Source organism: Chanos chanos, chromosome 1 (assembly GCF_902362185.1).
Source record: "Chanos chanos chromosome 1, fChaCha1.1, whole genome shotgun sequence".
NCBI classification, from domain to species: Eukaryota; Metazoa; Chordata; class Actinopteri; order Gonorynchiformes; family Chanidae; genus Chanos; species Chanos chanos.
This window is the reverse complement of record NC_044495.1, coordinates 9,943,394-10,064,788: the sequence shown is the minus strand read 5'-3', so window position 1 is coordinate 10,064,788 and position 121,395 is coordinate 9,943,394. Positions and strand designations below refer to the sequence as shown.

The following is a 121,395-nucleotide window of genomic DNA, read 5'->3' as shown; positions in this document are numbered from 1 at the left end:
TGAATACATAATGAAGCGCCATTTGTGCGACACAATAATTGTGTTTTGAAATGGTTTGTTGCATATGGAGTGACTAGGTAGGAGATTGCTTTGTGAAAATGAGGGAACACAACAGCAGAGACCAGTCTCCAAAATTAGAATTTCCTCTGGTGTGGAATCCCGCTGTCTTATAATCAAGTTCTGGGAATCTGTTTAAACACCTCAAAACATACATTGAATTCATTGTGAAGGAGAAGTGGTTTATGGTTTGGCTGTCTGAATGAAGACACTATGTGGGTAGTTCTATTTCAGTTCCCACTGTAAACTGAATGTCTGTATATATAGACCTTGCTTTCAAAGTAAGAAGACAGTGGAAAGACACAACAACTTCATTCCTCTTTTTTTTTAGTTTCTGAAATAAAATATTCTAAATTTTAATTGAAACATTTTTAAAAGTTAAAATGTGTTAATGTATAGTTTAAGACTCACCACATATGCAAAATATGTCACCAGTTTTGAATGAATAACTGAGTACCTGTCAGGTTGCCTGCAACGCATTTCAATTTTATAATGTGACAGCTCTTTTTTCTTTTTTTTTTAAAGTTTGAAGGTCCAGTGTGAAGGTGAAATTACATTTCTGGTCCTTTCACGGTGAAATTGAGACTGAAGAAAGCGCACATTTTTAATGCTGTAGGAGTATAATAACGGTGATAAGGGGCCTCTTTAGTAGCAGCTAGTGCTATTTACTCAGGTTAATTGAGTCAAACCTCCTGTAATACTGTAATATGGATTTCAACAGGTCGTGTTCTGTTTGCAAATATAATTAGTGCTCTCTGAGAATGCACTCAGCCACTGCAGAAATAACAAAGAGCAAAGGGAAAGGGAGTGGGGGCCACACCGCTGGGTTCCACGTCATTCACTGACTGCATGCTATCAGGTTTAACTGCCGACTGCATTGCCTTTTTAGCTGTTATTCAAATTAGAGAGAGAGAGAGAGAGGGAGAAAAAAAAAGAGCAGACAGGCAGAGTCCCCTGTGCAACATATCACTGTATTACACAGAGGGGATTTGCAATGCTACCTCATTAATGGAACTTCAAAGAGTAATCAGCTAATTAATATGACTTCAAAGCATAATCATGAGTAAATTCTTAATTTACTGATGATACGACTGACATTTTCCCATATGTAAGACAGCTGCATTTTACCATCATTCCAACTCAACTCAATCTAAACACTAGGTCAAGGTGCTTCCATAAACTCAACATAAATGTTTTTAATGACCACTGCCCCTTTCATAAATTCACTGATGTTTCATCGAAACAGTTTTAAGTCTAAAGAATAAACAAAATAGCGGACGCTTATTACCAATGCCAACACGTTTTGAGTTCTAGTAAATTATCTCACTATATTACAAGCACATAAATGTCTTTAAAAGGTTCAGCTGGATCATAACTCCGTAACCCTGTGGAGAGAGAAAAGTCGAGAAGCGAATCCTTAATTGAAAGACTTGATCTATGTTTGTGAGCAATGGCTGTAGCATCGTAAGGCGAATGAGTTTTGTCCAGTGTCTGTAAATCATTCGAAATTCCTTAGCCATCCTCTCCGTTATATTTGCGCTCTTGTGTGGCTAAACTCAGCTTAAGGGTGAAAGAATGAGAAAAGTATCTATAAATCATGTTTAATAGGCTCCCCATAGGAAAATCAATATGTTCATTCTGCCTCAGAACTCGCCTTCACAGTTTGCATTCATCAGTGACAACAGCAATCTGAGTTGTATGTGCTCATGGGGTATTTTTTTTTTTTCTTTTTTTTTTTTTTCTTTTTCTACAAACTGTGGTTGATTCAACTGCTGGTGGCAGCAAAGAAAAACAAGCAGAGAAGCATTTTATAGTCTTTAATTTACTTAAATATTATTGAAGATGCTAGCTCATATTTGATGGTATATGTACTCTTAAAAAAACACTTAAACGGTTGGGAATGGTCGGATAAGAATGTAAGAACGGACATTGGGCTCTGGCGGCATTTCGAGACCGAGATTCCTCTTTAGCTCTGGTTGACCTATATCCTTAGGCAATAAAAAAAGAGAGAGAGAGAGAGAGAGAAAAAAAAAAGAACTATAGTGGTGGGAATATGGAAATCTAAAACTAGAGGGTCATTATGTGCATCCCCTGGCCAGATAAATGAATCAATAAATATCATCTGCTTTGTGCCAAGGAGAGAATATGATCTGAAGAGGAGGAGGAGTAGGGGGGGGGGTCTTCTCCATTTTCTGATCTCATTTCACCTCACTGCATCTGTGCAGCCCTCCATTTAGTGGCAGCATACATAAATATTTCCCCGGGACGCGAGAGGACTGTGAGCTCCACGTCAACGCCGCCTTTGCCGCCGTTAACACAGCAGAAAAGAACCAGCAGGTTGGCCCTGTCGGAGCTGTTCTCTGACACCTCTCACCCCCCCGCTTGACTGGTGTCACCTGGACAGAAGAGACGTAAACAAGCCCCCAGCCTGACGAAGTGTCGAACGAGAGAGAGAGAGAACACGTTCCCTCTCTTCTTCTCGGGCGCGGGAGTCTGTAGCGACACTTTGTATCTGCGAGCAGGTAGAGCGGGGGAGCAAGGTCCCTCATTTGTATCTGCCAGGCTTGATTAATGATATTTCATCCTCTCCATGTTCTCCTTTTCTTTTTTTTCTTTTCTGTTCCTTCCTTCAGAGCTCCCGCTCTTCTTCTCATTTCCATACAGTTGCAGGCAGCCATTAAATGTACAGACAGCCTGGTCGTGGACAGCTTCATTTAGGGACACAAACACACACGCGTACACACGCACACACACACACACACACACACACACAGAGTTTATGTAATCACACACTCTTACTGCACATGTGTGTTTACACTTGAACGGAGTCATAGATATGAGCTGTTCTACACTTGAACCTGTCAGGCAGACGTATATAGCCGAGTGGAGGCGGCGGAAGTGCTGATTCATACTGGCCCCCAACCCCTGCCTCCCTACACACACCCCCTTCCAATCTTCACCCCCGAGTGGCCGAGGTGGGGGTTATAGGAACCTGCGAGGTCCAATTTAAACTGTTAACTAACATATAAACACGCTCAGGCGGTTTTAACGAGCGCAAACACCTCTCCTCCTCCTTACTCTGATGGCGCTCAGCAATACAAAGTTATGTTGCTGTCTGTGTCACAAGAAAAATACCGGTAAATAAATAACCCCTGGGGTCTGAGTTGAATCTAAACTGTCAGTTTTGCAATGATTGTTTTTTCCCTTTCGACTCCAAGGCAGTAACTTAATTCAAAACAGAAAAGAATAAGAGAGAGAGAGGGAGAGAGAGAGAGAGAGAGAGAGAGAGAGAGAGAGCTTCTGCTAGCTTCAGACGCGATTAAAGAAATGCTAGGAGCACAATGGAACGTGGTCCATTCTCCCACAAACTTGGCACAAACAGGAGACACGCGGCGTGTTATTTTTCAGCTTTTCATTATATTGGCAGAACTCAGATTGAAGCCACATTGTACCACAGTGCCATTTTTTTTTTTTTCTTTTTCTGAACGTGTATCACTTTGGCATGCCTGCACTGTGCTTCCTGTGACAAACACAATGCAGCTGTTGGGTTCATTTAATCAGGCACCGAAAAAAGAAGGTGAATATTTAACTAGCCTGTGTCTGTACATATATTTGAAGAGCAGACTGTTCCTGAAAATGAGCTCATACATGGATTAAACATGTATTTGATTTCAAAAAAAAAAAAAAAAGAAGTATTGGATGATGATTTTTTTTTTTTTTCTGTTCCTCCAAGTTCATTTCCTCGCTCTGTGCTCCTTGAGCTCTCTGCTGGATTTGCGGGAAGAAGGCTTGTGTGCAGCGCGCCGCTTGTACAGATGAGAACTCGAGACTGATTACAAAAACAAATTAATCTTTATTCAGACGGGAGTACAGTAAATCTCTCAAAACACAAACAAGTATTTACAGTTTCATAATCGTGTGTAACAGGAGGCATCTCAGAGAAATCCCCCCAGAAGTGTGCGTTTTGGGCTTTTGAATATACAGCTGTGGAAGGGTCCTTTTGTGCAACACTGATTAAAAAAAAAAAAAAAACAGAATCTGATTTGGCTTGTTAATATTCAATTTCATAAGGAACCTGTCTGTTGCTCAGGTGGAAGTGGATTTAGCGAGTGGATTAAAAGACATCCAATATTGCATTCAGTTTAATAAGTTGGAGGTGACAAACAGCAGGAGCGAAAAAAGAAAAAAAAAAGAAGTCTCGGGTTAACACCCGGAGAGCATTTCAAATATAAGAACCAAAATATATCAGGGCAGACAAGAATGAGATCTTCTCTCGGTCTCTGAGTCACAGCCTGTGAGATTTGCTTTGCCCTTAATGCAGTTTGTAAGACAACTGTACAATAGAAACATACGTCTCTCCGTTACAACAGGTAGCCTCGGACCAGCTGGATCAATAGAACACCAAAACTCATCATCAAACTCAGACATCAAGTATTTGAGGTTAATCGCATTTTCTCTGCTCAGTTTTGGATAGCGCTCTCTTAAGGGCTTAGGACTCACCAAAAGAAAGAGAGAGAGAGAGAGCTATGAAAAGGTTCACCTGTCCAGAAGTTAAGTGAAAAAAACAAAAACAGAGTGAGCGGTTTGGTTAATACCCAGGTCGTGTATCTTTGTCTCTGCAGACGGTACAATTCCCAATGTCCTCCTCTCTCGCTCGCTCCCACTAACGCCTCAGCTGTTGGCTTGACCATAGCTGATCACATTCTCAAAGTCCTTAAAACTGAGGTGGCCATCAGAGTCCTGATCCACGTGCCTGTGCAGGAGGAGAAAATCGACGGAATTACTCATAACGCAGAAAAAAAAAAGAAGAAAAAACAAAACAAACAAACAAACAAACAAAAAATAGATCCTCCTAATGGAAGGTGCTTTGCTATTCAGAGTAAACAGCCTAGAGTGAAATTCTATCGGATCCTGCAGGTGCGGGTTTGACATTATTTGTTTACGGATCAAGATAAGTCAAAATCGGATGTGGATGGAGTGCAGAGCAACCTGAAATATTGGAAGAAAAAGCCAAAATGAAGGACAGAATGGGAACAGACTATGGAAACTGCAAAAGGGAGCGCGCTCGGAATAAGGCAATATCGAATAGCTGTCAGTAAACAGTATGAAATTATAAAGAAAACTGGGCACAGAGCAATAAACACAGTCCTGAATAATGAATGTCCATCACATTTCCTTCCCTCAAATTTTATATATGACATATCTTCTTTAATGGAGAGACCGCACGCTGCTTTATTGTGGATATTTTCCATAATATCGATCCACTCAAATTTTACTGATGCAAGCTGTTGGCAGACTTTGATGTGTCAATAAAACATATGGCAATGAGACTAATATGAGGCTGAGCATTTGGATAACATTAACTTTACAGAGACTGACAGAGAAAGCCGCCAAGCCATGACGCTGTAACATCCACAACACACACAGTCATAGCTGGTTATGTTACAATTGCTGTGAAATACATAAACTGTTATGTGAGAGACTGCAATTAGTGTGATTCTTTGCGTCACTTCTGAAATTTGCAGGTGTTCACACATATGATTTTGAACCTTTGATGAACAATGTAGTTGCTGTGCAGTCTTTATGTACCATCCATCCATCAAAGAATAAAGAGTTATTGGCCTTGGTACATGTCACACTATATATCTACACAGAATACAGCCACAAAACAGACACAGAGTCAAACTGTTGAGAGGTGAGCAATACAGTTTCAGTCTCCTTCAGTCTCTCTCTCTCCCTCTCCCTCTCTCTCTCTCTCTCTCTCTCTCTCTCTTTCTGAGCTGCCGAGATGGGCGTACAGTGACTGGTTGAATGACAGTGAACATGGTAGAGTTACGCTGCTCTTCTCTCACAGTGGTGAATGCCAGTCATCCAGACTGCAGCACTGAGCACTGTCTGATTGACCCCAGCGAGGCTGGTGCTTGACTTATTTCACGTCCCGCTGGAGGTGGTACGGCAGGACAGGTGCTGGGCGTGGGAGGGAGGAGAGCCTCGCGTTTTCAGCTGACTGAGTCTTTTATCAGCCCTGAGGGGGAAAGCGCAGCAGCGCCTGCAGTAGCAGCCCACAGCCTCGGCTTAAGCAGAAGGGATCAGCTCAATTATATCCAGAGTTTATGCACTGTTTGATATATTTGATGGACAGCCTCTCAAGAAATGATTTCGGGGACATCAAGGACGGCCCGAGACCAAAAGCCACGAGTAAACGGGTCCGGATGCTACGAACGCGGTCGGGTCACGGTGGGTGTGGTCACCGGGAGTTTGGTCGCTATCTACCAAGACGCTCGGATATGAGCATTAAATATCATGTTGCACACAGCCAATTTTAAGCCCATTTATGACCATTTATGACTTCAGTCAAAATTTATTGCATCCGCGATTTCCGAGAAAGAGAGAGAGAGAGAGAGAGAGAGAGAGGAAGGGAGCAAGAGAGAGAGGGAGAGAGAGAGAGAGAGGGAGAGAGAGAGAAAGAGGAGAGCAAGCAATTGAGAGAGAGCAAAAGAAAGAGAGAGAGAGAGAGAGAAGGAAGGGAGCAAGAGAGAGAGGGAGAGAGAGAGAGAGAGAGAAAGAGGAGAGCAAGCAATTGAGAGAGAGCAAAAGAAAGAGAGAGAGAGAGAGAGAGAGAGAGAAGGAGAGAGAAAAAGAAATAGAGGAAAGTGCTTCTCTGTTCTCTCGCAGCAAAAGCCACTTGATCACATCACAGGATGAGTCATTCATGACAAAACGAGCGGATAAAGGCAATGCGTGAGCAAATTGAATCGTGTCAGTGGAGGAGAGAAGGACATTACAGCGCAATGGAGCAGCCTTTTTCACTCTCGCCACCTCTCACTTACAGATGAAACAGAAAGAGCCATTTCATTCAAGTGGAATCTCTCATTTCCCACACACTGGCTCTCCTCCCCTCAGCTCCTTATAGTCATTCAATTTAACATGCAAATCTGTGTGAGGCACCAGCCGGCCGAAAATGGACGTACGGAGAAGTTGTTAAGTGAGTGTTGTAATGACGGACAGAGACAATGTGCATGAGAAATGGGACGCAGAGAGCCGATCTTCCTTTTGCGGATGAGTACAAAATCAAATGAGCCAATATGAGGTGGAAAATTCATGGTGGGGGGGGGGGCCTTGGGTTTTTTTTTTTTTTTCGTTGCCTAGTTCTCCCTCGGTGTGATTTCTCTATTACTGCGAGCAGCAGACTGATGGAGTGCAAACACAGCAGATGTGAGGGAAATTTGGTAGCAACAGGGAGGAGAATTAAAACAACATTAAGCATTCAGCAACTGGAAAATCACACATCCCCGTTCCATGCCACTGACTCCCATTCAAATGAAAGTGTGGCACCGATCTAATTAGAGTCTAATGCCGTCCTCCCCGCGGAGGAGGACCATCGAGATCATCCTCCACGCCATCTCTCCAGAGCTCCGTCACCTCTCCACTGCTCTCCTATCAGTCAAGGAGGAGAAACAAAGAGAGAGAAGGAGAGAGAGAGAGAGAGAGAGAGAGACAGACTGTGATAAACAGACAATAATAAAGACAGGCAATCAGAGACAGAGAAAGAGAAGAAGCGATGAAGGGAAAGACAGAGAAAGTGATGGGGGATTGGGGGGGGGTGTCACTGTGGCCCTCGTCACATAACCCAGCAGCAGAATAGAGAGAATTAGATTCCTTAATGCCCGTGTTACAGGCGTCAATTAAACAACTAAAGGAAGCACTTCAAATAAGACAGTACATATTACCTCTGAATTGGGCCGACCCACTCTGTGAGCATAACGGCAAGCGTGCCATTAGAGCTTGATTAGGGCCAGCATAATCGTGCATGTGAAGAGGAATGCACTCGCTGACAATCGAATTAAGCAGCGACACTGACCGTTTTACATGGGACTGTGTTTGACTGACTGATGTAATAGTAACATTGAAGTGAAATGATCAAATCAGACAGGCATTCTGCCAGATCACAGAGCGTGGCTCAAAGAGCCAGTGTCGCGTGTCTCTATGGGCTTAACAATACTAAGTATTGAACAGATATGAATGGGTTCCTGGGCTTGTTCTTGATCTGACAACCTCTCAAGCTTGACGAGCTTAGCGCTGTCAATCATTGTGTAAAGCAGGTCATTGGTTCTGCTGTGACAAGGACCAGGATGGGCAGCCCCAGCCTCTTGTAAACTGGGTATACTAGTAAATGGCTCAGTGTTACTGATATTCTGTGTGATGCCGGTGGCTGGCTAAAGGTGGCGCTGTGAACAGTGGTGAAACGACATCCCTGCCCACATACGCAGGACGGTGCGCTCCACAGGCGGGAAATACCACAGAGAGTTTATTAGCCTTCAGCGAGAGATGAGGAATTTCTTGGAAGGCCGGCCTATGATGAAGGCTCACCGAAGCATGCAGATCGTCTAATTACCGCATTGTCATAGCTAGAATACCGTCGTAATCAGAATAATGGCGCACAGTTCTGGGATGTTGTTTCTCATTACTGCGCGGTGTGGCAGCTGTATTTGTGAAACAGTCAGCCCACCAGCCTTGCAGACAACCAGCCAGCTCAGCTCTCTGGACCCCTCTTAGAAAAAAAAAAAAAAAAATCAAAATGTCACACTTTTCTCTCTGTGCTCTTCAAGTGCGAGGAACATAAAACTTAAACTTAAATTTCATCTAAACGCACTTAAAATGAACGATATGTGTGTCATTTTAGTTATACAGGATTTTTGCTAAGAGAGGAAAAAATCAATGTGGAATTGCAAGAAACGGACAACTCCAAATTGATAGAAATATTGCCTGACCGATGGGTTTTTGCCTCACTTCTCAGCAGCAGCGTTCCCTGCGGAAGAACGCTGCGACCATTCCAGGAGCCGGTGATGACATCATCGGAACGCACCCGAGGCCCAGGTGCATTAATCTGAATGTTGCTTGGTTTGGCTATTCTTTCTTTCTTTCTTTTTTTTTTGTAAACAGAGAGCAGACAGAAAGGGGAGAGGAAAACATGGAAGTATGCAAGCGCTACTCTGTCACTGTCAGGGTACACTATAGCTCACTATAGCTCCCGTACTGACCATGCAAAAAAAAAAAAAAAATGAGAGAAAAGATCCAGTCCAAACCTCCTGTGTGCCCTATCCCACTGCACATGCCAATCCACCAACCTGACGGGATCTTAGACCGCAAAAAACACACGCTAACCCCAGGGTTTTGGCACACAGCAATTCAGCACACGTGAAGTTGGTAAACAAAGTTCTCAAAGTTTATACTTTATTATTCCAGCGGATTCTATGGCAATAATGCACTGATGCGGCGATTGTGTCGAAAAAAAAAAAAGAAAGAAAAAAAAGAAGAAGAAAAAAAAAAAAGAAAGAATTTGAGATTGTTTGAGAGTTGTGCCAAACTAGGGGGACAACTGTGGGTGTTTTGTATTTGGCGTGAGACGACAGAAGCAATCAGAGGGAGACGCAAGCAGCCTAACAAACGAAAACATTCAACTCTCGCCGCAGCAGAGACAAAAGAGCAATCCCTCTCACTGAGCTGTGTTCTGATTGGCTTAATTGGGAATCCTTAAGGACTGCTTCTCTCTTTTAGCTCTTCTTCTCTCTCCGTCTTTCCCTCTCTCGCTGTCTCATCCTTTGACCGTGAGGGCGGGGGTGTGGGGGGGGAGGAGGCGGAGGGTGGGATAGGCGACTGATCTCGGAGCCCGATGTTTTCTCCCTGATCGATGGAGAGATGTTACAGCAACGGAGCCTTTTTTTTTTTTTTTTTTATATACATTAACTAAATCACTCCCGTTGAAAGCGCTGCGAGTGGCTGTCATGGCAACAGCCGAAAGCATCAATGGGAGTTGTGAAATGTGCAGCAGAATTCTCTCCCAGACCGCGGCCCCGAGACATGATATTGATGCCTTTGTCACAGGCGACTGGGCCCGAGCTCTGGCGGTACCTGCAGAGCCTGCAAACAAGTCTCGGGTTATGTCGACCCAGTGTACGACACGCATCCATACATTCTAATCCCAACACATACATGCCTAATCCCAAAGCAGCTTAAGAGCGGAATGCATCCTAGTGCACCGCTGTTGCTATGCTCGTAGTCTCTTTAACGACATCCCCAGATTATTGGTGCAGTATTGGGAACGGGGTTAGAGCGCAAGTTCTCCAATTTTTGGGAAAAACTCTTGGAGGGCAGGTCGTAAAATGAGGCCAGCGAAAGATGTAAGACATAAGTGGTTAAACAGTGTCCGATGTAATAAACTCTATCATTTACATGTCAAAACTCATCAGTGCGTCTGATGAACTTTTTCCTCCTGATGCTATGCTTTTCTCTCAGTGTCTGACATCACCTCTCTCTCTTTCTCTGTCCCTCTCATTCTCTCTCTCTCTCTCTCTTTCTCTCTCTCTCTCTTTCTCTCTGTCTGTCTTTGTGTGTCTTTCACATTTTTTGTGCCACAGTCAGTCAATAGGGAAGAGAGCAATGCCAAGAGGGACAGTCTATCCTTACAGTTTCTACAGGAGTGTTGTGAAAACTAAACTGTTCCCAGAGTAGGCTCTCACACACGCTTCTCTGGAGAGCACACATGCCAAAAAACACAGACAGGCTGCCAAGGCTTAAGTCAGAGGAAAAGACACACACACACACACACACACACACACACACACAGGCAGGCTCATACATTCACTTACTCCTCTCAAACACAAACAAGGTACTCCATCTCTGCATCTTACATTATTGCATAAAACACAAGCATATTGAAAGAAGAAACCAATAATGTATTCATGCCACCCTTCCAGTTCTGACACATTTAAGGACAATGCTATGGAAGCAAAACCGGGCTGTAAAACATGCTGCTCGCCGGTATAAATTAAAACGGCTTTCTAGGAGGAAAAAGATTGATGACTACATTGTGTGCATCTTGTGATTCTCTCTCTCTCTCCCTCTCTCTTTCTCATTTAATAGAGGATCACAGCGATTTTCCACATCTGCTCTGATTCGAGGTACTGAGGCAGCAGGTTCTTACAGGGAATTAAAAAAGACGCGCGGGTGACCATTCTTGAGAAACTTGTTGGACAAATGAAGGCCGAAGCAATTTGCTCTGTGGGCTTGCAGCTGGTTAACAGATTATGTAAGAGAGAGAGAGAGAGAGAGAAGCAGAGTTTCTTGGACCATGCAAACGTAAAATGGTAAAGGGTAGATAGCCTCCTTCTTCTTTCTAAGTCGATGGGTTTTGAATAAATATTTACGGCTTGCTTTGTCCGCAAGACCTCTCAACTACAATCTGTTTTAGTCAAAGCGATGAAGGGAGAAAGTCAATTTATTTAAATCCGCGTCCTATCCCCCTTCAGAAAAAAAAAAAACTGCATGTTGGCCTCGGCGCTGTCCCAAGCCACCGGGTTCCATTTAGCAATCGTGTCATTTCCTGTCGTCTTCGTAGTAACTCCTCGACTTAACACCACCCCCCGGCCCCCCCCCCCCCCCCCCGGCCCGTCTCGTCCCCCTCCCCTTCACAGGCTTCCATTCAAAATCGCGCTTTGCTTCGGGAAAGACCAATCCACTGTTTAGACGACTTCCTAATTTAACAAGAGTCTCTAAAAAAGCGGCGCAGAAAATGGAGAAATAACTGAAGCTCCTTCAATAAAGCAGACTAATCATCACATTTGCCCACTTGTTTAATCTGCCATGGTAATGAGAAGGACTCAGAGGGCTCTGGAGTCTATTCAGATTCACTCACTCACTCCTCCAACGTCTATTGACTCATCTCCTCTATTCAAACACTCAGCTCCTCCAGGCTGCTGCTCACCGCACTTCAGAGGCCTCCAAAAAGCAAAGCCTCTTAATGGAATACAAAGTCAAAGAGAGATTTCGGATTTCACGGACAAGCAAGGATTCACCCGGGGGAAAAAAAAAAAAAAAACCAAAAAACCTCAAAACGTACAAGGGTACCGAGTGTCCGACCACAGGTGTTATAACATCGTGTGCTGATTCACTGCCGGCATTGTGTTTTTTCCCTGACTCAGAATCACGTAGGTACAAGAAAAAAAAAAGAAAAAAAGATTCAGATTTACTGAGTAATCAGTTCTTCTCTTCACTATCCCTTGAGAGGAAAACACTCACGAAGCTACATCAGCTCAATGTTACGCATCAGAGTATAGGGCCATGGTCTCCAGGAGAAAAAATTTGGCCTTAAGTTTAGATAAAGGATAAAAGTGTGTTCTTCAACCTCAAACTGTTCACTTTCTGTAGACTCTGTGTGTGTGTGTGTGTGTGTGTGTGTGTGTGTGTGTGTGTGTGTGTGTGTGTGTGTGTGTGTGTGTGTGTGTGTGTGAGAGAGAGAGTGTGAGTGTGTGTGAGTGTGTATGAGTGTGTGTGGGTGTGTGAGTATAGTAAAGAAATGAGGTTCTATCTGAGGAGACCCTGCTGGGGATGAAATGACCCTGCAATCGAAGAGCGAGGGATGACAGCTTTTCGTACAAGCTGTCTTCTCTGCTGATTAGCTGGAGTGGGGCTCTCCTGCCTGGGCCAGGGTCTGTGGAGTGATGGGACGTCACCAGGGTTCCTCACAGCTTTCATTAACACTCCATCTCAGACACCTGAGGGGAGTCCAAAATATGAAATCAAATAGAGAGAGAAAAGAGAATTTCTAAGCAGACACCACAGGCTCACAGAAAAACCTTTCCAACACCTGCCCAGCTTGGAAACTTGTGTGGAAAGTATGTACAGTACACACACAAACACACACACACAGGCCCACACACTCGCACACTCCCACCCACACACACCCCAGAGCAAGATCCTTCAGGTAAGTGTAAACGCACGTGTACACGTACAAACTCGCGCATACACGCGCACATACACACACGCTCGCACACACACGCGCGCACACGCACACACACGCACGCGTGCACACAAACACGCGTGCGCGCACACACACACACACACACACAGACCATCAGTGTTCTGGATACATATTCAGATCAAAAGCCTTATATTCTCTAGCTGAAGAAGCCTGCTGATCCACCACCTATTCATTCTCCTCTGTTCTTGGTGGATGTTCCTCTGTGTTTTGCGGCTGTTGGGAACACTCTCTTTGTATCTTAAAATACGCCTCTTTGCTTCCTTACTGTATCCCTATTTCTTTTGTCACATGCCGGCAGCATAAAAGACCTTCATCTTTTAGGGAGGCCTGCTGAGACGCCTACTGTCAGAAAAGCGGCAAATTCAGTGTGCTGTTGGGAATTTGTGTTTTTAATTCATTTTCTCTTTACTGTCTAGACTTTACTGCCTGAGAGATTCGGCAGAGTAACGACATATTCTCTCTTACTCTCTGAGGGGGACATATGCCACTCTACATTGCTTCAAAGCTGACATATTTCCCCCTCCATTTGAATACAGATCAGGCTCATGCATGAACAATGGGAAGGTGTGCCTCATGCTATCAAATGAAATCAAGGTCATTCTCCTGATTATCAGACATTTCCTTTGTTTGTCATTAATGCCAAAACTAATTAAGCTTAAGCTTAGGGGAGAGCTGAATTAAACCATCTCAAAAAGTGTGTCTACTCTGTGTGTGTGTGTGTTTGTGTTTATAGATATATAAATACAGATTAATATAGAGAGTTAGATATATAACTATAGATATATGAGGTTCTGTAGAGGTCTATAGACTGGCAGAGACAGTGTAGAAAAGAAGGCCGCTCTGGCTGTGAAAACTGTACAGTAGTACAATAGAATGACTATGGCAAACATCAACTGAGGCCTGTTTTTGCCTCAGAGACATCGGGGCACATTTTCATTTGAGTCATTGTCCATATGCATTTGGACATGTTCTCTTTTTTTTTTTTTTTTTTTTTTTTTTCCTTTTCCAACCTCCTCTTTTCTTCATCTCTGAAAAGTCAACACATGCTTGGGAGGAAATTCAAATGTGGAGCATGGAAATAAATGTCAAGAACAATATGGGTCTTTGAGAGTAGCAGCGTGCGTGGGGGTTGTCAATAGCCATTGCATTAAATGCCTACCGATGCTTTCAGATAGAGACGCACTCCTACCCCTCAGATATTTAACATTATAATGCCTTTCCCCAGGTTAAGAATCCAGTATGAAATTCCATCGTGTGCCCGTATTATAAACAGCGAAGGACAGTGTTTACTTGTAAAAATCATCGCAATACAATGAAGCATGAATCACGTGGCACGTCAAAACTTGACAAGGCCCAATAAATCTTATAAACAAACAAATAAATAAATAAACAAACAAACAAACAAACAAACAAATAAATAAATAAGCATGCGAGCAAGCAAACAAAGGAGAGCTGAGCTGGAATCCACAGGGAAACAGGAACAGGATATACACGCTTATTCCACTGGGAGATCAAATTATAGAGCGAGAGAAACTTGTTTTGTTTTGTTTTTTTTTACAGAAATACTAAAAACAGAAGAACTTTGACTTATTTTCCCACACTACTTTTAAAAACTGAAAACCTCCACTGCTTGGTGAACTTATTGTTGTGGGTGATTGATGGTAATTACGTGAAATTAGGTTGCATGCTGGGTACCAGTGTATTAGAGCAAAGCTCTTCCCTCTTTCCACTTTTTCTTTTTTTTTTTAAACTCTGAATTTGTTTATTGCCTTTGGACATCTTTAGTGAGTTCTGGAGGCTTTTAAAATATAAAACACACACACAGCTAGGGATAAAGATAAACACAGCAGGACTGTAATTAAAACAATTTGGGGTTGATCTCTATCTTGTTCATTTTTGGAAGTTCACAGAGCTGTACGGATGTCGTCTGATCTCGGAGCGCGTGGATGGGCCTTCTCCTTCTCATCTCGAAAGGAACGCTTTTAATTCAAACTCCTTTTTAAAAACAGTCTTTAAAAAGCTTAGCGTTGCGTCTCTCTAAAACTGATTAATGGCGTGTGGATACAAAATGTTTTATTCAGATGGCTCACGGAAAGAGCGTAGAACTGTTCAGTGGTTTTTGTTGTACTCCAGAGTCATTAAAAGTCAGTGATGACACAATGCTTAATCACACGGGGGAAAAATTTATACCTTTACAACATCTGTTCAAACTCCAAGCTGATGGCAGACAATACTCTTGATAACTGAGCAAAAGATGAACAGCCAGGAGAGAGCAAGAGAGAGAAAGAGAGAGAGAGAGAGAGAGAGAGAGAGAGAGAGAGATTGTGCAGGGCTAAGAGCAAAAACAGCTTGCAGTCATGAGTTCAGAGCCACACATATCAAAGTAGAACTTTGAAAATTCAAAGTGGAACATTGTGGTCAGTGTTTTCAGTCTGTCTGATATGGGAGGGCAGACAGGCCAGATCTAAAGTGTGCTTTGTGATGCTTTTGACCACTCTCTCTCTGTCTCTCTCTCTCTCTCTCTCTCTCTCTCTCTCTGTGTGGCCCTGACAAAGAGAGAGGGAAAAGCAACGCGAGGCGGCGGGCCAAGCGTGGATACGGGGAAAACCGTGCCGTATAACCCCGACTGATATGACTCGATCTTACAACTCAAAGGTACTTCATCTGAGCACTGACGAGAACACGCCGGAGATCTCCTTTGACGAGCAGCTGTCGCAAAAGCACCCCTGCCAGCGAGGCTGTGAGCGTGCAGTGACTCAGCACATTCTACAGCCCTGGGACACGGGAACGTATGAATGGAACCAGCTCGAGCAGACCTAAGTATTTTGGTAACGGAAACATGAAAATGAAATCCGTTTTAAACCGGGAGGTTTCATTCAAGTAATTTCTCCGCACGCTTTTTAAAAAACGACTTTTATCCATCAGGGAAAGCCTAAACACGACAATAACACTTTAAAACCAGACCGTTAAGGCAGATATGAAAGGTGACCACTACAGAGGTTCCACAAGTGAGGGCACGGCTGGGAATAAGAGACTGAGGATGGTATTGTACGTTTACAAACAAACCGCCTAGTCCTGTGTTTACTTAACCACAATCTTCGTTTCAGAGGTATTTACATTTTCAGCACAAATGGAAATCTAGATATGCCACAAAAAAAGGGTAAACAGTCTGCGGTTGAGAAAAACATGGCTGATTGAGCTTTTGTCTGATGTGATTACAGGTTTTATACATCAAATACGACAGGGAGCGATGGCACCAGCTAGCATAAGGCATTTGTAACTTTGCCTCTCCGAAGAGCAGAAGCTGAACAGTTCTGCTCCACAATTCATTCATTAAGATGCTAATTACATCCATTCACATCATCCAAAATATAGAGAAATACCCAGTGCCTTGTCAAACAGGCACAGAAAGCTTGCATATTTTCAGGACTGTTACTAGGGGTTGCTGCCATTATCCTGTTTGAAGTCTCAGTTATGTGAGAATTAGAGTGAGAAAGTGGTACTGGTTAATAAACTGGTGTAAAAAAAAACCCTGTTATAATTTCAGCGTTTGTTTTGTGTACTTTAGAAAGATGAGGAGACAGATTATAGACTAATCTATACGATAGTGTAATGTTAGAATGTTTATCTTTTTTCCTAAAGCTTTTCAGATGAGCTAGAAATGAGAAAATGGCAAATCGGTTGAGAATAGGACACAGCATTTGCACTACTGTTTAAAGCCAAGACTTTCATCCATCAGTAAAACATGCGATGTAGAGTGGAAACACTGGACTGCTCTGGTTAAACTGTGCTGGGATCAGGTAAGTACCACTCAGAGGTTTTTAAAGAATGATGGAGTGATGAAAGAATTCAGAGAGAATGATGAAAGGTCCAGATGCAAGAATTTTGGTAAGACTCTACACAGGTGAAACTCGTTTTCATAGGTGCATGATGCAGAAAAACAAAAGAGATTACTTTTTTTTCCTGAGCTAAATAGACAGGATAAAGCAGATTAAGAATTTTAATTACATGAATTAAGACTTAAAAGCCCAATTAAAACTTGCATTAAAGATCAAATCTTTCAGCATGTCATACAGCAGGGCTGATAACTCGTTACAAATGAAAGTTCTTTATCAGATACTTAAAGATCTCCAAGCTAATTCCAGACTAGTAATTGCAGAATTGTCATATTAAATAAAATACTGTTTTGTGACACTAAAATTATACAAATCGCCAAACAATAAATGCTAAAAAGTCTACAGCTGAGGGTAGAAAATCTCCGTTCACTCTCACATTGGCAAAAAGCGTTCAATTACTCCATATACTTTTGAATAAATATTTACATAATCAGCAACAAAAAAATATTATCCCAGGAAGCATTATCCCAAAAAAAAAAAAACCACAAACATTATCCCAGCATATTTGCTCGACAGAGTCGATGCGTTATAGGACAGATAAGATCCTGTCTGGATTTCGTAAATATTCCCGGCTTCACGCAGCAGGGCCGGGAGCAAATTTCGCCCCAGAAAAAAAAAAAAGGGAAAAAAAAAAAAGATTAAAGAGGGAAATGTGTAACAGTGTATCCCCGGCTTAGTGGTGCTGCTGTAGTGTGACCACAGAGATGCATAATCCCTTGTTGCCAGGGCGAGAGAGGATCCACATAGATCATGAGTAGAGAGGTGTGTTGGAATCTGATATGTCAGTCCTCAATGCTGGGGCCAGACCACATTATACCTCAGAGTTCCCCCATGTTTCTAACGTCCTCTGTAGATTCTCCAACCTCAGCCTAAAGCCCAGGAGCTCCATTAAGTCAGTACATCTGTGACAAAGCCTCTAATCACTCCAGTAAAGGTATCTGGTGCCATTCTGAACTTGATTATAAGATCTGGAGCACCGAGAGATGGTAATCATTTAATCCTCTCAGAACACAGAACAGCCTGATTTTTCAAGGACTCCAATGGTTCCTATTATAGAACTCATTATTTGAGGGGGAAAAAAAGAAGAAAAAAAATGGTGGAAAACAATTTAGATCTGAAGAAACCTATTATGCCTGTTTCCAAAAGAATAGACTTTGCAGAGAGAAGTGGTAGGCACACCTGCTGGTGTTTGGTAAGAATCAACATATGAATATACAGCATACACTAGGACAGAGAGGAGTATGAAAGGAGAAAAACCAAGCAGGCCTACGTAAGCCACGTCATAAGTGATTGTGTACTTCCAGGCAAAACAGAGCAGAATACCACTACATAATTCAAAAAACAATATTCCATGACTGGATGATGAAAAAAGCACTTAATGCAGAAAGCTCATCTGACCCTGTGTTAGCTACACAAGAGGTAACCACAAAGCTGTGAAAACACGCACAAGCACACACACACACACACACACACACACACACACACACTCTAAACACACAAATCATCATTGGGGTAATAGATGTTATGATAGAGAGTGCAGGTTGTGGTAACGACAATGGGGTTGGAGAGTGACCATTTTAGCTTTCCAGAGTGAAGCACTTGTCCCTTCTGTGGTGTTAAAGTGGTTAATGGCATCCCTGTGGCTTTAACCACCTTGAAACCAGATTCTAATTGCCCTTCCTCCATCCCGCAGGCAAGCCGGCATGGCACACAGGAGCTGTCTGCCCAGGGTAGGGAGAGCAGCTCTCCCAGCTCCATTTGAGAGCATGGGGAAGGAGTTGCTGTCTGAGGCTGAGTGGGCTCTAATGCTCTCAGACAGCCCCATCAGCCTGTCAGTCTGAGGGAAAGACTTAATGCACCAAACACTACCTCTAAGCATCAGATCCAACCATGGCCATGGCAGTCTGCCCACCACTGTCACATGAGAAGAGCTCCACCTCCACTTCCACTTTCAAAGAAACCTTCTCACTCTCCGTTCAGAGAGGAAGAGACAGACGGCTATGGCTCGATACAGGCAAAGAAGAAGACATCCTGCAAAAAAATAAATAAATAAATAAATAAACGCAAGTCGGGCCTCCACTGCTCTCTCTTCACTGCAGAACAAAAAAAAAGAAAGGAGGCAGTTCAAATGTTAACAATAGCATATAGACACACAGGATGTTGGTTTCTGTTTTACCTGAGATGGAGTTGAGTTGATTGAAGTGAAACAAACTCCTGTTTTTGTTTACCGTCTCCCAGCAGGAAAAGTGCAGCAGCAGTCTGCCCGTGCCGGGTTTTTCTTTTCTTTTTTCTTTTTTTTTTCTCCTTCCTCTCTCCCTTACATATACTGTATATTCGAGTACCTGTCAAAAGGCCCCACGGACATGGAAACAGTCTTGTTTTTTTTGCTGTTCGATAACCTATGGCCCTGCTCAGGGCTTTCTCGCCATACAATCTGTCTCAGATCCCTACACTGAAGCTGTACATCTGATGGGAGGGGGGTGGGGGTAGGGGTGGGGGTGGTTGTGTGTGACTACAAAAACCCCAACGCATGAGGAACCTGTGAACGATCCAAGAAAAAGAAAAAAAAATGGCATTCAGCCCACACCTTAGCTCTCTGTTCATCAGTGGTGCTTCCGTTCCTTTGCCAACGTAATGAAAAATGGATCGGGAGAGGTGTGTTACCGCCTCAAAGTGCATGTTGAATGAATAAAAGATCCAAGCGCTGCGTCCAGAGTTTTGCTCTCAGCATCTCCAGGCTTTCGGGTAGACATCAGAGGCGCATACTCTTGCCTGTCGGTGGGGCCTGGACCAACTCTTAAGAGTTTTCTCTTTCACATCCAGAAGGTTACACTTGTCTCTTTGGCTGCTCCTAACTGACAGAGACATTTACCTCACACATCCAAAGGGCTTTCTGTTTCTCTCAGGGCACCTAAGGGCATTCTACTGAGGCATGAACATCAGATGAAGGCATCAAAAACTCTACCACTCCTACAAAAAAAAAAAATAAACAAACGGCAGATTTGGATTCTTCTTAAAAGTAGAAGAACGCGTTTTGTCAAGCGATGGGACGTTTTTCGATGGCACATATCCACTGTGTCTGTGCATCCTTTTTATGTATTTTTCAATACACACCCAACACCATTCTACTGTATGCCTCAAAAATAGCATTCGAGTGAGAACGATGACTGGACAAGGACTGGAATACTCTAACAACCAAAACAGGGCAGTAAGACCGTGTTTCCAGCCCTGATAACACACTGTGGATGGTAATACCTGACAGTATGCCAGTTGAGCGGGCCCTGTGGGCCAACACGTCAACCTGGCACTGCGGTGGCAGCTCTGGCAGGAAGTTTATCCTGGAGGAGCATAAGGAGGAGGCCAGCATATCCTCTAGGAGTGGAAGAAGGGGAGCGGACAGACCGAGGTAGCCCAGATTACAAGGGGGAACAGCGGAGATGCAATTCTCTTTCAACATCTCTGCGGTTTTAGCGTCAAACTGCGAGCGCTGAAATCAGCTTTGATTTTCAGTAAAATCTCACACCGAAATGAGGGCACTGGTTGCTGACATCCCAGACACCATGCAAACCCGTGACTGATATAAAATCCATAAAGGGAAAAAAAAAAAAAAAAAAAGTCAGGGCTGAGCATGAACTGTGGTAGAGCTGACTGATCTGACTGATCTACCATATCTTCGGCTTAGGAGTGTGGCATTCAGTTTGTTCCTCCATTAAAAATACAACATCTGAAGAGAGGAGACAACGTAATGGAAGATCCTTACATAACTAAGTAATGTAGATTGTACATTGTAAATTGTAAATTGTAAATTGTAATTGACATTTAGGGAAAGTAAAACCACGTTTCCAAAATGGGTCTTTTGTACATATTATAATACAGACAACCTTTTAGACATCTCCATATGACTAAGGAGGGGTGGGGTTAACTTGAGAAGAAAATACAGTGTAAAATATAGAATTTGAGAACTAAAAGGCCTGGCTCACTCCAAGAGACTCCTCCTGCTGTGTTGTTGGTCTAGCTCTCCTTCTAAAGCCCTGTATGCTATCCACAATTCATAAGCCATAAACACTCTCTCTCTCTCTCTCTCTCACACACACACACACACACACACACAGGCACACACTCAAACACGTATGCTAGCCTTCCTCTGGGACCTCTGTCTTTATTATCACAGCCCGGCAGCTTACTGTTTCCATGGCTCTGAAAGATGGATTAATCACACCATTTAATGTATTTATTCTCCCTGTCCAGGAGGCAGCGGAGCAGTGTGGAGGAGGTGGGGTCGCTCCATCGGGCTTTGTACACTCTTTAATTGGCATGAGACAAGGCTTGCTGGGAGTTGGCCTCAAGTGAGGAGCGTCAAAAGAGGTGTGCGCCTCACGTCGCATATGAGCAACCTGGGCCCGGAGCTACGGGCTCCACGCTCCCTAAAATTCCTAAATTTCATCCATAGATGTGTTCTTTAAATCCCTAAAAATAAGCACAGGGATAGAACGCACACAGAATGGCGGAGAGGTCTGTTTCCAAGACAACAACTACAATTGCCCACAGAGCACATACAAGTAGGAGAAAAAAAAAAATCTGGTTAGACTTTCTTTGATAATGGATAATACATAGGGGTAATGCATAGGACTTTTGTTATGAAGCCATAAGTAATGCATATTAGTGTAATCATTAATATAAAAAAAAAAAGTTAAGATTCGAATAAGGCACCAGTGAAGTGTCACTTGTGGCATCAGAGATTATATACATTATGTCCACTTACGATGGACATGACCGTACGTGATATACTATTTATCAGATTACCTATGTAAATTTTCCATGATTCTTCTACCCCAAGTCTTCAGCAACATACTGTTGAGTTGCTATGGATTTGAAACCAGCAATGAACAAAAGAGAACTCAATGACACAACTGTGACATACCAATGTTGCACTGAACTCATTAAGTTTAACATATTAACCACTTTTTTCTTTTTTTTATTAGTTCATCGTTAGTGGATCAACTCATTAGTCAAGCTTTATTGGGATACAGGTGGTTAAAACAAAGAAAAGAAAAACTTTTTCTTTCCTCTAATGTCTGTCTTTGATAATTATACCTGCATGTGTCTGATGGCTTCATTCATCTGATTATCCTTCCAGTTATCCTTCTGGATCACTTTGAGAAAATGCACTGTTGGCAGTCACCGTCATCCAGTCCAAAGCTGCCTCTCCCTGCTGTACTTGCAGGTGACACAGTATGACAGCTCGGAGAGTTGAGGGTAACCTGAATAAGACTCGGAGCTTTGAAAGATGTATAGGAAAATGACTCTGTTCAGATAATCCACTCAATTTTCAGTTTCTTGTCAGGGTGCCACCGTGAAGCAAAACTAATTTTTTTTCCCCCATTCTCAATCCGAGGAATTCAGATATAAAATTCATAGATGTAAAACACTTTTTGAGTTTTTTCGACGAGAACTAGTACCAAGTCAAAGTATTTCTTCAGCAGCTGCTCCAAATACATTGAGGAAATAGATTTGATTTGAGTCGACTGAAACCTTCCAACTTCACAGATTCAGAAGCAGTCAGTTTCAGAAACATACTGCAGAACAGGGGCCTTCAACGCTTTTCACGCCAAGGACCCCTTGGCTGATAGAGACACAATGGAGGGACTCCCTATTACATGTCATATAAAACAGTGTTGCTTATTAAACCTGGTCAACAATAATGTATAGGGTGGCCTATGGTGCCATGTATGTGCCAGCGTTTTATTGGTGCCGCACATAGAGTGGTTTAGCGTAGGATATCTAGCTGGTGCTCTGCTCTCAGGGTGATCACATTATTGCACGAGGGTTCATGGGTATCTTCAGTGTTGTAGGCTAATTTTTTTTTTAAGAAATAGGAAGATTTATCTTTGCTTATTATAGGTTGTATTTATGTTAATGTGTATTTTCGGACATATTTTCATTTTTTGAAGAAAAAAAAGCTTGGGATCAAATTATCTGGCAGACCCCTTTGCGGACCCCCTAGGGGTTGCGGATCCCATGTTGAAGATCTCTGCCATAGAATATTTATATAGTTATTGCATAACTCTAGCTGTAAAGACAATCTAAAACCTAGCTGTGCTGTCTGAGTGTCATTTTAGCCGTGCAAAAGAGCACAGTAACTGAAACAGTAAACTGAAGCACTTGGAAACAGTGCAAAGCTCCCCCCCCCCCCCCCCCAAAAAAAACAGGCCTAGAGTCAAGTCATCTTTTACACAAATTGTTCAGTGTCCCATAAACTTGACCACACTCATATATTATAAATTATTAAAAATAAAGTAGACTATCTCTTATGAAACACTTGTTTCTGGCAGTTACATTTCAGTGGGAACCACTTGGGCAAGAGCAACCAGACTTTAAACAAAAACTGGGATATATTAAACTTTAAGTATTACTCAATATTCAAGTGTTATTTTCATATAAAAGCTCTGTCAGAGCTAAGGCCAAAGATGGGGTCAGGGAATTACAGTAAATTCAATTTATTAATTATAATTCAGCTATCATGTCGCAGAAATAGGATTATTAGATTCATGTTAAAAACTTCAGTTCTTTTTCAAAATTGATTAAGTTAAAATACAAAATTGACCCCAACTTTGCCCTTTCTTTCGTCTTGTCTCATCTCATCAACATCTTACAAAACATATACAACCCAAGTCACACCCACATCTTCAAAACCCTCCAGAGCTCAAAAACTTTAATGGTGTGTGCCTTTGAAGGCAGACCTTCCATGTGGTGGATGTTTAATAATAAAAACGCTAAAACGGAAGGATGATGAGAGAGCCTCTGCTCCGTTCCCATGGGTTTCCCCTCACTGTCTCTCACAGCCAATCACGAGAGAGGGTTCCTGTCGCTGAGGGCACAGATACACTTAGAGAAACACTTAGAGAAGTCTCCCACTTCTACCTAGGTTCTCTAAACCTACAGACTCCTTTAATATGCCAGCCAGAGTGAGTCTGAGTCACAGCTGAGAGAAAACACAGAGATGACACCATATAGCGCTTATTTGTGCTTCTCTATCGTTCAAAGTGTCTGATCAGCAGTGAACAGTGACCTTCAGGGAACACTAGACACTATTCCAAGAATGGACTGACCAAGCAGAATTAGATGATCAGCATATACCGCCTGGGGAGATCAAAGGCAAGTCCCAAACGCACATAAAAAGTTGCTTAAAAATACAGTCCCTGCAGAGAGCTGTTGGGGTAACACAGGCAGTTACAGCCACCTGGAAAGAATAAGGGATGCAGTGCTGAGAACAGAAAAGGGATGTTGGTCATCTCTCAGCATGGATGTTTCAGTTGTCTTTGACTTGAGAGGACAATACGGATTTACAGAAAAAATAAATCCTGCAATAAACCTTTGACAGTCTTTTTAGTATGACAGTCACAAAGGCTCTGAGTGCATAGCCAACAGGGAACCTTCTGTTTACTGGTTAGCATATATGTATCTCCTTGATATTCGTTCATAAAGGCACAAAATTAGTGTTTTGGAACTGTGCCTCTTAATGCCTCCTAGTCAAATATATCAAGCATTAGTGAAACACCCTGATTCAGGTCCTTGAGTTTTGTCCTCAGTTAAGCCTGGATGACTCGATGTTTCCAGGCAAGGAAAGAAGAAATATCCAATTAGAAAATCGAGGGTAGGGAAAGCTCCCCACTCTCTTTCACTCTTTTAAGGGGAGGGACTTGGAGGGGTTTTTTTTTTTCTCTCCTCTAAAGATACTTGAAGACTTTGATTTTAAGTGGTTCTGACTGTCCTTATCCACTCTCTGTTCCACTTCAGCTATAGACTCAGAAGGTCTACTCATTCAGATATGATCCCGTGTCAGCATAAGTACTATAACCATTATACTGTTTAGGACAGCACAGATATACTAGAGAGAGAGAGTGAGAGTGAAGACAAAGTCACTATGTACAGTACAGGCTCTCATTAATGCTTTCAATAAAACATAAACCTTAGTGTTAAAAAAAATATTCAGACTGATCGTCAATCATTTATTCACTGCTTGTTTTAACACACTTATTTAGGAACTCTAGGCTCTGTTATAGCCAATGGGGGGGGGGGGGGGTATGTTTCACAGTAGGATTGCTACTAAGGAGGACTCAGTTAGCCTGTGAACTTCTAACACAGTCTTTGACTCTAAGGACTGTAAAAGAATTGGAGTTCATTCAGTAGAGCTTTAATTACCAGAAAAAAAAGAAACAGCTCCCCTCAATAAGTACTGTGGTTAAAGTGGGCTGAATAACTGAACTCTCCAATTTACAAGGCTGGCAGGCCTTCACACTTTGGCCTGAAGTAATCACTGTGTTGTTATGGACAGCTAAGGAGTGTTGGAGGCACAGAGGTCCCAAAATACTATTTTCAGGTTAACAGCCACCATAGACAGTCATGAAAAATGCCTCGATTTAACTGCAAGCTCTATATACAACTGGTCTCCAAATGGAATTACAGTGTTTAATACGATCTTCAACAAAAGAATTCTTTTCCAATGTAAAAAGAAATGTAACCTCTGAATGCTTGAGACAGTGTCAGAGTGTTTTAGGTTGAATCAGACCAATCCAAACCAGCAGCTCTGACAACAACGTCCATTTAAGAGCAAGTTAGCTGTGAGAAGCCCCTTTGCCTTTAGGTGGAAATGTGGTGTGGTAACACATCCAGTGGAGGGGGCATATCAGGTCTCTCAGGGAAGAGCCTTAGAGACCAGAACGGAGCTGGTCACATAGCAGCCATCCCATCCTATCCTGTCAACGTCAACACACACACACACACACACACACACACACACACACACAGTGCTCAGCCAAATGCCTGGGATTTATTTAGCGCCCTTGGCTAAGTTTGGCTCCTAGTTGGAGAACGTCCTGTGTTATTTACTTCCCCCAGCCCTGGAGAGAATCGTCTCATGGCTTGGGCCCAAGTAAACATCTTGATTTAGTACGAGGAGAGAAATAATCATCGATAAGAAGCAGCTCAGAAGCCTCATCGCTATCCAGAGACCCGACGTGCTCTCACCGCCGGGGGAACGTTTTGCTTACAGATGCCGAACTACACACATGAAGGAAAGAAAAGACGTGTCCTTTTTCGTCTGCCGATTTTGACGCCGGTGCGACGTTAGCCTTTTAGGTTTACAAAATAAAAAACATGTCACTATATGAAAGTATAAAACACCTCATTAGGCAAGAAAATGTATGAAATGCAGATGGAAATTCAAACATCTTCGTGTTACTAAATCCAGGCAATAATTTATTAGACACAATAGTGTTCCTGTGTTTGTTTAGGCAGACAGACTTCTCTGAAGAGTGCCTCTTTTCAGCTTTAGTAACACCATATGTACCAAGGATAGGGGAAAGATGAGTTTCTTTGATATCCTCTCATTAATTCATTGATTTATTCAACACTTAAGAAGCTCCATGAATCCCTGACATGATTATGATCTTACTGCTAGACTTCAGATGCATGAAAATTTGTGTATTAGGTTCACCAGCAAAAAAAAACGCCTGTAGGAAAAAAAAAATACATATATTAAACGAGCAAAAATTAAATACTGTAATCATATAGCCGAGCGACGTTCCCAAAACGCAGAGCGTGAGGAAGTCACGCTCATTTTTATAAACTCTCCTTGTTTCAAATGCTTCAAGTAACGAAACAAATGGCAGGTAAACCGCATTTTCCAGTTCTCGTTATCACGCATGCTTATCTATCGTCTCTAGGTAGACACGTTCTGTGTTTCACAAAAGTAGAACAATGTGTGTGTGTGTGTGTGTGTGTCTCTCTCTCTCTCAGACAGAAACTTGCAGACTATGTGAAGAATGTATCGGACCATCTTTATTAGCCCAGAGCCCAGGAGAGTGGGAGTCACTTCATAGCCTGACGATGTGCTGCTATCTCTGTCAGACAGTGGACCGTGGCCCCTCTCTGTGGCCCTGTTTAAAAGACTCTTACATTTTCGCTTCAAGGAACGTCGTCTTCCGCTCTGGCGGGAGATCCCTGATAGCCACACGCACCAAAGGAAAAGAGAGAAAAAAAAAAAAAAAAGAAAAAAGAAAAGAAAAAGAAACTGCTCCTCATTAGCATTCCTAGGAGGTGGATGTACGCCAGTGGAAGCTAATGTAATTGTCATGGCAACTACATACAGTACAAAAAACCTCAAAGGAATTGCCCCCCCCCCCCCCCCCCAACAACCCACCTCACAATGGAAAGAAAGCAGAAAGATTTCTGTTGGAGTATCCAAACTGAGATGAACCGACAAGCCTTAAGCAGACACAAACCAAACACACACAAACAAAAAGGAACAGGGGGCAAGAATCAAAACAATATCACATTCCTAGAGAGGTTTGACTCTGTAACTGGATACAACAATATAGCCAAGAAGCTAATGATAGGAGTCAAATGATAATGAACAAATAAACTGCACTTATTATCTGTAGCTTCGTACACTGTGGAAATTGGCACTTCTTTGTGACCCCACGCACACTGGTACAATGAATTGAGTGCGAGTATGCTTCCAGTGTCTTTATGTCTGAGTGCACGGTAAGATGCAGTCTCCTCTATGTTGGCCTCCCCAGGCTGTGACCTTGCTCCCTTGGTGAAGAGTGGCGTGTGCGTGTGTGTGTGTGTGTGTGTGTGTGTAGGGAGCATCTAAGTGCGTCTGCAGTTGAAGTAAGTGCCACAGGCAGAGGGCAGCACACCAGCTAACCCATTCACCCACTCCAGGGGGAACCAATGTGATTACTGCATTACCCTGTGGCAACCCTGTCTGAATCTGGAGTCTGCTCTCTACCTGAACGCTCCATTTCTGAATACAGACTGAAAATAGAATGATATAGAGGAGGTCGAAAGAGAAAAGAAGAGAAGGAAAAAATAAAGCTTAAAATGAAGAAAAAAGAAAAGAAATCAAAGCATTTCTACAGCTGTCCTAATCATCGCTCTCCATTTGTATGGCTTGATTGAGAAATCATCTCCACACTCACCGACTAAAAATGAATGTGTAATCGACAGGACTAAAGCAGATTTCGACATCTAATGGAATCTCTGCCCTTTTCAGTGAGCTCATTTGATGAGACGACTGGAAAAAAAAAATGGAGAGAACGAGAGAGGTGGAAAAAAAGAGAAATGAACTAAAATGAAATTATTCAATTCCAGCTCCAACACAATCAGGTCTATATTGCTCAGTAATGACTGGTACTAGTGTGTGTGAGTGTGCATGTGATAGCATGAATGCGTGTTTGTATGCATGTGCGCGTGTGTGTGCGTGTGCGTATGCGTGTGCATGCGCGTGAGCGTACGTTCACGTGAAGGCGCACAAAAGGTCGGCAACTTCCAGTATGTCAACACCGAGACCGACTGAAAGCCACATATCGGCTAACCATTAAGTGCCTGTGAGTGGACAGCTTAGTACTGATGAGAATGCTTCATTGTGCTTTCACTGAACCCAGTGTGAGTGTGTGTGTGTGTGTGTGTGTGTGTGTGTGTGTCAGCAGGGGGAGGGTGGGGAGGGGGGGGGACCCTACTTTAAGGGATTTATGCACTCTGAGCTTCCACGGGCAGGCAGTAAAACGGCAGGCCGGCGATACCTCCTTTCACAGAGCTACAAAAGAGATGTAATTACCTTGATATGGTGGCAAAAGAAAAAGGCCAAACTCTCAATATGCAGTAAATGTATTCACGCTGAGACCAGGCAGGGCTAATTTGCTACTGATCTGTAGGAGTTTTTCCCTTTTTTTTCCCCTCTTCCTCCTTTCCTTCCCCTTCTCCCTCTCCTTCCATCCTGCTATCTCACCGGAAAAAAAAAAAAAAAACAGCCTTGTCTTACGGAAGAAGCCGTGACCTCCGCCTGAGACGGCACGGGGTCGACCCGATCGGTTTTAGCGTCGTGCGACCCGGGCAGAGGAGTAGGAGAGTTTGAGCCCCTCTCTCTGAGGGAGGAGAGTAGGAGGAAAAAGTAGGGGATGAAAAATCTGTTTGATAGGTACTTCCTTTCACCTCCTCTTTAGCTTCAGGGAATCACATTGTGGAGTAATTTGCATGAATATATTTTTTTGAGATTCATGAAAAAAAAAAAAAAAAAAACCTCTCATCATTTAGTAGGACAGAAACTCCTACAGAAGTTTAATTTAAGAATGCTAATTAATTCACTTATTCGTCAGCTTCTATTCTACCAGATTAAAGAAACTGAAAAGAGAAATGCAAAGCAATAGGAGGTTTTTTTTTTTTCGAGGGGGGGGGGGGGGTGTGAGTGGAATCTGTGGGTAAACTGCCACTAATCTTTTATAGTCAAGTGCTGCACTAAAGGGAGATATGAAATTACATTTCTCTTTGATAAGGGTAAGTGGTTTCAAATTTTAGTTTTTGAGCTCTGTGTTTTACTCAGTTTCAAAAGGATGAAAGAATGCAGACGGAATGATAAAGACAAATGTTACAACAGTCAGTTTAAAGCAATGACTAAATCTTAACCATCATAGTTAAAAACAAAACAAAACACTGTTTATGTCACTGCAACATAAAAATAACCGTTTTCCTGACTAGTACCAAGACAATGCAGACAAAAGCACTGAATGACAATGTCATATGCTCATCAGATCTGCCTCTTTTTAAAGAACTACCTGATTGTCATTGGTAGGACCCTAAGAACAAAGAACGAGTCTAAATCTTATACTGCATGGGAAATCAGAGGCATTAAAAACCTCTCACTGTTTCTCCACAAGATATGCAAGAATCTATGAAGAAGGTATTTATGGAAGTATGATGACAGATAGTTGCTCTGGAAACAGTGACAACAAAAGAGAAAGAATGCAGAAAAAGGAGAGAGGGGGAAGGAGAGTGAGAGAGAGAGAGGGAGAGAGAGAGAACTGCAGGCTCTGCTCAAGGTGTGATGGCACCAGCTCTGCGTACCCTATCACCATGGCAACAAGCACCAGGGAGATGGCCGTGTTAACATTCATTCAGAGAAGCAGCACATGTCCATAAATCTCCCGCGCATAAAGAGGCACCAGCCTTCCGCTAATGGTGTGAAGCCTGCAGGGCTCTCCATTGTTCTGCTATAATTATGACAAAAAAGGACAGGACAAGGGTGTTGCTCTTTCTTTCACAAAGAACACTGCAAAAATACACACAGATACACACACACACACAAACACAAACATGCGCGCGCACACACACATCCAGACGGTGGTCTTCTTCAGCTTGTCTCAAAGTGGTCTCACATGAAAAGCAAATGTGACAACATAACTCTGACGCCTGCTCTCACCGAGGCAGACCGGAGGCAAAAGCATGATTATTAATCACTTAGTTGTGATAATCGGTCCTAAACACAGCCCTGGGCTTGAAGATAAACTCCCCACACAACTCACTTGAGCACGGCTTCACATCTCTCTCTCTCTCTGTCTCTCTCTTTCTTTTTTCTGTTATGTGTCTTTTTTCACTCTGTCATTCCCCCCCTTACACCCATTGGCTGCCGTACCATGTTAGAGGCAGCAGTATGACAGAGGAGTGCAAAGCCAAGAGAAAAAAAGAAAGAGAAGGAGGAGGAGGAGGAGGAGGAGGGGGAAGGACAGAAAGAAAACAAGATGGCACGGTGGCGTGAAGGTTATGACTTTGAGCAAGTGTGTCTGTGTGTACGTGTGTACGTCCGTGTGTACATCTGTGTGTGTGTGTGTGTGTGTGTGTGTGTGTGTGCAGCACACTGGAGTCCTCAACAGCTCTGTCGTGCCAGGTGCATCTATACTCAAACGTACAAGCCTGTGAACTGCCGTTGAAAGGAAAGCAAAACAGAAACGTTCATATACGACCTCAGTCTAAAGAGAACCATCAGTCTGTTATGAAGCTTCTCCTGTGCTCTGGTCTTCAGGCTGAGAGTGGGCATAACTGGGCTGAAAGACACTGATTAATTGGTTAACTGACTTTGAGTGAACTGACTGTTTGTCAAATTAAATGTCCATTAAAGTCATTACACAGTCCTTAGAAAAATCCTAAAATATACTCAAGAAGGTAACAAGCCTTTGTAGGTCTACCAGTTAATTTCTCAATACAAAGACCACCTGCGTGTGTATATGTGTACACATGCATGTGTGTGTGTGTGTGTGTGTGTGTGTGTATGTATGTTTATATGTCTGTGCGTGTGCGTGTGCGTGTGTGTATATGAGTGGGTGTGTGTGTGTATATGAGTGGGGGTGTGGGTGTGTGAGAGAGAGAGAGAGAGAGAGAGAGCCAGGCTCAGAACATGCCCAAGTTGCAGCAGTGGCTGTGACGTGAGGTAGCCCAACTGCAGAGGATGAGTCAGAGACAAACAGAACACAAAAGCTTTCCAAATGCACAGCGCCTGACGTGAGGAAACACATGACATATTTCAGGGGAGCTGACGGAGCTCTCAAAATAGAGGGAGAAAAGTCGGAATGCCTCTCACTGCAATGTACAGTACACAGGACTACTCAGGACCACCTCTCTCACTCACACACACACACACACACACACACACACACACACACACACACACACACACACACACACACACACCACACACAGACCAGTCTCTAAAGGCACCACAGAGATGGTCTTCAGCAAGACTGAGGACCGATAATAATGTGTTGAGAAAAAAAAACAGAAAGAAAAAACAGAAAGACAGGGAGGACTTAATCATCTATGTGAAACTCAACTCAAACCTCACAGTATGACAAGAGAAATAACACATCAGTAATGCAGAGAACTTGCAGAGTGAGACAAGTTGAGTGTAGTAAAGGAGACCAATACAGGGTCTGTGATAACCGTTCAGAATGGGTGTGAAAGCACTCTCTCACACACACACACACACACACACACACACACACAGAGAAGAGAGAATCCCACCTGTTGGAAAGCATAAGGGGCCTGTCAGAATGGAAAAATGGGGAAAGCCAGCAAAGAGAAATGAAGAGGACACGGGGTGAGAACGGAGAAAGGTGGAGGAAGGTGGGGGGAAGGTGGAGAAAGGTGGGGGGAAGAGGGGAATGGGGGGGGGGGGTGATCGATCTATCCCATGCTCCACAGGGGAAGGGAGAGCGTGGGTAAGCAGCCCTAATGAGCAGAATTCCTCTACAGACCAAACTCTGCAAGCTTCCACATTCAACTTGAGCTAAGCACAGCAGACAGAGCACACATGGGGCCATATGAAACACACATAAGCACACACACACACACACACACACACACACACACACACACACACACACATCCAGCTGTCTACAGTTTATGCTTAGCAAATCAAAGACTCTATTGACCTACAATTCCATAGTCGATATTTTCAAAAGTGAGAACGAGGTCACGGCATATTCTACGGGCGTGTAATGTAAATTCTCATACCATGTGCGGAAATGTGTGCCAAGCGACAGACGGACAGGAGGAAAAGGTTTGCAGAGCTTTAGAGAGCTCATACAGAACTCTTAGTTCGCTGAGTAAACGCATCAATAGAACAAATGGGGGGAAAAAAAAAAAAAAAAAACTCACCGGAAAGCTTCCAGCACGGTCCTCTCCGGCAGGCGCGGAGCGACTCGAGCAAAAGCGCTTTTGAAGTCGTCCAACTTCAAGAAGCCACGACCTGACAAGAGAGGACACGGAACCTCAGGTCAGCGGTACTACAGTGCAAGACAATGGCACGTCTGATTAATATTAAATACGTTCACGTTAAACTTTCCCTCCTTTAAGAAGGAAACGAGACTGTATTACCTCCTCTTTTACTATAAGACGCGCCAGTCTCATGCATTTGGGTTTGTTTTCTTTTTTGTTGTTGTTGTTGGGGCTCTTTTTGGCCAGTAGTAATAGTGTGAAGAAGATGGGGGGGGCCCACCACAGTCTCCACAGTGCCTGCGAGAGCCACTTCCCATAAAGCACTGGAGGAGCAGTTTGTTGTGCGTCACTTTCAGTCTCTGGCACTGAATGCTTTGATTTGCAGGGAAATGGCTCCCCTGAGGAACTTTTAGAGGAGTGACATCCAAACTCAGAGCTAAGAGTGGAATCTTTTTAGCGTGTCTGCTGAGCTGATGAGAAGAACGGCGGAGCTCAGAGCCGTGGGTTTAAAATGGCAAATAAAAAAAAAACCAAACAAACAAACAGGCGGCACGTATTGTTAAACACCAACGCTGGGATGGGGGGTGGGGGGGGGGGGGGGGTGACCACTACACTGTCCTTAACAACCACAGGAGAGGACACAGGAGCCCAACACGACTAGCGAACATCACAGACCACCCCTGTCAACACAACAGCACTCAGCTTCAAAGAAATGACATGACATACTACACTCGTGGTAGACGCTGGGGCAAAGCCGCTTTGTTTGTTTTGAGAAACTGCTCCAGAGTTGAAGTGAAGAGGGAGACCGGGCTTTGCTTTGACGGGGGAAGCCAGGGTCTGCATGCACAAGCAGTAGTGAAAATTACAGGCTTTCTGACGGCTCGCAGATCACTGGGCAGGCTGCCATATCAGCTCAGAGAGAGAAAGAGACGCGTCACTTCAGCGTTTTCTTTTTTTTTTTTTTTTTCCTTCCTCTCAATTTGTTCTCATTGAAGGCGAAAAACTCGGGTGACGTTACTGATGAAACGTTCTAACACCTCATGCGCAGCTGTCTGTTGAGCCGAAGACAGCTCTCGCGCAGCACTCTATTGGCATGCTGTCACGGCCATCAGCTAGCTAATGCTAAGACATCAGTTTTAAGTGAACTTGGCCCGGGAACAAAAAATGTCCTACGCAGATCCCGCACGGAGTTATAGAGTTGTTTCTGCGGAGACGCAGACTTTTTTTTCGCTTGGAAAAGCATCGTTACCAAGCGCATTCCGTCGCTCAAAGGCTTGTTTATTTTTTTATGACTGACTTGTACGTTCAAGCTAATCTCACAGCCGTTCAAAGACGGGGCAAAATGAACAATTCATTAAGACAAAGTGGAGAAGACATTCATAGTGTTTAAAACTGCACGTGTGTTGAGAAATGCCAAGCTGCCAAGATCACTGCATTTTCAGCTTTCTGTAAATTCAGAAATAGGTTTGGAAAAAAAAACAAACAAAAAAACCTGAAATCAAGTTGATAATACTCAAGATGAATTTGGTGTATCGCTAACAATCTAAGGCCAGATGCCCTCGAAGCAAAACATTAAAACTTGAGTCAACTGACCCTGAGGCAAGAAAGTGAGGAGAATAACCCAGAACTAAGAGTAGGAGTGAGGACAACTTGCAGCATTGTCCTCTGTATTGCTAACGTATTTTATAGAACTACATACAGAGAAAATTAGAAGGGGGCTGAGGGCCAACCCACCAGCATATGTGAAACAGTTTCCCCAGTAGTCAAAGCAGCTGCTTTGGACATACGTTAAAAAGAAGGAAAAAAAAAAAAAAAAAGGTGCCTGCAAACATGGGAGTTTCCTGTCTTTAATGGTGGGTTAGCAAGGTTAATGAAATCAAATCCCTGGGCCTTTTAAACCAGATTGAATCAAAGTCACCTGATATAGTCCTCTCCATGGTCACCCCTCATTCAGTGGCTGAAATTATTTTCAGTAACAAAATTAATTAGTTAATTATACTTCTGCCCACTCCTTGAAATATCCAACAAACATTCTAAGAGTGGGTGGAACTGAAGGCCACACACACTCTACAAAACAACTTGCCAAAAACTAGCGTAGGGCAGACGCCGCTTTCAAACACGCTAATTATGCTATACAAAATTACTAAATTGAACTCAAAAACTACTTGACCGGAAAAAGAGAAAATGTGATGTGCTCTGAATAAGCCAGTGAAAGCTGCTCGGAGATGTGCTGCTACGCTGACCACTTCAGTCACAAAAGCATGCACAAACACTCAATCAGGGCACACACACACACACGGCCGGTCCAGCATGGAAAATAAAACACTCTGAGCTCAGCTACAAAAACAGACACCTGCTGAAATGAAACTAAGGGAGAGCGCACAGTGGATCAATGCCCCATTAATGTTGGGGGCGAATACAGAGGGACAAACAGCGCCCTCTGTTGGCATGAAGTGAGAATACTCCTAATTTCCTACTAGTTATCTTGATTATAGTGACACTTACAAAAGACAAATAAGTCATTTCTCACTGCAGTAAAATTAAATATCACTTAATGTTCTAAACGAATTGACAGTAAAAAGCATTAGAGTGTGTGACACACTGACTGATGTTTACACTCATCTCTTGACTATTGACATTTTGTTCTAAATGGTTTACACTGTACACACTGTCACAGTGCTAGCTTTATGAATTTTAAGGGAGGCTGGCAAAAGCTCCAAATATAGATAGAAGCAGTGCTGTGAGAAATGCAAGTACAGACAGACAGACAGACAGAGAGAGAGAGAGAGAGAGAGAGAGAAAAAACTTACAGTGAACATCAAAAGCACTGAAGATCTGCCTCATCTTCTCGTAGCGATCCTCCACTGACAACTTCTTCCCCATGAGAGACACAAACTGCTCCAGTGGGACCCCTTTCACAGAAAGAGAGAGAGAAAAAGAGAGAGATTAAAAAAGAGTGGAACAGGGGAGAGAGAGAGAGAGAGAGAGAGAGAGAGAGAGAGAGAGAGGGAGAGTGAGAGAGAGAGAGAGAGAGAGAGAGAAGGGTGTGTGTGTGAGTGTGGTGGGGGTGTTGGGGTTTATTACAGAGCTCTCCTCAGAAGTGCATGCACTTCCTTTACATGGTAGTCATCTGAGCGGATTGTGTTTAAAGGGGTAATATCTCTCCCTCTTGCCTGCAGGGTAGTCATTTTTCTCTGAGTGCTGTTATTGAGATGAAAAAGGCAGGCTTGGGAGCCATAGACAGCACTATGGAAGCACCAAACATACAGACGACAGAGGCAGAGAATATTCTGAGCCCACTCCACGGACAATAACGGCTTAGAGACTGGGTAGAAATGTCATTTGGGATGGAGGCTAATTAATTAAGTGATATTCGCACAGATTCGCTGGTCCCTTTCCGCTGTACAAACTGCCAAAACAAATACAGTAAAACATTTGTCATATACGGCTGAGACAATAAATAATTAAATAAATAAATATTGCAGTCTCATATTAGACAAGACCCATGATAGATGTGACAGACCCATGCTATTAACTGGAAGATGGGCTAGATAAAAAAAAAAAACATGGACAAACAGTGAAGATGAGAGAGACAAGAGAGACAGGAACTTGTAATAATTAGTAATAAAGAACAGTGTGGGGATAATTGTCCGCAGCGTTTAAATTATTAAAAATTAAAGTGACATTAAGGAGAAAAAATTAGTTGCTTTTACTTCACCTCAGCTTATTCAATTAGCGAAACAGTGGCCTTAGCACAATAGACACTTTTCTTTTATGTCCTCAGGTCAATTTGTGCACCTTTGCCGCAGCCAGCTCAAAGTGCATTCCTGAAACATACACAGACACACAAAAACATATTCCCATACTCAGCCGTAGCTGTGACGGGTCTGAGGCGGAGATTCGGGCCGTGACTGAAACGTCGCGGGCTTCCTTAAAACCAGGCTTTCCTTTGCTTTATAAGAGCCCTGGGAGGAGAGAAGGGCTGGGCTGATTGAGAGTCTCTCTAATACTGAACCCATACTTCACCAGGAGGTGTCAGCAATGTGGCCTCCACTCTGCTCTCAGCTTCTCTCAGCTCGACGCAGTGTGTGACTCACCCTACACTCGCCCACCGCCTGTCACTTACCACCCAGGAACACACTTCACACATACAAACACACACACACACACACACACACACACACACACACACACACACATACATACATGCCCACAGGAACTTATGTGCGCACAAGCACATATATGCATGCGTGAATAACATGTACATGCCCACACGCACATGCAAATTCACAAGCATCCTTTCGTCTTTTTAAAAACATGGACATCCCTGATGTGTCACACCACACCCCTCATCTTGCGAGACTGTCCCCGAGCAATACCACAGCAGGTTAGGGGGAGGGGACTCTCGCGTTTGATGCTGGAATACAAACAATATTTTATGGCTGTTGCTTCCTCTGATGAGGCTTGAATATAAATAAGACATTTCCATTTTCTTCCAGATCTTTCCGTGACACATATGTACTGCTCAAGATCTAATCAGCTTCCATGCTTGGGCATGTCAAAGATTAGTTAACACTTTGAGATGTGTTCAGATGAGTGTTTCAAACAAGGCCACAATAAACATCTCCCGTCAGGCACAAAAAAAATAAAAAATAAAGCATGAGAAAAGCATGAGTCTTTTTACATATCGGTCTTTACATACTCGTAGACTGACTCGAAAGAGAGATAGATTTTCTAAAACTATCCCCTTCAGTGCTATTGTACAAGGATATGCAAACAGGTTGAAAATACATCAATGTGAAAAATGCACAACAGACCTGTGTGTTCATTAAATTAATTTTTTTTATGCAAATACCAGTATACACTGTGTGCCACAAGGTGAAAACCACTATATCAACTATAAAAAAAAGCGTAAGGAACAGCTGTTAAGAGAGAGAGTGAATGAGATATGAAGTGAAGAGCTGAGTGAGAAGGAGGGATATATACATAAATAGTAATAGTAGTAATAGTAGTAGTAGTAGTAGTAGTAGTAGTAGTACTATTGTATGAGGTAATCTGTGTCACTCGAATGCCTTAAATGGTCTCTTTTCTCTGAGAGTCTCTGCCAAGGAAGCCCGAGACTAGAGTCTAGCCAAGTCGTCCGCAACCCACTCTCTCCTACCATCACTAATTTAGTAATCACACGAAATTCAGAAGAGGAGCAATTTAATTCATGGTTTTGCTCAGAGCAAGATTTAATGGTGGAATATTTCATCACACCAAGCATGCCACTTTAACTAGATTATCTTCTGCTTTCCTACAGGGCAGTATACAAAAGCAATTTGCTCATGGGGTAAAACAAGAGACAAATTACTTACTAATCTAGGTCTTCAACCATTTAATGTCTCCCTTCAAAAAAAATAAATAAAAAATTCTTGCCAAACCCCTTCTCTACAGTGTCTGTCAAAGGCCTTGAGAAAGCCTATATACACGTCATGCCAAAATTATTTACTGCCTTTTGTGTGTCACCCTTTAATTACTGAGAATGTGTAAACCAATTACATAAAATCGACATCAAGCTCCTTTTCTCTTTTTCGTTTTGCTCCTGTGGTAGAAAACAAGGTTTTCTCCATCAGAATGAGGCGAGCGTACCATACCATTTTGCACACCATGCTTGAGCAAGATGTCTGTGTGGGTTACACAGCTCATGTCTCTCAGTAAGCAGTGCTACTGCAGTTCAACAAAAACAACAGAAGACTCAATGAGATCAGACAGACACCTCTAGCATGGGGAAGACGTTAAATAAATTTAGATTTGTCAGTGACCCCCCTCTGAACTAGACTGGAACAAAACATACCATGTGAAGGTATATTCATGTGTGAACTCTATAAATTTCTTTCGGTTTTCTTACAATACAAACCTACATATATGCTACCTAGTATAATATATGAAATGCACAGTGGAAATTTAGGATGAATGAAGTCTTGTGCAGTTTGCAATGTTCTTACCTGGACAGTCAACATGAAGACTCTGCTTCATCAGAAGATCTGTTTCAGACTGCAAACATAAGTGATGGTGACAACACAGTTACCCAGGATAATAAGCAAATATTAAACAAAACTTAGCATGCAATGTTTGCCTTATTACTTTCAGTAAAAAGAAATGATCAAAAATAGATGAGCTCAATGAATATGAGCGTAAGTACTCATCGAATATGATCTAGCATAGAATATATTAAATTCAGCAAATCGTGAGGAATCAGCCGTTCCATCAGTCATTCATTGTAAATGTGACATTTTAGTTTGTGCAATGTCGTCCTCTAGAGGATGGCGACGGGCAATGCTGCTAAGCAAGCTGATTTGAAAGGCATGAACAGGTTGGAGAAAACTACCTTTGATGGTTTGTATCCGAAAAGCATAACAACTGCCACCTTCAGATCCTCCCTGCTTAGGTAACCCTTCCCGTCCAAATCACACCGATGGAAAACCTGTGTTAAAGAAAGTTACAAGTGAAATGTACGATTCAGGCAAATTAAATGTTTGATCCAAGTGAAAGGATTGGTATAAATCGATTACTTATTTCGCTTGACTACACGATTATAAGGCTCGTTTGTTTCGGTTCATGGCAATAATAGGTTAGTACCACGAGAACGATTCAAGCAAAACTTAAGTGATCCTGAACTATCGATGACGAAATTGGCACAATAACACAAATTCGCCGAGAAACGACTATCCAGTCAGGACTATCTAAAAGCGGTATAATACACAAAATAATAAATAACAGCATCTATGAGTTCTGCATGCTCCAACAGAAAAGGCTTCTGTTAGAGCCTGACAGCATGAGCAGGAACCCAGGCTAAGTTGGATGTCAGCAGGCACTTGCATTAACCGAATCAGCAATATCCCACGATTTCTTACCGTTTCAAACCTTTTCTTGTCAACGGCGGTTACTTCTGTGGCATGACCATAGTGCGCAATACCAGAGGAAAGCATTTTTACGTATAATTCTGACAGACGAGTATAGTTGTTGCAGTGTTGATATCGTTGCTAACTAACTGTCACCCGTTTGAGAAAAGTTTATGTTTACACGGAGACCGCGTGAGACTGTGCGATTGGTTTCAAAGTAGGTCCGGTTATTTCTCCACCAGTATCAGAGTTCCTGATTGGTTTTTCGAAATAGGAACTACGAAGGCTATCTCTGTTGTTTCGGAGAGTTAATTTTGTGACACCAAATGTCAAGCAGGAGCGCAATACTGCATAACAAAGCATGAAATCTTAAATGAGCGTTCAGCACAGTTTTGCATCAACCATATTATAGATGGTGTAAGTGTTTTGTCGCTTCAGACAGCAGGTGCTAGTTCGGTGTCGTTCATTTACTGGAGGCGATCTAAAAGCTTACTGTGTGCCAAGCAGCAGCCATTCCCGCCACTTAAGTAAGTTGCACTTCTTTTTTTCTTTACAAAACAGTCACCGACTCCTATGCAAAAAATGCATATAAACGCTACAAACAAACAGCGGCGTCAGTGAAAAAAAATCTTATTGTTTCGGAGGACAAACAGACGCTGAAACTGTAAAATAGTCTCCATGCATTTGCAAAGACTGTACTCCTGCTGGATCTAAGTTATGGGTGTCGTGTGGAGACAGTCCAATGTTTTTACGTTTTCATTATTTATATGAAGCTACCTCCACGCTTCATTCTTGCAGCATAAAGATATCCATAGCATCCATAACTTTGTACACGTAATCATACATTCAAACAAAGCTACTGTAGGCTAAAGTTTGAAGTGAGTGGGCGCGGGTCATGTTTTTGCCAGCTAATGTAACATTTTTGCCATTTGTTTTAGTTTCAACAGCTAAACAAAATGTCCCAGGAGAGTCAGCATGGCAAATGGACTCTATCCAGTAGTGATGACGACGATGACAATGTCATACCCCCAACTCCCCCAAAGAATTCAGATACATACAATAACCCTGAACCCCAGAGCAAATCTAATAGGATGGAATCCTTTTTCAGACCAAAAGCAGGTCCTGAACCCAATGCTGGAAAAGAAGTAAAACCATCAACAGCCATGGTGCCTGAGAAAACAACTCTACCTGTTATGGGCTCTGAGGCCAGACGCGCAGCCCACGTGAATCAGAACAATCCGGTCAAATACGAAAACAGCCCCTCTCCTGCAGTCAAAAGAAAGAGAGAAACAGAAGAAACAGGTTGGGACCTTTCAAGCAGTGACGATGAAGCTCCCAAATTGAACCAACAAAGCCAGTCTAAAAAGTCCCAACCCAAGCATTCAAGTCCTAAGAAGGTGAAAAAGGAAGACGCCAGACCGCCGAGTCCTCACGGCCCCGCTTACTTTAAAGAAGAGCCAGCCGACTTCTTTGAAACCAATTTGTCCTCTATGAATGACACTTTTCGTTTCTATCTGAACAAAGTTACCGGTATAGATAAGAAGTACAACACTGGAGCTTTACATATTAAAGGTACTGAACATGACTGTTTTGAAATGATTGCAAAACACTGAAAATATTTGACAAAAACAAGATGAATCACATTTTTTTTTCTCAATTAGAAATTCTCTCACCTATGTTTGGGACGCTGAAAGAATCTGTGCAGGTATAGTGTGATTATGGTGAGAGCCTACTTGTATTTCACACATGCTTGTGACATAAGATTCATTTCTGCATTTCCTCCTCTTTTTCAGTTTAACTACTGCTTTGATATTCCATGGATGGTGGAGCAGTACCCTCCAGAGTTTAGGTAAAGTCACAAAGCATAGTTTTTTCTAGCATTCACACCTTTAAAAAAAACGCTTCAAACCATTTTATTTGTTGTCTTCACTTCCACTTAGTTGTAGAATTCATAACCTGAACAATACTATGGTGCAAACATGGTTTACGTAATGTGTCAGGTGTTGTCTAAAGCTCTACATGTAAAACAGCTTAGTGAAAAATGAATTGAATGTTGCTCTCGCTGTTTGACGGCCAGGGATAAGCCGGTCATGCTTGTCCATGGAGAAAAACGGGAATCTAAGGCACGATTAATCCAGCAGGCTCAACCATATGGGCATATCCGCTTCTGTCAGGTGCTACACTCTGGTCTCTTATTATTTGCTTGCCTCTGTTTTATGGTTTTCATCTTCAAGTCATCAAAATTACCCTTTTTTTAAAAAACATGGGCAGTGTTGTAGTAAACTACTCTGCCCACCTGAGGGAGCCGTTGAGCTGTTGAGTGTATCTTATGAATGACAGATAACCTTGTTACAGTACAGTTTACAGTAAAATGCAATTAAAAATGCTCTCTCTGTCTTTTCCAAGTCACTTCGAGCCAACGTATGATTTTCAGTTTTTCTTGAGCAATTTTTTTTTTCCTTTCCATTGTATTTGGCGGCACAGAATCAGATATCAGTTTGTCTTTTTCAGGCCAAATTGGATATTGCCTTTGGCACCCATCACACGTAAGTGCACCTCACCCTATATTTTATATATTTATATTTTAATAAATATTCATGTTTTTTTTTCCATTAATGTCAAAAATGTGGCATTTACCCCACTACCATATGCTAAAACATCTTAAATCTGTGTTACTGTCAGTGTTCAGTTTGACAGCAGTACCTTGATTTGAATGTGAGTTTAAAATAGATATTCAACCTGAACAGTGTTGCATATTCATGAAGTCAATTGAAGGTTTAGCCTTTTTCGTAGATGGATGTTCCACATGTTTTATTCAAGTTCAGAGAGTGGAAGCAGCCTTTAGGACTATAGAACATATTTTAATCCCCACCCTGTGATTTCCTGTTGCTGCCTCTTAATGAAGTAAATAAAAAATTAATGTCATAATCCTTTGGAAACACCTGTGTCAGGGTGTCTTTTTGTTCTTAACTCGCCTCAAATGAACTCAAAGCGTGCCTCCCTGGTGCATAACCTCTGATTTATTCATTAGCGCAGAGCTTATCAGATGGGGTTCCTCTCCTCCAAGTCCCACACTGGTAATTGGTGTAGTAATACCTTATGGACCTGGTGTTTGCATGGAAATAAAATGAACACGTTGTGTTTAATACTATGCTGTGTTATGATCATAATCTAGTATGAATAGGGCGGAAATATGGATATTTCTCAAAATGAATAGGGACGCATTTAGGGGAACGCTACAATTATTCTTTAAATTTACCATTTAAATTCCTGAAATTTCATCCGATTTACAGGAAAATGATGCTGCTGTGGTATCTGGAGGGATTCAGAGTCATCATTCTCACTTCAAATTTAATTCGAGCTGATTGGTACCAGAAGACACAAGGGTAAGATGATTGGCCATCATTTGGGTTAAGATGAGTTGAACATGTGATTAATTAGGAGGACTCAGTATTGTGATGGTCTAAGCTGAGATGATGCGTTTCATTAAGACAGTTTTGCTCAATGCCTGAACACTGATGGAATTGTATATATTTGTTTATTTTCATAGCATCATTGATGCCTTTCTTTAAAACAGTTCATTTCCAGGATGCAAAAAAAAAAAAACATTTGTTTCATAACTGTAATAGGTGTCATGCATTACCGAGTCTAATAACACATTTTCGGGCAGTTGCCATGACAACCCACACAGAGCAGATACTTAGAGGAAATTGAAATGAAGCCGATTTATCCCAAATAGAATGTAGGGCTTTGGAAATTTGAATAACCCAATCACACTCTCACAGAACACTCTCTAGTTAAAAAATCTGCTGTATAAATGAGATAGACTGCACAGAAATAACTTGAATAGTAGGGTCGACAATACAATTACATTTTAGGATTACACGGTGCCTATGAAATATTCAAATGCTGTTTATCCCTCCTACAGATGAATGCAAGTCAAAGTACAAAGTGGCACTCATCACAAAATATTTTTCGTAGGTGTTTTTATGTGAGGGAGCGCTTGGTCTATATGAAATAAGTTTTCATTAAAAGAGTGATCAGCTTGAGTAGAGCTTATTCATGCCAATCTGAAGAGAGTGCTCAATAAGGAACAGATTGTAACAAGGAACTGCACTGGTCTTTGAACATTTTCAACTCTTTAGAGTGAACCTCACAGCACATAAAGACTGGAGTCCTAAAAGGAAAAAATGTGTTGGCATAGATTTATCTTTTCTTCTTCTTCTTCTTCTTCTTCTTTTTTTTTCTTTTTCCCCATCAGAAGTTCAAAGAAAGCAGTCTAGGGAGGATTTGTGATGATTGGTGAAAGAGTGCAGAACCCTTTTTTTTTTTTTTCATCCACCTCGTTACATTACCAGCTCAGAATGGTAGAGAACTATAGTTCTGACGTTTGAAATTACTTAAAGTCAGGATGCACGTCAGTTAAACTGCCATAAAAGCAGCACTGCATTAAAGAAACGCTGCACAACGCGGCAGTGAAAGAAGTGATAAACACACTTTCCCATAACGCAACGCAATCTGACAAAAAAAACTGACTGCGTCTTGTCCTCTTGTGTGTTACAGTTTTCATTTTCCTTGACAATGGTAATCTCTGTCGTGGTATATAGGCCTTAGTTAGGACAGTCTGCACTGAATACACACACACACACACACCTTTTGTTCTGTTTATATCTGCTCTATAAAAGCACTGCTCTAATGGTGACTCAGTGCTAACAGAATATTCAACATTGTGTTCAGTAGCTTGGTTGAACAATGGCGTTGGTACTTTCGGTGGCCTCAGGTCTTCCAATAACGTTTGAGGAGCAGTACTTTCAGTGGACTCGGGTCCTCGTTTCCTCCCTGCTCCTCGTGTCAGTGTCTCTCCAGCGACTCTCCCTCTCCCTAAACCTTGTTTTTAGTCCCCCGCGTTTCATTCATCTGTAAACATTAAAAGGAGAGCAAGCCAATGAATGTCATTAGATTCATGCTGTTTGCCCTCATCAGAGCCTGCGTGATCCTGACAGACCATGCTATTTCTTAGCCAACATTGACACGCTTTTTAATATTCACTTCAATTGGCATTCAGCAGGCTGTCCCAGAGGATCCGTGGTAAAAGGTTATTTTTTTTTTCTGATGTTTCACTTTCTAAGCTGCCAATCAGAGGCAGTATTGATCTGCGCTGAAAGCTCCGTGGACTGAATCGTTATGATCGGTCCGTCAAGACGGATCCTCGCAAAACACCAATCACGAGCAGTTTGGCTTTTCCTCAGAAGCCTTAGCAGAATATTTCCATCAGCGATTTTAAAATGCTTGCTCACAAATGGTTTGTAGTGATATGACAGCTGACCTGTAACAGTGAGAGTCTGGGTGTTAAACAATGTGTTACATTTTTTCTCTGTCATGGTTTCTCAGTTCTATTCTTATGCATCCGCTGTATTTATTTATTTTTTTTCTGGCACAGCTATGTACAAATACATTTAAATCAAACCATCCACAGATAACAAAGTCTCTGACTTGAACTACAGTTGAAATGATGCTTTTTGAGTCAAGCGGATTCCTGTGCCTTTGACCCCAGGCTTTGGATGAGTCCCCTCTACCCGAGGTTGCCAGAGGGAAGCCCAGAGACAGCTGGGGAATCTCCCACAAACTTCAAACGAGACCTGTTGGAATACCTGGAGGCTTACCGCGCCCCTGAGCTCGCTGACTGGATCAATCGCATCAAAGAGCACGACCTGTCAGAAACCAGGTCAGGCCTACCAGCCTCACCGAAACTCTGCGCCTCTCCTGCTCGCATAAGCCTGCTTCTCTGAGAGGCACTGAAATAACTGTCTTTAATGGTTTGACTTTTTTTTTTTTTTTGAGATTTAAATTATGCAAATCCTCTCTTTTAGAGTTTATCTCATCGGCTCTACTCCAGGGAGATTCCAAGGGCCTGCTATGGAGAAGTGGGGTCATTTGAGACTAAGAAAGGTAGCGATATGCCTGTGAATGAATTAGTGATCTAGCTTGGTTTTCCTAGGTTTTTTTTCTCCTGGCATTTCTAGATAATTCTGACTTTAAAAACAAGAGGAACTGATGAATTGATTGTTTCACAATGCAGTAAGTTCTTATTGAACTTCAGAGACATCTCTCTGTTCTTTTATCAGTTATTGAGCGAACACACAAAATCCATTCACAACGAGGAAAAGTGGCCCATAGTCGGCCAGTTCTCGAGCATTGGCTCCATGGGCATTGATAAGACCAAATGGCTAGCTGGAGAATTCCAGCGCACACTGACCACACTGGGGAAGGGAGGGAACTCATCTACCAGTTCAGAGACCCAGATGCTTCTGGTGAGAATTTCACACACAGTTCTCTCAAAAAGCCCTTTACACCAGTCAGATTAAACAGTTCATGTTGTCTTATGATCTCGCTGAATTTTGAAGGGGCATGCTTGTTTGGGTATATGGGTAAACAGTGCTGCAGTTTGCAGAGCTTGTTTGGATACACAAACTGTTAATTGTCCTGATTTAATTGGAAGGAGGATGAAATGTGAACGTGAGTGAGTGTGCGTCTGCCTTTTTTTTTTTTGATCAGTGTGTGTGTACCTGTGTTATGTGTGGGCAGTGATAACTGAACGTTAATGTCCGCATTTTAGAAAGCCTCCAAACAATTTGTTTGACAGTTAATGCTTTCTGCATGTTTAATTACAGTTTGTTTATATTTAAAACCAATAAAGTTGATTTAATTACTAAACGCTAAGGCAGTTTCACAATACCACCCTTTTTTTTTTCTCCTTTCATCTCTCTTATGATTTTCAATAACAAATAAAGGATGTCACAAACCTGAAAAAAAGATCCTGAAAAGTGATTTGCATTTGAATATCGGCTCAGATCTAAGAGATTAAATTGATTTTTTTCTTTCTTCTGATGGAGCTATTGTTAAATGTCACTTGAAAAGTCACTGCTCCGCAGCAAGCCATCACTCCAGTGTCTCTAGCGACAGAAACCAATCCAGGTCCAAACGCAGCGACATAAAGACACTACTGTCATCCAGAACTCCTAATTCTTCCTGCTTGTATTTAGCATATCCTGTCTCTAACAAAATCTAAATGTTTATCAAGGGAGCAAATGGAGTTTTACAGTAGTGATGATTATATATCAACGGTCAAGAGACAGAGAGAGGGGGGAAAACATAGTTATCGTTTGAATAATGGTTGTTTATCGGTTTTATTGGTTGTTTATCAGTGATTATAAAGTGTGTGTGTGTCAGAGTAAAGATGACTATATTTCATCGGCTAATACACAGACAGAGGAAAATATTGTTGTACTTACTGTTTGAAGATTGGTTGTTTGTTGACCCTGATTATACTGCATATGTTTCTTTCTTGCAGTAAGAATGATTACATACCAGCAACTAAGTAATAGCCAGAAAGATGAAGATGTAGTATTACTGTGATTTTAATGTGTGTATGTGTGTGTGTCTGCGTCTGTGTGCGTGTTGTGCATGTGTGTGTGTCTGTGTCTGTGTGCGTGTTGTGCATGTGTGTGTGCGTGTGTGTGTGGGTGTATCTTCTGATCCCAAGGTCTATCCCTCTGTGGACAATGTGCGGACTAGTCTGGAGGGCTATCCAGGTACCATTGTCCTTTGTAATGGAAGACATACAACAAGAGCACCTCTCCACTCTTTTCCTAACACCTGCACCTCCTGTGCCTGTATTCTGTTCCCCACAGCTGGTGGATCTTTACCCTACAGTATCCAGACTGCACAGAGACAGCTCTGGCTTCATTCCTACTTCCAGTGAGTTTTTTTCCCTCCACGCCTCCATTTCACCCATCTCAAGTCTGTGTTACCCAGAATTTATTATTAACTTTGAAATTTATTTTACCATCAAGGGGTAAAACATTATATTGTAGGAGATTTTTGGAAAAAGCCATAACTGCTGTCACATACAATCTGTTCCATACATCACCTGCTTTACCCACTTGCTATTGTAGCATGTACTCCGACGGCGTCCACCCTAAATAGATGTGCATCACATGTGTGCCTTTTTTACCCTCCACAGTATCCCAAAATGTACGTGCTTATGCTGCTTCTTAGTTGATATTGTTCAGCATCTGCTGATCGTTCATTCAGCGTGTGAATGTACCCACATGTCCTGTGGCTGAGAGCTGTTTTGTAATGTAATGGATTCTGCTGGTCTTGGGAAGACTCTTCAGACACACTCCTCACACAGCTGCGGGAGAGCATTTCTGAAGAGCAGTCTAACAACCATAAACTCAACCCTTAAGAATTTCCAAAGAGACTTTATCCAATCCTATTTAGCATTGATGCTAACAGTCTAATTGAGTATTCAGGGAGGTTGGTCTGAGATGTGGATTGCATGAAAAGACAGCCCCTCGACATAGCTGGTGCAATCTCACTGCCTGTTAGTTAAACTTGGCTTCATGCATCAGTGCACCGTACTCTGACAACTCTATGCATATTTACAGTTAAAGATTGGGGCGCTTGAGGTAATTATTCCCGGAGGAGTAAATTTGGCCTTGAGTGGGTTCCCACGATTTGAGGAGTAGAATCCTGTCGAAACACGTGAACATCCGCAGCACTCTCTACACTTTGGGAAAACTGAGAGACACTTCTACAGGACTATTCTTGCACCTTCTAAGTCGATTTGGCTAACAGCAGGTGTTCTTTCTCTCCTGCTTCTCTGTCTCTCTCTCTCTCTCTGATTCTCTCCCCCTCTACCCCCATCACGTTTTCACTCTCTTTTCCTACCTTTCTTTCTCTCATTCTTTCTTTTTTTCTTTCTTTCTTTCTCTCTTTCATTCATTTCCCTCCAATATTTCTTTCTTTCTTTCTTTCTTTCTTTCTTTCTTTCTTTCTTTCTTTTTTCTTTCTTTCTTTCCCCTCCATTCTTTCTTCTATTCTTCCCCTACAGCCACTGGCAAGCAGAGACATCAGGCAGGACTGACGCCATGCCACACATTAAAACCTATATGAGGGTATCACCAGACTTCACCCAACTTGCCTGGTTCCTCGTCACAAGGTTAGGTGTGTGCATGTTTGTGTGCATGTGTGTGGTTGGATTTCTGGGGGGTTTGCACGTGTGTGTGCCACAAGCTCACAGAGGCAGATATTCAAGTTCTATCTTGGATTCTCCAACTGATTCACTTAAAGCAATCATGCTGATATTTAGAGGGCGTTTTTCAAGGTTTGAGCATTCTTTCTACATCCACAAATGTGCTCCTTTCTTTTTTCATTGATCAATTTTTAATTGAATCCAGTATGTTTTGCTGCATAGCAACGTACAATTTAGATAGTGCTGCAAGATGATCAAGAACATGTCATATACCATTCTCTTGATAGTCAGACAACTCTTTTAACAACCAATATATGTCATGTAAACAAACCAAGCAGATTAGGTTTATTGTTCATATCAAGCAGGATAAGAAAGCTTTGTTTCCTTGGCACCAGTGAGTTGTACAAATTCACACATAAGAGAATAATTTCAGATCTTCACTCCCTTATAGCTTTCCTTTCATTGTCACAGTATGGACTGAATAGTAGGAGGTTTTTTTCCGATGTGTATTCAGCCTGTTCTTTCACTGATAATGCCTCTTGCCAAGGACTCCTCGCCAATTCACTCTTGTTGATACATATATATTTACACAATATACGTTAACTGTGTTTAGGTTTATCTAAGCTTTCAGGGCCTGTTGCCTAGCAGCAGGGTAATAACCATATTCCAATATAGAGCTGTCTCAGACAACATATGATTATTGTCTTTTACCTTATATTATGTTAATGTTTGGCCATTTAGATGCAATGAACTCTGGACATGTGATCTGTTTCACTGCATTTCACACACAATAAGTCTTTATTGGATCTTGATAGTTCTTCAACACGGTCCTTCCACTGAAGTTCAGTTGTAGAGATAAAGTGGATTGCCTGATGAATAGTAAAATGCAATGAAGTGTTAGAACACTCTACCCCTTGATTGTCTTTTGAATTAAGTCTCAGGGTCAGACCTCTGAAACCAGATGCAGGAAAATGTTCAAGCCACACCATCTAATTGTCCCTAGCTTTTGATGATGGAATTAATAAGTTGGATTGATGAATACTGCGTATACCCATGAGAGCTGCTTGTTTTCTCTATGCTAGCATATGCGAGACATCATGAAAGGAAGGAAGACCAAGGAGAACGTACAGCTGAAAAACCTACTTCATTATCCACGGTCACAAATTGCATAAAATACAATGTTCACATCTCAACCATCATTTAGGACTGGTTCCTGTCTGTCGTTAGCTTGTGTAAATGATTAGTAGCAGCTCCTTGTTTGTGGGATTGGCTTGTTATAATCAGTCTTCTGTTGAAGAAGGAGGTTCAGAGGACATTTTGATATGTCCTCTTGTTGGCCGGGACAGCAGGCCTGATTTATTCATTCTCTTTCATGAAGATTAAAGCCTACGTCAGACACGAGGAACCCTCGGCATCTGCCTGCCTTTCTGAACCTCCCACACCATAATTGCAATACTCACACAAATGAAAAGGGAGAGAAAAAAAACTTTGAGAGCTTTCATAGTATTCCTGCTCTCTTTCATATTTCAAGTTCCAAAACACTCCTATACACACACACACACACACAAACACACATACTATTTAAAGAGGCAGCGAGGCCTTCAGGAATACTGTTTTCTAAACAGAGAAGCTTTCTATGAGAATTGCCTTTTGATCTTTGGAGTATACCATTCATGCTGTGTGTCTTGCTGATGTTAAGGACATTTGAGTTAAACACTGGGATAATGGCTATTCGTTTTTTTTCTTTCTTTTTTTTTTTTTTTTTTTAACCCTCTTCAGGGTGAGATTGTAATGAACTTTATGACTTGTTCATTGTAATCCATCTCTTCACCCATTGCTTTTCCTCAGTGCCAATTTGTCCAAGGCTGCCTGGGGAGCTCTGGAGAAGAATAACACCCAGATGATGGTTCGCTCCTACGAGTTGGGAGTTCTCTTCCTCCCTTCAGCTTTTGTAAGTACGGCGATTCAAAGAGCTGCCTCTCAATAGGTATAATTTTCCCATCCTTTTTACTGAACATGAGATGGACTTAGTAAAATGAATACCTGTTATTTTTTCCATCTCAGTTCATACCTTAAATGACTGGGGGGGGGGGGGGGAAATATTCGGCTGACTTAACAAAAAAGTAGTCTGAGAACTCATGCAGACATGTCTTTGATTTGAATAGTGGTATTGTTAGAGTGTACCCCAGTGGGCAACAGGGGGACGAGTGTTTTTTCCACAGTGTAATGACGGACTGCTCTCTCTCCACCCCCACCCCACCTCACCGTAATGTGTGTATATTCCATGATATGTACATTACGGTGAAAGGTAGAGTTCGTTTGCTAAGTGCTACAGAGCTTCAATAATGCTTCTGGGTGCATTTTTCTCGTTCTTAGTCCATATGAAGTGAGAAGGCTTTTGTGTAGTTTTCACATACTCACCGGGTAATTTGTCCTTGTTGTCAGGGTAGGTCTTAGAATTGCTTAAAAAGTTGCTAAGCAACGGTCTGGTTCAGTTCTCACCCTCTGGAAAAAAGAAAAAAGAAAAAAAAAGGATAACATGAGTTTGAAAGAGGACAGGGATAGGGTGTGCTCTCGCTGTTCAAAATAGGTGAGCAGTTCCCAAGCGGAGCTGCCTTTTTATTTATTTATTTATTTTTTTTATCATTATGACTCTGTGCCTCTCTGCAGATGCCATTCATCAATTACTCAGTTATGATATGGCCTTTAGCACTGGAGTAATCAAGATTTATGAGGGACGTTTCGAATCTCAAGATTTTCTCTGTGGTTTTAACAAAGTTTGGTGATTTGATTTCCTCCCCAAGTAATGATCTATGATCAATGGCACTAATTCAAACCATTTTATTATGTTATGGATAGTTATATGCGTATCATCCTTATATCCAATGATGACAGATGAAGGAGCGAGGTTATACTGCAATCTTTTTTCCCCCACCCCTAGTAAGTATGAAATATCTCCGAGAAGATTCAAATATATCTAGGTTTGAAAAAGGTTTTTGTTCTAACTCAGTCTCTTGCTTAGCAGAGGTTTGAAATGCCATTCGCGTAATACTCACACCGTGTCTAGCAGTACCCGGCGTACAGCTGAAATGAACACACAGTAACCTCTCCACTGGGGTTTTAAAATGCTACTGAGTTGGAGCAGGAATATCAGTTCTCTAGGGCCATCATGCTTGACCTGCTGGGATAATGTCAGCACCGTCCAGCTGCAGAAATTTGAGTTAAAACCCCAATAAATCACTCAATTAGTGCCTCCTGCTAGAGCTACAGTAAATCTCTGCCCCACATATTGAAAGGGTTTCTGATTGGCCACCTGTCAGCAAAGCCACTCCCTCCTGGGGGAACGTGAATGCTTGCTGACTGTTTATCAGTGTTGCACATGGCTTGGATGTTTTTCTGGGTGATTTTGAAGGACATTTAAGACTTTTGAAGAATCCATAGCAGTGCATATGTATTTATTTATCTTTATAAAGCAATAAATTCTATTTGGCAGCCATGACACTGTGATAAACTAAAGAACAGAACTGTGAATTGCATTCGTTTTCATACTCCTAGTCTGAGCTATGAATACCACCCTGGATAGCAGGACTGGCAGTCTATGAAATCAACCTGATAGTTTTACATAGACATTAAAAATGTATGTTAAGATGCAAAAAGAGGAAAAAAAGTTAAAGGTTCAATTTTGTTAATTCTCAGATAAAACAATGCAACAATGGAACAGTTACTTTCTCAGACTACCTTACAGAAAAGTAAAAGTATGGGCAAATGTTTGCATTATCTATATACTGAATCACTTAAATGCAACATAGCATATGATTAGCACAATTCAGTACTGTTTTACAAGCCAAAGTAAGTGAACACATAAGACTGTGATTTTGTTCGCTTCGATTAGTTTCTTGCCAGTTACAATTAAGATGGTTTAGGAGAAAACTCATAAAGTGGGTAATAGCCTCAGCTTAGCCTTGTGTTTGCTGAGAAAAGCTGTTGACTCACCTAATGGGTTTGTTCCTGGTGCCTGTAAAGCAGCCTCTGTGGAGTAAGGTACTGAATAATCCATCTACTCAGTTACCCCCTGCCACTGTGAGGGAATGCAGGAGAGCTCTGAGCCCGGCTCGTATATCTTTCCCACTGCCCTTAAAGTCCTTCCACCTCCACAATCGTTTCATCTACACAAATGAGAATTTCGTCTTATAGAGAGGGGAGAAAAATACTCCTGCACAGTGTCCTCTGGGTATGTTGGGACAGATGAGAATGAGCGAACATGTTTTATTTTCTTTCGCTCCTTTTTTTTTTTTATCGGTTCAGTCTGGGTCTGCCGTTTCGATATCTGCTTTATATTTTGAGGACTTTTTTTTTTTTATTATTATGATTATTCGTAATTTTTTATTTCTTGAGTTTTCATTGAGTGTTTTTTTTTCCCCACTGTATCCCTAACTGTTCTGAATGTTTTGTGTTGTAGAACATGAGCACTTTCTCAGTGCAGAAGAACGTCTTTCCTGTCACAAGCTCAACAAAAGGCTTCCCAGTCCCCTTCGACCTCCCACCCCAGCGTTACTCTGGCAAAGGTAACAATGGATTTCTCACAGTTTCCAATTCTCACAACATCACCAGGTCCTCGTCAACTATAACTCTCTATTATAATAACCCAGATAGCACCTTGATATTTACACTAAGGTACTGTGATGGCTATAGGGTACACGTTCATGAAAGAAAGCTGAATTGCAGGTTTTTCCCTGTACAGGCATTGCAGTATGTCAGAGCACTTAAGATGACAGTTTCAGCTTCACGTTGCTGTGTGAAACTCTTGCCCATTTATCTCAATTTTGAGTGAGCGTTGATCAAATATGGTTTTTCGGTGTGTACAAGAAGTAATGGTGACTCATCACCATGGTGAAAACCGCTTGAGCTTCACAGTTAAACCCCCAGTTCAATCTGCCACTCAATAAATAGTAATTATTTCAAACTAAAGCCACAAAATGACATACAATTGGCCTGAATGACTTTTTAGGTCAGAGCACTGACTAACCCAAGCATTTAGACCCAGCAAACCTCTCTCCAGACTAATGGAAAGTGACTCACCCATGTTCCCGATACCCTGACCGTTCACATAGCTCCTCCCGTAATTAATGATGTCCCTGTTATAATGAGAGTGTGCTTTTTTGGGGATTTTTTTCTGTTTTTTGGGGGGGGGGGGGGTTGACTGCTCTCAGAGAGAGCTAATGAAGAGGGAGCTGATGGAGTGCTACTCTGGAATACTAAAGCAGTACAGTGAACAGTTTCCACATTTCTTTTACATCATCCATTGTGATGTGTTCCTAGCTTTTCCACAGTTTGATGGTTTAATAGGACACCCATTCAGCTGGAAACCAGAATGTGTTTTAACAACATAATACAACGGTGGCTGCGATGGAACAATGAGATTATGTATTTCAAGCCGTGTGCTACAGCTTGTATCTGTGTTAAGTTTCAGTCGTAATGTATGTCCAGTGGAATACACCAGAGGTTGGTCCTATTTCAGAAATATGTAGATAGACAATGGGTTATTAAAGAAGAAACTGAAAGCTTTTATGAGCACTGTCTTGAGAAATCAGATCAACTGCAGAAACCTCTACAGAACTGCGACGTAAAAACAGTGAACTATCATATTTTTTTTTTTTTGCCTCTGACTATTTTGCTGATGTGAGCCGGCACTGTAACAGCACAGATTTTGTCTTGCATTATTCTTCATGAGCTTAAAGTGCTTTGCATCAGTTTAATTTTAGACTGACAGAATTCAGTGAGCCACTGTCACAGGTTAACACATCATTTTACATCCAGCTGACTGCACAGAGAATATTCTCCATTGGGGAGAAAAAAGAAATTATACGTTACTGGCCGCTTAGACAGACACAGTATCCTGACATGTACAATAGATGTTTTTTCAGCGTCGGCAACAAACAGGTGTTTGTATTTGGGAGTCAAATGAAAGAAGATCATCTTGGAAGACATGCTGTCTTAATGTTGGGGTTTGTATGGTATTTAGCTATGACTCTCTCCCTCGCTTAAAATTACAGCTTCTGAAATATGGTCAGTGAGACAAACTCTGGGAACAAAAGCAAGCTGTTCACGCTGCCATGGTGACAATATATATCACAAAAAAAAAAATGGGGCAAGTCTTTTTTTTTTTTTTCCTTCTGTCACGTACTGCTCCTCCATTATCAAGGGCTTTCTATTTATACTTCAGATACAACGATTGTTTGATCGCGTAGGAGTGTATTGTCTACAATGCGTAGACGCTTTGCACAGACTGCGAAATGTATATGATTGGCCAGCGTCGGTTGTTTGATTGCGCCGGCCTGTAATTGCGACGAAATGCCTCCTTCTGAATGGTTGCGCATTCCACAGTAAATTGTAATCACGACATCTGAGGGCCATGCCCCCATGCTCTGGCCGATTGACCTTTAATCACAGTGAGAAAATGGCTCGCTTTTATCGATTGTGCCATCGAAACGCAAGTACTCATCAGTTTATGAATTGAGGCAGAAACTCTTGTCTGGTTACTATGGTAGCACAGGTCTTCAGTGACACAGCCCAGCTTTGACTAGTGCCAGCAATGTCAGCTGAGTGGGCAGGGCTTTTGGGACCATTAAAAAACATGTGTCCACTGACCTCGTGGGACATTTATTGACCTGTGTTATGCTAATTGGTGCTAATACCCACAGGTATCGCGTACATGCTTCCCTCATTCGTCCTTTCATTGAGTTTTCTTTAAGCACAAATCACTGACACCACGTACACTGTAGACCAGCTCAACAGCACTCGGTATTGCACCGTAGTGCCAAGGAAAATACGGTAAGGCACACGTGAGTCTATTTGTCTGTTTGTGCTTTTTGGGTTGATCCAAAATATTACCAAAAGAGAAAGTCTGAGTGCACAAAGAGGATTCTGCCAGAGGCAGAGAATGCAGTCACAGCAGGTCAGTGCATTTCAAAAGCATACTCGATTTTCTCCATACTCAAGACGAGACAAGAGTCAAGAACGGGGAAGGACAGACAGCACTTAACAAAGGCTCCGTGGAAAGTCAACATTGTGATTGCCTTCAACCTTGAACCTACATAGTGAGGTAGCTGTGTGTTCACAGTCTACCCACTCTTTAAATGACTACATATTTCCAACATTGTCATTGTAATATATCAACAGATAATTCACTTCCTTTGTGTTAAGAGTTTGCCAAATTCATTTCCCTCCTGAAAACATTGTGTTTGCAAACGTATGTCGATTTTTCCAGCCAGTCGGTGAGTCAGAGCAGCAATACTTTTGCCATGAAAAAAGAAATCATTCTTCAACTCAGAATGCGCCAGGGGTTTTAAATATTTTATTGTTTTCATTCGAACTGAATAGAATTTTCCATGGGGATATCAAGTGAACAAGAGACCAAAATCTTTGCTTGCATGAATCTCTCCCTGAAATGGACATGGTAACAGTGGACATAAATATTTATTTCAGTTTTAATTACTGAACCCCATCTTTTCTCAGCCTGTGAACTAATGAAATATTCATCCTACACAGCATTGATACATATAGCATATTAGTAGGAGTACAATGAAAGACATATAATTAAAGTATGTGGGATACCAACCTGAGCAGTAGTTGTGTATGCAAATTTGAGTTCCCACTTAGATAATTCCCCACCTAGAGCAAACCATTTAACTAACATTTCCCCTCATCAAAATGAGGTTAAGCAAAGTCAAAGCCTTCTTTTACTCTCTGCTAAAGTGATTGTATTCTCCTGGACTGATTTTCTAAAACATTTATAAGTCTGCTTTATGTGCGTTTGAAATGATGATAGTAAAAGACTTTCATGTTAGCAAGTAGTCATGTCAGTATTTTAGCGCTTTTCGGACAGTTACTATCTTGCATTTCAAAAGAGAGTCAACTTAAATATGGCCGAGCAGACAGAAAGTGGAATATTTCAGTGTATTAGCTGAACTTAAAATGGCTTGGGGATTATTTACCATTTCTATGCGTGTATGTATGAAAGTATTTTATTACTATGTTAATATTTAACACAATTCATGTTTCTGTCTACACATTAATATTACAGGTGACTCTTTTTTCTTTAGTTCTCTGTAGAAATTTCTTTTACAGCTGGGTTACCTGCTGGGTAACCGTTCTCTGGCAGAAACAGCTGTACTTTTTGTGAGAGAGATTTGTTTTGATCAACCTTTGTCTGAAACCAAAGCCTTTCTGTGTTGCTCATTACCCTAGACCAATTAGTTCCATCCTATTCCGAACACCCGTTTACGTAAAGTTGAGATGTTTTAGAGTATACATTTGGTCTGAAAGTCATTTAGCAAGTGATTTCATGTCAGATTGAGGCCTGGATATAATTTATTCGGCTGAAGACGAATAGAGACGGGGTATGTTTGTTATGCTCTGTGTTTAAAGCTGTAGCCTGGTTGTCACAACAAGAGCTTGACTCCCACTGCAGTGAATAGCAGTTTATCAGGCTCACCAGCCCAGCTCCTGCTGCAAACTGACACTGAGCATCAACCTCATTTGAAGCATATAGGGCCGACCTATAAATAACGATACCCTATGACAAACTGCAAACAACAGCTAGAACCCTCTTGCTAAATCAGACAAGACCTCTATTTCTGGCTCTCCTGCCCGTCACCTCTGAGCCCAGTGAGGAGCAAAGGATGTCTTAATTGTGCTATATATCAGCATGATGTTCTACCACCCACTATGCTTCACACTGTCTGTCCTGAAAAACATGTCAGTAAATCTCTCAGGACTTCTACATTATTATTACAATGGATTACCGCATTGTCCTCATCTTATATCTAATGCTTTTAATAAACAGAATGAAAATAGGATTAATTTTGTAACAACATTACTGCCATGATTACTATGAGGTGTGTCGAACGTCGTTCATTTATAGCTGAACGTGTTTTGATTGGCATAGTTAGTGCTCTGTAGGATATAATAGTTGATTGCGTTGTTGAATGTTTCCAGAGTAGATGCAGAGATTGTTTGGGAGAATGTCACACTGAGGAGAAACAATCTGCCAACACAGATATGGAGTCTGTCACAGTGGAAATCTTTTATCCTCTTTACCAGACTACGGAATTAATTTTTTTTCTGCTCCTCTGGTTCTTTCTGCTGTTCTCTAATGATCGTTGGGTGATTTGTGTGTGGTTAAGTGTCACGTTTCATTTGCAATTGCTATTGGAATCCTCTCAAGTGGACCAAGTTGTGCATTTTCCAGCGTAATTTATGCCTTTGTAATCATGGAACGGTACAATGTGTTGCTCAGTTCTCAGTAAGACAATGTTCAATAACCCAAGGAAAGGTCTTTGTTGTTTAATTTGGCAATTAAGCAACCTTGTCGTTCTGATACAGAAGCACTTGCTGAATCTCTGATTTTCGTAAGACTAGACCAGGGGCATGTTCTTTTTACCCACTACTTAGAATCTTTCCAAATAATAATAATGCATGTTTTCTTAATATCTTCTTGAGGATTTTGCAAGATTGCTGGGTTGAAATTCCTTACTTCACTTTAATCTTATTAGTTCTGCTGGTTACCATGGACACTGGTTGCGTACCTTTTGTCTTTGTAAGAACTCTAAAACCCATTATTTTTTTTTGTAACTCAAAAGTATTGCAGTGCTGCAGGATGCACCCTCCCTTTGATCTGCTTTATGACACCAAACAAGTCATGTCTGTGAGGTGCATTTGACTAGCCAGCTCTACCAGTCCAGCATCCTTAGCTTTCTATCGTCTTATTTTTTAAGAAATAAAAATTTAAATGCCCTTAAACTGCCATTTTTTGTGACCTATAAAGCAAAGGACAAGTCAGAGGTGTTTTTTTTGTATTATTATTTACATCCATCAGTTATATCCCTGTTGTTGCGTGATCCTTGCTCTTTCAGATCAACCGTGGGTCTGGAATATTCCATACACCAATGCTCCAGACACCCATGGCAACATATGGGTGCCATCTTAAACTGCTTCAGCCTCACTAGGATCAAATGGCTCAAGGACAGAGGAGTGGAGCTGGAGAAAGCCTACTGCTGTTTATCAAGTCATCCTCTCCCTTTTCTGAGCTTCAGGCATGTCCTGCCATTAACTATAGTGCTATGAAGAGAGAGCTTGAAGAACCATCCCTAATTCATCTTTCGGTTGATGGCATTGTTGAAAAATATCGAAACTCAGCCAAAAATGATTTTTTTAAAAATGAGTATCATGGGTTTTTTCCGTTTTTTTTTTTTTTTTTTAAGTATTTGTAACTGTAGAGAATAAATAGTTAGTGAATATTAAATATTTTACATGTGCACACAGTTTTACTGTACCGTTTCTTTATAAGCTATGTAAAAAAAAAAAATAATAAAACGATAAAATAAATAGTGAAAACAGATTTGTTGTCTATACATGTTTTGAATTTGAAGGTGATGTCACCTTGCACCTGCATGAGCAGTTTACATGTTCTACTGTGTAAATGTAAACTGTTCATTTCATGGGTGAATATTAACATTTCCTCAAATTACCTGTTAGGTTTACAATTCGGCAAAAGGATAGTAATCTCTTTTGGGGGGAACGAATCTAAATAGATTGGGGGGGTTTTTTGTTGTTGTTGTTGTTGTTTTGTTTTGTTTTTTTCTTTTTTTTTAAAAATATTTTTCACATAAAAAGCTGCAGAGCTCAAGCAAGCATCTTGGTGTCTTTGCTTTGTCTTTGGCCCCATTGAGTGATGTTGTAATATGTTTATTAGGAGGGACTGTCGATCTCTGCCATCTCTGTTCCATTGAACGAGGAGGAAAAAAAAAAAACATTCTGCTCGCTTGGTGCTCTTTTACACAGACGTTTTACAGTGAAATTGTCATGTTGCCGAGCAACAGCAGAGGCAAACTTAACAATGCATTTTATATTGCCATGGGATTGTCAATGGTCCGTATTATTTTAACACTCATAGACAAATATTTGAAAACATTTCCGAAAACTATAACAGACAGTCTTTTTTGTCATTCTGTAAGCAGTTGTCTGGTTGTTGTCATTTCCAACTTCTTATATATTCCAGAATTCAATGGAATGCATGATGAAGGCTGGGGTTCCTGAGATCAGGATTGTAGATATGAATTATGTATGTCACCTCTACAAAGACATCGGTGACATTTGTTGAAACCATTTTAGGCTGTGTCTGAACAAACAAAAGAGGGCACTCTTCCATCCTAAAGGCAATGAAGTATTGATCATAGAGATAAGGGTGCATTTGTGCTATGTCTTAGTCAAATTGTGATCAGCATTCTGTGATTGATATATGTATAGTTTATTTGGAGAAAACAGCCCTCTACTCCACATATTCTCACCCGCTGAACTGATTTTGAATTGAAAAAGGCACAAAAGCATTGGTAAAAAGTGTTACAGTAATTAAAATGTTCAGAGATTCAAATTATTAGTCACTGTAATGTTATTAACCAACTTTTCTAATTAGACAACATGTTTCGATATAAACTGCGTGTGTAGTGTTTTTTGTTTTTTTTTAATCATAGCTTTAACAGCAGTGTCAGGTTCTGTAAATTCAGCCCTTATAGTTCTTTCATATCCATTTTCTCGCTTTCCTTTTAGTGATTGGCATATTGACAATTCAGAAAGCTGGAAAACCCTCCTTAATTAATATCAGCTATGTTGCTGTCCATGGTGCTGTATTTGTCGACCATGAAGCTCACTAGTTTGAACAGAATTGGCAGTGAAGCTCTGAAACTAGGCAAGCTTACATTTAGACACGAGAGTTGGTGCGCGAGCGAACTTCCGTTTATGTGACGTAAAATGGGTGTCTTTGCTTGACTTCGAGAACAGGAGACGCCTCATTCGATGACCAACTGCTTCAACAAGCTACTCTTCTATTTCAAATGTTACAATGCAATCTCGGATACTGGAGCACTGACTAAAATGCGTTCTTCCTTAGGTAATGTAAACTGTTTGGACTTAATGCAGCGAACACTTCTGAAGTATTTTCTTAAGAGAAATATTAGTAAATTGGGATGTTTCAGTCTAAACTATTCAACTTTTATGAATTGCACGATTGCCTTGAAAATGGGAAAGACACTTTTTGTAGCGAAGTATGTCAATTGTCCACGGAACATTTTTTTAAACAATTAGTGTGGGGAAACCTGTGGGAACTACGTCATTTTTTTAAAGCTTATCTACGCTAATATGTTCTTTACCAATATTTGCTGTCAGTCACGACAGTGTGACAATTGTGTCATCCAATATTTGTCATAGCAAGCATATATTTTTCCCATTGATTCACTCGCTGATTCTGTCTGCCTGTGTTAGTACTCAAAGGGATATGCTTTATTAAAATGAGTACATGGATCACTAATTTTTCTAAGAAGAATCAATGACCCGTATGGAAATAACTGTGAGCGACCAATATATATAGATGCTCTTCGACAGAACTTGGCCAAATGAAGTACACCATTTGACTGATCTATGAGGATAACAACGTAAAGAATTACGTTCCTCTAAAGAAAAGGAAGGCGTTTCTACCACTGTTCTGCCACAGTCCAGCTTCTTTCAGGCGCTAAGAATTTTTTTCTTTTCACACCAAAAATCGGGTGTTTTCCCATTTTTTGAATGAAGACCATCAGTGATGGAAGAAAGCGAATGTCTAGATTTCTGTACACGGACCGTTGCTAAAGACGAGACAATGTGGACACTCTTTCTGACCTTTCCAACAGTAGTGACATAATGGCATGTCGAGGTACTTGCTGCTGTGGGTTTGGTCCTGTGAATGAAGATAATGCGAGGTTTGTAATGTTGGCACTTCTTATTATCGTTTATCTCCTGTGCGGTGCCGCTGTCTTTTCAGCACTCGAGCACCCGAAAGAGAAACAGGCGAAAGAGAGGTGGGCACAAAGATTCGAGCACTTCAGTCTAAAGCACAATCTCAGCAAAAACGAGCTGGAGAAGTTTCTGAGGTATTACGAGGAGGCGAACATCGCTGGGATCCGCGTGGACACTCTCAGACCTCGCTGGGATTTTACCGGTGCCTTCTATTTCGTAGGGACGGTGGTCTCAACCATTGGTAAGAGCAAAGTGGCACCAACTTTGTCTTTGCGATTGATTTGGCAGGAAACACAAACCCAACAGCTGTTTAGTAACAAAGATGACACTGGCAAACGTTCCCACTCGCCCCATCAACACCTGTTGATGTGTGGATGCAAATTAATGTATGCGGAAAGTTCCATTATGAACAAGCGTGACTGAGTAAAATAATTTATAACATAGAACGAGTTAAATCGAAATAAATATTTAAGCACATTAAAATGCCCTATCGACCGTCCATAATTTGATTCCGTTACATTTGACGCGGACAAAATCCAGTACCTCTACCTCACGGTGTGCCAAGGCAAGTAGACTAGTTCTAACAGTGCAAATATCAAGACGGAGGATTTCAGAACTCGTTGAAGTCTCAGACGTGTAAGAACTTGAAAACAAAGCTTCTGGCAATCGCGACGTACTGCCTTCATTCATTATTAATTAACGCCATACGAGACATGCTTGCGAGTAAGAGTTCAGCTGTTCTTTAGATCAGCTCAAAGGAACCGTTTGACAAATTTAATCGTTCATATTATTTTTAAATAGCCAAATTAAGTTACAGACGACTTGTTTTTGACGTGATCATATGCACGAAGCACTGGACTGTGTAGAGATGCTGATCTCCCATTAGAATCTGATAATCGGTTTCAGGGCTGGCTCTGCACACGTATTTAATAGTCACTGTAAAGCACAGTTCGATATTCGAGGGTGAAAATAGGAGATATTTGATACATGACATCCATGTGATCTATGTTAATTCTGGATTAACTGAATGTTACATTTTTATTTTAAAGGTGACTTTAATTTGAAGAAGTTGTCTGTTGTTGATTATTTTGCATGGCAAAGCTTTTTAGAAATGCTACAGTATTCAGCCATCTCTCACAAGGTATTCAGCACAAGGTGCCAGAACGATCATTTATCTGTGGAACTGTAGTCTACATTTAGATTTCATTGTGTCCAAATGTATTACTTTATAAACTTGCAGTTTCACTAGGAGGACAGATTGTACTAGATTACTAGGCCATTTGCCAAATTCAGATTGTTTTCCTACATCGTTCAGAATAAATACTACTAAGTAAGCAAGTAATCAAGTTCAGTGTGTAATCAAAAGCAAATTATCCTCAGATACTTATTTTCTACTACGTAGCATGTAGACGTGTTCTCAATAAGAGTCAGGCCCTTCTCCTCAAGATGTCCCCTAGAGTGAATGCATTCATCTCAAGAAAAAAAATCCCTGAGAATAATAATGAAATCCACTTGTTATTTGCATTTCAGTCAATGAGGAACAGAGGAGGTGGAAGATGAATAAAATGGAAGGGTATTAGTGGCTGTCACCAATGGCAACATGGTTTGTTTTGCAGCTAGAAGGAGTCAGAGCAGTTTGTTGTCACACAAAGTGGAGCCACTCCATTCTCACTGTGTTGACATGGAAATATGGCACTTTTCTAGGTTAAGAATCATTGAGTTCTAGTCTATTCTCCAAACAGTTGCTCTCAACTCTGTGTACTGATTTGATAACTCTATTTTACTGCTCAGGTTTTGGGATGACCACGCCTGCCACGGTTGGCGGCAAGATTTTCCTGATCTTTTACGGCCTGATCGGCTGTGCGGCCACCATCTTATTTTTCAACCTGTTCCTGGAGAGAATCATAACCGTGCTGGCCTATGTGCTCAAGTCCTGCCATGAAATTCAACGCCGACGCAAAGGAGTGCTGCCTCATGACAGCAGACGGGACTCAAGCAACACTGGGGGAAATGAAGCGGACAACTTGGCCGGCTGGAAGCCATCCGTCTACTGTGTGATGCTGATCCTGTGCGTGGCGGCTATCATCATTTCTTGCTGTGCTTCAGCCATGTACTCCTCAGTAGAAGGATGGGGATACTTTGACTCACTCTACTTCTGCTTCGTGGCCTTCAGCACCATTGGCTTTGGAGACATGGTGAGCAGCCAGCGAGCCGCGTACGAAAGCCAGACAGCTTACAGGCTCGGCAACTTTCTTTTTCTCCTCATGGGCGTCTGCTGCATCTATTCCCTCTTCAATGTCATCTCCATCATTATCAAGCAGGTTCTCAACTGGTTGCTGAAGAAGCTGGAGGTCACCTGCAGACACTGCCCCGGAAAACCCTTCCGCCCTCGCAGGAACGCTGTAGTTCCGGGCCACGTACGCACGCGCCGCGTCATCTCGATAGATACAGATGCGGTCAATGACAGTGAGACTGACGGACGCAGGCTGTCCGGGGAAATGATCTCTATGAGAGATTTCCTAGCAGCAAATAAAGTCAATTTGGCCATCATGCAGAAGCAGTTGTCTGAAATGGCCAATGGTCATCCACGTCCGTCCAGCTCTAATAATCGACAGAACGGGTTCTCTGGTGGGGTTGGAGCTTTGGGGATCATGAATAATCGACTGGCAGAGACTAGCGTGGATAGATGACTTTGTCTGTTTTACAAAAGAAAAAAAAAAGCAATGCACTAAAAAATGGTTGAAAGATCAGCCAGTTTGCACTGTCCATTTTGAAGCTATAAATTTCCAAGGACATCGTATTAATGTTTCGTTTTGGTTTTTCTTTGCCTTTTCCTTTGTTTTGTTATGTTTTTCTCTGTACATTTCCCTGAAGAAATATTGCATTGCTGCTCTAACATTCTCAGTATAATGAAGGAATTCAAAAGCTCAGGTCATTTTTCAAAATGTAGGTACTGTAAGAGATTCTGCTGCAGTTTCTTTCACCCAAACCCCCTCCTGCTTGCAGCACTTTGAGAGAGAACCTTCCCAGTCTTGTTCAGGAGTCCTCTGAAACACAGAGCACTTTAAATGATCATCATAGCATGAAGATACTTTTTAGACAGATAGCGTTCATCAAAGACTATCCTTTGGCTAGACGGTATAATTATATAAATCTTACCCTTCTTCATTTGGAGCTGTTTTGCACCTGCTGTATAATTATGATGAAAGGGTTTACATTCTGTACAAAAATCAATTTTGTCAAGGCATGATTGTGTAACAAAAGCTCTTTGAATGGTTTTCCTTTGACATCTTTTGTGATTAATTTGAGAAAAGGAAGCCTGTGTTGTAATAATCAAAGGGATTCAGTGAATTATCAAAATGCTAAACACTTAATGTGATGCAAATTGCATTGCCTGTCCCTGTAGCTCAAAGTAGGTCTGTTAGTTCTGTTCTCGAACATATATCAGCCAACATTAAATTCCATGAGCACCAGTCTGTACTGTACCACAAGTAATGTATAATTTAGCATTTGCTGAGTATCTAACAGCTGTGTCTTTGAACTTCTAACGCATCTGCCTGCTAACTGAATTGTAAATTAGGGATGTCAGTAAGGACACCTGTTTCTTGAACAGCTCAAGACATATTGGAAAGCAAGTGAGTTACAGTGATAGGTAGGAGTGATTTCTGCATGAATGGGCACAAGACATCAAATGAGGCACTTTGCTCTAGGAAGCTTACTTAGGAGACAAAAGACAGTATATGTAATTGTAGTGCATGATTAATTAAACCATTGTTGTATCCGTCATCCTTGGGACTCTCAGAGGAATCTAATCGTGTCTTCCCTCCTCTTTCTGCCATGATCTATACCCATACCCAATTGTAAACATCCTTTCATATTACTCAGAGTGTGATGCTATTTTGTATGTTATGGAAATGTTTTACGTCAGAGTGACTGATTTGAAATGACTGAATTTCACTGAATGGGCCCACGAACTGATGTCTCACCAACTATTTATAATTCAAAAATAACTCGTGGCCGTGATTGCAACAATTAAATTATCAGAAAGGTGTGTGATATGTTGCACCAGAACTCAGTTATAACAAGAGGACAAAATACGGAACACAAAATAAAGGAAAACTACATACCTCTCAAAACAAAAAAGCACTCTCACTTCACACTGTACCGTCTCCTGAATTGCTAAATACGAAGCTCATAATTGTATCCCTGATCACACTAAAGTTCAACCGAAATAAATGCCTCCTGAATAATCATCGTACAATAATGGCCTCTGTATTTCTTTTGCGCAGACTAATATGACGAGGTTACTACGATCACCCTCTACGAACGTTTCGGGCTCGCTGTAACGAAATAGTACGAATACAGCACTTGCAGTATCTCACAATCTCACAACAGCCAGAAGGTTAGATGACATTTATAAACGAGACGCAAACATTATGAATCGAAATGATACTCTCCAACATATTCAGAAAGAAAGAAAGAAGCAGAGCCAGTGTCGTGTCACGTGCAGACATTCGGTCCATTTAGCGGTCGATAGTGCTTACAGGACAATGGAATTATGAGTCTTTAAATGTTTCATTACCATGTTTTTGATAGTCCATGTGCTCGGTCAAGAATTGACCCTCTAATCTCAATACTGTAGATTGAGATTTGGATTTTTCTGTTCAGATTTCAAGAGTTTTTTCGCTCCATCTTCTGCTGGAACGACCTTCGAAGGCTGAAACTGAAGCAAGAGTAAAAACTCTCCTCTTGTAAAGAAATGCCACCGAAAAGCAGCTCCCTTCCACGACAAACCAGGAAAATAAACACGGGAGGGCGCTAGTATCTCAAGGCATGGTCTGTAGAAGTGTGCTATATAGCAGATATTGTGTTTGTGCGTGACATAATTCTGTGCGTAATACGCAATATTTTAGGATTTTAACGCAGTCGATTCTTTTTTGGTCAATAAATGCCTTGATTGGCATTTATGTTTAATTCTACATGATGCAAAATGTTTAAATTTATAGTATAACAAATGGTTGTAGGTGGGGGGTGTGCGATATTGACAAAAAATGATATCTCGGTATTTTGTGGGATTTTGTCAATAACGATATGACGATATTTTGCGTCCTTCAAAAATGTGTTTGTAAAAGTATATATTAAAAGTTATATTGTACTAGCTCGCTCTTGTTAACAGAATATTAATTGTTGCTTACTAATGATATTAATGGAAAGAACATATTTAAGGAAAACAAGTCTTATTTATTTACTTAAAACTGAAGTTAATACGACAGCTTCATAATAGCTTCATACGATAATGTCAGCTCGCACATCGTTAAAACAACAATTAAGATATGCCTGTTATCGTAACCGATAGATATCGCACATCCCTAGTTCTACGTGAAATACCATGAAAATGTTGATTTGATCACATCACATTCTCTCCATCTTTATGATAGATTTTCTTGTATACAAATATTTATCATCCTTAATTACGATGTAAACCATGCTACAATAACGTTTTCCTATGCGTAAGCCCTCTTACCTTTGCATAAAAGGTAAACAATTCACGTATTCTGTCATTTTTTGCATTACCACACACGATTAAGGGGACACGGTTTCCAAGAGCGCTTTTACAAACTTCATGTCACGGCACTGGACAAAAGGGACCGTCCTGAGACAAACAAGGAAAAAAAATAAATAAATAAAATAAAAACACTGATCGCACAAAATGATTCATGCAAAACATTGGGATTGTTGTCTCAGCATTTTTTTAATTTGTAGTTCCCAAGAACTTAAAATTACATACTTCTGTCGCCTCTCGATATGCCATGAGAACTACAGCTCCCATGAAGCTACATACTGCGCTGACTGTTAATATCAATATGGCCTCTGTCAGTCACACAAAGGCAAATCTGCTCCTCTTTCAAATGGACTCAGTTTAGGAGAAGGTAGAGGGAGATCTGGACATTGTAAAACTAAGCTGTTTCATGATTCGTGACGGGGTTTAAGGGACGCACTTGCAGTCAGTGCAAGATATCGCCCGTTGATTAAATGGTGTGGCGAACGGAGGCCCACGACACTGAGCAAGGTAAGACTGTAATGCTAATTTGCTAACGAGGCAATTGGTCAGGTAGAAAAACGGTCGTGGAAAGCTATCCTGAGTTAAACACTGTCGTTAACTTCTGTGACAAAGTCACGTATAAAAAAAAGACATCCTTGCTTCATAAAGTATGTTAATTTGACGAACACTCGTTCTTTATAATAGTAATCACATAAATAAGAGCTAGCTAAATTGCTAATGAGCTACCTATCAAAGTGATGGTTTGAATAAACTGTTAGCTGCACTAAGTGTGCGGAAATTCAACCAAAATTCAAGAAGATTACGATGGCAAGTGTTTTACCATCTATCCTGTATTGCGTATCAGTTTGAAACTTTGTTGGCGGTTCCTCTTGGACTTACAGAATTGATTAAGTGGTTCGGTTACAGATTTACTGGTGAAATATCCAAATGCCAGAGAAGGCATTCGCTTGGGATGACGAGCACTCGTAGTCATTATCAGAAGCAGAATCTTCACTCTTCGTTGTTTATCGTACTTAGTTGTGTTATTCAGTCCAGTGAAGTCCAGTTGTTTAGTCTTCCTTTTCTTTTTTCTCCAACAGTGGGTCTTGTAGTAGGTGGTTAAACAGACCTTGTCTAGCGCCTACCCAACTGGCAGATTTATGCTTATTCTTCTTTTTGTTTATTTCTTCATTTATTTTTTTTTCCATCCACTCAGACTCGATACAGTGATTATGCCAAACTTCCAGTAGAGACAACCACAGGTCCCATTTTTAATAATAGTATTAATAACAATTTTTGTTTTCAGCTCCCTTTTTTCGTTGCAAATATGTCAAGAACATAATTTAATTTCCTTCTTTGCACAGGCATTTTCCACCACTCTAATAGTTTCACCTTACATGAGAAAGTCCCATCGTCCTCTCTTTCAAATTGTATTGTTGCACTGTCTATCCTATTGTTTACATTAACTTACAGTTATTAGGCTACTGTAGTTGGGTGAAACTCTGGAGTGAAAAAGAATCTGAAAGTTTTCCATTTCTCAGAAAGCTTTCTATGTCCATGTGCATCAGGTCATACCCTAATTTATGGTACAAATATAATTTGGAGCACACAGAGGCTTTTTGTCACCTTTGTCATGTAATTTGCAGTGTACTGGGTAAAAAAAAAAAAGGCCACACCTGGATTTGGATGTAACTAAGACTGAAGAGACCAAAACAATGACTTGTTATAGCAGCTTGATCATGAGCACAGAATATTTGGTTGGTCCTACCCTACGAGTGGACTTCCTCAGTTTATCACATTTTTGTTTTTAAAGATTAATATTCAAGCAGCACCTGAGAGCATGTGATTGAAGAATGCCCTAAACCAAAAAGAGGGAAGCAGATCCACAGTGTATGTGAAAAAGTTCTCTACTGGATAATACTTGCCTGATGCCTGAGTTGTACAGGCATGCTGTAACATGATACATTGCATATAAACCATAAAACATTTGGAAGAAATGATGGCCTCAGTAATTAATGTGGTCTAGTGGGTTTTTTTTATGTTCAGGAATGGAAATCTAGTTTAGACATTACTGGGTTTTCTCTTAAATTTTTGCTGATTCTCTGAATCAGTTATCGCTGGGCACTTGTGAACTTTTGCAGCTATGTAGCAACATGTAGCAATTTTTTTTCATTGAGAAACATCCCGCAAAACAAAAATGACTGCCTCTGGTCAGCCGAACAGAGCTGTTTCTGTTAAAGACACTCCGCAGCCAACAAACGATGATTTGTGTTAACCTTATGTTTTAAATAGTGCCTGTGATGTACTGGAAAGATAGCCTAATAGACACAGTGCTTGAATATCATATATATTTGAACCAAGGTGACGATTTTGTCAGCCTCAGTTTCCAAGGTTTACCACACAATCTTGGGTGAATGTGGAGAACTTTTCTGTCACTGGGTTTAATGTTTCACAAAGTTATAGGCCTACATTTTCTGAAGCAACAGGAGTACAACACTCCAAAACGTTCAAAAATCCTCAGGGAAACTGAGACCATAGTACTAGCACAAAAATATTATATTTTGAATGTAAATAGCATGTAACTTCCAATGTGTAGGCTAACATTCTTGGAAACAGAAACTGGTGTGGCAATAGATTTCTGTAAGTTATCAGATAAGCATATTGCCTAAATTTAGCTCTCTAGTTTGTGGGGAAAGATATTTCAGTAATCTCTCCATGTCTAGACTAAAAAGTTATTTTAGTTAAAGTGGCACTCTTTGCTGACATGCAATTAAAATGTTAACACAGGGAAAGAAATAAATTAAACTGTAGACTGCTTACCTCCATCACAATGCAGTATACCATCACTCACGTCTAATGCATACAGCTGTCTCCACCGATTCATAGATCTATCTGCAGTATGGTACTATTATTTTAAGTAGATCAACAGACTGTTAGTGTGATTGTTGTTAGTGTGATTGGCTTTTTAAAGGTTGCGGTGTACTTACACTGTAAAGTGTGACTAGGCCTGTATAGAGTTTTAGGTCTTCTTATGCACTATATAGAAAGCTTAATCTATTAACATATATGCGAGAAGGCCTGAGTGAACCCCCCCCCCCCCCTTTTTTTTTTCCTGGTTCTAAATTGTGAAATGTTTTCAACATGTTTGTGCACCACATGCACATTCCCCGTTACTGTTAATCAAGCTTATTAAAACTGAATGTTTTTGCGCAGAAATGTGTGTACTCTCCTGCAATATAGCTGTTCAGCACTGCCCGAGTCTGTGTGTGTGTGTGCGCGCGCGTGTGATTGTGTGTGTGTTTATGTATAGACATTTTGTCTGTGTGTATTGGCTGGCAAAGCTCCAAAGTGCGAGAACTATTTTCAGACAAAAATTGCATGCGCTCTGTGACTCATCTGCTGCCTCTTCATTGAAAAGTAGGTTGGCAGTTTTGGATGGAAATTTTTCCTGGGTGTATTCCTTTACGTTAAGTAGCAGCTCTAATGATAACTCCCAGCTCTCTTCTTCTTATCTATCTAAAGTCTATAAAAGCATTCTAGGGTAATGTAGTCAACTATCTGTCTTGCTGATGAAGAGGCTGTGCTTGCTTTGCAATAGTGATAGATGAGAGCTTGGAGCATTTTTGTGAGGCAATGATGAATATGCGTTATTCCATGCCAGCTCAACCAAAATTCAGAACTTTTGCCAGTTCATGTCATGGATTTTCTCAAGAACATTCATGTAAAAACTTCTATTAAAGTCATGGGACCTTGCAAAATCCTATAGCTCTACTCTAATCAGGGCCTGAAATTCATTTTCAAAATTTTAGGGTTAGGCATTGTTTAGGTTTTTCAGATACCGGTGTTAAAACAATACTTTTAAAATGATGCCAGTACCTAAACGGTGCCGATATCTAATGGAATCATAATGAAGTTGTTTGCACTTACCTTCTATGAGACCCAACAGGCAATATACAGATCTAATACTGCTTTACTGAGTGAATAATTATTCTTTTACTAACTTTAAAATGGAAGAAATCTGTGTACATTATGTGGAAAAACCTAAAGTGAAAAAAAATAGTTTAAACTAAGACAGTGGATTAAGTGTTCAGACATCATATTAAAGATTGAGTCTATTTATGATGTGATTCGGGATAGTAGTGACCACTCCGGGGCATCCGGCAAGAATGCAGCGTAGGTGTCCAATTGCCACTCTTCGTTTTCTTTAATGCACGTGTATGGTTCTACAAACATGAGTTCAACATAATTATTACATGCCAAATATTAAGCAACGCTAAAATGCAAAGCATTAACAAGGCACAGCTGCACTTTGCTAGCAATATATATCTTACTTATTTAAACCTTAGTGATCTGGCTTAGACAGGAAGGATTAAATTACAGCATTTCACAACATACAACGTATCTAGCAGTACTAGGTACTAATGCTTCAACATAACATCGTTATATACATCTTAATATTCTCTGCAGATATATAAAAATTTTTTTTAAAGATGTTATTCCTTCATCATTTAATGATATTTTGAAAATAGCAAATTTTTCATACTTTTCACTGGCTGTAATGTTACATTCAGTGTTTTTATTTCATGATTAGTTATTTGCACTATTTTGACTTCAAGGTTTTCTATCTCTGTGTGATACCTGTTGAGACTGTTTTTCATTGGGTTTCCGGAAATTTGCAAGTTACAGCTTGTAATGGCTTGGTTTGTTGCATACTAGATGATGTCATCTTCTAGTTACTTAGACTAGAATTAGTTACTTCATTAGTTACTTAGCTCAATACACATATATTATTTCGTAGTTTCAAACTTTTCTGAACTAATTTCTGACATCATCAGTTAGTGGCATTAGAAAACAATAAAGCAAGTCATGGCTAATCCCACCTGAAACAGGTTTGGACGGATTATTGCAAAATGGATTGCAGCATACCCAGAAGTATATGAAAGAGTGGAATCAGAATTCATTTTACCATGAAGCAGTTTAATGTGATGGTGAGACCATGGAGCCCTGCTCTTTTGGAAAAAGCCTACAAGAAGAAGCCAACTGCCACAAGACAGCCTACACTAATGGAAAAGTTGATCTTTCAAGCTTGGCTGAGTTAGGAACAGACAAGGAACTATTGAAGTTGAGAAGCGGATGTTCTGACTTGACAGATGATGCCACAGTTTGTTTGCATCACCAGAAGTACTTTTTGGTGAAATACAGCTTTCTTCAGAAACAGTGTTGTGATCCCTTCAACTTGCATCCCAACAGCAAACGGAGTCGCTCACTGAGGATCATAAATGCAGGGAAAGCAAGAGAGCTTACGACACGCACAGGAAAGTCTATCAAGCCTGGACAGAAGTGGTGTCCCCCATGTGTGATAAAGGACTCAGAATTCACTGTTGGAACAGAAACTGATGGAGATACACAGAGGACTGAATACGAAGAGTACACACCAACATCTGCAGCAAGCGGAGATGAATCCCAAGCTCTGTCGTCAGTACATGCTGCGAAAGTGGACAGCATGAATGAAAGCCTTATGTGTGAGGGATTTTCTCTCTTGAAGCCCAGTGCTGTCAGCCAAAGAGACAAAGCCTGTTTCAGGTGGGATTAGCCCGGACTTGCTTTATTGTTTTCTAATGCTACTAGTTGATGATGTCAGAAATTAGTTCAGAAAAGCTTGAAATTGTGAAATAGTATATGTGTATTGAGCTAAGATTAAGTAACTAAGATTAATATTTTGTCCAGACACACAGAACAAGATGACATCATCTAGTATGCAACAAACCAAGCCATTACAAGCTGTAACTTGCAGACTTCCTGAGTGTAATCGTTACCTTATTACTACTCTGTAAAACATGAATAAATCGTGAAAATTGTGTTTTTCTCTCTGACTCTGGCCAGAATGTCCCAGTATGCAGATGAGCCCAGATTCACCATCGAGCAGATCGACCTGCTGCAGCGGTTACGACACACTGGCATGACCAGGCAGGAGATCCTGCACGCTCTCGACACCCTGGACCGCCTGGACAACGAGCACGAGAAAAAGTTCGGCAGACGACCTGCATGCGGAGGACGTATGGGGAGCTCATCCGAACCAGCCAACAACGACAGCAGCGCCGCCCTGACCTCATCTGCGTACTCCTCTTCCTCCAACAACAACGTGACCGCCTCTTCCTCCACCGCCTCTGCCGCCACTCAGACGGCTTACCAGGGCACCCGCCTCTCCCCGTCACCTAGCAACAGCTGCAACATCTCCCCTCCTCCCGTCATCCCCGCCCCCGTGCCAATAGCGCCCATCACCCAGAACGGGCGCGACAGCCTAGCTGCTATGTCCAATGGGAAGCTGTCCCCACCCCGATACCCCGTTAGTAACGCCGCAGCCAGGGTGTATGGCTATGAACCCACAGAGGAGGAGATGGACATTGAGGATAAAGTGGAGGAACTCATGAGGTTAGTGGGGGGATCGCAGGTCACACACAGGTATTTAATGGGGTTGACAGCTGCGTAAAACGTGGATTGGAGCGTGTTGCTTTTGTGATTGTTAAAGGAGACACCAAATGTAGGCACTGTATGTCTAATTAAGTTCTTAAATTCTGTCAAACAGTATGTCTGCAGGGCTACTGATAAATCTCTTTACTCTTGGGCTGGCTTTTGCAGTGGGAATATTCTGAAGACAGACTTTCAGTGTTGTCACTTTGAATAATTTTTGTTTAATCGGAAGTTCTGCATAGAGAGTGATTGCTTTCTAAGTGGATGGAAATTGTCATATTTGCAGTTTGTTTAACTTCAAAATAGTATCTCAGAGAGATGAATCTGAGAGTTTTGAATGTGTTTAGCCAACTCTCTTGACATTTTGAGCCTTTGCGACGTGAAACTTAAGAACTCAGTCTACCTTCACTTACAGCTTTGTGTCCTTTTTTGCACACGGTTCAGAAAGTACTGTGTGAGGAAATGTAATTACACCACACACAACTTACACATCATCCCCTCATGGTCTCTTTGTCCTGTTACCTGTTTGCTTCTCTCTCTCTCTCTCTCTGTCTCCCCCTCTCCCCCTCTCTTCTGTGTGTGTAGAAGGGACAGTGCCATCATTAAAGAGGAGATCAAAGCGTTCCTGGGAAACCGCCGTATTTCACAGGCAGTGGTTGCTCAAGTCACAGGTTGGTGTGACCTCCTTTTTAAAAAAAAAAAAAAAAATTATTATTATTTATTTATTTTTTTAAAAATATAACACAGTTAAAATACCTCGGTTGAAAAACTAGGAAATGACTTGCAGCAAACGAAATGAGATGAGGATATAGAGATTTGGATTGCAGAAATAACTTGTGGTGAATCATTAAATTACCTCTGACCCCTTCCTCCGGAGATTAGATGTTTTAAAATGGGGGGGGGGGGGGGGGGGGGGGATGCTCACTGAACTCCATATTAGAAAATTATCAGATAAAAAAAAAACACTGCTCTTTTTGTTGCAGTAACACAGAGATACACGCATAACCCCCACTGTTCTTTCTTGGCCTCCTGCTCAGGTATTAGTCAGAGTCGCATCTCCCATTGGCTCCTCCAGCAGGGTTCGGACCTCAGCGAGCAGAAGAAACGGGCTTTCTACCGCTGGTACCAGCTGGAGAAGACCACGCCCGGTAATGCCCGACTCCACCGTCCTCATCGTCACGGCAACGCCTTCCTCTCCCCGGTGCAGCCTCTCTTCAGCTGCTCAACGCGTTCGATCCGTTATTAAAAAAAAAAAAGCTAATTTCTTTTCATCCACTGTGTCCTGGTCTCTGTCTGTGCTGTGCAGTGTGTTGAATCTCTCATGTCGATTTGCATCATCATTATCTCTGTCTTTGTGGAGAGGATGACGCCCCATGGGACTTTTTTTTTATGTCGTAATAGAAGCAGAGCTACGTTCAGCCATTGTCATTCAGTCACTATATGAGATTCATTTTGGCTCATCACAAAGGCTGATCCCAGTACGGAACAGAGTGAGAGTGGGGTTTCACTTTAAGAGATTTGTATCAGAATTCATTGGTTTATATCTTATAGAAACATCAGCCATATTTTCTTTTTAGGGAGGGATATTTTTCTTAATAATGCTTTGTTGTACTCGCTGGATATTCACATAAGCCATTAGAAGACACGCAAGTGACATTTCCTCTTAATGTGTGTACTGGGATCCTCAGCCAGCCATCCCTTCACTTTCTAACAGAAGTTTTCACTTGTCTGAACAATGGAAGACTGCCAAATATAAAAGCTATTATTTCTCTGTTTCAAGTTGCAGCTGAAATGAATGTCCTCAAATCTCCTTCACTGTCGACAGGCAAGTCCTGTGACGAGATAGATAGAGGTCACCTTCCCTCCACAGGATATTAACCGTTTATAGCTCACACGTGACTTCTAATACAAAGGCTCCTTTGTCCCATCAATGTCATACATTCAGAAGGGTGGTCTATTGGCAAAACTATTTTTGAAGAAATTTCTTTAGCTGTTCACAAGGGCACAAGAAAAAAAAGAAGAAAAATTGAAGCCAACCCTGCATATAATTTCAAACTGTGGTTCATATTTTTCCCCCGCAGCGGTCCTTTAACATGGTTGTTTTATTTACCGTCCTAAGAAAATGAGTGAGATGTGATGAAAAGCTGCCATTGGAATCATCTCACTGTGCTGAAGAATGTGTTTGATCATTAAATTGGAGCCCAAGTCAGTCTTGTAAGCTTTTATCATGGTGAGAGTTGGCAGTCAAAGCAGTCATGGTAGTGCAGAGTCGCTCTCAGTTTTGTCCTTATTTCACCCCAAAGCATAATTCTACTGTTTGCAAAATAGACAGATGGTTCTTTAGTAAATCTTTATCTCTCGTAGCATCAGGTGCCGTGATGTATTTCAAACTGGACTGTATTTGTGGTCGGCTTAGCGGAGAGGTTACGTTAGTTTGCGAAGGGTTTCCGAGGGGTCACGTCGGTCACTGTGTTTGCTTTCCAGGTGCCACTCTGGCCATGAGACCCGCCCCCATGGCCCTGGAGGACATCGTGGAGTGGCGTCAGACTCCACCCCCCATCAGCTCCACCCCCGGTAGCTTCCGTCTCCGCAGAGGCAGTCGCTTCACTTGGAGGAAAGAGTGCCTCGCCGTGATGGAGAGGTGAGAAGTCAGGGCAGACTGGAGAAATAAGACGGAGTGAGAGGAGAGGGGACGGGAAAGGCTGTGATATGATACCATCTGCTAACTGCAGGAAGAGCTACGCTCATCGTCAGATTGTCATGTCAGATGGTCCTATTTGAGAATGTTCCAGAAATAACCCCAGCTGCATTTTAAGTTGTGTTTTTTCATCTCCAGGCTCAAGATGAACCCTGTTTTGTTTTGTTTTTTTCCCCACCAGCTACTTCAATGAGAACCAATATCCTGACGAAGCCAAAAGAGAGGAGATTGCCAATGCGTGCAATGCTGTCATACAAAAGCCAGGTTGGATGTCACCTTATATTACCAACCATCTGGTACTCTAACACCCTTTATTTGACCACTGTAAACCCTGTTATATGGAACAGTTGGTTTTTTTATTAGTCGTAATGTCATATTGGTTGCTATTTGGGCAGCTCATCACTTTGCAGTGATATTGGATAATTTAGTCTTGGGGAAATAAATGATTAATATCCTTTGTGGGAGCTGATAGTTTGTGTGACTGGCCCTCTGTGATTGTCCAGGGAAGAAGCTTTCTGAACTGGAACGAGTCACGTCTCTGAAGGTCTACAACTGGTTTGCCAACAGGCGGAAAGAGATTAAGAGGAGAGCAAACATAGGTAATGTTGGCATCCTCTGGGAGAGGGTGAACCTGAGCTTATTCTCACCACAACAATAAGAGGAAAAGAGAGAGGGGGGAGAAAAACAAAAATAATTGTTTTCCAGCTTGGAAGTGTTAGAACTGCTAGATATCCAATCGAAGAGGGAGGAAACAGAGCGCTTTTGCTTCTGTACAGAAAGGCATGACCTGTGCATGATTACGATCTCAGATATGTTATGGCGAGGTTTGCTTTTTTCGAAGAAGCAGCAATCCTGGAGAGTCATGGGATTGATGTCCAAAGCCCTGGAGGTCATTCAAACAGCGATGACATTGACGGCAACGACTACAGTGAGCAGGGAGCTGGCGATCAAGTACTAGCAGGGGTAAGGACCAAATCAGTCTTTACGACGTTCATAATATCACACCAACTCTGAAGGCGGACTAGTCCGACTGAATGATGTCATAATATACATTTTAAATAGTGAATAGTGAAGGCTTCTTATGGTTTGGTGGCAGCAGTCATTACACTCATTGTACTGACTGCCTTGGCTGAACAGAAATGACTGGAAATTCAAACCGTTACAGAGCTGTGATGTCATCTTTTTTTGAAAAGAGAGCAGTTCCCAGAGCCTTTGGTTTCAGCAGAGGTGACCAGTCATTCCCCACACAGGTATGCAAGTCAAAGACTGAGCCATCAGTAAGACCAGACAACAACTTCGCTTAGCATGAACTTTTGCCAGCCCTCGCATACAGAATATCCCCGACATTCTCTCTCAGCCATATTGCTGCTGTAGAGCAGATATTAGTGTGTGTCCTAAATAACACCATTCCAATGGAAAATGCAGTTACTCATGTTATTATTACAGATGAACTGAGCTTTTGTCCATTTCTTTAAACAGTAACTGATTATTTTTAAAATAACACAAATATGCACTTGCTAAAACTTTGTGTCAGTATAGACGTGTATTTTTTTTTGCTCAGTATGAGTATACCTTTGTGGGCAGTGACAAATCCCTCCCCTCACCCCCATGTCAGAACCAGCAGCAGGAAGAGAGGTACACTACAAAACACCAAATGTAGGTACCCAGTCTCCTCCCCTACTGGTTGTGCCCTTGGCCCAGTCCAGGTAGGCTGGGTGGGGGGGTTGGGGGGATTTCAGATAGTGGGTGTTGCAGGTGAAGCAGGGCACTGGGTTGGAATAACAGGTGGAGGGGCTCTGACTGAAAGCTTGGTCTCCCCTCTTCTCTCAGGATGACAGCACCAGTCAAAGCGATCACCAGGACCCCATCACCCTGGCCGTGGAGATGGCAGCCGTCAATCACACCATCCTGGCGTTGGCGCAGCAAGGAGGGGGAGGGGGAGGGGGAGGGGGAGGCGACGACATCAAGACAGAGGTGTTGGATGATGACTGAGGGGCTCTTCCTCTCCCGCCTCTACTCCATGGGGGGGGGGGGGGGGGGGGTGTAAGGGAGAGACACGCCAGAGTAATTCAGGATGTGTGAGTGTGTGATAGGCATTTGTATCTGTTATGCGGTTGTCAGAAAATGCGGTCAGAATGTGCGTGTGGTATAGCATTTCATGTGGTGACCAAAAACCAGTTCAGAGATTTAGAAATGTTTAACTCAAGATTTACCTGCTTCTGCTGTTAATACCAACCCTCTTTCCCCACTACAGTGTTTCAGTGCCCTTTTGGACCAGGGGTCTGTTCAGGCCTGCTCTGAAGTCTGTGAAACAGAAATACATTACTCTCGTGTGTGTGTGTGTGTGTGTGTCTGTGTGTGTGTGTGTGTGTGTGTGTGTGTGTGTGTGAATGCGTGAGGGGAAATGCTCCATTTAAACAGCATAAGATATTATGCACCTTCCTCTGGTATGACTCCAGTTTGTTTAGTGTGAATGATCTAATCCAACACCTAGAACATTCTCTCTCTCTGTCTCTCTCTCTCTGTCTCTCTCTCTCTGTCTCTCTCTCTCTCTCTCTCTCTCTCTCTCTCTCTCTCTCTCCCTCTCTCTGTCTCCTTCTCCCTCCTCCTTCTCTCTCTGTCTCTGGGCTGCCTGCCGCAGTGCCAGGCTGAAGGAGACAGGGACTGTACTGATGACAGGGACACTCCTGGAGTCCGGGTGAGCCGTCAGTAGACTCAAATACGGGAAACTTGCTTGATTCTTTTAATGACCTCGTAACAAGCAATCAAACAAAAGCTGTTAAGTGCACCGTGGTTAACCTCTCAGTAATTTATTTTACATTTACAAGGTGCTGCATTAAATGCTAAAAAAAAAAGAAAAAAGAGTTATGTAAAAGTAACAGTAATAATATCTAGTCATATGACAATAATGGTAATATTAGTATTAAAAAATATACATGTGAGAGTTTGTTGATATGATTTGTCTTGGGAACAGCTCTGACTAAAGTAGAGTTTTCAGTTGCCTGTGTTTGCACCTTCTTCTAGTGCGGGTAAAGTCGCTAGCCAGGCATAAACCAAAAGTGATATCTGTGTTAACTGTTCCCTTCCATGCTTTACCTGATTTAACTGAAGCTTGCTAGGCGTGCTTACGGTCATGTTTTTAAAACAGAATGTAGAACTGTTTCCAATCGGTCTTCTCTCAAAGATATCGTAGTAGTATTTTTATTCTTTTAATGGTATTCAGAACCTACAGTGGATTAAACCACTCTAATAAATGTGACCCTGTGTTTTACCGGTTCTAACTGGCACGTAAAGATATACAATCCTACATAAGAGCCTCTTGTGTACATATTATTAACTTTGTCACTTTAAGAGGGAGAGTAAGATGTCTGGCCTCCTCTCCCATAGCATTACAGTTATATATACATATATATTTTTTTTGTGTTGTTGTTGTTGTTTTTGCTTTTATCTGGTACTATTTGATAGATCAGAGGACATAAAGACTATGGACACTTCAGCAGAAAGAACGACTCAAAGAGTCTAGAGCGCGGTTGCTTCCACAAGGGGAGGCGCGTACTATGCCACTAAATACCTTCCTTTTTCCTCTGCCATCATAAGCTGGCTCTGTAGGCTCTTAGAAAGCTGCTTTTAATGTAGAATACACGGTGACACAGTTCCAAATAAGCTTCTTCTTCCCCCCTGTCCCTGTACCCTAAACCCTGTCTGTGTATCCAATGCCTGATAAAGCTGAGGTGTGAACAGTTTCTGCTGCTTCAGAGCGTGTGAATGTTTGAAGCTCTGCTATCAGTTATCATAAACTGCTATAACCTGTATCAAATATATATATACATATATCTCAAGAAGTTGTGTGGAAATATATAAACGTGGAATTGGAATTGACATTTTACGTACAATTCTGCGAAGCTTAAAATGTTACGTCAAATGAGTTTTTTGGGTTTTTTGTTGTTGTTTTTTTTTTTTTTTTTTTTAACTGCTTTGTTATGTTTCAAATTTCGTTTGACATTCTTTTTTAATCAATATTTTTTTAATATTTAGCCACTAAGAAAACTCGCACTTCCTGCCTTTTACTCTCTCCAGTAGTCAGTATCTCTCAGAGTTCAAGAGCCATCTCTCTGGGTCCAGGCTCGGAAGCCACACTGAATGAGCGTGGGCTTACAGTTTTAAAGCCCCGGTAAGCGCAGACCTGAAAGAGCTCTTCACTGTTTCAATATGCAGGCAGTTCTACAAGTAAAACTCAAACTGTGGCTTGTGACAATCTCACTTTGTAGCTCAGAATATGCTGTTGACAATGTTATTATGTTTCAGACCTGGACTGAATACGCATTATGAATAATCATCCACGTCCCAATGTTCTTTCATTATCTGTTTTTTTCCACTTTTTATGAAGTTTGACCAGACAGTACTTCTGGATTACTCTGCAGGTATTTTCTCAAAACATCAAACAACAAAACTGACAGGTAGAATCTTCCATCAGGTTCACAGAATATTGGGACAGATCCACTGACTGTATTACTTTTTATTTCTTTTTTCTTTTTTAAATGTGCTGTTTTCGATAGGGTGATAGGATATACCTCTAATGTCAGCTACTTACTCTCCACTGATATCTGTATCGCCATGGACTCTGAAGTATTCATTTATCATGTAGAGCGGATGCATGCCTTCACACAGTGGGTTGAGGACTGCCTTTGCTATGCTATACTGCATCCTTTATAGTGTTGCTGTGGTTTAGGCAGGGGTGGACATAACAAACCAGTCCCTGAGAGGGGGGAACTTCACCCTTGTCACGAGCTGATTATGGACTTTTGTTCAGTACCTCAGAACGGCTTTTCTGTCAAAAGTATTGATTTATAACCACGCTGGCCCTGTCGATAATGTTTTTCCAAAAAACAACACACACACACACACACACAACCCTTTCTTAATGTAATTGGGGGTTTTTTGTTTGTTTTTTACAGCATTTTTTTGTCTTATTTCTTGCTAGCACGTTTTTTCTTTTATAAATATGTAAACTTTGTTCTCGATACTGCCCTTCCTCATTTACAATATGTAATGTTTTTTTGTTGTTGTTGTTTGGTTAACCCATGAAAATCATGCTCTGATACACATATGACATTTCAAACTAAACAACAACATCAGCAAAGAAGGAAAACGTCTTTTTTAAAAAAAAACAAAAAAACATGACAGTGATTTATTTGCAAGGAGGCTGTTGTCACAATGGGCTCCTGTGTCAACAAGAGTGCAAACCCCTTTTGTCAAAAGAGTCCCCTTTAAGTCGCTTGAGTAATAGATACAGTACTTGAGTAATAGTTACAGTACTTGAGTAATAGTTACAGTACTTGAGTAATGGAGACAGTACTTAGGAGAGTCACGCTTATGCTTTTACTCAGGTTCTTTGGGTTTTTTTCTGAAATTGCATTCTTCTTATTTCACACACACACACATTCTGTGATATTCAGTAAGCAATGATATATTCTTTTCGTCACCTCAGTAAAACTACAAGCTGTTGAAAATGAATGGCTTTCATACAAATGCTGTAAAAATGTACTTATGTAAAAAAAAAAAAAAAAAAAAAGTACTTCCCTTCAGTATTTCTATGTGGGATCCACCCCTGAGTATAGTTTAGGACTATGTCTGAGGAGATTAGAACTAGGGATAGTTATCAGTCCTCTCTCTGTGAACAGCTGTCCTGACCGTACCAGTTCACTGGAAACATCTCGGCTAAAACCTTACCTTTTTTTTTTTTTTTTGCTAGAAGTATCTTGTGTTGATTCTACAAAATTAGACAGTTTGAATGCAGTATGTACGGTTGGAACTCTGTGGAAAGAATGTTGAAGTGACATTTCATCTTTCTCAGCTTTTAAAGAGAGAATTTGGCATTGAAAAGAGGAGGAACTGACCCAGTAACTTGTCCATGTTGAATATGTGAATATATTAAATATATTGCAAATGGTCTAATAAGATTATATGAACACATCACTGTTGTATCAATGAAATAGTTAAGTCATACTGTATATCTCCTATTTCAGAATTTAGTGCCTTTTTTGGACAGTAGACTGTTCTGTAATGTATGTAGTATACAACATCTATGGCTTTGCTACTTCTGTTTGTTTTATTTTGAATTTTTTTTTATTAATTTGTTTATTTTACAGGATTCATATAATTACAAAATTATATTCAAAGATTTACAATGACTTTGAAGTGATGGTGCTTATGGAGTCTTTGAAAAAAAGACAATGTTATTTCACTGTGTGTGTTCTTTTTATTCATTTCATTAAGACTTTTATTCACGTGTATCAGTCATAAAATGTATTTTTGAATTTTAATTTAGCCACAGAAAGTTGTGCTCTAAAATGTTTCTTGCATCTTTTGACCAGTTCAAAACTGCAGGAATCAAGCAGTTTCCCAGTGAACATAAAATGAGTGAGCAAGTGATTACACCACCAGCCTAACACCATCTCCCCATTACCAATGCCTTACACACAGACACACATACAAATGCACAAAAGCTCCCTTCTGTTTCTCCTCTCTCACTCATTTGAAGAATGACACATGCTCAACTCAGAGTCCTTCATAATTATTCAGTTCAATAAAATGAAATGATTAAATGTGAATGTAGAGATGAAAAAGCAAAAACATATCTGTAAATCATTTCACTTTTTATTTCTGTTTCCTTTACAGGGAGATTAATGTACAGTCAATATAAAAGAAAATTATAAATGAATTACTATACATGATTATTCTTTGGATATCAGCATAGAATTACAAATAATTAAATTAATCAAACCCAAACTTGTGCTCAGATTGGAGTCTCAGTAGGTGACTATACACATAAACCCACATACATATATTCTATGATGCACGTCAAAAAAAAAAAATATGTCGTGTTCAGTCAACGGGGAATGAATTGATTCATGACAACAGTGATAACTGAAACTCAAGCATGAGACACAGACCAGTGCTAATCTAAGCACAAGTGTTGTCAGAGGGCACAAAGATAGTATGGAGAAGAAAAAAAAAAAAACTCCATTCCAAATCAAAGAGGCAGATACTTCTTGCAATGAGTTTCCCCATCAGACATCTGTGTAAACAATACCAGCCGAAATTCATTTTTTCTCTCCCTACCCCCACCCTCTTCAGAGGACAGATTTTAAAAGGAGAGAGAGAGAGAGGGACCTTTTACATGTGTTGGTATTGAGCCAGTAAAGAATCAAAGTGCCAGCAGGAATGGAGCTGACTTCAAAAGGCCACTTTGTGGTTGCTTTGATATTGCTCTGGATCTGTGTCACTTTGAAAGATTTACAGAATAGATATGGGGTTAAAGAAATATGTTGATATGATCCACATGAGTCTGTCAGGCTATGTTAACCATCTGTGATCTGTATAACGAAGTAATATCATGCTATAGGATGCACGGTCAAAGATCTATGAAATGTCAGAAATTGAAAAAAAAAAAAAAAAAGCCAAGATGGACCATAAAATTGCACTTAAATATTAAATAACATGTCCTCTTGTGGCAAAATAGAGCATGTAGCCTCAGTAATACCCATGCTGGTTAAGGAAAAGATGGACCACAGTTGGGGATCCCTGTACTGAAACCTCATAGGCTTCAATAAGGTCATTTCCCTGTTCTGGTATTAACCAAAACGAAGTCAGTCGATCCTTTAAGTCAGTCAATCTACTGTTCCAAAGAATTCTGGTGAGGTTTTACAGATGGTTTTTTTTGTCGTTTGTTTTGCTATTGAGGATGGTTAATGTTACACTGATTTTTTTCCCAGGCCCAATGTAGTACTTTAGTCAGAAAAACCTTACACCACTAGAGGGAACCAAAGAAACCGAGCTATGACGTAGCAGTCACTGAGCTGACAGACAGCTGAAGTAAAAAACAACAACAACAAAACAATCATAAAGAACAGTTAGAATGTTCTCTAACATGTATGGCTGGAAGGCCTGGGGATATTCCTGATGGATAAGAAACTGTCGGACGTAGTGTAAATTCTGGTTGCAATGCAGGCACTGACACTAGAGGACATGGTAACAAAAGACAGGGTTGAAAACACATTTAAAAATGAACATAGACAAACGCTGCATTAATCTCCGACACTGACATACACGCAGATGTTACCAACGTGGTCTAACACAGGCATGGCAGACCTGTGTTTCCCTCTCCCATCACTTGTCCCAGTGGATTAATATTTGATAAACTCAGGCCTATTCATTGACTGATGCAGCCAAGTTGAAGGTCAGCTACTTGTGTGCGTGGTTTCGTTGCTTTTGTGTGTGAGGCACAGATATAAAGGAAAAGTACATTACGTGTCTGAGTAGGCCTCCAAAGTGCAATAAGAATTAAAAGAGAACCTCGCTGTGCGTGTGGCTTACACATTGCCGAATTAAACCTCCACACCCCCCCTGCTGAGATGAGCGTTTTTGAAGGTGTATGAAATGAAATGAGTCCAACAGAGAACTCCTGGGTTAGAGCTACAAGTCGATACGAATTAAAGGCAGTTGAATAAAAAAAAAAAAAAAAAAAAATCGAAGGTCGAGGAAGAGAACTGAAGAGCTTGAGGACGTGCCCCCGTTCACAGGGGGGTTAACGAAAAGAACTTGCATCAGTTTAAAAGGGGAAATGATTCTGACCTCAGCACCATGTCCTGTAAAATATAAAACTCTAGGAAAAAAAAATCACAAATCAGAGTAAGCTACAGTAAAACATAAGGTGCCGCGTGGGACCCAATCTAGTTATAAATCAAATGTGCAAATGACTTCAAGGGATTTTTAAAAATTCTATAAAAATCAATAAACATTCCCAAAAACCGTCAGGATATATATATATATTTCCATAATTCCAATATTGCATTATGATTTCCAAAATCACAAAATGATTTCTAGACAAAATGGAACAGCTGTCCGTCTTGTCCATAACGATGTGCTAGCATATCAGCCGTCTTAAACTGGAACCATGCACCTTCATATTCATCAGTTAATGTGCCATACTTATTATGCAGGTACTTTCTTTAAATATGCTGAATGAATAGCACTTCTAACTTCATATATGAATAAATAAAGTGTTGATGTTGCTGGGGAATTGGTCCAATGCAGGGTTTTTAACATACGAACAGTGTCTTTTCAAAATGTTTCATACTCCAACTGGAATGAGCTCTCAAAGAAAGCTTCTCATGGAAGACTGGACTTCATGAACAAATCCAAATAATCCCATTGGGTTTAACCATGGTTATTCCATTAGCCATTACCTGACAGATTACACCAGCACTGTCCTCTGTTAAGGTTTGATTTTTTTTTTTTATGAGAACTGTTCCATTTTGAATGGTTCAGGACATACACTCTAAATCCAAACTTCAAAAATGGCATCAGCTGATCCGTGCCAATACCATCCGTCTAAAAATACTGTAAAAATAATGCCGCAGTATTGTTAGGACCACAGGGGAACGACTGAATGGAACGTATACACTCACTAACTCATTACATGTAGATGCATTTTGCATGTAGTTATGCTCTGGGAATGCAAATGCAAACTTTTCCCCCAATTACTTTTACGCTACGGGCACCACAGCGCTGAACTGAACTGAACCGAACCGAACCAAGTTCACACACCACGTTACAAAATACACGACAGCAGCTTTCAGTAGCGAGTCTCCTATGAGCTACTGCTTAACGTTTCTCTCGCCAGTGGCACGAGTCCCAAACTCCTGGATAAAATCCTTCACGTAAACAGTGACAAAAATTCCCCTCTTGTGCACTTTTCTTTCGCAGGGACAGACTGTTTTTCCCAAATAACATTAGCACTTCGACACAAAAGCAAAAAGGCCAGAATTCCAGTCCTAACCACCACATCTAACTCTCTGTTTACACCACAAAACGGAACCTTCTTTTTTTTTTCTTCTTCTTATACACATATGTAGCCATAGAATGGCTGCAGATGAAAAACTAAAAGTCCTCTGGCAGGCACAGACACTATATCTCTGACCTATCCCTGAGTTCTCCTCATATGTACAGAGGGCATTCTCACTTACCACCTTAAGAATGGGGATGTCTTCAAAAAGAAGAAGGGGGGGGGCCCAGCTGATTAACAAAGGCACAATCAGGAAACTCAGTACAGATTAATGACCGAACAGGGAAGACCAATCATGCATAACATCATTAAAACATCGGTCAGCTCAAGATAAAACAAACAAACAAACAAACAAACAACAGGGCAGGACAGGAATGATGGATTAACCTCAAAGAATAACAGAGCCTCCCCCCCCCCCCCCCCCCCGCTGCTCTGAGCTTGATTTTAAAGTCAATTCAAGACTACTCACGGCACCATTCATTTCAATTCTGATGACGCAGCAATTGGGGACAGTCACGCTCTTCCTTTACGCAGCAAAAACACACCGGACAACACTTAAGGGTGTGTGTGTGTGTGTGTCTGTGTAAAGCCAATGAGATGTGGATAAAGGAAGGTAGCACCACATCTAGAAGAACAGGGGCAGCGAAACGGATCACCACTGGGGGGAAGGAAGAGCAGGAGTCTTCCCTGGAGACTTATGGGTAAAGGAACCCAGAGAGGAGTTTCTTCCCACCATCAAACTTTTTTTTTTTGTTTTTGTTTTATTTTCAGTTGCTCCAGGACTTGCGGTTCTCTCTGTGGCCAGTGGTGGCTGACCCTGCTCTGGTCCGCATGATGGGGGCGTGCTGGCTATGATCGCCGCTGCGGCGATTCTCTACGTAGTGCTTGGATCCCTCCCGTCGAGCGACTCTGTCTGGGCGCACTAACACCCCGTATCCAGGGTTACAGCGGAAATACTGACGGCCTCCCACCGTTCCATCGTTTTTACCTAACGGAGAACAAACGATAAAAATTGATTAGCCCTAAAAAAAAAAAAAATTAATAAATTTAAAAAAAAAAAACACAAGAGTAACGGAACTATTCAAATGGTGCAAAAATATTCTGAGGCATCAAGAGTTCATTCAGAAGTTTGAACTCCAGTTGAAGACGAAACCCAAACCAGATGTACCTGAAGGAGTGTCGAGCTCAACCCCGACCCAGATGCCATCCGAGAAGTCGGTGCGCCCGACAAAACGCACAGTGCCAGTCTTTGAGGTCCCCACCGTGACAAACTCTCCAGGTTTCAACCAATGGGGAAGCTCGGTCTCTTTGCCGGTCTCCTCGTCAGAGGTGATCTCTAACTTCTCCAGGCTGTCGGCCTGCCCAGGGGGGGCTTTTCCTCCTCTCTCGTTGTCGTCACCCAGAATGCGAGTGAAAGACCTGAGATCAGAGGATTTGACCCTCTGAATGGTGAAAGGGTTGTCTGCGGCAGGGTTAGAAGCTAAGGGGACAGTGTTGGTCTTGGTTTTGGAGGGCTGAGGATTGGCCACACCATTCCTATCAGTTGCCCGAGGGTCTTTGGGGGATGTCAGAGTCCTGGCGGGCTCCTGGGTTCTAAGCAGCTCTGTAGAGCTACATTTTGGACCAGTTTCTACGGGAGTAACAGAAGCATGCACAGGCGTGGTTAAAATGTCCTCGTCGGCATTGCCTCCCTGTTTGACCGTTGAGGCTATGCTTCCTGGACTTGTTTGGGCACTTGGGGTTTGGGGAAGGTCCCCACAAGCGGTGGAAACATCGGAAAGGGTCGCTGTGGAAACGCTAGTGGAGAAATAGCCACTGGACGACTCGCTTATGGGGCTGAGGGGCGTGTCATGCGGATCATGCACGGATGAGGGCGGGGCATCTGGGGCTTCCGGCTGTTTTTCTGTGGCGGGATTCCTCCCTACCATAGTTACCTGAGGGAATCACATCCACAGCGACAGGGCACATATAACGACCTCAATTTCCCAAACCTGATTTACCCTAGACAACATGTGCAGACAGCATGCTTTGAAATCACACCGTGCAAAGTATCGAACATGCAGGAATAGCAGCATTTTCGAAAAGAAACCCTCTAAAATATGATTTATGTAAAAATATATTTGACTGAAACATATGTCATTTTACATTCGGACAAAGACATGGTCAGTAAAATGAAACAAAAAACTTACCGGTTCTGCTCTGTTTCTGCTTTCTTCAGCAACATTGGCAGTTTGCATCAAAATTCGAGGCATATGCTGAGGATACGGATAGAAAAATTCAGTGCGGCCCTAGTGGAATTCCTAAAGGTTGCAGAAAGGCTACCCATAATTTTGGTAAAGACTCAGAAAAGTTGTAAAGGTTTACGTTCCCTGGGATATGTTAAAATACAGCATTTGTAATACATAGCTAGGTCATATTTGAGAAGAAATATTTGTGAAACACCACCGCGGAAAGTTCAAACAAAAAACCTCAGGTCACAAGAGAGACTGTAAATATGATTAAGGTGCCCAACAAGGGATTTAACCTGGTGGAAATTATTCATTGGAACACAGCCAAATACCCCGGCATGAAATTAGAGTTTCCCTGGCCGTCAGCTTACAATAAAATGTTCAAAAGAACTTCTTAACGATGTGGAAAAGAACTGTGCTTGTAAAATATAACAATCTTTCATCCAGCAGCAGCTGCCAGTAAGTTTCATTTATGTGATTAGAGATGAGATAGACTCTAAAGGGACTAGCAATATTGTATAGGCACACTCTCTCTATATGGAAATGAAGCAAGAGACATGCGTAGAACTGGATAAGAACAAATATTTCAAAACTAAAATGGCTGTTGGTGTGTTTTTATATCTTCACTGAAAATATTACAGTAAGTATATCTTTACGGATACGACATCCAAACAAACATTTGCTTGGCCCAGAAATAAAAGTCATAATTCTGCTGGTTTAAAGAGGATGCTTCGTCTGAAACGTTAAAATTTATACATGGCATACGTTTTTTTTTTTTTTTCTATTTTTACTGAGGGAACCTTATTAGCTGGACTCCATTTATATGCGGATGTTATTCTTCCACTGGATGAAAATGAATAATTAAAGTGTCTGACAGAGCTGTTCTGAAAAGGGTGACTTGATTTCAGAGCACCCAGCGAGTCTAATAGCTCCTCTTTTTTCTCTGTCCTCCTGTTCTACTGAATAATTATGTTCTTTAGAGAGAGAAACAGACAGAAACAGAGAATAAGAAAAAGAGTGAGAGAAAGAGAGAGCGAGAGAGAGACAGACGGCCGACAGACAGACAGACAAATCGACCAACTTGAGATAGACCCACCTGCTGAGACTGGGGTGAAGGGCGCAGGTCTTTCTTGTCATCCCGAACAGGGAAGAGGGATTTGAGCAGCTTGGGCATTTGGGGCACGAGGGCCTTGACTGGGGAGAGATAAGAGGCAGCAAGTCCTGAAAGACCTGGAGGAGGGGGTGGTTGGGTAACAGACAGACGAGGAAAAGAAAAAAGAGCAGCAAAGGAGACAGAGAGACCAAGAAAGGTGACCGAGAAAAAGAGAGAGAGAGAGAGAAAAGTGACAGAAAAACAGGAACAGAGGGGAAATGAGGCAGAGATGGTCAGGGGGAGATGCGAGAAGTTGAAGACAAGCATGGGAAGAAATCACATTGACAAGTACATAAACAGTTGGATGAAAGATGATAGAGCTGTGATAGAGATGAACCAAGATTTTCTTTTTTTTTTTTTCCCTTCTCCCCCTTAAAATTCTTTTTCAGTCTTTTCAGTTCAGAGAATTATTAGTCACTGATACAACTGAACCATATTATGAGGCTCTGCATAATCTAAGAAAGTTTTGCTCAAAAGGTGAGTAAATGGCAAGAACAAAGGATTCCCCAGAGCTCAAAAACACAGTTCAGACACAGGACAGGTGGACGAGACGCATGTAACACAAAGCGTGGACTACAAGAGACAGAGGACAGGGAAAGAGGTGTGACAAGATGTGAACCAGGGGCTGAAGGGCGGCTCTGGTCCCACAGAAGTCGTATGCACCGCCTTTGGTTACCTTGCTCAGGATCCTGGTTCTGGGTCTGGTTCTGGTTCTGGGTCTGGGTCTGGGTCTGAGTGGGTGGGGAAGGGGGTCGTTGCAGAGTACGGCTGAACTGGGGAGAGGTGGAGAAGATGTCCTGCTGGCTTTCCCATCGACTCTTTAAAGGGTGACAGCCATATGTTGTTATGAGTTCAAATTCACATGAAAAGCCATGAATTTCGATTCAGGAAACTGCGTTTTTAGGCCTCGCCCTAGCACAGCCAGAGAGACTTACCTTGTTGTCTTCCAGCGAAGAGTTTAGAGACAGGTCTTGTCTGCTTCCAGATAACTGAGAGACAGATAGAACCACAAACGATAAGACAAAATGACACCATGTTCTTCATGTTGTTCTGCCACTAATTATGTTTAATATCATTAAATTCTCTTTACAGACTGAAGAATAACAGTGCCACTGTGTTAAGATGATGTTAATGAGTGATATTGATCAGGAAGTGGATAAGTCACTGTTGGTGAAAGACCATTTGAATGCTTACTCTGTGGACACTGGGAGAGCTGAGACTGCGTCTGCTTCCTTTCCCTTTGCCAGCAAGATGTTCTTTCACTGCCACTTCCTACAAACACACCCCACACACACACACACACACACACACATCCCCACACACACACCCCCCGACACACACATATGGTCAAATCACAAACAAGCAACACAACAGCAGGCCAGAAACCATTAGTAAAGACTTATATAACAACATCATGACTACAATCATAATATTTGAATGCTCCTGATGAGATGTGTATTCAGATGATACATGTACACCGGTTTAGGTTAGGGTTATATATCTGACCTGTCGCAGTCGATCCAGGGTGAGGATGTTCTCCACAGCCAGAACGCTGCGGAGGTACTTCTCTATCGCCGCCTCGTTGTCCGAGGATTTGGGGTTTTCTGCGCTGGCAGCCATGCGCGCTAGCATCTCCCTGTCCTCTGAGCTCTGAGTGTCCTGCTGAGAACATTGAGCCAGGTAAATTGTTTTACCTTCAAATAAGAGGACCTGCTAAACTCCTTTTTGATTTTTAATGCTGTTTGACAGCAGACAGTTGCTGACTTACCCCTGGGATGTTAGAGACCACCTCAAAGGTCACCCCACAGCCAGGGATAGTGCTGCGTGTGGACATTCTTTTGAGGAGGTTTTGGGCAAAGCCCTGTAAACAGAAAGAAACACACAAATTTTACACATTGTATTTTTTCTGTTAAGATGAGGAAGGGTGAAAGATGCTTTGTTAATAGAAGAGGGTTTTTTTTTTCCTTAAATGATCGCACAGGTCATATGGTGTCATGTCATATGGTGTACCTGTCGTCCAGTGAGGTTGACGCAAATGCGTTTGCGGAGCACCAGCTGCATTTCTGCCGGGTGGCTGAGCTGGACGACGGCGCGGACTGTCAGGTAGACCCTCTGATCCGGAGTTGTCCCTCGACTCAGCTGTGGACACTCGTGCACCGTGGAGTCCCACGAAGCCTCTGCCTTCACCTGAGGAGGGAGAGCAGGCACGTTCAGTCTGTTCTTACCCACCGGATAACGTTACTGACACAACCCAGTGTTACAGTCATTCTTAATGTGGGAGTTATCTTCTCACCTCTCCATCGTAGTGTTTGACAATCTGAAGGTCAAAGAACTCATCCTCATCCTCCCCATTCAGTGTGGCGTCCCAGCCACCAGCCTCTGGGGCATCCAGGTTGTCCTGAGAACTGAAATCATCCGCTAAAAACACACAGAGAGAGAGAGAGAGAGAGAGAGAGAGAAAGAGGGGGGGGGGGGGGGAGGGAGAGGGAGAGGGAGAGGGAGAGGGAGAGGGAGAGGGAGAGGGAGAGAGAGGGGGAGAGAGAGTGTCATAAAGGGAGAGAACATATAGCTAACACAGTTAAGTTAATCAACCTTGGGAACAGACAATGCCGGTGCTGTACAGAAGCAGAGATAACATACCACTGAGATCCAGGAAAAGGACGGGAATGTGAGTTTCCATGCCAGGGATTGGAACCCTGTGGAGTGAAACAAAAGCAACATTTTAATATCCAACAGTAAGGTTTCACAAAACTGATTATCAACTGACAACATTACTTTTATAGCACTCGCTACCATGTCATACATATCTCTGACAGGTAAAAATTAACAATACCACACACACATCCATAACATTACATAAATACAAAATCTATAATGTCTCCACCTAAATACTGTCAGATTTTAAGTGATTAATGTTGATTAGTCAGTAGCATTTGGCTGACAGTATATACAGGCAGTGATCTGTGTCTCACCACTCAGCAGGCGCGCCGGGTATTCCACTACCAGCAGAGGGCACCATAACTGCATTTCTCTCCTCAGTGAGAGTCAGACGCCACTCCAACAGCTGTGCCTCTCGCTCCACATCATCCTCTGACTTATCTAACCAGCGCAGAGACACGTAATATCACAGGTCACACATAACCTGCTTCAAAAGCTAACACAAACCAAACTACAGCTGAAAGTCTAAATGAGATACAGCAGAAAGAAGGACAGTCTGTACAGGTTTCACAATACTGCGTGAAACGAAACACGTTTCCTCTCTTGTCTGTACCTGTTTTGCTGACAAGGGTCTGCAAGTGTTGGTCTAGGTACTCTTGCCTTTTGGTAAGAGCAGTCAACCACTGTCTCCGTAGTCTCTCCAAATCTCGTTCCTGTGACAACACAGTTTCCGATGCATTTAATCGACCGAGAGTGGAATTTATCTAGATCAATCAATGACACGGGGAGGGACGGTCACGTGACAGAACATTACAAAATCAGAAATACCTGATAGCTGTCCATTTCATCTCCCTCCACCTGCAAGATGACATAAAGGCACGTGGTCAGTCCTTGGAATGCTTTTGATATTACGGGAGGCAAAAAGCCTCGTGTTTCCGCCATATGAATGAATCAGCGGAGCGGTTATTGGTTGCCACTCACAGGTTGGGAGTCGTTATTTTTCGCTGGGCGAGCCTGCTTGATCTCCACGCATCCAACGGAAACGGCCAGAATGATCTCTGCTATCAGAGGCATGGTGCCAGAGTCCTGCACTGAACGCACTTCTACCTGCAGCCGCCGCGACTGGCCCTGAGAGAACACACACACACACACACAGAAAATATAAAACTCACAGGATGTCACACACCTTTCTCTCCTTGCTCTTGTCCTGAGTAAGGTCAAACTAAGGGGACGGGGGTCATTACAAATTATGAACTATGAAAACTGATATCAGTTTTATTCACTGTTAACTGAATAAAGTTGGGGTGAATTTACTGATGAATTCATCCATTTACTTTGAGTTGGTGAAAATATGTGATGAAAACAAGATTGGAGCTGGACTACAGGTATCGGACGTTGAACTGAAATCCAAGAACTCATATGTAATTCCATTTTACGGCGATCAAACGCAGATTCTCCATATTTTAAAGAGTTTTGAATATTTGAATATTTACAGCGATGCTGGTTGTACATAAATACACAAAAATGCTGTCTGTTAATAACTTCAGTTCCAATTTTACATCCTCAAAGACTGATGCCAAGTTCAACTCCATTTCAAAGTTCAGAAACTGAACTAAAATCATCCACTAAAAAATTCCATTCAGAACTGACTCAAACCCTGACTGAAACACTGTGAGTGTAGTCAGTGGAGTATGTGTTACTCTACCTGTCTGAAACACTGTGAGTGTAGTCAGTGGAGTATGTGTTACTCTACCTGTCTGAAACACTGTGAGTGTAGTCAGTTGAGTGTGTGTTACTCTACCTGTCTGAAACACTGTGAGTGTAGTCAGTGGAGTGTGTGTTACTCTACCTGTCTGAAACACTGTGAGTGTAGTCAGTGGAGTGTGTGTTACTCTACCTGTCTGAAACACTGTGAGTGTAGTCAGTGGAGTGTGTGTTACTCTACCTGTCTGAGTTGAAAGATGCCACCTGTGCGAACATCTCGAGCTGGCACCACCTCAACAGGCATGAACTCCCCGTTTTCATTTAGCTCCAACACCTGGACCCACATCTCTAGTTTACGGGTGACCTCACTCCACCTGCACGGTGAAAAAAAAAACACACACACACACACACACACACACACACACAGACACACGACAGCCATCAACCTTATTATTTAAGTGACTATGGAAGTTATTAGAAATGGGAGCTTTTTCCAGATGAAAAAAAGGATGTATCAGGGTTCATATACACGTTTTTTTTTAAAATGACATTTCAATACATGGGAGTTTATGGATTTCCATGTCAATTATTGTTTGTTAAAGTAGCTAAATTTTAGCCTCTAAAATATTACTGCAAATTTCGGCATTTGACAAAAAAACAAAAAAAACAATGAATTTGACTGAATTGTGAGATGAATTTCATGACTCCATTAGTCCCTCAACACTTTTCCAGGGATGTAAAGCATCACGAACATTGCATGGGTTTTTTTTTCAGGTTTTCAGGGCTCCTGAGGAGCAGAAAAGAGGAGAGTCTGACCTGTAGATGTGAACCCACCTGTCTCTGAGCGTACGAGTCTTTGCCTGAATGATACTGAGGTCCCACAGCGCTGGGTTTCTGCCTGGATCAGCCTGTCTGTGTCCATACACCTCAATAGCCAATGCCCCCTCTGTCAGATACTCAATAAAGTCTTCCGTCACAGAAACTGCCACCTCCTACCACACAAAGCACAAACACACACACACACACACAAGACAGATTTATACAACTGCACAATCATATTTCCATAAGGCTTCAGCTGTTCTGTTCTGTTTTTCAATCAACGTGTGTTCTTGTTCACGCAGTAGGGGAGAGTGAGGAAATGCGTAACCATGTCAGTGATGTGTAGGTGTAAATACATAAGAGAGGATTAAGGATATAAACAGGTTTAAGAGCTTTGCTGTGAAATGTTTTTTTTTCTCTCCTTTACCTTACAGCTGTCAAACACCACCATGCAGTGGGGGTCCTTGCTGCTGGGGGAGGAGGCAGAGGGGTCCACCTCAGGGGCCACGATGGTGGGCTCAGCCTGGTCCCAGAACGAGTACTGACAGAAGACAAAGTTGGACAGGTACTGGGGTAGCCCTGTGGCCTGGAGGATCTTTATCTGTTAAAGCAAGAAAGGAAAAGCTCAGTAAGAATCTGGACTGGTGAGCCATATCGAAGGCCTACCGACATTCATTGATATGACACCGTATAAAATACAGTGCCATTACAGAATTTGATATAGTCCACTAGCTGATTGCGCAACAATTTAAACGACTATTTTACTAAAGTAGGCAACAAGTTTTCAACCGCCCTCCTCCTCTGAGTGACAGTTCTGACTGGCCTGACATTGAGCACTACTGTATAAAAAAAGAGGGTCATTTTAAATCAAATCAGTTCTCTGTCTAACCTTGTAAAGGAGAAACCTGCTGGTCCTGATTTGCACAACATGATAGGTTTTGATAATATATCAGTCAGACATCTATAGCTTTATAATACATCAGTCAGATATCTATAGCTTTACAATACATCAGTCAGATATCTATAGCTTTATATTACATTAGTCAGATATCTATAGCTTTACATTACATCAGTCAGATATCTATAGCTTTACATTACATCAGTCAGATATCTATAGTTTTATATTACATCAGTCAGATATCTATAGCTTTACATTACATAGTCACATATCTATAGCTTTACATTACATAGTCACATATCTATAGCTTTACATTACATCAGTCAGATATCTATAGCTTTACATTACATCAGTCAGATATCTATAGCTTTACATTACATAGTCACATATCTATAGCTTTACATTACATAGCCAGATATATATGCATATATATGTATGTGTGTGTGTGTGTGTGTACATACATACACACACACACACACACATATATATCATACATACATGTACATATATATATATATATATATATACACACATACACACACACACACACACACATACATACATGTGTGTGTGTGTGTGTGTGTGTGTGTGTGTGTGTGTGTGTGTGTGTGTGTGTATATATATATATATATATATATATATATATATATATATATCCTTCTAATACATCAGTCAGATATCTATAGCTTGTTAATACATCAGTCAGATATCTGTAGCATACGGCTGAGTTTCGTGACCTCTACGTCACCCGTATGACCAGTTTACCCACACTGCACGGAATGGTGACACAGGAGTTTAGATAGAACAGCTTCATTGTTCCAGACAAGCGTGATCCAGTGTGATGAAGCAGGCTAATTCCTCGCTAACATTCTCATGAAGGCACTGCTGCTGCAGCTCTTCACATGTGTAACTGACTGTAACGAGCTGATATGATTTTTAGTTTGGGTTCAGGTGGTCTTGCTCCACTGATCTCTGCCTGTCATATTTAATTTATTTTATTAAAACAGCAAAAAAGGCAGAGGCAATATTTCCGTTACAGTTATACCAGCTTTAAAAACAGCCGTTAGTACAGGGATTTGTGAAAATTTATTGGAGAAGCTAATGGTTTTCGCGGGGAATCCCTAAAGCAGGTGAAATCATACTTCACTAGGGAGAGCATGGGAGCATGCATAGTGAGGAGAGATGCTCTCAGATTCATCTTTGGGATTTTCCATAGACAGTAACCTGGTGTTATCACTATTTTTGTTTTATATAAATGACAAGAAACTTCCTCTCTCTTGGAAAATTCGTTCATGCGCTCATTCTTCGACCCTGATCTTATCGTGACGGGAAAAGAATTTTGTTGACTTGGCATGTTGCATGTAATGCTGAGCCTCACTTAGGCAAGACAGAACACATTTTCTTTGTAAGAAGGGGCAAAGCAATAGAACATGTGATCTCACAGTAAGTTGGAATGGAACTGCAATTGCCCAAAAGCATTCCATTCCACATTTGGAGTGTGAGATGGAACAGAGCATGAACGGAGCAAAAAAAAAAACAAAAAAAAAAAAAACACAACTGACAGCAAACTAAATTCAAAAAAATCATTTCCTGTTCAGAGACCCTGACAAAGACACTGACACAAAGCTATTTTGATTATACATGTACCTTTTCGGTAGGGTGGCACATGAAATCTATCAGGAGTATGCAACAAAAAGCCCAAAATAACCTCCTGAGAGTTTCTCTCAAGTTGCATATCATGTCAAACGCACTCTTTTCAAAGGGATAAATAAGCCACTGAGGGAATTCAGGGTAGAGAATATTAAACTTGGAGTTTTTTTTTTGTTAAATGATAAAGCACCGAGCTGCGAGAGGGAAAAGAAAAATGACCTTGTTAAGACTTACCATGCAGACTAGCTTACGCTCTTGCATTTCTCCCTCTGGGCTGCTGTCGCTCTCCTCTCCTCCTGCCATGCTGTCCTCAAATCCTCCAGCCACGCGCACCACCTCCACATGGAGCCTCCCTGCCACCTGAGTCACAACACCCACAGAATCATAACACCACCCAGCAACACCAACCGGAGCCCTCAGCTCCCCAACGACAATAATACACTGATGTTATATGAAGGTAACCAGTGCTGTCCTACCTCTCCTTTCTGATTTATGATAGGGACAGCGTACTGGAGCTTCACGTCGTAGAAAAGACAGGACAGAAAAACGTTGGCCACCCCAATGAGACTGTGGTTCACCTGCTCGTCAAAGAAAGGATCTGCTCTCTTGAAGTAGGAACGCATGACCTGGGGGTCGGGAGGAAGAATCGTTCAGATTTTCTCTTAACTGTCGTTTTATTTTATTTTATTTTTTTTCATTTAATTAGGAGGTTTTATGAGGTGATTTCAAAGAGAGGCGCTCACCGGATTGTCCTCATCGTAGTCTTTCCATTCCTGGTAGAGCTCTCTCATGTCCACCAGTCTGTTCTCCATCTTCTCCAGAGTCCAGATCTGTTTTCCTTTCCCCTTACGCCTCACTTGCACCGCAGGTTCACTCAACACAACATCGCGCTGTGCACAAAGACACACGCGCGCATTAAGAATTCAACACGCCAAAACCACATGACCACGCGCAAAAAAAACCCAAACCACAAAACCACAACACATACACACACACACACGTGCAAACAAATCACTTAAAAGTTCTTTCTCTCAACTCTAACTGTTCACAGACTGAAGCCTTCTCAAGTACGTGTTTTGTAAACCGACCTTTCTATTGGCGTTGAGATTGGCAGCGGGGATCTGCAGTGTGACGCGGTACTCCGTTTTTTTGTCCAGCTCCTCGGCGATGAAGCCTGCTTCCTGCACCAGCAGGTTCGCTCTCACAATCTGTTCCCTCAGTTTTCTAAGGCTTCTGGTCAACACAGCCTCTCTGAGGAGAGAACCAGACGTTTATAAAAACTTCACTAACAACAGAGTCCACTTACTTTCACTCAACCAGCTACAGATTCAACTTATATCTTAACCCGTCAGAGAATGTCTAAACTACATCCTCCAGAAAGTAAGTCCACTTAGCTTTCAGTTCTGCCCACTCAAACAATTATACAATTCCCTGAGTGTAAATGCCTGTTTCACAGGTAGAATCCAGTCTTGTGATACGTGGTTAAGTCAAACAGTGGCAGGGACCGGATCTGACCACAACTGAGAAGATCAGTGGGGGGGGAAATCTACATATCTTCACTGTCTCAGTTCTAAATCAAAATGAGGAAGTCTGTGAGAGACGTGCCATTAAGGGACTGCCTTACAACACACGGGTGCATTCTAAACCTGCAATTCATGCTCTGAAACCCTGCCATGCCTTATTTGCCGGTGGTGGTCCCAGGGAACATAAATTATTCATTTCCTTCCATGAGTCATTGTGAGTTATACAGTTATTAGAGCTGTTGCTGGAATCTAGGGTGCAACAGACCATTACGAATTTGAGTGGAAAAAAAAAAAATAGTTTTGCTCGTTCTGTTTTCTGATTGGTATTTTTTTTTTCGTACCTCTCCTCGCTCCACTGTCGGAGTCGGCTCTGAGCGCTGGGCGACGACGCTGTGACTCCGCCCAGGCTGAGTCTCTCCATGCTGCGATAGTGCTGCTGCTGCTGCTGCGCCTGCTGCTGGAACTGCGACAACTGCATGCTCTGCCTCTCGGGGGTCAGCCGTTTGCGCAGCTGCTGCAGCTCCTGCTCGTACATCAGCCTCTGGCGCTCCAGGGCGGTCCTCTTCTCCTCCTCGTGCTGTCGCTCCAGGCTCTGCAACACGGCCTGCATGGGATCTGATCACAATGGAAAGAAAGAAAGAAAAAAAAAAGTTTACAAAAACGTTTACAAAAGAACGACAATTTCATATACTGTCCTCTAATGAAGGAGAAAACGGTGCACGTGGGCTGTGTAAGAAATCATTTGTAACAGTCTGCGCAGTAATGTTTCCATACTGTTAACTCACCGTTGTTCCCCAGTGCCTTCATCATGACCTCTGTCTGGGCAAACTCATAGCTAAAGCTGACCTCACTGGACACCTCGCTGGCCGTGTCCCCGTCTCCATCCAACTGCTCGCTGCTATTACTGTTCTTCATGTTCCCTCCTTCACCCTCCTCTTCCTCAGGCCCTGTCCGCGAGCGACGCTTCGGCAGGTTTATCCTGAAAAACGCCCAAAGAGAAGGCGAGAGAAGTGAGTCATTCAATGCGATGAAGGTCAAACCAATCCATTTAAAAATCAATTCAAGATCCTCTAAGAGGTGTTTACACTGCTGCCCACTGCACAGTTCATTTCACATTCAGTTTTGATTTGAATCACAAACCTAAAAAAGTGGTTGTTGCCCCATAGAATACGGTCGCCATGGTGAAGCTGCTGTTGACTGGTGACCGGAGAGCCATTCACGCAGGTTCTGCGTTGACACAATGTGGAAGACGCTTGTCATTCAATAACAATAATAAAAAAAAAAAATTTAAAAAAAAAAGCCAAACACAGAGTGGAGAGCTGAGTGGATATAAACCCTGACGAAGTCTGAGTTGTTTACCTGGAGTTTCGGTGTGGGGTGAGAAACACTGCCCCCTCTGGGCTGATGTTAATAACGCAGTGCTCAGCTTGAATGCCCATCCCACACAGCTGGATGTCCTGAGAGTCCACTGAACCCACTTTAGTGTGCTCCTGAAACCACACAACAGCAGTCATGGAAAACATGATTTTAGTTTTTTTTTTTCCTTCCTTCTGGAAAAAAATAAAATTCCCATCACACAGACTGCAATTACAACACTGTAATATTTCAAAAATAAAGCAAACTGTGTATTATTCACACTCATTGACGGCAGAATATGACTATAAACTGCAATGGAGAAGAGGGTTAAAGGATAAAAGACATCCAAATAAGGCTACAGGCTACCTCAGCTAGGAGACAAGTGCCTTTAATACAATTTTTATATATTGTCTCTCTTGCAAATTGTGCTTTATTCTCGTGTTGTCCCTTGGATTTTCACATGCCAGCGTGCATTAGCACTGTTGGTAATGCTGAATACAATAATACCAAATGTCTGCACTTCTCTCTGTAAACACATTGCGAGGGCTTTGTAAACGATTTTAAGCCAATGTTTAAAAAGACTAATATCCGCTTTCAAATACTAACAACATGCTATGCTCTGTCTAAGTAACTTCACTTATGAACTGTGGTCCACCATCACACCGACACCAGTTTAAGTAAAATCATTACAATAATGATTTGCTGAAAAGTTATTTTTCTGTTCAGAGAGGGGAAAAAAACAAAAACCCAAAAGGTCTACTGGCGTCTTTGTACCTTCAAATAATAGACCAGAAGTTCATTGAGGGCAGGATCGGCATTTAAGTTGACCAGGAAACATTTGTCCTCACCAACCCTAATCCCCGATGACTGCAGAGAAATTCCCAAACTCTCCAACTGCTTTTGTCTCTCCTGAGTCGACAGAAACAAGTAAAAAAAACAAAAATATATATATATATAGATAAAATACAATAAAAATAAAATCTCACATTTATGACCTTGACACTTGAAGAGGTCTGATCTGAGGACTCAGTGAGCCATACTACATGTGACCGTGTCTGAGTCTAATGCCTTGACACATTAGCATTAAAGTGACCTGTGCAATTTCCTCCGTCTTTCTCAGTTTCTCTTCCCAGGTAACCGTCATCTCCTGGATCAACTTTTCCGACTCCTCCAACCTGTCCTTCAGTTCCGGAGCCTTCATGGACTGAAACAGAACAAAAGTAGCGGTAAGAGGCAGCAGAAGTGCTGTGAGTGCTTCATAACAGGACCCAAAGGGTATCATGGTAGAATCTCAGGTCATTTTCTTTAGGGATGTTGACCATCAGTACCAATAGCCTTCAAACCTCCCATGAGCCTTCCCCTCCCCCTGACAAGGGCGTTTGCATCTAGGCTACAATATAACAGCACTCTCTTCTCTGTCCTTACACCCCCCCCACCCCCACCCCCCAAACAGAGACGAGCCTACTAATTGCAGTACCCACCCTAATAAGATTCAGTCTTACAAAAATGATCCATCAGCCTAGCTTCAGATACCACAGAAACTTCAAAATGACTGTTGGCGTGAGGAAGGCCTACCTCTGCTTGGGTGAGCTGGTCGCGCAGTTTCTCCACCTCCTCTCTGAGCTCTCTGATGATTCTGGCGTTGGGATCTTCGTTGACCACTGCATGGTTGACTATACTCTTGGCCCTGTCTGCGTAGCGCAGCGTGGACAGGGTTTCGTCATAATTATCCGCCGCCGGGCTCACCGTGGCGACCATGGCAGTCCGGCTGTTACCTCCCAGACTGTCCTACAGGGACGGAGAGGAGGAGGAGGAGGAGGAGGAGGAGGAGGAGAGAGTGGACTTAGGGAGCATTCAGGAGAAAGATCCCTATCAGGGGAATATAGCTCTATCTTCCATAATGTTTATGGAAGTTCATGGTATTTTATTTCATTCAGTGCCCAAGAGGAGAACGTGAACTACTGTGGAACTGTTTTCTGTTCCTCTGTGTATAGGGGTGTGTGTAACTGATTCATCGGTCTAACCTTGAGTAGCCACGTGAGCACAGAGTCTCTGTAAGGTACAAACTTGCTCTTGTTCTTCCCAGCACCTTGATCTGCCAAGGCTGAGATCACCAAACCTAGAGTGGTCAGAGACCTGGCAGGGATGGAGAGAGCGAGGGCAAAAGTGAGTAAAAGAGAAAGACTGAAAGAGAGAGACGGAGAGAGAACGAGGGAGAATGTTCCGTTCCTAAGCGACGGTCTATAAAGCTATAAACAAGGCCTGATCAGACTTCTTAAATTCTGCGAACTTGATTTATTTTACCACCTTAGCATCGCAGGAACGAACACTGCCTTAAGAGTTTGACATTCTCGCCTGTCTGACTTTCCATAAACTGGGAAGCTTCCTAGGACTCTAAAAATATAGCGATTACCCTCATAGCAACAGCACAACACGATGACTCAGAGTCAAACATCCCATAAGGCCATCTTTTAGTGTGTCAACCACATGACAAAAGAATAAACTCAAAAAGTGATGAATAGGCTATACAGAACAGCCACACCAGAGCCTGAGGTTTGGTACAGAGGGGTGTGGGGGTGTGTGTGGAAGGAAGGGGAGAGGTGGTGAGTTACTTGTTAATGTTGCTGCCCTCCTTCAGTCTGTCTCCAGCAGCTCCAGTCTTGGCGGCCCTTTCGCTCCCGGCCAAATCCACCAGACTCAGCTTGCTCACCTTCTCCCCGCTGGTCTGTACGGAGATCAGACAACCGAGAGACCGAGTTAAAACGCCAGCCGTTCGACCCGGGCATTCCAACCGCAATAGGCAGAGGGATAAAGGAAAAAAAAAAAAAAAAAAAAAAAAAAAAAACCCAAAAAAAACTGTGCCCTTGTTTTTTGGGGGTTTTTTTGTGCATCTTCATTCATCAAAGACCTGACTCTGCCTTTTCTTTTTCTTTTCTTTTCTTTTCCTTTTTTTCCTTCTAAAACCGAAGAGGATGTTTTCATGTTTGTGTATGAGCGAGCATGTTAGCTGGACCGTACAGGAGCTGGCCTATATGGAGTGGGAAACAGTTGGGACAGAGGCTAATGTAACAAAGAGACAAGCTTCCATTGTTCTCCGCTCTCCAGTTTACTGCCGCAGAGCGCTGGGAGGGGCTCCTTCAGAGAGAAAAAACCTGGATGTTCGGGTTAATGTAAATGTAGTCTTTTACATTAAAAAGAGAATAAATTAGCCTATACAGAGAGGGGGGCGCGCGCGTGTGGGTGTGTGTGTGTGGTGTGTGTGTGTGTGGTGAAGGGGGGGGGGTGGTTGGAGAGGATATGCCTGTAGGTTGGTGGGTGAGGGGGAAGGATTACAGCACAGCACTAAGCCAACAAAGAGTGGCCTTGTGTTGACAAGAGTTCAAGCTTCACATGAACTGAACAAGAAAAGAACCCTACACAGAACGCTGAGTTCATCACTCACGCTTTAATTCAGTAACGATCCGCGTCACTTAGAACTCATATCCTCACACAGTATCTTCAAAACCACCTCCTGTTGGTGCCTGGCCACGCCATGCAAAGCAGGCCCTCACGCTCCAGTCAGGTTAGATCATTGTTATTTGCATAGGGAAATATCATGGCCCTGCGCTTTATCATATGCACAGAACATTTTTGTAGCTCATTAGTAAAGGTAGTTCTCACACGGGTATAAAAACACCTTACACGTAATCAAACGCATGTCGGCAATGTTTATGAGCAATGAGGCGGGCGCTATTTTAGGCGCATTTGTATTTATTGCAGCGCTGAATGAGACGCAGAATTCTGTTCCCTGCTGAATTATTGAATGGGATGGGGATCAAGGCTGAATCAGATAACAATGACCAAAGGCACAGGAGAGGAAGCCTTTGGCACATAACCGTGACAAAAGATACCAGCTGACGTCGGCCGTCGGAGAAGAGGACGATTACTAATTCATTCATTTGCCTGCCTTCCGTAGGCCAGTTCATGAGCTCAGAGCAGAGAGGAGGACTGTTAAGGGAACGGTGATACTCTCGGTCTCCGCCGGGTGAAGAAAGACTTGCATACACAACGTGCACATAAAGTTCAGATAAAAGTTTTCAAAAACGCATCAGAAATATTCTGTGGCCACGTAGCACAGAGCTGTAAAACCGACAAGAAGGTAAGCAAATAAGAACAGATCCATCTTGAGACTCTTGAAATATTTGGGACGTGTTGGTTTGAAACGGGGCTTGGGGTGCTTGATCTTACCCCAGACTGGAGGTCTCTGAGCGTGTGCGTGAGGATGATGTTGAAGACAGCGTGGGATCGACTGCTTTCCTCGTTCATATTAGTGGCAGCCACTGTGCGAGATTTATTCCCCTCAGACATCAGGGATTCGATGTCCTATCGGTGACAGGAAGAGAGAGAGAGGGAGAAAAAGATTAAACACTTAAAGCAATCCCCTCCCCCTCCGTAATTGAAAACTCAAGATGAAAGACTGAACCCTTGATAAAAATAGCCGTGCCAGTGCTGAGCACGTGTAACTTCAGCGGTAGGAACTGATATAATTGTGCATTAGTGGTGCACTACGTGAACTAGCTTGATACAGAGTTACCTTGGTGATGCACTTGTTCTCACCACACTCTAAACCACTTTCTTATGCCGAAGGCAATAAAATGTTTTTGTAACACGCTTGCAAACTAGCTCCATCATGAAGCGTTTTCTGTGGTTTCAGTTGTTTCGCTGGGACACGCGACAGCTACGGATACTGAGTCATACCAGTAGCAGACAGCGCTCAGTACCTTATAGCTAGCGACAGCGAGTCGTGACAGACCGTCCACATACGGCCCCAGTACTTTATGCTCCCTCACTCTCAGCGCCTGACGACTCCTACACAGCAACACAGAGGAAAAACAAGGACAAAAAAACCTCAGCTATAACCTTCGTCATTCAACAAGCTATTTCTTATTGACATTACATCAAACTCAGAAAAAAATACTGCCTTCTCAGTAGCAGGAAAAAGAAGAGTAATGAGACATATCTGGTTGGAGTTATTTAAATGATATTTCATATACAGACATGTCTGGAGCAGTGTCGTTCATACACCGTTCTGGAGCATTGAGCGGATATGTCTGACTGTACCGTGGACGGAGAGTCTTACCCTTTGGGGTCCAGGAGGTCTCGGACCTTCTCGTTGTAGATCTCCATGTAGGACACCTCCACGGTGAAGCTCTCCTCCTCTCGTTGGTGCTGTATGGTGCGTTCAAAAAGGGAGCTGCACAGGCGAGGTATCAGGCCCGGCTGGTCCACCGAGCCCATCATAGTGTACGACTTTCCCGAACCTGCAGGCGAAGCCAAAATAAGAACCAAAAACAAATCCACAGCGTGCTGAGGGCACCCGCAACAACAGCAAACATAGAACATACAGACAACAAAGCCAATCTTCATTACAATGGCTTCTACCAATGTACACATCAATAAAAATATTGACACAGCAATAAACAGCACAGAAGGCCAGCAGCGCTGGCGGCTGAACTCACCTGTCTGTCCATATGCAAAGATGCAGGCATTGTAACCTTGAAAGGCATTGTGCAAAAGGCTCTCTCCCAGGCACTGAAACACCACGTCTTGACCTGTAGTAAACAAAGGAGAAATCCTGCCATAAAACACCAGCGCACACCAGACAATAGCCTCCAAGGTAAACCTTCAGGTTAATATTTCAGTGCTATAATATTTCATATGTGTACTATTCTAACATATGCGGTGTGACACATTTAATCCCTTTACACTGTGATAGTGCTTTTTTTTAATGTGACTGGCATTAGCAAATGCAGCAACTGCATCAAAACACTCTTTCCTGTCTGTGTCCCACAAAGGAAAAAGGAAAAACGGTCAGTGAACAGAAAGCCTTAGACACAAGACATTTTATTAAACCCTGAAAAACACACCCATTTATTACGATAACCCTGTCATAAGCCTTTAACCATTAAGATCAGCTATGAATTCACTTAGAACATGGTCTCATATTTTCACAAGTTTAAACTGCGTCCGCTTACAAACGAGCTCATCCTTGAAAACAAGCTCTTGATTTGTATACAAGCACAGCACACCCTCTACAACAAGACAGCCTGAGGGCACAATCATAGTTGTCATGGTGGTAAATCTTTCCACGTAGAGATATGACAATCTCAAAACAAGAGATAAAAAAAAACAAACAAACCCAAACATGGATGAGAACACTGGGCGTGAAGGAGGAGGAAATGACCCACCTGCAAACTTATCTGTTTCTGACTCATCCATGGACCAGAAACAATAGTCGTAAGCAAAGACCTGCAAAAGAAGGCAAAGGGCAAATGAAACAGCCATAAATTATTTATATTGTGTAAAGTGACTGAATTACAGAGGAGGAGTCCTATTACCTTGGGTTGACTCCTGTCGTGTTCCGATGTGGACGAGCCATTCCGTGAATGGAGGGGGGGAAAAAAATGAAAAGAAAGAAAGCGTGATTAAGGGATCAGTAAAAATCATTCAGTGGTGTTTCATCAGGGAAAGCCGCATTTTGGAAAGCCTTAACGAGAAGGGGGAAAAAACACAAAGAGAGAACTATACAAACAGACATGAAGCTGGAGCCTTCGCTGTGAGAGTCATCTTAGGTTACGCTTAATTAAACCCAAAGGTTCTGGACATAGTCCAATTCTGTTAACTCAACATCTCGAAAAGGCAGACTGAAGGATTAAAAAAAAAAAAAAAAAAAAAAAAAAATCACAATATCTAAGGGGAACTAGGACCTTGGAGTTGAACACATAGTCACAATTGACCACATCGTCAGTCAGTCCATGTCATCAGTTGTACTTTGCTCAGCGGACCTGAACGCAAACAGACTATCGCTCAGTGAGAGCAGCCGAGAGTACAGAGTAAATTTGCCTTTCGGAGGCATGGACTGAATGCTGTGTTATCAGCCCAGGGTACCTCCATAGCTTTACATAGAGCTCTAGGAACACAATGACCTATATAAGTGCTACTGACAGACTGTGGGAGACATCTGAGTAAAGTTAACGACTCACGGAGGGCTGACCATTCCCAGACATGATTAATTCAATTCTGATGGGGTTTTTTTTCAAACTGCCAATTATAAAAAGAAAAAAAAAAGAAGCTCAGTTATAAAGATGAGAGTACTGTAAGTCAGAGGTAGGCTACTCTCCTAGCAATTCATCCTGTTTCTTTTTACCCAAATTTGTATCGGTAATAATGTCTAATTATAGCCATTTTTATTTTTGTCTTTTGAACATGTCAAGTCGTAGAGGGGGGGGGGAAACATTGCTTTCAATGGCGTGTGTCCATTTTTGCGTGTCCAGTTAGAACAGGGCTGTGTACTGTATCAGTGAGTAAACACGGAAGACAGCGAGGCACACTGGACGACGGCCTGGCCGTCAGAACGCTTCCACACGGGAAAAAAAAAAAAAAAAAAAAAGACGCCCGGATTCAGCTCCAATGACCCCGGGGGCTTGTCATTTAAAATCAGGCCACGCCACACAAAGCTCTCACTGTATGACAAACGGAACAACAAAGTCTGCTGTCACATTCCAGAAATAACTAGGGAGAGATTCAGCCCCCCTGCGATAAGTGTCAGGATGAGCTGCGTCTACTGGAGCCAGAGGGGAGCTTCGTCGGGTAGAAAAAAAAAAACAAAAAACGCAAGGCTCTCCTGACAGAACTGAGTGTGTTTAAAACTGGAAACTGCAACAAACCAGTGGCAGAGGGAAAAAAAAAAAAAAAACAACCCCCTTTTTATGCTACGACCTTTCAGTTTCGGCCAGGTTCACACAGAGCCACACTGAGTGCAACAAACGCATGTCAAGATTTTCACTATTTATTTTGAACCAGTGTCTCTGAAAATAGTCATTCACGGCTCTTTAAACAACATTGTTTCATCCTCTGTGAGATTTGTGCATTGTAATCCGCGGTAGCGGCTCTTCTTCCGCCTGCTCTCTGCTTCCTCTCCGACGAGAGGAGGAGTCGCATGCCGGAGGCTTCCGGGGTGTGGGCTATATCCTGAGTGTTGTTCATAGCTGTACAGCGGCTGACACCTCCTTCTCTAAACATTCCCTAGTGATTCTGACCTCCTGCTCTCTGGGCAGGCTCTCCACACTCTTCTTATCATAGATCACGACACATTCACTCACTGACTAATCAGGAAATCTCAACCAACTGAGCTCACCAAACTCATAAAAAAAGCTTCTTTAAAAAACTGTATGCTTTAAGAATATTAAGAATAACATCGATTGTAATTAATGCTGGGGGTTATGTGCGTTTTGATACGTGATGTCGGGTACTTTAAACATAAATGCATTTAAGTCCTCGAAACTGCTATATTTTTTAACACAGCTGGAACACGCTCTAAGGTTTATTATGTTTAGCCTCGTGGAATGTGCAGGGTCAAGGACAAGGACCATTAAGATTTGTGACAGGTCTTAGCTCCTGTTCACGTCCACTTACGTGACTGACCAATGACACTTGGCAGTCCTCAGTGCACCCCCACACGGCTAATATTTCAGGAGCGGTACATCTGTTCCTCCAAAAACCAACAGTTTCGGAACTCAGCTAAAACCCTGTATCAATCTGTGTTTTGTTTTGTTTTTTTAGAACGGCTGCACTCTCCATCTGTGCGACTTCGACATGCCTGTGTGCCAACTGGACAGATGAAATATGTAGCCCGGTGCTAAGAACAGCGAGCGTCTGTCCGTTCCACAGGGTCAGCTCATGAGTTATGTTGCTCTTCAGAGAGAACCATATGGTGATTATTATCTAAAAAATGCCTCAGTGGCAGGTGAGACCAATGGGAGAAAGATAATTGAACTCGAGGATTTTCACTGGGCTAGATTTCTCTCATGATGTCACTGAGCGGTCATCCTGAATCATTTTTTATGACAGTGTTTATCTTCACTGGTGTAATGGAACTCAGCCAAAGCCGTTCTTGATTTGAGACAGCATCGGGTAGACCGATCTGCAGCAGCTGCTATTCTCTCTCTCTCACACACACACACACACACACACACACAGAGCTTTCACATCTCGAGAGACGGTTTTGGCACTATCTGCATAAGGCGTTCTTTACACACAATAACCTCCCCCCCCCCCTCCTCTGACCAAATCAGACAGACATCCGACAGCTCCAGCCCCGGCACAGCAGATTCTACCCCAGACCTTCCCTGATATCTCAAATTCATGGCATAGTCTGGGGGATAAGTCATTCAGCCATATGCTTCATGTTACGCAGGCACCTCCACAGTCTTATGCCGGAGTAATAAGGCAGAGGGCTTTGAATATGATTCATTTGCTTTGTACCAGGGAGAGAACAACGCTCTTTCTCTTCAGTCTGGAAGGCAAGGCTTGTGTGAACGGTACTGTGAAAGCTGTACAGTAAATAAGCTTTGTCACTACCCTACCCCCCATCAATCTTTTCTCCATTTCCTCTGTGCCAGTGAATCATGTTCCGAGAAAACAACAACAACAACAACGGAAAAAAAAACGTTTCTCAGTTCTCGTGAGGGGAAAAAAATTCCACTAACTGTCCTGGCAGCCGACACTTTCATTTGGGTTTGTCTTGATGATTCAAAAAACTTGGGGGGGGAAAAAAAACAAGTTATAGACCTTTATTTGTCTTCAAATTTACACCTAATGCACTTTTAAATTCATTACCCTGATTCAGCTTTCTGTGAATCTTTTGCAAGTAATTAAAAATTGCGGGGAGTTGCGTTGGCAGGGATCAGATGTGGTAACAGCTCCATGTGTTGACTCATCAGTACCAGCTAATAATCTTAATGAGCAAGGCCGCTTTCAGTAGCACAGGGCTTTCCCACACAAGATCATTTCAATCTCTCTTGCTCTCTCTTGGCCGCCTGGGTATTGACCACTCTTGGGCACAGTGTTGAGTCAGTCTTGGCACGCTCTGCTTCGGTCTGCATTCTTCAAAGAGCTCACAGCACGAGGAGAGGCTGAAAAACATGAACCTTGAGCGAGACTCTTTTCAGTTCTCTCCAGGTTTTCTGACGTTTGCCACAGTGACAGCTGTCAGCACGAGTCAAAAAACCGAGCTTAGAGGCTGTACTGAATTCAGTCTCACACCTCATGATCGCGATCCGCATGACACAGTGAGGAAGACTAAGGAGACCACACACACACACACACACACACACACACATGCCTTCATCTCACTGGCCTGATCAGCTTCATTTAAAAAATGTGTTTCCGCTTCAGCTGTTCATAAACGCGCCGCCAAATGACTGCAAAAGATGACATTCTGTACACTTGACCTAAATTACGACCTACCAGACATGACAGGACGAATTAATGAGATGAAATCAAACAGCCAAACGTTTGAACTTAATTTTCTTCAACGGGTTGAGGTCAACAGACTGTGCTTTGGGGTAGATTTAACCACATGATCTTGATTAAGCTTCCTTCTCTCGCGTCGGCTCTCGACTAGAGCGCTGTAAGTCAGCAAATAACAACGCTATTCAGTAATATTAGCTATAATTGTGGAATATTGCCAAATCTAGAGGTCTGCAATCATATTTTCAAACATAGTAACATAGTATAGGATCTATGTCAAAGATGTTACTTAAAATTTGAAATATTTCATATACTTGCGCAAATACAGATATGAATTTTGAATATGTGAACATAGCTTTGCCAGTGCGAGAAAGTAATTACACCATACTCAAGTTCCCCTTGGAAACCAAAAGCCACAGTTTATGGTGCTGCACTTTCTATAAGAAAGGGAAGAAACAGATGTAGCTAGATGTTGGTGTCTTTGCCCAGGGTGCAATGTCTATAGAACAAAATCATCCCATACACTTGAAAGACCATAAAATGCTGCCAGGACACATAAAACCTTTTAAAATGCAATTTTCTCTGGGCAACAAGCTCGATTTTCTTTACAGTAAATTGACAGGCTCTAAGAGCAATGAATAATCTTTAGTATTTGTGGCCTGAGGACCACAGTTGCTGTCTTTTGTTGAAGTCGAGTAGGCTCTTCACAGCAATACACAACATCGAACTCAGATAAACGGAATTCCAAAGTAAAACCGCCCTGATTGGATTTTACATTAGATACATGTGATGCAAGCTGTCTAAAACATGGCAAGTAACATGACTTAGACAGAAGAGCATGCAAAAGTGGCTCTGTTTTGCTCATGTGAACTGTACCATTCAAGGCATCTGGGTTGCAGGGGCCATTAGTGGGGCTGGCAATTCAGCCCTGCAGGACTCATGAACTCAGCCCTGCAATTAAACTGTCTCTTGTGTGAAGGCAGCAGGCGACTCAACCATTCATTTCCAAGTTTAAAACCTGTTCCACCTCGCTCTTTGTCCAAGAGCTAAAGGAAGAGAGAAAGGGAGTCCGAGAGAAATAATTGCGCTCTCTTGTTTACCCCCATAAAAGTCACGTGAAATGTTTATGGCCGACAGATGCTAAAGCAAACTTGTAGTTTTTTTTGTTTTTTGTTTTTTTTTTCCCCTTGACTGTCCCTTTCCCATAGAAAACAGTTCCTTGGCTGCAGATGACCCGGGGTTAACCTCCTCCTGCGTTGCTATGACAACAGCAAAGAGAGAAAAGGGAGGAAGTCAGACGGAGGAGAGTTATGTCCCGACACACGGCAGGACAGAACGAGCAGCAGGCAAGCTGAAAGAGGACTGGTCGTCTACACCCTTGTTTCCCCGGCCTGCCCCCCCCCTTCCCCCCTCCCCCCAACACCACAACCACAACCACAAATGCACCTTCATCCCCCCCCCAAAAAAACCCATGTCCTCCAACAATGACATGACTGAAAACGTCTCGGTGTAAGTCGCTATTCAACTTGCTGCTCTGCTGATCTGTCAATACAATCTTATTGGGGGATAAAAGTGTGGCGAGTCTGAAAGCGTCGTGTCTTATCTAGGTGAACTGTCCCATTGTCAATAAAGAGCGGTGGTGAGAGGCTATATGGGTCAAGGTTACGTTGCTTGTTGGGGAAGCCCTCGCTGACCGTGCGCCTGAATGACACGAAAAGTGTTGCTTCTCTTACCGTGTATCTGCTTTTCCTAGGTTTCCACTTGCTGGGTACAGAAATGTTTGGTTGCCTTCCATTTCTACAACACATTTTGTGTTCAGCTCCTTCTCTGTGGAGGAAAAAAAAAAGGTGCAGATTTAAAGATAAGATATTCAGATTTTGACCTAAAAAGATGCACATTACTACCCGTGTGTTCTGCAGTTATTTTAGGAAACAGACATGTTGTGTCAGTTTATGTGGTAATGATGCAGCTGGAAAGGAAGGGAAAAAAAAGGGCAGCCTAAACTTATCCCACAATTTAACTTCTCGTATCTTTAATTAGGACAACGATGCTCAGCCATACACCGTAGTCACACCTGCCATATGGATATCCTATTAATGGAAACCTTAATCATCAGTTCTCCAGCTGTACAGCTCAATATGATCTCCAGTCAATCCTCAACCCAGATATACGATTCCAATCATTTGCCTAGAGCCACAGAATAGCTAGACTTACAAATTCATCAACTCCTAATCAAAGTGTTTTAACCATTTTGGATCCTATCTATTATCAGGACTCAGTGTTCTAAATGTATCATCACTGCTCACAGTACTCTGTGAGTGGCAATACTTGCACCGACACTGAAAAAGGTTCTTCCCCATTTAACAACAGCTGTATCTAAAGGAAGCATGCGAAAGCTGTGATGTGTGTCAAGGTGCACGATGGTTTGTTTATGACTGTGCTCTAAACCCCCCCACCCCCACCCCACGTGGCAGCGTTCAGAGAGAAAGCTACCATGAGTTCGGTGACATCAAGAAACCCAAAATGGAAAACCCAGTGGAGAGAGAGGAAACACAACTGAGTCAGAATCCTGTGGAAGGGATGCCCTCCTGGAACCAGGAGAGGATCCAGCCGCTTCATTCTCCGAGAGGAAACACACGCTTCCTCCCTCAACTGGAGCTTTAAAATGTAACGAGAAGGAACTGTCAGCGCTCTGGAGGATAACCTTTTTTGTGAAAGTGTGAAAATCAGGGAAACCTTGAAAAAAAATAGTAATTTCTTTGCATATCTAAAAATGATAGTAATGATATAGTGGAAGTGGTACTGATTCAGCAGTCAAACAGACTATTTGTTATCTATGGGTAAGGCTGAAGCTTTCATTTTAGTTGAAAGTGACACTGGTATTTTATTTTGACTGTGAACATGAACTGTACATGCATTTGACAATATGGTGCTGCAGTTTCACATCCATATTTCTCAGCATACTTCTAAATCTCACAAAATGGACTCTTGCCAACTTGCAGTCACTAAAACAGACAAGATACATATGTCTTTGCAAAACTTGTGTGGGGGACTGGTCGCGTTCTTCGAAGGTCCAACTACTCCTTCAGCCTTGGGAACATGCTCCATTATGCAACATGGGCAAATAGTGCATTCAAACTCCCTTCCTGTCTTTGTCCAGGACAACGCACACAGTGAAAGAAAGAGTGGGAGAGTGAGTAGGAGAATGAGAGGGAGGGAGAAAGAGAGAGAGAAAGGGAGGGAGGGAAGGAGACAAGGCAAACTGAACCACTCTGGTGCGGATTAATAGCTGTTACCATGCCTCAATCCAGTTCTCAGAATCAAAAGTCTGTTTTTAACCATTACTCTTCAGCTACAGTATACTACAGTCTTTCTCTTCTAGACTGTGGAGCAAATTTTCTAACCCATGCAAGTCTCTTACTAAATGATATTACACAGTCTCTCTCTCATAATGTCTGCCCAATTAAAGGCAGAACATTGGGAATATTTGTTTTCGTAGGCTGAGATTAGAACAGTGTCAGCACGCTGAGATCGATGGGTCTTGTGACTGAATTTTACGCTCCAGTCCGACACGTGACTGCTTCATTACAGCGAGGCAAATATTTTCCGCCTCAGTAGCGCCCCTTTTTTTTCCAAGACACATGTTCTCCCACGGCAAAGTTCACCATAAAGAGTACCCTTAATGTCATGTCTTCCCTGTGAACGGCATGCGGATCATCGCTGAGCAAATCACTGCGGCATATTTATAACAGATTAAGATGAAAAGGGGATTAAGATAGTGTCTGAAGTCTATGACAGCCACTGAAATGGCACTGAGTTTATACTTATGGAATTCATCCAGTTTTTTTTCCCAAATGATGGCAGTAAAAGGGTGTAAATTCTTTCTTTCTCGTCTCGATTAAGATTTTTATGATGTTGTTGTTACCAATCAAACACATGCAAATTTTCACCTAGATTTGAATGATGTGCAAATTATCTTTACCTCTGATGACGCCCCAGATTACATCAGTAACCAGAGGTTTATGATAAAAGAGGTCCTGTAGTTCTGAGTGTCTTAAACTGAAGTTTACATCCCAAGACAAGCCAGTCAGGTTATATATTAATAATACACAAATGTCGCAAATGTAAGACATTATCCAAGTCTACTCACCTCTCCGGTTCATAGGTCGGACCCTGACAGCGACCTTAACATTAGAGTCGTTCAAGTTGTTCTCGCCCATGATGCTAAATGATTACAAAAAAGACTGCAAATGTGTCTTGATCAGTTAAATGGCAAAAATTGCGCCTGTCTGGATATAATCCAAATTCATCCAGATTTGTGATTCTCCAGAATCCTGTAAGTAGTGTTGGCTGTCGAAGCTCGCTTTGTTAAAGTTCATCGATAGCATTATGATATCCAAACATTACAGGCATTTCAGTTCATTCAAACGACCACCGCCTCTGATAGTGTTGCCTTGAACGCTCAAGAAACATGTTTCAGACAACAATGTCAATAATATCACTTTAATAAAATGAGGTAGCTACAGCTGACATCTAGAGCTACAGGATCAGTCCGTTTGGCCCTTAAAATTGTCTACTGTGCAGCAAAACTTTCACCGAGTCGTTTCACAACTGAGTCCAAAAATTATAGCAAATTTCAAGTATGGTTATCATCCTGTAAAAACGGACTCTCTTTCCCTAAACCTTCCTGTTTCGACACCGACAAATAACTAACTTAACCCTCTAAAAAATCCGTAATTGAATAGTCCACACCCAGTACACACTTTCATATCGCGTTTAGGATATTTTTCGTTTAATTTAAACGGTTCCGATCAACCCCAAACTAACCTCAACACAAACAGCTACGTTAGCCAGCAAGCTATCTTTTAAAGAGAATAAGTCCACTTTTTGATACCAAGGTTAACTGGCAATCTTAGCTAAACAAGCAGATAAATCTGATCAGACAGGTATCCCGGACAATAGCTCTGAATTTTTTCACAAATTAACTGTTCAGTACGTTTCCAAGCGACATCATGACAATTACTTTTACAGCCAAATGAACAAGATGGTCCACACAGATTCACGACGTTATCCTAGCTGTCTATAAACCTGGCAAAAGAAACAAATCGAATCGACAGAAACGATCAACAAAATGCATGAAATCTCATCTGACAATAGTCCTCTTGTACGTTTATACGCACACAATGGCCAGTAAAGCTTAGTTGATAGTTAATAAGCTCGTCTAGTTGTAAAAAGCAGACAAAACTAGCCGACGGGCTGGGTCATCATGTTCCAACTTCACATTCTAGCTGGGTGAAACAATGCTATTCCATCCTCCTTGACGACTCAGAAGGGGTCCGCGCAGGATAACAAGTTTATATTCCTTTTCTTGTCTTAGGTTTAGTGTTCCAAGACAAACAAATTTAAAGTTGTCAACAGTTTTAGTTGCCCGAGTTGTCAATGCATAGCTGTCTCTCCTGCTCTTAGACCGCTGCCCATTGACCTGGAATAACCTTTTAACCATCACTTCCGGTAAGTGAGGTCAAGTGTTCCTTACTCCGGAGTGGCGGTTTCGCCATCGTAGAGAGGGCAGGGAAAATCTCTGGGTTGCCTATAAGAATCCTCATAAAATAATAGAAAACATCTAGGTGTTCCTTGCAAGGTTGCACAATATGACATAATACAGCAATTCAGCAGAATTCGAGTCATCGTGCTTTCTATCCTTGCTCCATTAGTATAATGTGAAGTGATAAATCAATGTAATATTTTGGCATGGTGATCAACTCATGGAGTTTGAGATGCTTAGGCGTCATCTACTGGTAAACTGCGTAGACTACACCTTTTATGAGATATCCACTCCCACTACGTCAAGAGCGTCAAGTGGCAGAATGAATTCGCTTAAAATATCGATTTAACCACACATCCTTAAAAGGCTTTCTCTTTTTCCGCATAAAGTCTTATGCAGTATCTTACAAAACTTAACAAAAAAATCTGGTATCAGATCTTTCCAGGTTATCTCTATATGGTCATAACATTCTCGGCTTTGTGGGTGCTTTTAGCTGGTGACTAATGACTAGTTTAAATTATATATGATATGGCCACGATATAATTGCTGCGATGTCCGCAGTGATAAATTAATTCAATTAATTCCATCCAATTAATTTATGTTCCCGCAATGTTTTAACCGGTCCAGTTCATGACAGACTCTAATTGGTGTCTGCATTAGTTTAGATACCTCCCACCAGAGGGCGCTATATTGTTAAAGGTGGCATGCAGTTTTGTTTCCGTATTACATGATACTGCACAATTCAGTTACTTGCATTTAAGTCTTGAATAAATAACACAGTTTACCTTCCCTGTCTAAAAACAAATGTCTACATAAATGTACAGTGCATTCTTTCGGAAAAACCTTTCAAAAGATTTCAAAAATTATTTTTGTTTTAAGTACATTGCTTGCTCTGGTGTTGTGTATCAATAAACTTGAATGAACTTAGCTGCTCTTATCCAGCTGACAACAGTAGAAAACTTTCAAAATAAATTTTACACTGTTTCTTTTCAAGTGAATAGATAAGTAACATAGCAACATTTTAGCAATTTTTGCTTGTTAAAGGCTACGCTATAAAACTTTGAGAGAACTATATTGGGGGGAAAACAATGTTGTTTCTGAGCCTGTCATTGTTCTCTGCCGCTATGGCACTGGCTGCACTTTCATGAGTCAGATTTCAGTGACACACTCAAATGCCATGTTTCTCTCTGTCCTTCTCTCTCTTCCCCCCCCCCCCCCCCCCCCCCCCCCTCTCCCTCCCTCCCTCTCAAAGAAACTCAGTCTCAAATGTTGGTATGATCTTAAATGTGACTTCTCAGACATCACAGGATGAGTCACAGCCAGCAGTCATTTCTGGGGAAAAAAAATACAACACAGGAAAGGATAAATAAAAGCACATATGTGCCGGACATGAAGAGGGGAAAACGTCCCATCATTTTCACCCGAGTCTCTTTGAAATAAGTAAAACAGTGTTATCTGCTTACAAGGGTTTGAACATCTCTACCTTAGAACTTAAACCAGTTGACCGTATGAATTCTAAATAATTAATCCACAGTACTGATAATGGTAAATGCTTACATTATTCTTTGAAGCTTGATAATTTAGTGTAAATGTTACAGTATTCGGACTCTCACTGGGCTTGAGAGGGAGAGCCTGTGATGTGTGTAACTGAGGTAGGAGGGCTATCCATGGGGAAAGGGCATCAGCTTTGAACCCCGCGAGGCTGCATGCCTCCACCCCACTGTTAGGCATTCTGCTCCCATCAGATCCACTTTCTGGAAGGTGAAGATCAGCAACAAAATCAACATGTGGTCATTATGCATGCTCTCTCCTCTGTTCAATGGTCAGGGTGCGTTCAGGAATATGACAATGACCGACAACTGTGCAGACGGAAACAAACAATCTCTGATGTAGCTATCTTTCTTGATGTATCGGTTTTTCTTTCCGATGAAATTGCTCATTTAACATTTTCAAATATCATCAACAATTAAATATTGGAAGAAGGGATGACTCATGGGATAAGTTGTCCGCACAAACACGGAGAACAAGGAAAAAAAAAAAACAACTCATCAGCGTGGGAAGTTTATTTGTTTCTAGAGGTAATTAATTTTTATTATGAAGGACGATAAGAGAAAATATCCAATGTAGGCGAAGGTCCCCCAGGTTATGGAGCCTAGCGTTGCTTATCGTGGGGTTCGTTAAGATGACACGATAAGGGTAATTGTTCCGGCCGCTAATCAGACGGAAGCATGGCAGGCTGTGGGTTCGATTTCAGAGATGCACTTATCTTCCCAGTGGGGCTCCAGAAGAGAGGAGGTGGCTTGGATAATCAATTGGCTGTCCCAGGGTCTAGGGAGGGTGACGATGGCTCTCTAAAACATGCCAAAGAAAGGACGTGAACCATTAGACCCTCACTTTGCTTCACTCAAGTGACAACCACATGGGTTGTGCTTTTACAGATTTATACATTATTATTATTGACATGATAATCAAACAGTGAGTGGCACCATATGGAGGCTGTCTGTCTCTAGACTAATGTTGTCTGATCTCCATTATCTTACTTGTAATAACAGAATATACAATTTAGAAGTGCATATACGAGCAGAGCTGTTACATTCATTGATTGATTCATTCAATTAATTCATCAATTCATGTACCGTTGCAGTACGCAAAATAGTCTACCACAGTGTAACAGGGAGACAGAAACTTATGTTAAATAACCAGAAAACTTGTTTTGGTGAAGAGTATTAGGTCAAGGCTTGAGATGTTCTAAATTTAATATGAAGCATCAGTTATCTGGAGAGAACTATATGAAGAGAGAGAGAGAGAGAGAGAGAGAAAGAGACAGAGAGAGAGAGAGAGAGAGAGAGAGAGAGGAAGAGAGAGAGTTGGCTTCAGAGTCAGCAAATTTTTCCAGAAGGGAGAAAAATTTCCACTTACTCGAATAGTAAGTGGTGTGTGGCCTCTGCCCTGTAGAGATTGTGGTGGGAGCCGGACGGGTGCGTGTGTGATGAGGATGACTCATACTGAGGGAAAAGAGGATTACTGGCCAGGAACGAGAGCCTGTCCAATCACAGGTGAGCTTCCATCTTCTCACGCTTGAGGAAGGATCAGGGACTTTGGGAATTCTTTTAGGAACACAAATTTTGAAGGCAGTTAAATATGCTCAGTGTGACATATTCACTATCACTTCTCTGTTTCGCCCTAAAATTTTGAAGCTCATCAGTGTGACACATTGATTTATGAATATATTACATGTGAAGATAACACATAATATATTACAAATATTCAAAGAAATCGTTTTTTATTTGGACCTGTAACACTTGCACATATTTATGGATACTTGTTAGAATGGGCGTGAGTATGAATGATAGGGATAGCTCTGTGTTTGTGTTGTCATCTGTATATATAATCAGATAATCTATTCATCATATTTCCCAGCGGCACAGCAACACATAGTTCACTTTCTCTCTATAGGCCCATTATCTACCGATGACCATCTCTGATAGCTAATGGATTCTATTTTTGTGTATGAAAACCCGTTCTGAATATCTCAGATGATAAGGTAAAGATTGCATCAGAGGGGTATTCTCAGATTGCCTTGTGACGGCTTTTATGGTTTCCCTGGATTCTCCTGGGCGTTATAGGGGATCCTATCAATTCAAATGAATTGGATGGGATTGTGGGAAGGGGTTATTACTTATGAAAGGCAATTGAATTTGTGCCTTTGTTGATGGCAAACCCTATAGTAGACCACCAGCTGCCCTGTGGGTCACTCTACACAGCTGCAGTATTGAGAGAGGTGAACCAGAGGTGAATGTAAAGGCAGCAGCAACATTAGGACCAGTATGGGGCCAGTTCAATATGAGGAATCCCATAGAAAAAAAAAAAAAAAAAAACAGAACGCAACACCAAATAGACAGAATGGAAAGACCAACACAATCATAAGGTAATTACAACCAACACTAAGTGCAAAAGGAGGGGATGCTACATTAAACTAAACCATCGCTTAAAAAAAGAAAAAAAGTGTATTCAGTGACATTTTGTCTTAAAAGTGTCTTATCTCTTGGCAACAGACCGGAACCATCATTCCACCCTCCCTAAGCTGCAGTCTTGTGCTGTTTATCAGGAATGGGAAGCGGCTTCTAGAGAGAGGCCACCGCTCACCTGGAGTTCCATGTACCAGGAGTGTCCTCTCTATCAGCACAACTCAAAGAGCAGACGGTCTGGTCAAGTGAAGCACTGGCGTGATAAAGAAATCCCATTAAGGGCCTCCTAGGTTTCACACACTATTTATCTAATATGGCATATACTCTCTCTGGAAGGGTTTGTCAGAGAGAGGTGGAGATGTAAGATAGCTCCCTAAATAAATAGTGTCATTTCACAAAAGCAGTACAAAACTGGGTACAATCCGTCCCTCTGTATTATATCACACAATATTTATACTTCACATAATGTTTTCCTCTAAATTTGTCCAGTCTCTGTCATGGAAACTGATGAAAGTGCCCAGTAATCTTACGAAAATTCATCCGGCGTTAGCGAGAGAGAAGATTAAACCAAATTTTTCAGGGTATGATGCTTGAATGATTGATAGCATTTTTCCTCAGTGTATGCCTCTTATTAGTTAAGGATTTACATCCATCTGGGAGGGAGGGTGTAGGCTCTCTGATTGCTGTATCGGAAGAAAAGCTAAAAGCAGCACAGTATCTTAACAGAAAAACTCTAGGCTAATAGGAGCTCACAGAGGACTTTGGAAAAGAAACATGCTTTTTAAAGAAATGCCTGAAAGTTGAACTACCTTACTTTCAGTCCTTAGAGCGATTTTACAGGCAGCAAATTGCACCCGGACATTCACAGATTTGAGTTCTAAAGATCACAGAATAGTACAGAAACCTAATACAAGCTGAGAACACTTGGCAATATTTGACCTTTTTGCCCTTGTATGACAAATATAAACAACTATAAACCGCTGAGAAAGCTTGGCAACATTTGACCTATTTGCCCTTGAGTATTGGGATTCTTGAGCTTGTCTGATTGACCTAAATGACCCCTCAACCAACTGTAGAGGGGCTGTGGATAGGGAGTTGAGTCATGGGAGGAGTGGGGTAGATCGAAATTTTTCGGCTGGATTGAAAGAGGGTGAATACAGAACATGGAACATCACTTGCATCTTGGGTATGGTGAGTGAATTATTGCTAGTTTGGTCCAGCAAGATGGAATCTCACATTGTCCAGTTCAACAGCATTAAGTGTGTCATTAGGTGCCCTGTGCTGTCTCCTTGAGGGTATAAAACAATCATTCACTGCACCAAGGAATCCGCTGTTGTTCAGTGCCCAGTGATGTTCTTTCCCTTGTATCACTTCATGGTCAGACTGAAACATGACTTGTCAACATAGATGAACTCAAACCAGTGATCACTGGCACCAATTTTAATTTTAGTTTTTTTCTAAATCAGACAATATGATTGAGAGCGATGAACGCCATCAGAAAATGGGCTAAAATGGTGATCAGAACATCGCGGCTCTTCCAGTGCCTTTATCAAACGCACAACACTGTAAAGGTGGTAATGGATTCTTATTCACTTGTACACCAAGCTAATACTTTCTCTCACACACAGTTCCTCTCAGTGGTGCCCAAGATGTTTGCTTCACACTCATCCTGTGTGTTCTCACCAAATGAGCAATGATGGATGTGATCCATTATGACTCATTATGTGACATAGTCACATTTTTACGCTATCAACCAGAGTGGCTCTTACTTCATTTAAAATACTCCATTACTTTCCACATCCTCTTTGTCCTCTTCTACAGCTCTTCCTTTGTACAGTGAGTTCTTTGTTGTACCTGTACAATTATCAGTCCCCTTTTACACGTGACAGAATTAGGAGAAGTGAGTGAATAGTTTGGTTTACATGGGTTTTCGCAGGTGAAACGTTGTTGTATTGCGTTAGAGTTTTGTCC

General features: G+C 41.9%; 5 protein-coding genes across 6 annotated transcripts; 3 read left to right on the top strand and 2 right to left on the bottom strand.

Annotated features, from left to right (window-relative positions):
* Positions 1-4,728: 4,728 nt before the first annotated feature.
* Positions 4,729-39,330, bottom strand: efcab11 (EF-hand calcium binding domain 11). The gene is made up of 6 exons (XM_030788523.1): positions 39,222-39,330; positions 38,696-38,791; positions 38,313-38,361; positions 35,136-35,237; positions 32,266-32,356; positions 4,729-4,810 (listed from the first exon to the last, which is right to left on the bottom strand). The coding sequence occupies exons 1-6, from the start codon at positions 39,294-39,296 to the stop codon at positions 4,729-4,731; spliced, it is 495 nt and encodes a 164-aa protein (XP_030644383.1). The 5' UTR covers positions 39,297-39,330.
* An 835-nt stretch (positions 39,331-40,165) lies between these two features.
* Positions 40,166-58,234, top strand: tdp1 (tyrosyl-DNA phosphodiesterase 1). The gene is made up of 16 exons (XM_030783973.1): positions 40,166-40,307; positions 40,407-40,781; positions 40,871-40,914; positions 41,003-41,058; positions 41,287-41,383; positions 41,721-41,755; positions 42,503-42,595; positions 44,764-44,934; positions 45,080-45,158; positions 45,335-45,520; positions 46,753-46,801; positions 46,901-46,967; positions 48,106-48,213; positions 50,095-50,197; positions 52,706-52,811; positions 58,161-58,234. Exons 1-16 carry the CDS (start codon positions 40,166-40,168, stop codon positions 58,232-58,234), a joined length of 1,785 nt encoding a protein of 594 aa, XP_030639833.1.
* Positions 58,235-60,978: 2,744 nt separating this feature from the next.
* On the top strand, positions 60,979-63,764 carry kcnk13a (potassium channel, subfamily K, member 13a). Its single transcript, XM_030788418.1, has 2 exons — positions 60,979-61,315; positions 62,866-63,764. Exons 1-2 carry the CDS (start codon positions 60,979-60,981, stop codon positions 63,762-63,764), a joined length of 1,236 nt encoding a protein of 411 aa, XP_030644278.1.
* A 3,177-nt stretch (positions 63,765-66,941) lies between these two features.
* Positions 66,942-77,782, top strand: hmbox1a (homeobox containing 1a). The gene is made up of 10 exons (XM_030777205.1): positions 66,942-67,144; positions 72,500-73,048; positions 73,673-73,758; positions 74,125-74,235; positions 75,572-75,728; positions 75,967-76,049; positions 76,289-76,384; positions 76,627-76,748; positions 76,979-77,035; positions 77,616-77,782. Exons 2-10 carry the CDS (start codon positions 72,501-72,503, stop codon positions 77,775-77,777), a joined length of 1,422 nt encoding a protein of 473 aa, XP_030633065.1. The 5' UTR covers positions 66,942-67,144; position 72,500; the 3' UTR covers positions 77,778-77,782.
* Positions 77,783-86,071: 8,289 nt separating this feature from the next.
* On the bottom strand, positions 86,072-115,336 carry kif13ba (kinesin family member 13Ba). 2 transcript variants are annotated; one of them, XM_030768814.1, is made up of 40 exons: positions 114,062-115,336; positions 111,645-111,738; positions 105,999-106,011; positions 105,849-105,909; positions 105,120-105,212; positions 104,741-104,921; positions 104,382-104,469; positions 103,849-103,983; positions 102,234-102,346; positions 101,646-101,757; positions 101,197-101,409; positions 100,715-100,825; positions 100,396-100,530; positions 99,625-99,755; positions 99,406-99,492; positions 99,051-99,244; positions 98,607-98,880; positions 97,831-97,993; positions 97,486-97,632; positions 97,219-97,368; positions 96,977-97,102; positions 94,622-94,795; positions 94,210-94,367; positions 93,617-93,749; positions 92,653-92,799; positions 92,500-92,529; positions 92,285-92,384; positions 91,986-92,112; positions 91,654-91,709; positions 91,307-91,431; positions 91,024-91,200; positions 90,782-90,874; positions 90,520-90,675; positions 90,208-90,285; positions 89,949-90,002; positions 89,690-89,831; positions 88,957-89,054; positions 87,822-87,887; positions 86,801-87,566; positions 86,072-86,620 (listed from the first exon to the last, which is right to left on the bottom strand). In XM_030768814.1, the coding sequence occupies exons 1-40, from the start codon at positions 114,129-114,131 to the stop codon at positions 86,400-86,402; spliced, it is 5,592 nt and encodes a 1,863-aa protein (XP_030624674.1). In that variant the 5' UTR covers positions 114,132-115,336; the 3' UTR covers positions 86,072-86,399. The 2 variants fall into 2 exon arrangements, with proteins under 2 accessions (XP_030624674.1, XP_030624683.1); XM_030768823.1 differs by having other exon boundaries at positions 90,520-90,672.
* Between the last annotated feature and the right edge of the window lie 6,059 nt (positions 115,337-121,395).

Bases quoted from the DNA above. Each gene is read 5' to 3' on its own strand.
- kcnk13a (XM_030788418.1), top strand. From the start codon at position 60,979: ATGGCATGTCGAGGTACTTGCTGCTGTGGGTTTGGTCCTGTGAATGAA. The intron at 61,316-62,865 runs GTAAGAGCAAAG...TTTACTGCTCAG, and splicing joins GACGGTGGTCTCAACCATTG to GTTTTGGGATGACCACGCCT.
- efcab11 (XM_030788523.1), bottom strand. From the start codon at position 39,296: ATGCTTTCCTCTGGTATTGCGCACTATGGTCATGCCACAGAAGTAACC. The intron at 38,792-39,221 runs GTAAGAAATCGT...TCTTTAACACAG, and splicing joins ACAAGAAAAGGTTTGAAACG to GTTTTCCATCGGTGTGATTT. The intron at 38,362-38,695 runs GTAGTTTTCTCC...TTATGTTTGCAG, and splicing joins TCGGATACAAACCATCAAAG to TCTGAAACAGATCTTCTGAT.
- tdp1 (XM_030783973.1), top strand. From the start codon at position 40,166: ATGTCCCAGGAGAGTCAGCATGGCAAATGGACTCTATCCAGTAGTGAT. The intron at 41,384-41,720 runs GTGCTACACTCT...TGTCTTTTTCAG, and splicing joins GGCATATCCGCTTCTGTCAG to GCCAAATTGGATATTGCCTT. The intron at 44,935-45,079 runs GTCAGGCCTACC...CCTCTCTTTTAG, and splicing joins CACGACCTGTCAGAAACCAG to AGTTTATCTCATCGGCTCTA.
- kif13ba (XM_030768814.1), bottom strand. From the start codon at position 114,131: ATGGGCGAGAACAACTTGAACGACTCTAATGTTAAGGTCGCTGTCAGG. The intron at 97,633-97,830 runs GTCGGTTTACAA...CTTTGTGCACAG, and splicing joins ATCTCAACGCCAATAGAAAG to CGCGATGTTGTGTTGAGTGA. The intron at 89,832-89,948 runs GTAAGTCTCTCT...CACCCTTTAAAG, and splicing joins CTTCGCTGGAAGACAACAAG to AGTCGATGGGAAAGCCAGCA.
- hmbox1a (XM_030777205.1), top strand. From the start codon at position 72,501: ATGTCCCAGTATGCAGATGAGCCCAGATTCACCATCGAGCAGATCGAC. The intron at 73,759-74,124 runs GTTGGTGTGACC...CCTCCTGCTCAG, and splicing joins AGTGGTTGCTCAAGTCACAG to GTATTAGTCAGAGTCGCATC. The intron at 76,385-76,626 runs GTAATGTTGGCA...CTTTTTTCGAAG, and splicing joins TAAGAGGAGAGCAAACATAG to AAGCAGCAATCCTGGAGAGT.